General features: G+C 39.7%; 6 protein-coding genes across 8 annotated transcripts in view; 2 read left to right on the top strand and 4 right to left on the bottom strand.

Moving 5' to 3' along the window:
- The window catches only part of frem1b (Fras1 related extracellular matrix 1b), a 108864-nt gene extending 87672 nt beyond the window's left edge, over positions 1-21192 (top strand). The window contains 13 exon segments of the mRNA XM_039811503.1: positions 5913-6114; positions 7015-7159; positions 9163-9292; positions 10194-10266; positions 10607-10684; positions 10687-10755; positions 12138-12475; positions 13866-13910; positions 14719-14847; positions 17354-17472; positions 19100-19185; positions 20775-20909; positions 20912-21192. Coding sequence (XP_039667437.1) covers positions 5913-6114; positions 7015-7159; positions 9163-9292; positions 10194-10266; positions 10607-10684; positions 10687-10755; positions 12138-12475; positions 13866-13910; positions 14719-14847; positions 17354-17472; positions 19100-19185; positions 20775-20909; positions 20912-20964 — 1602 coding nt within the window. The 3' untranslated portion in view covers positions 20965-21192.
- Positions 21193-24272: 3080 nt separating this feature from the next.
- On the top strand, positions 24273-52220 carry LOC120565880. Its single transcript, XM_039811967.1, has 2 exons — positions 24273-24385; positions 50658-52220. The coding sequence occupies exon 2, from the start codon at positions 50665-50667 to the stop codon at positions 51325-51327; it is 663 nt and encodes a 220-aa protein (XP_039667901.1). The 5' UTR covers positions 24273-24385; positions 50658-50664; the 3' UTR covers positions 51328-52220.
- LOC120565879 (GTPase IMAP family member 9-like) lies at positions 24743-32727 on the bottom strand. The gene is made up of 2 exons (XM_039811966.1): positions 32581-32727; positions 24743-26794 (listed from the first exon to the last, which is right to left on the bottom strand). The coding sequence occupies exons 1-2, from the start codon at positions 32603-32605 to the stop codon at positions 25539-25541; spliced, it is 1281 nt and encodes a 426-aa protein (XP_039667900.1). The 5' UTR covers positions 32606-32727; the 3' UTR covers positions 24743-25538.
- LOC120565600 (GTPase IMAP family member 4-like) lies at positions 39472-94306 on the bottom strand. The gene is made up of 3 exons (XM_039811505.1): positions 94276-94306; positions 46946-47073; positions 39472-40847 (listed from the first exon to the last, which is right to left on the bottom strand). The coding sequence occupies exons 2-3, from the start codon at positions 46965-46967 to the stop codon at positions 39472-39474; spliced, it is 1398 nt and encodes a 465-aa protein (XP_039667439.1). The 5' UTR covers positions 46968-47073; positions 94276-94306.
- On the bottom strand, positions 64147-96695 carry LOC120565877 (GTPase IMAP family member 8-like). Of its 2 annotated transcripts, XM_039811963.1 has the most exons (6): positions 96607-96695; positions 94453-94568; positions 94276-94331; positions 76087-76221; positions 73660-74718; positions 64147-66860 (listed from the first exon to the last, which is right to left on the bottom strand). In XM_039811963.1, the coding sequence occupies exons 4-6, from the start codon at positions 76190-76192 to the stop codon at positions 65668-65670; spliced, it is 2358 nt and encodes a 785-aa protein (XP_039667897.1). In that variant the 5' UTR covers positions 76193-76221; positions 94276-94331; positions 94453-94568; positions 96607-96695; the 3' UTR covers positions 64147-65667. The 2 variants fall into 2 exon arrangements, with proteins under 2 accessions (XP_039667897.1, XP_039667895.1); XM_039811961.1 differs by lacking the exon at positions 94453-94568 and having other exon boundaries at positions 96607-96650.
- Positions 84500-96658, bottom strand: LOC120565878 (GTPase IMAP family member 4-like). Of its 2 annotated transcripts, none has more exons than XM_039811965.1 (3): positions 96607-96658; positions 88230-88364; positions 84500-86563 (listed from the first exon to the last, which is right to left on the bottom strand). In XM_039811965.1, the coding sequence occupies exons 2-3, from the start codon at positions 88333-88335 to the stop codon at positions 85125-85127; spliced, it is 1545 nt and encodes a 514-aa protein (XP_039667899.1). In that variant the 5' UTR covers positions 88336-88364; positions 96607-96658; the 3' UTR covers positions 84500-85124. The 2 variants fall into 2 exon arrangements, with proteins under 2 accessions (XP_039667899.1, XP_039667898.1); XM_039811964.1 differs by lacking the exon at positions 96607-96658 and adding an exon at positions 94276-94333.
- Positions 96696-116955: the final 20260 nt, after the last annotated feature.

Raw genomic sequence — 116955 nt, forward strand, 5'->3', positions numbered from 1 at the left:
AGAAGTATTCAGGTCCTTTTACCTCAGTAAAAGTACTAATACACACAGGGAAAATATTTCAATACAAGATAAAGGGTAACTAATGGGCAGGACGGAGCCGGAGATTAAATAAAAAAATGACGCTGCAGTGCGCCCAAAGATTGCGAGGCATTCCTGGGCTACTTAGTATGCAGAAGGCAGCGATTCTTCTAACCTACCCTAAATTGATTAATGTGTGTTTTGAGTGTGAGAAGATCTCCGTTAGGAATTACGTAATGAAATGGCCTAGGCCTGCATGTAATGCATGTTACCTAGACCTGCAGGTAATACATGTTACCTAGGCCTGCAGGTAATACATGTTACCTAGACCTGCAGGTAATACATGTTACCTAGGCCTGCAGGTAATACATGTTACCTAGGCCTGCAGGTAATACATGTTACCTAGGCCTGCAGGTAATACATGTTACCTAGACCTGCAGGTAATACATGTTACCTAGGCCTGCAGGTAATACATGTTACCTAGACCTGCAGGTAATACATGTTACCTAGACCTGCAGGTAATACATGTTACCTAGACCTGCAGGTAATACATGTTACCTAGACCTGCAGGTAATGCATGTTACCTAGGCCTGCAGGTAATACATGTTACCTAGACCTGCAGGTAATGCATGTTACCTAGACCTGCATGTAATGCATGTTACCTATAGGCCTGTAGGTAATGCATGTTACCTAGACCTGCAGGTAATACATGTTACCTAGACCTTCAGGTAATACATGTTACCTAGACCTTCAGGTAATACATGTTACCTAGACCTTCAGGTAATACATGTTACCTAGACCTTCAGGTAATACATGTTACCTAGACCTTCAGGTAATACATGTTACCTAGACCTTCAGGTAATACATGTTACCTAGACCTTCAGGTAATACATGTTACCTAGACCTTCAGGTAATACATGTTACCTAGACCTGCAGGTAATACATGTTACCTAGACCTGCAGGTAATACATGTTACCTAGACCTTCAGGTAATACATGTTACCTAGACCTTCAGGTAATACATGTTACCTAGACCTTCAGGTAATACATGTTACCTAGACCTTCAGGTAATACATGTTACCTAGACCTTCAGGTAATACATGTTACCTAGACCTTCAGGTAATACATGTTACCTAGACCTGCAGGTAATACATGTTACCTAGACCTGCAGCTAATGCATGTATAGTGGAGCCTAAATTTCCGAGGCAAACTTTAGACAACATAGGAACGAAACGGAAGCGGGACGGGATTCGGGAGTCTTTCTCTCGGGATTTTGCACGACAGGATTTTTTTTTGGGGGGGCAGTCACGTGATCGGGATATGACGGGAGTATTTTCGTGGGCTACGGAGGTATCATAACATATAAAACACCTGAGGCCAGAAAATGGCTGTATAGCTAAATTGTGCAAGCAGCCCGTCATGACCCATAATTAAATAACCCTTTTTGTTGGGCGGTGAGTTTTACTGTACTTAAGTCCAAGTACTGCAGTAAATGTACTCCCAGCGAGCCTGGTGTTGTTGTCTGAGAGGCTGGCGACTCTCAGGTGGACGACTGAAGTACACAGATAAATATTTGAAGCAGAGAGCAGCAGGTGAGCCAAGACAACCCCCTGATCGCATGCTACCTGCTCACACACACACACACACACACACACACACACACACACACACACACACACACACACACACACACACACACACACACACACACACACACACACACACACACACACACACACACACACACACACACACACACCAGGCAGCCAGGTTGCTAACACGCTGGCCGGACCGACTGTCCTGATCCTCTGAGAGACTTAAGGCTGTTTGTGATTGGCCGATGTGTTGGGTTGTGTGTGTGTGTGTGTGAATATTTAAAGGCTTCATGAATATTTGACACACACACACACACACACACACACACACACACACACACACACACACACACACACACACACACACACACACACACAGGTTGTCACTCTTTTTAAAGTCTGTCTAAATTTTTTTTTATCTTCAATTAAAATCGATCTTTGTTTGAGTGATCTGATCGATTAAAAAATCCAGAAATGGATCTTTTAATATCTGCCTTATGGATGTAAAGAGTCCTTTTAAAGAAACGTTTTGGGGGTCAGTTCTGAATGTTAACAATAAGCTGCTGTGCTTTAACACATATTTGACGGTTGCTTCTTGCTTGGACAAATTATAGCAGAAGATCTCTTAGAATCTTTTTAATATCCAAGATAAACTGGCATCTCCCTAAACTAATTGATATCGAATGCCCCATGTAGGCTGAGTCCTTTGCAGTGGTCCGGTTCGAATCCGAACTGCGGCCCTTTGCTGCGTGTCCTCCCCTCTCTCTCTCTCCCCCCTTTCCTGTCTATCCTGTCACTATTAAATAAAGGGGAAAGCCCCAAATAATCATCTTTAAACAGGGTTTCTGGGGGTCTTAAAAAGTCTAATTTTTAGGCCTTAAAGAATCTTAAAAGTATTGTTTAGTAGGTCTTAAATAATTTTAAACAGGTCTTAAATGTTCCTACACACACACACACACACACACACACACACACACACACACACACACACACACACACACACACACACACACACACACACACACACACACACACCCTCTAATAGAGCACCTTACCATGCAGACTGAATCACAGGGTGAGCCTCTCATGCTTATACATCCCTTATAGTACATTCATGTGGATTTTTTTATTTAGTATCTTTTCTTTTATTGTCCATATTATTCATGTGGATTTGTTATTTTATCATCCTGTTTGTGATGTATGTGTATGTTGTGTGTGATGTCTATCTATCTATCTATCTATCTATCTATCTATCTATCTATCTATCTATCTATCTATCTATCTATCTATCTATCTATCTATCTATCTATCTAACACATAAATAATAACAGAGCCAAACTCAGCGTCTGTGTAGTGATACAGTATATCCACGGAAGATATTGTGATACTACACTATATCAAGTTTTTCCCCCACCCCTAGATTCATAGTTTTATAAATGTGTATGATTTGTTGAAATTCTGTGATTATTCAACTATTTCATATTTTTTATTTTGAGCTGCATATTTGAGTTTATTAAATCAAATGTTTATTAGTCCATAAATTCAGCCCATTATTCACTTAGTGCATTGACAGAAGATGAGTGTGTTTTTATGTAAAAAAAAGAGAGCCTGTTTAATAGTTGTGATGTTGAGTTTCTCCTCCTTTAAACATGACAGGAGCGACACCCAGTGGAGGAAACATAGAACTGCACCTCTCTCTTTTTTTCCTTCTGTTTGACTCTTGAAGTGCATCTCATAGCCCTTAAATCGCCTCCTTGACTCCTCCACTTGCCTCCCTTCCTCGCGTCTTAGTCCCCCCATTCAATTTTCAATTCAATTTTATTCATAGTTTAGTTTATTTTTTTCGGCCATCTGTAACTGACAACAGTCAATGCCCTAATAACATTCAACAACATAACTTCCACAAACATATATATATATATATATATTTATTTCTTGTATATATATATACATAGATACAAGAAACAAACAAGACCGAAAAGGTGTAGGCTGAAGCCAGGGCTTTTTACACCTACCCTTTTTACATAAAATTATATTCTTTCATACAAAAATGAAAGTTATTTATAGTATCAAATCATAACAAGAGTTATCTCAGGACTCTTTACAGATAGAGTAGGTCTAGACTTCAACTTCAACTGTGTTTGTGTCCCCGAAGGGCGATTAGGTGTGCAGCAAGTATAACACATACAGTAAAAGACATATAAATACACACAAGTTCTACACCCAGTCCAACTGGAACACCACCGTAACAGAACGAGCACAAAGAAATACCAGTACAAGGTGCATGGATAGCAGCGTCTAAGTCACCTACACAGGGTAGGAAAAAGTCCATATCAGCCTCCAAAGTTGACACAATATAATCAACAATGACCATCATCAACAACATCAGAATCCATTACATTACACTCTACAATTTATAGACCACACTCTATAACTTACAAAGACCCAATAATTCCAGTAATTCACCCAAGAGCATTTAGTGTGACAGTGGCGAGGAAAAACTCCCTTTTAGGGAGAAACCTGGGACAGACCCAGGCTCTTGGTAGGCGGTGTCTGACGGTGCCGGTTGGGGGTGTGATGAACAGTTGCAATAATAATCACAATAAAGATAATGGAGCAATGACCAGAACTGGTAGTTGTAGTAGTTCATGGTGTAGCAGGGCACTGCAGGGCGTTACAGGGAGTAGCAATCCCTCTAAATGTGTTTAAACACACAGGGTCGATAATCCGCCAGTCTGGCGAGGTCGGTGACTCGAGTCTGTTCGGTGTGTCCCGTGCCGTCGTCAGTCTGGGGGGCTGTCGGCGTTCATTTTGGCCGACCTGACATGTTCGGTCGGCGGCAGGGCAGTCGGGACTCACCCGGAAATGGCGAGCGGGATGAGGTGACTAGAGTCTCTCAAAATCTGATGAAAATCTTTTAAACTGACCTTTGTTGATCTGAAATGAAGACAGATTCAGCAACTGCACGGCCTATACATTAAAATCAATGTGACCCAACTTACAAACAGCGTGGATGTTGTCGCTATGACTACGTAAGATGCACGTAAATAGTTGCGCCCAACACTGTTGAAATTTACAGCTATTTTTCGATTTCTTTGCGGGAACACTGCCTTCACCTGCCATTTTTATCTGCTCTGGTCAACATTAGACAAACATATTGGTCCGATTATTAATAAAGGAGTTTTGGCCATGCAAATTACGGGAGTTTCCCAGGAGAAATAACAAACCGGGAGGGGTCCAGGAGGGGTCCGGGCTAAAAAACGGGAGAAACCCGGGAAAATCGGGAGTGTTGGCAGTTATGGTCCTCGATGATCCCTACTCGATGAGTCCTGAAATAAGAGCTTTGAGACGGGCTTCACCGAGGAGGGACAGAACTACTTGCGGTTTGTCTCAGACTGTCAGAGTTCTTCCTACTCCATGTACAATCTGAGAATACTGCTGTACTTTCACTACATGAAGCTGAGAATACTGCTGTACTTTCACTACATGAAGCTGAGAATACTGCTGTACTTTCACTACATGAAGCTGAGAATACTGCTGTACTTTCACTACATGAAGCTGAGAATACTGCTGTACTTTCACTACATGAAGCTGAGAATACTGCTGTACTTTCACTACATGAAGCTGAGAATACTGCTGTACTTTCACTACATGAAGCTGAGAATACTGCTGTACTTTTACTACATGAAGCTGAGAATACTGCTGTACTTTCACTACATGAAGCTGAGAATACTGCTGTACTTTCACTACATGAAGCTGAGAATACTGCTGTACTTTCACTACATGAAGCTGAGAATACTGCTGTACTTTCACTACATAAAGCTGAGAATACTAACTGTACTTTCACTACCATGAAGCTGAGAATACTGCTGTATTACTTTTACTACATGAAGCTGAGAATACTGCTGTACTTTCACTACATGAAGCTGAGAATACTGCTGTACTTTCACTACATGAAGCTGAGAATACTGCTGTACTTTCACTACATGAAGCTGAGAATACTGCTGTACTTTCACTACATGAAGCTGAGAATACTGCTGTACTTTCACTACATGAAGCTGAGAATACTGCTGTACTTTAACGGCATAGCCTAAAGCTAAAAAAAAAACGGACAGAAGGAGGTAAAAATGTTGTGTAACAGAAAGAGTGCAAATAAAACAAAATATAAACAAAGAGATGATCAAGTTCTGCCATAAAAAGTATTTAGTTACTCTGAGATTTGTGAAACGTTTGTCTCAAACTGTCGGATTTCTTCCTGCACTGAATGTGTTTTAACGAACTTGTCTTGTGTTGTGTTCAGGTGGATCGGGTGGATAGGACGCCCCCCAGTCTGACCACGAAGCGGAGTCCAAGCACCGTGGTGGATCTGGGCGCCGGGCGTTACGGCATCCTCATCACCTCCAAACACCTGCAGGCGTCCGACCCCGACAGCCCCGCGGAGCAGCTGGAGTTCTCCATCAGCCGGCCGCCAAACTTCGGCTACCTGGAGAACGCACTCACAGGTCGCTCAACTCTCCTGTTGGCCCGTTTACAAAAACTTTATATATCAGAACTATGACTAAACAACGTTGAAAAAAATGAGAAATTTTGGAAAAAGCCACAAAAATGCATGGGAAAAAATCTACTAAAACATAATGTTTTTTAAACGCTGAAAAAAGTGACCAAAAAAATTCGAAAAAGTGACAAAAAAAACAACAAAAACATCGCCAAAAGTGACACAATCTTGTCAAATAAAGTGACAAAACAATTGGAAAATTTGACAAAAACACAATTAAAAAGACGCCAAAAAAGTGACAACAAAATTGGAAAGAATGTGACAAAAAAATTGGAATAAGATCGACAAAAACATTGACAAAAGTGTAGAAAAAGAACAACAAAATGTTGAAATTTCAACCCTGAAAACACATGGTCAACGGGAAGACAACATCAGGGTTAAATATGAAGGTTCAGACCAAAGATTCACGACGAGACAAACCGATTTTGAACGTCGCAGGGAAAGGTTTCGACGGTCTGAACCGTGCATAACTTTTCGTAGGATATCATATGAACCATTGCATGAATTTATGGTGCTAAATTCAAGTTGCTCAAAATCTATTTCTATATAACTAAGCTTTACATTAGATTAGATTAGATTAGATTCAACTTTATTGTCATTGTGCAGAGTACAAAGAGCTGAAAAGTGCAATATGATATACAAAGTAAAGACAGGTATAGACAGGTGGTGCATAGACCGGACAAGAAATATAGTGCAGTGTAGACAGTAGTATACAGCTGGTTTACAGATGGTGGTTTACAGTAATATAAATACATAATACTAAATTACATAATTTCAATTACATAATACATATGTATTATATAAAGATAAGTATGTTCAGCTGGATTAAAACTTCTTGTCCTGCCAGGAGCTTACATCAAAGGTCGTTTCACCCAGCGGGACGTGGACCAGCGCGCCGTGGTGTTCGTCCTCCCGGCCGACGTGGAGGTGACGGCCGACAGCTTCCAGTTCCGCCTCACCGACCCGGCAGGAAACGCCATGCTGCCCGAGATGTGGGTTTGTAGGAGGAAACGACACAAAAACTGTTGTGGGTAGCTTGGGTTGTGGCTATAAGGCAGTGTTTCTCAAATGGGGGTACGTGTACCCCAAGGGGTACTTTGGAGACCTGCAGGGGGTACGTGAGCGATTGTTTTTTTTTTTTCTAAGTTTTTTTCGCTGTTTTTTAAGTTTGTCACTTTTTCAAAGTTTTTGTTGCATTTTGTCACCATTTTCGAACTGTTCTTGCCTTCCTTCCTTCCTTTTTTCTACCGTCTTCTTTTTTTTAATCCTAGTTTGTCGAAGTTTTTGTTGCTTTTTTCAAAAAACAATTCCGCCTTTTTTCAAGGTTTTTGACACTTTTTTCGAAGTTTGCCTTCCTTCTTTCTACTGTGTTTTTTTTTACAAGTCTGTCGCTTTTTTGATACTATTTTCCACCTATTCTTGCCTTACTTCCTTCTTTCTAGCAACTTTTTTTTGTTTTTAATTTTTTTTTTAAAGTTTCTGTTGCCTTACCATTAGCATTTAAATGTTTTTCAGTTACACGGCTGTTGTTTGGTAAATCTATCGCTGGTCAGGGGGCTTAAAAACACAATTCAAATGGGGTACATTACCCTGCTATAAGGGATACAGTTAAGGCCAGAAGTTAAGCAAAATTACACAAAATGCACGGGAAAAGGTGGCTTCCTATGCAGGGTGGCCGGTGAGGGATGCGATAAGCAAATTCACACATTATAAGGTTATTCACAGGTACACCAGTCAAGCTTCATAAAATGGAATTAATGAAGGACAATCTGTGTTGAATGAACGTCACAGGCTCCTACCTAATCTGTGGGATTGCCTCCTGGTCTTTCCTTTTTGGAAACAAATCATAAAAACTATTGTTGATTGGTTAGCCACACCATTGCCAGAGTCTCCCCAGCTGTGTCTACTTGGAGATAGGTCCCTTTTGCCACCAGAGAATCATTCTTAGACACTGGAAAAGCCAAGTAAGGCCTAGTTTTATAGACTGGCTGAAGTTACTGACAGACACAGCCTCATTTGAAGATCTTATTGCAAGATTGAATGATGGTAGAGGGATATTCTAACAGATCTGGTCTCATTTCCTGCATTTTATTCAATTTGAAGTGACTAGTGCCCCATAATTAATATTATTATCAAGCCTAATTCGATCTCAGCCAACGCCGCCACTCATTTTACTTATTATTTATGTGTTTTAATTGTGAATTTTAGTTTTTGTTTTTCTGTCTTTCTTTCCCAGATTGCTGTATAGTGTGTGTTTAGTGTTATTACATGTTGTTAAATGTGGTGGGTTTCTCACATGGAAAACAATAACAACTTTGATTATATAAACACTAAATACACTAATACAATATAATTATATAATTTTAATATTTTCACCCAGGAAACGTGTTCTTTCCTCGAGGGTGTTTTAATCTAAGCCATGGTCTGTTTGTTTTGGGGCCTGAACTTAACTGTCATTGCCGTAGCTGTATCACATATAGCAGTGTTTCTCAAAATGCTTTTCGTCACTATTTTCAACCTGTTCTTGCCTTCCTTCCTTCCTTCCTTCCTTCCTTCCTTCCTTCCTTCCTTACTTTTTTCTACTGTCTTCTTTATTTCTCCAACTTTGTCGAAGTTTTTGTCACTTTTTAAAAAAAAAAATTCTGCCTTTTTCAAGGTTTAAAGTCTGTCACTTTTTATGAAGTTTTTGTCGCTGTTTTCTAAGTTTTTGATACCATTTTACACCTATTCTTGCCTTACTTCCTTCTTTCTACCAACGTTTTATTTTACGTTTTTGTTGTCTTTTTCCATCAGCATTTAAAAGTTTTTTCAGTTACATGGCTGTTGTTTGGTAAATCTATCGCTGGTCAAAGGGTACTTGTCTTATAAATTCAAATGGGGAACATTATTGAAAAAAGTTTTAGAACCAGTGCCATATAGCCTTAACCACTAGCTTGTGAAATCCCATCCTCTGACGGGATAATCACTGTATGAAGGTTTTCCGTGTGTCCTGCAGACTGGAGCTGTCCTGGTCCCGGGTGGAGTTGTCAGCGACCTGCTACCGAACCTGCGAGACGGCGGGGACGCTTCAGATCCAGATCCAACGCAGCGGGAAGAGCGTTGACCCAGCGTACGTTGCTATCCAGGTATGAGTGTGACGTCTCCAGACTCTGGGCGTTGCTGCTGAAGTTATTGTTACAGTTTTCAGTTCAGTTTTATTCGTAGCATCAAATCATAACAGAAGTTATCGCAGGATACTTTACAGAGGGAGTAGGTCTAAACTACACTCTTTAACTTACAGAGACCCAACAATTACACCCAAGAGCAAGCATTTGGTGTGACAGCCGCAAGGAAAAACGTAATTTTTAACAGACAGAAACCTCGGACAGAATTTGGCACTTGGTGGGCGACCATCTGACAAAAAGTTTGGGGAGAGAGGGAGGGAGAGAGGGAGAGAGGGAGAGAGGGGAGGAGGGGGAGAGAGAGAGAGAGAGAGAGAGAATTAAGGCTACAACTAACTGATTATTTTCTCTATTCATATTTCTTTAGTCTATAAAAGTAGGTCTATAAAATGTCGGAAAATAGTGAAAAATGTCAATCACACTTTCTAAAAGTCCAAGGTGATGTCTTTAAATTACAAAGATATTCAGTTAAAATTCATTTCAAACAGAAAAAAGCGATTTCTTTTTACTTCAACGATGAATTGATGGTCAAAATAGTTACTACAAAAAGTAGCAGAGGGCGTAGAGAAGAACCAGGGCAGCATCTACAACCACAATCCAGGTGTCACCACGATCCATGTGTCACCACGATCCAGGTGTCACCACGCTCCAGGTGTCACCGCGCTCCAGGTGTCACCGCGATCCATGTGTCACCGCGATCCAGGTGTCACCACGATCCAGGTGTCACCACGATCCAGGTGTCACCACGATCCAGGTGTCACCACGATTCAGGTGTCACCACGATCCAGGGAAATCTGCGAAACAAGGTGAAAGCACAAGGGAGTCCGGGGAAGAAACTGAGTTTTTTGTTCTTGTTGTTGTGCAGGTGGAGGAAGGATCGGCCAAACCCGGCAGAGATTTCACTCACAGCACAGCCAGTCTCATCCAGTTTGACCCAGGTGTGACTCTACCGTACTCTGTTCAGATCTACTCTGCTTTATTTTACATCGACCCAGTCTGGAGACTCTCTGTTAGAGCATTAATGTAACTGTGATGTACGCAAAACTTGCCTTGTTGAATCGACACAACAAACACTGAGAATATAAAGAGAAACATTCTGCTTTAGGAGAGGAGTGAACTACCCAAAGTCCCAGAAAGCATTGCTGTAAGAAACGTCCAATCAGAGAGAACTTCAGATTGATCTTGATAAATTTACGTAGCAGCTCTGGTTACTTCTCCTTGACCTAAAGCAGAATGCTGGGGATGCTTTTTGTCATCCTGTCTCTGTTTCCTGTCCAGGAGTCAGTATGAAAACCTGGAACATTTACCTGATCGACGACGGCCTGGAGGAAAACCACGAGACCTTCACTGTCACCCTGAAAAACCCAAAAACGCCGTTCTGGGACAGAGGACGTCCGCTAGTGTCGAGATCATCGACCCAAGAGGAGGTAAAGCATCAAGAGCATATGTTTCGTTTCTTACTCTTCTATAGCTCATGCAAAACTTTCTGTATACAGCAGAGTTATTAAAGTAAATGTTATGGAATATGAGCAGTGTAAACTTGAACTAAATAATATATGTGCAACTGCCCAGTTGCCCTTATGGTTAATCACATACATACAGGAAACATTTTTCTACTCATGTCTTTGTATTGTTGTCTTGTCTATTTGTATGTTGTTTGAATGTGTTTTTTTTTTATCTTGCACTCCTGACTGCTGATCAAGTTTCCCATTTGGGATAATAAAGCAGTTTTCGATTTTTAAGTGGCATGTGCCGCCGGAAGTGGCATGTTTTTCACCGTAAGATGTAAAATATAACTTATAACGTTAAAATATAACTTACAACGTAACATTTCGTTGAAATATACGTGCCACTTTCTAAAGCTACGTGTTATCGCGAGGCTATGTGACACGCGGGTTGCGTTTAGGAAAAGAAGAACGGGGTTAGGGTTAGGAAAACAACAAACGTGAAAAATAAATATCAATCGCGGGACACAAAGTCAACTGTGGGATTTGATCCCCGCTGTCCTGGGTGTAAGCCCTGTGTTTTACCTCCATCCTCCACCCTGACCAATGTACCTAAACGGATTTTCGCCCTTTCATACTACTCGCTACGCCGTCAATTCATACGCAATTGCAATTGGCATACGGAAGTACCGGAAGTACATGCCACTGGCACGTGCCACATGCCACTTAAAAATCTACCTCCCTCTCTAATAAAGTGACTGAATTGAACTGATACTGCCAGGTTAAAAAATAACAAAAATATGCACGATTTGTTTTGTTGTCCATGATAAAAAAAACATCTCCCCCTTATGTTTTTTCACAAATCACACCCTATGTATATGTAGCTACATACTTCTGAGACATTATACATGGCCCTGACAAAACTAAAGATATAAAACCCAAAAGTAAACCATTCTAAAAAACTGAAACTAAACTAAAACTAGCAAACACACTCTGAAAACTTATTCAAACTAAAATGAAATTCAAATTTCAATATTATTATAACCTGATATACAGTACATCTGTGCACTTTCTTTTTTCGTACCTAATGAAGGTAAAACCCCACTTCTTGTAATTCTTATCGTCCCCTAAACCTTTTTATGTCGGTGTTGGCTGATCTTTTTCTTGTTTGTAAATTCATTTCTGGAGACAAAATAAGAAACAAAACTGTAAAAAAAATCCTTTATTTTTATATATTTGACTTTCTTTTACACAAAAACACATCTCCTTTGCACCACATTTATTATCTACGTTTTCAGGTACACAGATGTGTGCAGACGTTTTGTTTTTGCCACTAAAAATAGTCCCTCTCTGCTGTCTCTCAGGGCGGTGTGATCCAGACGACCTGAGGGTGGATGAGGACAACAAGCAACTCCCACTCCCTCCTCTTCCTCCTCTTCTTCGCCTCCCGGATCCTCCCAGACCGGAGGAGGACCCCGTCACCGACATCGAGGCGGAGCTGTTGTGGGAGAACCAGCCCCACCCTCCGCGAGGCGACGTCCCAAACCGGCGGCCCTACCTGGACTACGGAGATGGGGAACCACAGGACCAGCCGGCCCCCGGCAGCTACAGCCACGTCCTCCACCACAGCAGGCAGCCGCTGGGGGGCGCTACTGGGAGCACTGGGAGCACTGGGCACAGCGTCAGACATGGAGGATTAAAGGTGAGTGGTTCTTCCAGGTTTTTGCTGCAAGAAATCCTTCGCACTAGGTCTGTAGTCTATATTCACGACGTGCCACTTCCAGGATTGCTCCGGTGCAGCCCGAAATTCTGCCGGATGTGCGTCCCCTTCCTCTGTCTCTGTGTTGGCGTTCTAACCTCCGGTGGATTTGTGAGGACTATGGTTAACTGCTCCTCAGATCTCTGCAGGGTAAATCCAGACAGCTAGCTAGACTATCTGTCCAGTCTGAGTTTTCTGTTGCACGACTAACACTACTTTTGAACGATGAACCAAAACAAGTTCCTTCCTGAGACTATTTAGCAGAGGCACCGTGGCTCCGTCCGGCGCTTAGCCCCGCCCAAGACAATTGTGACTGCTTTAAAGAAATGCCAATAAACCAGAGCACGTTTTTATCCCATCCAGGAATGCTGTGTGGACTAGACTAGCCAGCTAGACCTTCCTCCACAGCGCTGCGGAGGAAGGTCTACTGAATCTGCAACTAATGATTAATCTGTGGATGTAGCCTTTCACGATATGTTAGTTAAATTTAGCCGAGAAAAGGTGACTGTGAGCCGGGTACAGAGCTCTGTGAGGAGACGGTCGTTACACCTAACTTTAGCCGACAAAAGCGACATTGAAGATTAGACACAAAACAATAGTTGGTAATTTATTTAATAGTTGACAACTAATAGATGAATCTGTGCAGCTCTATCTGGTACTGATTAACAGATGATTACAGATATTTCAAAGTCTTAATTTTTACAGTCAGATTATCGCTTGTGTTTCTTTCTTTATGTTTTCGTAGCTGAAGCAGCTTTCATTTAAATTTCCTTTACATGTTACATAGTGGGACAGCGGTGTTCAAGGCCTCATTCAAACATTTAGAAATTTAGTCTGCATGCTAAGTTGTTTAAATATGCTTAACCCTCCTGTTATGTCGTCCTCGGGTCCAATTTGATCCATTTTCAAAAGGTTTCTATATCAGATATTTGGGTTTCTTTCAACCAAATTTTCAACAAAAAAAGTAATGTGGATGGTTCCCTACAATGCTCTTCACAAGTAAACAAATGATCAGTTCACTACTTTCATTGAATGTGATGTTTTATTGAATTTTATAGCATTTTAAAAAAAGGAGATAAAAGAACGTTGAAAAAAGTGACATGTTGGAAAAGGCTTCAAAAAGGCAGGAAAAATCCCACAAAAATGTCAAAAGGTGCAAAAAAGTTGATTAAAAAATCGGAAAACGTGACAAAAAACTTGGATAAAAGTGACAACCCAGAAAAACTAAAAGTTGCATGGTCGATGGGAAGACAACACAAGGGTTAAATGTGTGTCTCAGTGAATCTTTTCCAGAAAAGCTGATATTTTGCTCTTTCTGCTGCTCTTCATGCAGGTGCATCTGTCAGGAGAGAGGAGGTCTGAGGAGAAGGTCTGGACGGTAAGATGCTAGTTTTGTTTTTTCAAAGACGTGAGCGAAGCACGACAGCATTCAGAAAATATACACAACAGACACCATTGATAGGTCAGACCGCTGTGAACTACTAAATATCTTTAAACGTTACAGTTAACGGCTGAAAATGAACAGAAATAAACAAGTTTGCAGATTTCCCATATCTCTACAATTCAAATCAATGGCTATTTGTCTACCAGGAAGAGATTTTTGTGTTAGCAGGAGCGCCATTGCTATGAAACAGTTTACACTTCCTGTCTCCTAAAGGGGCGTGGCCTCGTTTGAAAGTGTAGTGAATGTTGTGTGGAAAGATGAAAAGTTACATTTGTATGATTTATTGATGTTATCTTTTGCTAAAATTTGATATTTAGCATCACGGAGATTAGTTTTGTTAGGGCGTTCACAAACATAAGCTGACGTTAGCTTCTCTGTGTTGCCAGATCTCGCGAGAGTTCGGTCCTGAGACAGAAACACGTCTCAGACGAAGTTAATTTTCTCCTGATGTGTCCGTATGAAAATGTTGTTTTAGTGTCAGAATGTTCTAGAGATGTGTGGCTTGTTGAATAATGGCTCCAATGCTTACTTTGGTGACTACGGGGCGAAAGAATCGCTCCCCCTAAAATGGGTCTAAAATTGCCACTGATGACAACACAAGGATTAATAAAAAACGTTGCTACGTTTTGTCGCGGCTGAACATGGCCGTGGTTTCTAAACCATCTCTGGGGGATTCGGTCTTTATAACAACACACACACACACACACACACACTCTGTTAATGCCTCCTCCTCCTCCATCAGTTCCACAGTCTGACTCCTCTGCGGGTGGAGGAGCTGAGGCCGAGCGATGCCGGCTGGAGCCTCCTTCAGGATCCTCCTCAGATGGATCATCCAGAACCCAGACGCCACCCAGATCTACGCCAGCGCAAGGTACAAACACACACTGTTCACTTCAGTCACTTCCATGTTACAGTAACAAACGTCTCAGTACATGTTCCCTGTTTTTATTTTTTACTCGTGAAGCAAAACCCCCAAAGACAGCTGCTGCTCTAATCACATAAATACATCTACAATGGTCCTTCAAGAGTGTTTGCTTTGGTGAGTGTGAGGGGAAATAAAAGTGATAACGTGTTTTATTTCCTCCTGTATAACATCACATTCCCATGGGACTAGTATTACCAGAGAACATCATGTGATTTAGTAATTACCCATCCCGTCTGTGTTTTGTGCGGCATATTCGCACGTGAAAGGCAAGTCTGTATTTCACTTGAATTTACTGACATTATCCCCCACGTACCGGGGCAGACAGGGACAAAACTTCTGCCCAGGCAATTCCATCCCTTACTGGCCCAATTTCAGACAGGGATATTATTTGCTTTATAACTGCAAAAACCAGACTCATGTGAGATTATGGCAGCAGCAGCATGAGGCGCACTTACAGGCTTTCAGAATCAATAAATACACACTTCATTAAACCTTCAAATAAACACGGATGATACCATGGCATCATCTTAGAATAGAAGTGAAATGCTTACATATTTAGTACATACTTAAACACCCAAAACACCAAAGTATGAAGTCCAGACTTGAGCCTTTATTTTGAAAAGTAGAAGCCCGACGGCACCAGATGAGAGGCTCCAGGTTGCAGCCGTACAGTCTTTCATATTTTTGTCAAACTAGTTTGATACGGCAGCATTTTTTTTTTTTCCAGCGGCCCAAATCGGCCCACCCCGGATCACAGAGGTGCTGATTCACACGGGACTAATATTATCACACAACCTCTTTGAAATATGGTCGGTGATTTGTGATGGAATTTTTACTTGAAATATTGCAGACACAGCAGATTCACACAGGATTAAGATCAGAGACAACCTCTGCAATTTTTTACAAATTACGAGGGGTCCCCAGGTAATACTAGGCTTTACATGACTGACTGAACTTTTGGAGAAACTCAACCCTGTGTCATGCTTCGGTGGCCAATCATGTAACCGGAGATCAAACTTGTGGGTGTGTTTTGAGGCGGTGTGAGAGTCCCGTACAGGAAACAGGAAACTGCCTCTATCTCTGCCACGAGAAAGTTTTAAAACACCAAACACAAGCTCACTCAGAACAGCTGACTCTTTGCCAAACAACAAAGCACAGTTGATATGTCTCGCTCGTCTCTTTTTTTTTTACGCAGCCTTAACATGTTGTTATTGTCTCTCCTTGAAGGGACTTTATCAGAAGCAGATGCTAAGAAGGGTTGAATCTATCCTGTCAGATAGTTCTCATCCCTTACAGGCTGAATTTCAGATGTTGCCATCTGGATCATGCTTTAAACTCTCAAAACTCAGAACCAACAGAACACTCTTTTGTACCTGCAGCCACTCTAATTCTTAATTCTATAAAGAAGCATAGATAATTTATTGACTTACTATTTATTGATTGTTTACTGTTTTTTTATTGTTTTTAACTATGCCTGCAAGGTAGGCAATCTCTGTTTTGTGTGGATGATTATGTGTGATTTGTACTATATTATCTGCTGCACAACAAATTACGAGAGGTCCCCAGGTAATACTAGGCTTAACATGACTGACTTAACTTTGGAGAAACTCAACCCTGTGTCATGCTTCGGTGGCCAATCATGTAACCGGAGATCAGACTTGTGGGTGTGTTTTGAAGTGGTGTAAGAGTCCCTTACAGGAAACATCACTGCCTCTATCTCTGCCATGAGAAAGTTTTAAAACACCAAACACAAGCTCTGAACTGCCCGGGAGTTAGTGGAACAGCTGACTCTTTGCCAAACAACAAAGCACAGTTGATATGTCTCGCTCGTCTCTTTTTTTGGTCTTTCTCCAGGAAAGGAAGCTGCCTTCAATGTTGTCAGAAATGTTGAGACCTATAAACAATCTGACAGAAAAGCCTACTTGTGTTAAATTGGGGGGTGTTTAAGAACACACCAGGATGTCACACAAATGGGACATTTCACTGAAACTCCCCCCGCTGCACAACCTTGCGAAGAATTGCCAGATCGCTGTTTTCCTGTCTGAACACAGCCTTAACATGTTGTTATTGTCTCTCTTTGAAGGAACTTTATCAGAAGCAGATGCTAAGAAGGGTTGAATCTATCCTGTCAGATAGTTCTAATCCCTTACAGGCTGAATTTCAGATGTTGCCATCTGGATCATGCTTTAAACTCTCAAAACTCAGAACCAACAGAACACTCTTTTGTACCTGCAGCCACTCTACTTCTTAATTCTATAAAGAAGCATAGATAACTTATTGACTTACTATTTATTGATTGTTTACTGTTTTTTATTGTTTTTAACTATGCCTGCAAGGTAGGCAATCTCTGTGTTGTGTGTATGATTGTGTGTGATTTGAACTATACTATCTTCTGCACAACAAATTGCCCCATTGGGGGACAAATAAAGTAACTTGAACTTTGTCTCGTCAGACAGGGAAGTCAGTGAGCAGCTCGTGTCCAGACGGTTGGACTCACTACAGGAGACGCTGTTACATCCTCAGCTCATCGGTGGCCAGCTGGGGGAGTGCCGAGAGGAGCTGCTCGCTGCTGTAAATAACACGGAAACATTTTTTTTGAAAGAAAAAAGTGGCAGGAGCGCTTCTGGTATCCCTTTAAGCACCGGTGCTCATGGAAGGGAATAAAGTTCACTGAGAGGAGGAAGAGTTATGAGCAAAAAAGTTATAAAAAACAAACATATACAGACACCCAATGTTGGGTACAAAAAAATAAAAGGGCTTTAATTCATTTGGCAAGACATTTTTGGTTATTCCTCTTCTCCATAAACTTTTATGTTTGTAGTATTCTGACTTCATCCCAAAGCTTAAAGGGATACTTAAAGGTGCTGTAGGTAGGATTGTGAAGATCTAGGACTTAGCCAAAATTTTTTAACATCAACAACTTCTCAGTCCCTCCCCCCCTTTCTGCTAAAGCCCAAAATGGTCTCCTAAGCCCCTCCCCCCAAAAGGGAGAATGAATGTGTGTGCCTGAGCAGTGATTGACACGCAGTCAGACACCCCCCCGGCCCGGATTGGTGCATCTGAACAGTTAGACACCCCGGCCCTGATTGGTGCATCTGAACAGGGAGCTGTGGATTTTTGCAAATCACACTACAGGCTGTAGGTGGTGCCAGAGGAGTCTGATTTTTTAAATGACCTGCTTCATGTAGTTCTACTGGAACATAGGGTCAGTTTCAGCAAATATGACAGAAAGTTAGTTTTATAAGACTTACCTACTGCACCTCTAATATATTTTGAAGTTTGGTTGTATGAGTGACTTCTCCATGGTCAGTTTGTTAGTTACAGTAGATGGCGGTCAGCCGGCCCCCAGTTTGGAGAAGCAGGCAGGAGTACTGACACGGAAACTGAGCAGCATCCTTCTGTGGACGGGGGAAGCAGCTACTCTTATAACTTCTATATCACTTTAAGTGTCGGCCATGTTCAGAATATTGTCAGCGCTTCACCTTGCTGTCAGACAGCCCTTTACGACAGGGAACTGAAGCCGTTATCTCTGCGTTATCTCTTCAAAGCCACCAGACTCCTTTAACAAAAACAGACATTTTACGTTGCAGAACACAATGGGAGTTTCTGCTCTACCGCTGCCTCCATCGGTTAGTTAGTTAGAGCAGCGAGTCCTGTGTTCTGCGACGTAAAATGTCTTTTTTTTGTCAAAGGAGTCTGGTGGCTTTGAAGAGATAACGCAAAGATACCGGTTTCAGTTCCCAGATTAATCTTATGGTAAACAACAACAAGAACGAAAAGGGAAAACACAGAAGAAGAAAGATATGAAGAAGCAAAAAAAGAAAGACAGACACAAAACAGAGAAAAAATGGAAGAAACGAAAACTAACCCTATAAAACACAAACTAACTAAGCTGACTGAGCATATATGATAACTGCTTCACTTTAATGAACAGCTGTGATTTTTTACAAGGATTTTATCATGACTATGACCCAATAACTTAAACAGGAAAAGAAGTTTCAGCTTAATTATAATGAACTCATAAAAAGTTGCTGAAAAAAGTGGGCGAAAAACGTTTTAATCTGTTAAAAAATCATATTGTAAATTTGAGCGTTGAGCCTGCACGTTTTAAGTTCCAGTTTACTTTACGTTGTATTTGTACGTGTGAACGCAGCTGCAGATGTGTTTGACTCTGATGCTTTGAACATCTGTGTGTCAGGTTTAACAGCAGCCTGACCAGCGTGCGCTCCAGTAGAGACATGGCCTGGCTGTGGAAGTTTGCCGGGAGAAAGCCATTTTGGATCGGTGAGTGGCTGCTTTCACAGCAACGTGCTTTAACGTCAGAGTAGTCTATATCCTCGACGTTCTACTTCTGGGATTGCTCCGGTGCTGACGGAAATTCCGCCGGATGTCACTCATTTATGCCGGATGTCCGTCCCCTTCCTCTGTCTCTGTGTTGGCGTTCTAACCTCCGGTGGATTTGTGAGGACTGTGGTTAACTGCTCCTCAGATCTCTGCAGGGTAAATCCAGACAGCTAGCTAGACTATCTCTCCAATCTGAGTTTTCTGTTGCACGACTAAAACTACTTTTGAACTACACCTGTTCCACCAAAACAAGTTCCTTCTAGGGCTGCACGATATGAGGAAAATATCTAATTGGGATTATTTTGACTGATATTGCGATTGAGATATGATTTACGATATTGGAGGGAAAATATTGAAAAATATAAGAAATTAAGATTAAATTGATTTTTTGCCACGATTTAGTCTGTTGGAAATGATTTGTAGGCCGAGACGTTTCTGCAGCACTAAAATACTTAAAACCGAATGGTTTGACACATATTTTGCATTTAACAAATATTGCTAAACAAGTCTGAGTAATGGCTCCAACATGCATTTAACACTTAACCACAAAACAATGTCAAATTATTTCCCAATATTAAAATGATTCTCCTCCTGCAAGGAACCACTCGTACAGATTAATTTATTAGTGACACGACCAAGCGATTTTGTCGCGTTCACCAATTTTCTTTCAATAAGTAAAAGTTTGAATGTAAAGTAATGAACTAAATTAAATAATATACCCTCATATAAATCATATAAGACTAATGTAATACAATCATCTTCATCATGTCTGCTAATTCACTGAGAGACTTCTTAGATTTTATGGTTTTTATTGATAATTTCCTCACTTTCGATTTCTTCTGCATTTATTGGAAGTTTTTTCCCACGTTTTTGAAGCTTTTTTCAATGTTCTTTTATCTTTTTTTTTCAAATGCTATAAAAATGAATAAAACACCCAAATTCAATCAAAGTAGTGAACTGATCATTTATTTTACTTGTGAAGAACGTTGTATGGAACCATCCACGATACTTGTTTTGACAATTTGGTTGAAAGAAACCCAAATATTTTTTATATAGAAACTTTTTGAAAATGGTTCAAATTTGCCCCGAGGACAACAGGAGAGTTAACATTTTCAACAATACTAATGCAAACAAATGGGAGAAAATTAAAACACACACTTATGTTTTTTACTTTTGTGAATGAAACTGTCCAACGAACAGAGCAGCTTTATTTTGCAGTTTTATCCAAGTTGATAAAAGCTCATGAAAGCTCACAGCCCTATGGTCCCACATTTCTAGGACATTTTCAAAATTAGGTCTTGTGTTCCTACATTTCCCTTCAATTTAAGCCCTATCCTCCCACTACATGTTTTAGGGTTAGGGTTAAGGGGATAAAATCTGTTACAAATTTATGAAAAAGGAAATGTGGGAACATAGGGCCTAATTTGGAAAAGAAATCTTAGAAATGTGGGAACATAGGCCCGCTCCCTTGGGTTTCATGAGTTCTAGAGTCTGTTTGTCAGTAGTTGTTGCTCTTCATGTTTCCTCAGGTCTGTCTGGAGGTTCGGGACGCTGGATGTGGGCTGACGGTGGCTCAGTGTCCTTCTCCAGACTGAGGGGGGCGCCGCCGGGCGACTCGGACTGCGTGCTGGTTGAAAACCCCCGAAGCTGGATCTCCACAAGCTGCTCCCCGAAACTCAACACACATTCATCTGTTCCTCGGCGGCTCACACTCACTGAGAGACACGTTTACTGTTACCAGCTCCGTCTGAACCACCTGCGGCCGTGTTTGAGTCATATTTAATGATACGCAATGATGCTGCTCTGTACAATAGTAGTCATATTTTTGTCATAATAAAGATCACTGCACAAAACCGAGATAGCCTATGAGCCTTTAAATTTTAGATGAAGTTCAGAAGATTTGACAAATTCTTATCGGTTTCACACTTTACTCATAACTGTACTTAAGTACAAATTTAAGGTAGCCTACTACTTGTAGCCTACTTTACTTGAGGATTTTCTACTCTACTACATTTATCTGACAGACAGTTGTTTTACAAATTATAAGATTTGTGCTTATAAAATGTTTTGTTATAAGTATTTATAAGTATAAACTGTGTATATACCTTTGTGTTATAGCTGAAACCATTGGTCCATCAATCATTTAGCCAATTGACAGAAGAGTAGCCTAATGTGAAAAATACATTGATAGTTGAAGTCATTTTACATGTATAAACCTTTTAATAATGTGAATGTATTTGTTATAATGTTGAGGACCGTTGGCTGGATAAAACAAACATTGTGACTCAGTGTCACTTTGGGCTCTGGGTAGTCCTGATGCTATTTCTCACTATTTTCACTATTTTACAAACCAAACAATCAGTTAATGGAGAAAATAATGATAGGCCTATATATGATAGAAGTCTATATAATAGTTTAACAGTCACAGGGGACATTTTTATCTGTTTAATACATTATCTACATTTGATTGATTAAGAAACATTTTCAATGCAGGACTTTTTAGTATTTTTAATGTGTTCTTAGTACTTTTTGATGTATTAAACGTTCTAAATACACTACCACTGGTTTCAAATTTAGCCTTTTGCATGGAAATGTTGTAAATCTGTCTATAATCTCAACTACACCGTTTTTTGTCTTGAAATAGTGAATGTCACAAGTCTTTAGTAAGTGAGGTGAATGTTTTCTCTTGATGAAACCAGCCTGAATTGTGTTTAACGATCAGCAGAGGGCAGCACAACACAACAAGACGAATTTGCGTTTCCCTAAGATGGCGAAGGCATGTCCCGCCCTACTCTGCCTCTGATTGGCTTACCCCGGTATTCTGAACCCAATCCTAACCAATCTAACTCCTCATGTCTAAACCTAACCAATCCAACCAACTAAGGCAACGAGTACTAGCCAATCAGAGACAGGGGTAGGGCGTGTAATGCCTTACCATCCTAGGAATCGCAAATTTGCCTCCTGCGAGAGTGTTTAGATTCAATTATTGATTAATCCCATGAAACAAACAAAATACAGCGGCTAGCTTTACAAAAATTATAAACATACATGAACATAATGTTGTCTTCTGGACTCCTCAAGTGCACAGCAGTTGGTGCGTGTTTCTTGGAGTTTGGCTAAAAAAAGAAACTTTGTTCTTGGTGAGTAAAAACCCCATTAATGGGCATATATTGTGTATTTATTTTTTTATTTCATTTTAAATCTAACCGTTTACAATGCAGTGCCACGACCTAGTATTAGCTATTTCAATGGCATGTTTTGTAATTTTATTGTAAATTCTTATTTTAATCTAAATAATGTAATGTTAGGTTCAGCTAACAGCTAACAACTCAGCTGACAGGTCATTCAACAGTTTAACTTATGATACTGTGTTTTTTTTGTTATTGGTCTTCTAGCTAGTTTTAACATAAAAACAATAGGCTACATGACACTATTTTATATGATGACCAAAATGCATTAATTAGATATCCTGCTACCAACAGTTATTTTACAGTTAATATTGTGACTTGACTGTTGGTGCAGTTTGAAAATCTGTAACGCCATTTTACGTCCGCCAGCAAAAAAACATTTGGCTTTATCCCCTTTCTACACACTCTGGTCGATGCGTTAGCCCATTTGTAAGTATTTCAATTCATTCATCTATCTATCATCTATCAACTTTTTGTGAAAGCTGTTTTTTTGTGGACTGTTAATGAACTTTATTAGCTAATAGAGAATGTGCTAACCGCCTCGGCTTGTGAGATGCATCTTCTGCCGCCATCTTGGTACAGGCATCTCGCCCATTTTACAGACTCTTTTGATTTTTCATGCGAAATAACTGTCAACACTAAGCGACCATTTCACAAATGAAAAAGGTGTTCTATTTTACTGCTACGGACGTGTTGAATTTAATATCACGAGGTAAGGTTAAACCTTCTTTTAAGCTCACATGAAGTTAATTGTCCTGATACTTAATCAAGCTAATGCTAATATACGTCAGGTAGAATATTCTTTTTATTTAATTAGTGATATATGAGTAAGATTCTGAAAATGATGTATGTCAACAACATTAACATAGCATGATGTCAACTTTACATTCTTATTTCAATCTAGCCATTGCTGACTAATATATATTAGTTAGCCATGGCTAGCTAGGTTGAACTAAGCTGGAACAAAAGAACAGTTTAACCAGCGTTGCCAGATGTACAATAAGTATGATACGAACAATAATGCCAAAGTGTCATAATGTACCATAACTTTACCATTCTGTGAGGCTTACAATTAGTAGTTGGGTTTTAGTCTGCACCGTTTCATTTTGATTAATTTCCTGACATGATCGGGATAGCAAACTATGGATCCTATGTCTGTGTAAACTACTGCATTTCTTCTCATGTGACCTCTTTCCAGCCAGTCATTTGTAAGTATTGCAATTTATTCAGCTACTGTATGATGCCTACGTTTTGCTTTCTAATGTAGAACTGTTTAATGAATAAAACTGCACTAGCTAGTATACAAAGTTAACAAGTTAGGTTAAAATAGCAAGAGTTAAGTGGGGCAGAAGAAAACATTAACGTTCCTGTTGGTTGTCTGTCTACAGCTAAATGATAATATCAGACGGTATTTGATTAGCAGCAGGCTACCCTAATACAATGATGCACTTGTTAGTTTGATGTTGTGATTGGCCCGCCCTCCACAGCTGCTCACGCTAGGTTGAGACTTGTTCGGTTACTACATCCGGAATCTGGGTAGCTGCTTCGCCCATGCAGCCGTCTCACGAAGCCTCGCTGTGCAGGTAGTCCACTTGCAAAGCTCCGCGAGCTAGCGATATGCAACTATAGTTTCGGCTTCCCGTCCAAACCCGGCGTCAGTGAGATGCAGACTCAGTTGAGGAGTCTGTTGGGCACCAAAAGTAAGTTGGGTTTTAGTCTGCACCGTTTCATTTTAATCAATTTTCTGACATGATCGGGATAGCAAACTATGGATCCTATGTATGTGTTAACTACTGCATTTTTTCTCATGTGACCTCTTTCCCAGCAATCGTGCTTGGTGTAGCCTTGATGACTGTGACTGGCTGGTTCTCTCCCCCGCGGTGGGATCATCGGGCACAGCGCTGGAGGATGCAGCAGCCACAGACAGCAACTCGGAGATGAAGCTTACTAAGGTATGCTGTGTTCAAGGCCAGTTATTTATTTAATTAGCTTAGTTTATGGCCTCAGTCCCCAAATCTGTCATGTTATTTTACATCCACCATTTTATTTTATTAGGATTATGGTGACAAAATAGTTTGTAAGTATTGCAATTGAAAATGGGGCCCATTATCTTCATATTTTGGACACAATAACAATCATTAAAACTCACTAGCCTTCGATAAAGACGGTAGATATTTTTTTATTGAGAATAGAATTATACAAAAAACTTTAGAATCCAATGATAATTAATGTGTGTCTTAAACATCCAATAATTTCTACAGTTAAAAACATCAAATCAAACAAAAACTCTACAAATTTGTAATAGTTTGCTATCAGTTTGTTTATGTGACATTCTGCTGTAATAAATACAGTAAAATTATAGACATTAGTACCATTGTGGTTGTTTTAAACTATTAAAGAAACTTTAATTACTTCTTTACCGTATGCTACAAACTACTGTAGTTATAAAGTAACTTTACTCTAGAATGACTTACAGTAACTTATGGCACTTACACACTGCTAGTACCAGCTCTACTCGGCTCAACTCAACTCAGCTGCGGTGCCCCGTCCTCCATTTTCCATTGCAGATTTAGTACCGCCTCATGCCTGAGGCGAGTATGGCTGGTCGTCATAGCGACGCTGCAGGAAACTGCCGTGACCTAACGCGCCACACACACACAGAACGTGGAAGGTGTGTAGTGTTTTTGATTCTTGGCATGTGGCTGTGTGCCAGAAGACCAATTTAGTTTCTAAAGAAGCTGGAGGCAGCAAAAAAAAAACACAGCGGGCTAAACTATTAACCAATGGTGGGTTTGTTCAGGACACCTCCGTCTGTCACTATAGCAACCAGTGATTAGTGACGATTCTCTCCGACCAATCAGCAGTCTGCAGGTTTTCACGTCACCTTTTGGTATCGCCTCAGCTCGCTTGGGACTTCGACGGAGGTCATACTAAATAAAGTACCTGTTGGCAGGTACCAGGGACTTTTTATCATAATGGAAAACCAAAAAAGGCGAGTAGAGTCGAGGCGAATCGAGCAGGTACCATGTAATGGTAAAACGCCATAACTGGCTAATTATTGCCTGTAATTTTAATGATAAACTTCTTTTAACAGTGAAATGTAAACTATTTACGCAACTTCGACAACAAGGCTGAAAATGCGCAAGTGACTGAAAGAGTGACTGACTGAGTGACTGACTTACATGACTTTATGATTCTTTGAAAAACATTTTTCTCAGCTTCTCGTCTGGCCACAGTTTGATTGTTTTCCTCCAGCTTGATTCGTTCCTGTTGCTGTTCCTCTAAAATCTTCTCTTGTTCCTTCTTCAACTCTTTGTCTTTCTTTTCCCTTATTTCCTTCTCCTTCTGTTCCTTCTGCCTCTTTATTTTCTCTTCTCTCTTACTCTCCTCCCGTTTCTTTTTGTTTTCCTTTTCACCCCCCTCCGTCCCCTCATTGTCTCTCTTTTCCTTAGCCTCTTTTATCTCCTTCCCTTTCTTTTCCTTTTCCTTTCCTTCCCCCTTTGTCCCCTCATTGTCTCTGTTTTCCTTAGCCTCTTTTATCTCCTTGCCTCTTTTCAAATCTGGTGTTCTCTCCATCTCTACTTTCCTAATTTCTTCTTCCTCACTTTCAGCCAGGAATTTCTCCATTACATTTCGAAGCTTTTCTTCATATTCTGCTTGTAGTTTCTTCTCCAGTTCTTTTCTGTCTTTGCGTATTTGCTCCTCTGTGTCTTTCAGGATGCGCTGTTTCTCCTCTTTGATTGCCCTTTCTGCCTGTTGGTACATTTCATTGGTGTAGTGGCTTCCTCCGTTCTTCTGGACTATGGTTCTGATCTTCTTAAGCAGCTTGGTGACCTGCGAGCGATTCTCCAGATCATTATTAAAGACATGGTACTGACCATTGCACCTGGCCACAAGTTCCTGTAGGTCTGGGCTGCCCTTCATGAACTCCTCAATAGTGGTGTTTTTAAGAAGGTCGCCATGAGTAAAGAGAACCATGCTGTATTTGTCTGCATCCTGGCCAAATATTTCTTGGATCTTCTGCACTGTCTGCTTTTCCTCTTCTGTGAATCTGCTAAGCCTGACGACAACCAGGAAGACATGGGGTCCAGGCGAAGAATAGGAGATGCACTGGATTATGTCTTTATGTGTTTTATCCTGGGCCCACCTGGTGTCAAAAAGACCTGGGGTGTCAATAACAGCAACCTTTTGTCCATCCACTTCAGCATTGCCCTTAAAGCACTCATCAGTCATAGACGTGGCGCTGAACTTTGATTCAAAGCAGTTACGCCCAAGAATGGTGTTTCCTGTGGCACTCTTCCCAATTCCAGTCTTCCCCACCATCACAATCCTCAGCTCCTCATCATTTCGTAGAATAGCTTCTGTTTGAAAGGATGAAGAATACCAAATAAGAATTTATGTGATTTCATATCAATCAATACAGTGACATCAGAAATAGTAATCTTTGACATCCTTAAAGAAGAAAGTGCTACTCCAGATTCTTTGAGAAAGGGATAATTATATGCACAGTTTTATGTAAAATGTTCTCATAAATTTTTTATTTCTTGATGCAGTTGCACAAAGGTTTTTATTAGTTATAAGTCCTACGAGTGATTGCAATACTATTGAGTAACCCTTACATTTTGCCCCAATTCAGCATTTTAGAAACACTACATATAATACTACATGCACATAATATTGTGTGCACATATCCGAAAACCTGTTGATATCCAAGTCTTTGATAATGTTTAAAAGTAGCTGGGTCTGCAGTCTTGCAAACTGTTGGCTGGTTGGTTTGTGTACAGTAACAATAGCAACACACAGAGCTTTCAATCTTCCTCTATAATACCATTTGAATTCCATTTAAAGTGATGGTTCGGAGTAATTTACCCTAGGGTCCTTTGCACCATGACCTCAAGCCAAACACCCCCCCAGAAGCTTTTTTCACCTGGGTCTAACACTGGGCGAGTTAGCGTAGAGTAGCATTAGCCACTGAGTAGCTTAGCGCGGGGCTAATGGACCCACGTTTGTATCTCTTAAAGGACCCCACTAATAATGCCCGAAATGATACCAAAGGTCTACACTAGTATATATAGGTTATGCTCTCATAAAACGATGGATTGGAAAGTTTGTAAGTACACCAGAAGTTTACGAACACTTGCCTTCTCTCTTCTGCTCTCTGTTGATGTTGCTGCTGCTACCTGCAGTTAGACGAGTGCTTAGGGCCGTCTATAAATTACTACACCGAAAAGAGATGCAACAAAAATATTTATTAATTTAATGATTAAATAAGGTAATGTCTCCAAACTTACCTCAATTATTACTTGTCTCCTGCTAGTTATATTACAGCACTTACTTTAAAAAATAAGTTAAATTTAAAAAATATTTTTGTTGTATCTCTTTTCGGTGTTGTAATTTGTAGATGTCCCTAAGCAGTCGTCTCACAGCAGCAACAACAACAGCAGAGAGCAGAAGCCAGCAGGCAAGTGTTATTTACATAAACCTCTGGTGTACTTACAAACTTTCCAATCCATCGTTTTATGAGTGCATAACCTATATATACTAGTGTAGACCTTTGGTATCATTTCGGGCATTATTAGTGGGGTCATTTAAGAGATACAAACGTGGGTCCATTAGCCCCGCGCTAAGCTATTCAGCGGCTAACGCTACTCTACGCTAACTCGCCCAATGTTAGACCCAGGTGAAAAAAGCTTCTGGGGGGGTGTTTGGCTCGAGGTCATGGTGCAAAGGACCCTAGGGTGAATTACTCCGAACCATCACTTTAAGGCGAGACACTACAGGTGAATAGGGTAACATTTTAAAATAATAGATATCACAATGAAACTTCATCAGTTGATTACTTAAACAAGTATATAAAAAAATGTGTTACATGTTTTTGAAATTGATATGTTTAATTATGCAAAATAGGCATTATCTCATTAAATATTTACGATTTTGCATTTATTTTCGGTAGATCTGAACATATGATAAAGCCAGGTGCAAAATTATTTTTTCATTTTCTTTACAGACAAGATGAAAACAAAATTACAGAGGGATTTTAGGATATCTGCTTTCATTACCTAGGAAATATACGGTCTTTAGCCTTAAAAAATCGATTTTCGGCATTATCTTTTATTAAAATGTGAAATAAATCAGGCCTGGAATGATGTATCAACAAATCCCTCTGTAAATATCTTCAGAATACTGCTAAGTGTATAACTGGAAGGTTTGGTGTACATACAGTACAGGCCAAAAGTTTGGACACACCTTCTCATTCAATGTGTTTCCTTTTTATTTTCATGACTATTTACATTGTAGATTCTTACTGAAGGCATCAAAACTATGAATGAACACATATGGAATTATGTACTTAACAAAAAAGTGTGAAATAACTGAAAACATGTCTTATATTTTAGATTCTTCAAAGTAGCCACCCTTTGCTTTTTTATTAATAAGGGAAAAAATTCCACTAATTAACCCTGACAAAGCACACCTGTGAAGTGAAAACCATTTCAGGTGACTACCTCATGAAGCTCATTGAGAGAACACCAAGGGTTTGCAGAGTTATCAAAAAAGCAAAGGGTGGCTACTTTGAAGAATCTAAAATATAAGACATGTTTTTTAGTTATTTCACACTTTTTTGTTAAGTACATTATTCCATATGTGTTCATTCATAGTTTTGATGCCTTCAGTGATAATCTACGATGCAAATAGTCATGAAAATAAAGGAAACACATTGAATGAGAAGGTGTGTCCCAACTTTTGGCCTGTACTGTAGGTGCTACATAGGCTGAGATGTTTATACTGGAGAATGACGAAAAACTCATTTTGAGAAAACAGCATTTAAAGATTTAAATAGGGGAATTTAATAAATTTCTATTGGAAAACATTGCTCAAAAACAGAATAAATGCTCAGGCCCTTAGTAATAATAATATAGATAATTCAAGCTCATGAAATTCAACATGGCAAACATGGCAGGAATATAAAGCCTACAACTGCAGTAACTCATTGAATTAACATTGGCGTATCATGCACAGTTGCCGACAAAACCCACGCTAGACAGTTGTATGGACACAGAACAAGACCAACAGTAGATGTCACAGCTTTCTAAAGTCTAATTGTCCATTCCAGTACCATATGTAGGCTATTTTAGCTGTGCTTAGACTCTTGCGCCTATGTTTTACACTGGCAGTTGTGATGGCCTCAGCTTTCGAGATCCTGAGCATATCAGTTTCTCTCATTGAATTGACCGTCACAACTGTGCTCTGAAGCCACAACTTCTCCATAACAGACAGCATGGCAGAGGCACCTTCATCAAGGTGGGGATGGCCGATGGTGAAGCTAACTAATGAGGATCCCATCAGCACTGGTTCATAACAACACAACGGAACAAAACTAATCATAAATCATTCAAAAGATCAATATTTAGAACATTGCAGAAAGCAAACAAAGTAGACTAAATTCTTATTTGACATAGTATCTGCACACAGTCAGAGATACGAAGAAGAGACGGATCCTGACTAAATACAGGCTCAGTGATCACCAACTGGTTCAGACAGACAGGTCAGAGAGAGAGAGACAGGCTCAGTGACCACCAACTGGGTCAGACAGAGATACACTTCCTCCTCCACTGGGAAGAATTGTCTTGACTAAGAGATTTACACCTCAGAAAAATAGCCTAAAAAATAAAACTTCCCAAAGTTAACACCAGAAGAGAAGCTGGTAGTTCTCCTAGGAGAAGGGACAGCAGCTCCACTGACTTTTAAATATGGATCTGCCTGAGGGACTCACAACCACTTAGGATCCCAAAAATTACAGATTTCTTTAGTATTATATAGTAATTATACAAAAACTGTAACTGTTGTGTAATTGTTTTATAATATAGTTGTATCGCGATCAGTAAAATATATGTGACACCTATATATTTAATATATGACATGTAGGCTATGAATTTCTGTAAACTGCTTGGAGAGAGGGAGAGTCAGTCTGATTACCTCCGCTGCCTGAACACTCCTGTTTTCTGAACGACAGTTGACACATCATGTACTATGTGAAGGCATTTCATCATCTGCTGTCTTAGTTTGTAATCCCCTGTGTCTTCTTGCTAATAACTGTTTTGCCCTTCTCTGAGATGATTTTCGACCGTTTTCGACGCATTTCTTTCACATTTTGATCTACCTCGGAAATGTCAGAGCACATCACGTGACCATTCTGAACGAATTATGTTGTCAGAAATTGGCATCAGAATTAAATCCCCCCTTTTACTTTCACAATTGGTTGCTGATGAAAAGGAAATGACCATATTTGGATCCGACAGCATTGTACAGAAGAGAGAAAGAGCTTTCTAACGGTATATGTGATGACAGGGTGCAGACAGCGATCGCGGAGCAGCGGGGTGATTTAGAACGCCAACTCTTGTTGAATTTAGAGGGACTTCTAACATTAGCCTGGCCTTGAGGGGTCCTGCACGCAACTTTTACATTAATTTTCCATCATGAGCACACAGTGAGAAACACAAATCAACAGAGAACTCCGTAATGAAACATTATCTAACGTGTATTGAAGCAGCTCTGTTGTAAAGGCTAACGGTGCTCGGTTAGCACAATGACATGTTAGAAAGCACAGCCGAAACCATTTGTCATAAACTAGGTAAGTAACAAACGATGCCAAACCGTGCTGTCACTACTATTTTAGTGATTTATAAGCAACCTGTTTCTTGCAGATTGTCACGTTACTGAGAATACAGCTGTTAGAAGGTAACATATGAAGTCGCAGCTTACTCTGACAGCTGTAGGACAGCTAAGATCAACTTGAGCTGTCTCCATGAAGCTCCCAGCTAAGCTAACGTTACTATACCTCGTGACGCAGTTAGAAAACAAGAACGAGCTAATTATTGATAACATAAGCACTTTGGCTCGGTGGATGTCGATTTTAAAGTCATGTTAAAACTATTTCCCATCCTTCTTACGATTTCTAGCCGCAGCCTGTCACGCCCCTGTGTACTAACTTTACTCGGTACGTAACGTTAGCTCCATAATGTTGTACTAAACTTGGTACGTAACGTTAGCTCTGTGATGTTGTACTAACGTTACTCGGTACGTAACGTTAGCTTAGACCTCACAATGCCTTGTGTTTCTCACTCCCGCTAAGTTATTGTTCATAAGACGTGACATGAGTGACACATACGGGTAGGCCAAGGCGAGAAGAGGGAGATTAGCTAACGTTAGCCAACATATTTCTAAAAAAAGTTACATTCAAATAGTAATTTCAGCATTCAAATAATATTGATTTTTTTACTATTCAAATTATATTCAACTTTCAGTAGTCGTTCCAACAGCCCTATAACGCACAGAGCTGACCATAAGCCGTAAACAGGCAAGAGGCCGTAAACTGCGGTAAAAACCCTGATTGAGACGCATATTCTTAATGCGCACTATACATGTCCAAAGAATGCCTCTAAAACCTGAATAATACCGGAATATCCCACTACTACGAATGTCTTAATTGGAAAAAGCTATATTCGGAAAAAGGCCTTATTCTGAAGATCCAAACAGAGTATGTTGTTTTCATGACACTTATCAAATTCTGAATATTGTCATATTCGGAATAATAGTGGAACATTGGTGTGCATGTAAAGATAAGTGGTGGTGTCATTAGTGAATGATGTTGCTGTTCCGTGTGTGAGTGTATTTATTGGGTACTTTGTTTGATGGGTACATGAGTTTGCTCTCAATAGATAGATCAAAATAGCACCACATTTGGTGCCATGTTCTGCATTTAAAAATTCTTCTCAAATTCTTTGATAAAATGGAAGATTATTCTGAAATGACACTCTATAGTGGTCAAATGTTTAGTTTGACACCCTTTGTCTTATTCATTAACATGCACATGTTATGTGAAAGAGTTGAATCAGACCGAAAAGTGTTAAGGTCCGATAACCTGTCAGTAACCGTAACAGTTGAACATTAAGAGTTACACTGATGTGTCTCAGTAGTGAACACGGTTACCGCACATAGAGCCAAGAGATCCATTTTGGATTGTAAGTGATTTAAGGGAGGCACAGGCTTCATGTAGCATGTTTGTCACGAATATAGATCAGAAACCTACTAAACACAATTTTGAATCAAAGAGCCATATAAACATGAACATAGTAGTGTCATGACTTACCATTGCTGGAATGTTTGCTTGCCATGTTCGGGTTTCAGAGTAGAGAGTCGATACTGCGGCTGAAGTAAAAGTCTGTCTTGTGCTGCACCTCTTTATATGGCTTCATGCATAAAAACACATCCATTTATGATTGCACTATCAAGTCAGAGAAAGAAAGATAAACCTGGATGTGTATGGAGTTGTATATGTATTTATAGAAATACTCTTTGGTCTGTCTTTTGAAATCTCTTTAATGTTAGTTTACATACAACTGGTCAGCCTCTTAAGTTCTACTTTCATACAATGGACATAAATGATTAACTTTCAGAGCTATGCATCACTTGTGCCTTGGACGCACATTTGTTTGTTGCCTGTTGCTGGTGCGTTCCAGCCTTAGCCTAATATTCAATTCAATTGTATTTATAATATCAAATCATAACAAGAGTTATCTCAAGACACTTTACAGATAGAGTAAGTCTAGACCACACTATAATTTACAAAGACCCAACAATTCCAGTAATTTCCCCAAGAGCAAGCATTTAGTGCGAGGAAAAACTTCCTTTTATGGAGAAACCTCGGACAGACCCAGGCTTTTGGTAGTCGGTGTCTGATGGTGTCGGTTGGGGGTGTGATGAACAGTTGCAATAATAGTCACAATAAAGGTAATGGAACTATGACTAGAAATAGTTGTAGTAGTTCATGGCGTAGCAGGGCACTGCAGGACGTAGCATGGCATAGCAGGACAGTAAGTGATTATTGTAAACATGACGCATGGTTATTTTACGGGATAGATCAACCCATATTAGACCTTCAGGTGCTGCGTGATATCTCTGCGCCCAAGTAGTGGTGCTTCGCCCCAATATAGTCCCAAGTCAATATCTGCCTAGGAATTCGCCTAATCTTAATCTGCATTGCTATTTGTATTCGTTGTGAATACGCAGGCCACAATACATTACATGTCATTTAGCAGGCACTTTTATCCAAAGCGACTTACAATTGCTATATATATATATCAGCGGTAACACACCTCTGGAGCAACTAGGGGTTAAGTGCCTTGCTCAGGGACACATTGGTTGATGTATTGCAGTGGGAATTGAACCCAGGTCTCCCACACCAAAGGCATGTGTCATATCCACTGCGCCATCACCACCCATAAGTAATAAGTATAAATAAATTAATACATTTATAAATAAATAACAATAAGTAATTTTTTATTTATTTTTTTGGCTCACTTTTACTCACGACATGCTATCCGGCAACAAAGGATTCTATTCACTATGCTAAGCTAAACTGGTGGCGCCGCCGGACTGAGACAACAAATGCATTTGCCCACCTATCTAAATCTAGGGGAGACGGTGAATAATCCCTATTTCAAAAAAACGTGGCGTGTTCCTTTAACATCAACAAATTTAGACTGATCAGATAAATAGGACTTAAACCATCTTGGTGCGGTTCCTTTAATGCCAACTAAATATTCCAGTCTCTGTAACAGGATGGTATGGTCAAAAGTGTCGAATACAGCACTAAGATCTAGTAAGACAAGTACGGAGACAAGTCCTTTGTCAGCAGCAGTTAGAAGGTCGTTAGTACTTTTCACCAGTGCCGTCTCTGTGCTATGATGCATTCTAAATCCTGATTGAAAGTCCTCAAATAAACTATTGCTATGTAGAAAGTCACATAACTGATTAGCGACTACCTTCTCAAGGATCTTGGAGAGAAAGGGGAGATTAGATATAAGTCTATAGTTTGCTAAGATCTCAGGCTCGAGGGTTTTTTTTTTCAGAAGAGGTTTTATCACAGCTACTTTAAATGACTCCGGTACATGACCTGTTAATAAAGACATATTGATCGTATCTAGTAATGAAGTGTTAACCACGGGTAGTGCTTCTTTAAGTAGCCTCGTTGGGATGGGGTCTAAGAGACAGGTAGATGGCTTAGCTGAAGAGACCTTTACCATTAATTGTTGAAGGTCTATAGGATAAAAGCAGTCTAAGTATATGTCAGGTCTTGTCGTTCTTTCTAGCACTCCTGCGTTTAAAGGTGAACCGTTAGAAGTTGAGGGCAAGAGGTGATGAATTTTATCTCTAATTGTTATAATTTTATCATTAAAGAAGCTCATGAAGTCGTCACTACTCTAGTACTAGAGCTATAGGAATAGATGGCTCAATAGAGCTGTGACTCTCTGTCAGCCTGGCTACTGAAAAGAAACCTTGGGTTGTTCTTATTTTCTTCTATTAATGATGAGTAATAGTCTGATCTGGCATTTCTGAGGGCCTTCCTATAGGGTTTTCAGACTATCTTGCCAATCTAAATGAGATTCTTCCAGTTTGGTGGAACGCCATTTACTTTCAAGTTTTCGCGAGATTTGTTTTAATTTGCAAGTTTGGGAGTTATACCAAGGTGCTAGTTTCCTTTGCTTCATCATCTTCTTTTTGATAGGAGCAACAGAGTCTAAAGTCGTCTGTAGCGAGGCTGTAGCACAAAAATTATTATTTCAAAATTATCAATTTGGGAGGGACTAAAGTTAACATAAGAGTCATCTGTTATATTAAGGAACGACACTGAGTTAAATGCTGTAGGAATATCTTCCTTAAATTTATCTATAGCACTATCACATAGGCATCTAGTGTAGAAGCTTTTATCTAATTTCGTATAGTCGGGTAGTAAGAATTCGAAAGTTATTAAAGAATGATCTGATAATAAAGGATTCTGCAGAAATACTATTAAACCTTCAATTTCGATGCCATATGCCAGCACAAGGTCGAGGGTGTGGCTTAAAGCCTTATGCACACTCTGACTGAAACCAATTGAATCTAGTATTGAGTTGAAAGCAGTACTAAGGCTATCGTCAACATCCACATGGATATTAAAATCACCTACATTAAGTACTTTGTCTTATTTAAGGACTACACATGATAAAAACAGACTAACATATTCTTCATGGCACAGCCATGTTTCGGTAAGACAGAATAGATCAGTTTGATTATCTGATGTAAAATCATTTACTAGTACTGCTTTAGAAGACAGAAATCTAATATTTAATAGTCCACATCTAATTTTCCTATTATGTTCTATCATTGCAGTGGTAGTTTTAATTCCAATTAGGTTGTTAAGGATAGCCCCTCTTTTGTTCACCTTTGATTTAACCGATCTGAGTCGGGGGACAGACACCGTGGTTATTAGACTATGAGTGGGCGACTGCTCTAACGGAAGCACAGAGAAGCACGTAGCACTGCACCTCTGATTACTGATCATGGTTTATGACCGAGAATAGACTCAGGCAGATTTCTTGATATGAGCAGGGCTCTCATGAATTTAACTGCCCACTATGGTGGCACTATTCTGCCCTACAAAGGCAAAAGACCTTAACTTGCGAGTGAGGAACTGAAAAATGACTTGTGAATTATAGGTAGGACACAGGAAATCTGGTAGTTAGATGTTTTAGTAATGACATTTATCTACATGAAAAATCTTGAGCTCAAACTTGACTTTTTGACTTTTGACCTCTATTTTAAAGTTACTGTACTCTGCCTTTGTATTTCCCGCAAAAAGTGACAGGTCATGCCAAGGCAAGAGGCAGTAACTTCTACATTATCTATATTTGGTTGCTCATCACCATTCACAAAATCCTTATTGTAACACCTGTGTGTGTGTGTGTGTGTGTGTGTGTGTGTGTGTGTGTGTCTGTATAGTACCAGCTGTATAAAATCTGAGGATCATGGCATATATTTTGATGATTTACAATTACTTATAGCCATCTACTTATTGCTATCCTGTACCGTGACTCAATTTTAGTGTTCCAACACAAAGTCAAAGAGCAGTAACAGGTGTTATGGTGTTCTGCCTTTGTTTTCTCCGGGGCTTTTGGAAGTCACTGTTAAGACAACCCATTATTTTCTCGAAAAAACACGAAATTGACTCAATATCCTTATCCCCATGATAAAGGATGTCTTGAATAACCCAAAAATATCATGAACTCATTTTCGACCAAAAGCTAAGTTACTTCCTTTTGCCTTTGAAGGGCAGTACTGCAGGTAAACATTAGCTAAATGTGATAAGTTATGCAGAATAGCAGCATTTAGGGTTTTAAGCCTATGACATTGCTGCCTCCTAGTACATTAGACTAATGCAGGGCTTCTTAAAGTCCGGACCAAGCATCTATACCGAATGGCATGTCTATCTTGACCCAGCCCATACATTGTGTCATGAATACACCTATAAAGTGTAGTGTTTTCTTATCCCTCCTGGATAAAGGTACAGCTGGGTACCCTTATTGGTACTAGGGCTTTTCCAAATGATTATTTTTTAAACAATTAATCTAGCGATTATTTTTTCGATCAGTCGACTAATCTACCAATACATTTTTCGATTAATCTAATGATAAATTTTTCAATTAGCGATTATTTTCCCATTGGTCAATTATTAACAATTTACACAAAACAAATTTCAATAAGGTTCAAATCTCTATTTATTAAAATTGTTTAACACTGCACTGTTCAAGTAAAATTAATTTTTAGTGCAACCTGAAGCCAGATGTAGGCTATCAATCCAACAAAAAAATAAAGTCACTTTCAGAAGGAATACATAAACAGAGCAAGTGCAAAAAGAGTAGCCTGTATTTGTTTTTTTTTAACAGTAGTAGGTAAAATGATGAATACGCTCTTGTTTAACATCCAAGCTCTTCTCCCTTTAATCTTACAGTACAAAAGTGCAATTTTAGCAACATATGAAATTAGATGCATCAAATAAATCCAACAATAAAACAAATTAACATTTCAAGTCACTTTCAGGAGGAATGCACAAGTACAAAAACTTAAAAATAAAATAAAAAAAACAGTAAAAAAAGTGTAATTTTTCTCTCTCCTTTCTAAGGGAATTATGAGCCCGAGCCTGATTTAAACAATTTTTTAATATGTGGGCTGTTATAACTGACGTTATAAAGGATTCGTGAGATATCTGAAACAATCTGGCCTGGTTGCGCAATTATCGAAGACAGTGCTACAGATGGGGGAGACACAGCACTGTTTACTTTTTACTTACAGTGCAGGAGAGGCCTAGGTGAGCAGAACTTACAGTGTTTTGCTGCGGTTATCCTGAATCAAGGCTCATTTTACAAAGTCTACAGACTACCACGTTGTTGTTGGCATTGAGAGTTAAATACTCCCACACTTTAGAAGACCGTGTGTGAGCCTTTTTCTCAATGTGTTGTTGAACTTGCGAGGAATCCATACTTGCGCTTAAGCTGGAGGCAGCCATGTTATTTTTAGATTTCTACGCGTGTGTGACGCGTCGACGCAAATTATTTGTGTCGACGCATTTACGTAATCGATGAATCGTCCCAGCCCTAATTGGTACAAAGATTGACCAGGACAACCGAGCACTCAACTTGAATGTATGTTGTTTAAATGTTATTAGTTAATTCAATATTTCGTTTTTGCCAATCATTCCGGACCTCTGTTATTGAGTAAAAATCAGATACAGACCTTTGAGTAATACATTTGAAAACCCCGTTTCATAGGCGTGTTGGTGAGACATTTTGGGATGCGCATGGACAGAAGTCATATCCTCTGAAATAGGTTTAACTCTGCAAGTCTGACTAGGCTATACGATTGAAAAAACAGGAAGCAACACATATTCTAGAGTTATCCATACAAAATATGCTAAACAAAGCAATGAAATGAAAGGGTTAACCCTATAATCAAACATTTCATACAGTGCTTCTTCACATTATAATAAAACACGGTCAAAGCAGTGCAAAGAATTCAGTTGATCTTTCTTGGAACATTTATTGATACAACAATTTGTTAAATTTGTCAAAATCTAATCTAATCTAAACCGTTTACTGTCTTATCTATTTAAAGTGTGTTTGTACACAAGCACACCCTTGATGCTTTGAAAAACATTCATGCAACTTGGACTTAGGCATCAATAATGTTGTAAAGATATGCCATCAACTGGCATATCCACCAAATGCACTTTTGGAGAAATCAGCTGATTTTCAGGGCAATGAGGAACCACAAACACCCACACATACAGTAAATACCAATGCCTTCCTGGGGCTACACATCTTTATATGGCTTCATACATTATAAACACATCCATTTATGATTATGTCAAGTCATAGAAAGAAAGATAAGCCTGGATATGTATGAAGTTGTTTCAGTTACTGTACAGTTTAGTTAAGTCATATTCAAATGTTCAGCCTTTGTGATTAAATTTGAACCAAATGTAATTGCATGTATAGTATATACTAATATAAAAGCCTGTTTTTTTAACACTAGAACAGCCCACGCCGTCTAACGTTGTGATTAAAAAGCTTGAATTTGTCCATCATTGTTATTGCAGTTTCCCTCCTGCCATGACTTATCCTAAATACACTCCTCTTCATCTCCATCTCCTCCTCTTTCCTCTTCTCCCACTCCCTCTCATCTTCCTTTCTCTCCATCTCCCTCTTTTCTTTCATTCCACTCTTTCCTCTCCTTTTTTTCTCTAGCCACTCCTGCTCTATCTCCTTTTTTCTCTTCTCCCACTCTATCTTCCATTGTAATTGCCTGTATAGTAATACTAATACAAAAAGCCTGTGTACTTAACACTAGAACCACCATAGCCCAGACCGTTTAACATTGCGATTAAAAAGGTGGAATTATTCCATCATTACTATGTTTCCCTCCTGCCATGACTTTTCCTAAATACCTATTCTGCTCATTACTTTATTTTCATAATGTTAGAAAAATGTTTAGAAAACCAAATTAATGGGTTATTGGTGACCTCCGCCAGGAGCAGCCCCGGCCATTGTTGGTCCTTTCCTTATATGTTTGCATGATGACTACAGTGTAATTAGTTTTCCATACAGTATATTATTCTGCAGCTCACTACATCAATGGATGTTTACAATTTACACTCCCTGCCTTGTTAGGAAATTGTACACTTGTCTTTCTTTTCTGCTTTCTCTCTGGCCTTTTTGTCATGCTTTTTCTCCAACTGGTTTGTCTGCTCTTTCAGAACTCTTTCATGCTCTGCCTTTAATTGTTGAATCATCTTCCGCTGCTTCTCCTCTTTTGTCTTCTCCATCTCCGTCTTCTCCTCCTCTTTTCTCTTTTCCATCTCCTTCCTTTCCTTATCCCTTGTCTCCCACACTTTCCTCGGTGTTTGGTATTTTAAGCCCCCAACGTCGTCTTCCTGGCAGCGCTGCATGGAAGGCACTTGGGTTAGGAAAGGGTTAGTGTTAGGGTTAAGGTTAGGGTTAGGTGACTTGAAGTCGGCGGTCGCAGCGCTGCCTTGAAGTCGACGGTGGGGGCCTGATTCTGTTTTCTTTACCCACTCCTCTTTATCCAGCTTTGTCTTTTCCAAATCTATCTGTACCTTCTCCATCGAACTGGTCCTATCCCTCTTCAACATCTGCTCCATTTTTGTCCTGTCCCTATACCTTGCCATCTCCATCTCCTTCATTTCAATAGTATGCCTCTCCCTTTCTCTCTTCAAGTAAATAATATCATGTTGTACCCCTTTTCTCTCTCTTCTCTCTTCCTCAATTTCAGCCTGGAATTTCTCGGTAATTCTTTTAATTTTTTCTTCATATTCAGCTCGTAGATTCATCTCCAGTTGTTCTTTCTCTTTGCGCATTTGCTCCTCGTTGTCTTTCAGTATGCGTTGTTTCTCCTCTTCGATTGCCCTTTCTGCCTTTTGGAACATTTCATTGGTGTAGTGGCTTCCTCCGTTCTTCTGGACTATGGTTCTGATCTTCTTAAGCAGCTCAGAGACCTGCGAGTGATTCTCCAGATCATTATTAAAGACATGGTACTGACCATTGCACCTGGTCACAAGTTCCTGCAGGTCCCGGCTGCCCTTCAAAAACTCCTCAATAGTGGTGTTTTTAAGAAGGTCGCCATGAGTAAAGAGAACCATGCTGTATTTGTCTGCATCCTGGCCAAACATTTCTCTGATCTTCTGCACTGTCTGCTTTTCCTCATCTGTGACTCTGCCCAGCATGATGACAACCAGGAAGACATGGGGTCCAGGCGAAGAAAAGGAAATGCACTGGCCTATGTCTTTATGTGTTTTATCCTGGTCCCACCTGGTGTCAAAGAGACCTGGGGTGTCAATAACAGCAACCTGTTGTCCATCCACTTTAGCACTGGCCTTAGAGCACTCATCAGTCATAGATGTGGCGCTGAACTTTGATTCAAAGCAGTTACACCCAAGAATCGTGTTTCCTGTGGCACTCTTTCCAATTCCAGTCTTCCCCACCATCACAATCCTCAGCTCCTCATCATTTCGTAGAATAGCTTCTGTTTGAAAGGATGAAGAATATAAAATTAGAAGTTACCCTTTAAAGCAACACTAGAGAACTTTTCCTGCTTCGGTCACCCTACAGGTTAGAAGCGGAATTGTCCATTACATTACATTATGCAAGTTTGCCAGATCGGGTAGTGAATCTGTAGTTCGAATGAACTGGACAATTTAATGTAATGGACAATTCCGCTTCCAACCTGTAGGGCAGGGGTCATCAACTACATTTTTTCAAGGGCCAGAATTTTTCTAAGCAGACACTCTGGGGGCCGGACTTTGAAATAAAATTAATTTATACCTAATACGCCTATTCTTGTTAGAAATTTTCACTTTCTTACTGAATTAATGCTATTTTTTTTTTTACATGTATTAGTGTGAGCAAACTCCTAAAAAAAAATGGAAACTCCATAATTAGGGCCCGCACGACAGCGAAGGCCCTATTGAAACTGAAGGAATTATTTTTTTCCCGTCAAATGAATTGGCTTTTTGAGGGGCTTAACATATTCAAAAACTCACCAAATCGTATCAAATCTGGTGAAAATTTACGTATTTTAAGGGCTTCGGGAATAGGCAACAAAATGGTTCGCTAGCTTCCTGAATTAATTGACGACAATTTTAAACTTGATTAAACAATTAATTTGATCAATTTTGAAACCTGTTCATCAGATACTACAGATATTATTTTATACAGAATAATCTTTGAAATATTTCGTCCGATTACCTCAAAACTTTTCAGGATTCATAAGAAGACCAACCCAAAAAAAAAAAAAGGAAAAGCGTCTATATGACAAACATCATCCGATTTTCGTGAAACTTATAATGTAACATGTAATACTGAGCGGCCCCCTATAATATGACCACGCACTTACTCAGGCCACGCCCCTTTCATAATATTTGAACCATTTAAGGTAGAGTCTTGTGTGAGGTGTCATTGAACTCAGCAGAGTCTTCGTTTTTAATTGGTGATGGTTTGACCCGCCCCCTATGCTTAAGCCCCGCCCCCTTTCATACAATTTGAACCCTTTAATGTATACCCTTGTGTGAGGTATCATTGAACTCAGCAGAGACTTCGTTTTTAATTGGTGATGGTTTGACACGCCCCCTATGCTTAAGCCCCGCCCCCTTTCATACAATTTGAACCCTTTAATGTATACCCTTGAGTGAGGTATCATTGAACTCAGCAGATAGTTCCTTTTTAATTGGTGACGGTTTGACCCACCCCCTATACTTTGGCCACGCCCCATTTCACAGCTAATGAACTGTATGACGGAGAGTCTTGTGTGAGGTGTCGTTGTACTCGGCGGGGAGTTCCCTTTTCATCGTTGACGATTTGCGGCGTCTGAGTGCCGCGCGATTGCACGGTCGTAAGGATCGGCGTCTGCCAGGTCACCCTGACGCGCGTAGAGGCACGAGGGCCCGTCCATCGCTGCTCGCAGCTTTAATGGTAACTGGATCTTTAACTAGAAATGATCTCAGACTAGGAGGCAGTTCACTGAGGAGTGATGGTTAAAGTCTGTGATTATGGAAACATTATTGTAGTATGCAGCGTCCTGATTGGTGGAAAATGCTTGCAGAAAAAAATGGCTGTTGTCAGGTAAACATGTCACTCTCAAAGAGGCTGAAGGGAAAAGTTGATGTGGAAAAGCCAAAAGCCCCGCTTTAATGAGCAGGCTATGCACTCGTATGCCTCATTTGCAATGAAAGATGCTGTTGCAAAATAATACAACCAGCATCATCATCATCAAGAATGAAGAACTCGAACATAACGATCGCGTCATTCACGTGCATATTAACTAGCCACTTATAATACCTCCATAGATTTACCGCTCCAGCGGAGAGTTTGGTTTGTTCAGCCAGCGGTGAGATTCACAAGAATTTGTCCAAATTTCCAGATTCCCGGCAAACTAAGATAAACAGTTAGACTACAAACCTACAGCTTTTGCTTTAGCTTGTTTGTAAAAATTCGCTATTTGCAGAGTAGAGCTGTGTTTGCCTAAAACAGCGCGGTGGACAAGAGTGGACTGAGCAGACAGAGCAGATTGAAATATCGCTTTCTACATGTTTATGCCGGTCTACACAGGTGAGTGCATTGATAAGTATTTACTTTTTACTCAGGAAGGTTTAATTGTAGCCTATTTACAGAAAAGAGACTAGCGTGAGTTCATCTGCCCCAGCGGACGTTGGTAATCCTCTTTGTATGTTCCCAGTGAGGTGCTGCGTGTTTTAACGCGCACACACATCCCGGCTCAGCTGTGTGTGTGTTTTAACGCACACACATTTCGGCTCAGCCGTGTGTGTGGAGCTCGGGCATCGCTGTACAGAATCCCGGCATGTGAATAGAGATGCAAATACAGAGGGCTGGGTTTTTAGTCTAAATGCTTGAAATGATAAATAACAACGCATTTTTTCCTCTTTACATTTTGTGAATTCATGATTATTCTGCGGGCCAGACTACAAGTTTTGGCGGGCCAGATGTGGCCCGCGGGCCGCCAGTTGACGTTCACTGCTGTAGGGGGACCGAAGCGGGAAAAGTTCTCTAGTGTTGCTTTAAGCATTTGTAAGTTTTCACAAATAGCCTTCAGTGTCGATGGGAGACTTTTTCACCAAAATACAACCCTCATAGGTCACACAGCAGTTACGATACCTTGTTTTGGTTTATTGTGAGTGAGGCAGGGCCCTGTATTGGCTGTAGTATATATATTGTATCTATGTACATGTAGTTATGACGGGAGCAAAGCAGGAAGGGATTTAGACCCAGAAAGTCTACTAAGGGTGGACAGGAGTGGACATGGATTAGTCAAACAAACGCAGGGGACCATTGTTCATGTCCCGTTTGGAGATCACAGTTTTCACAATTTTTTTCAGTTGGAAAGAAATGCCCAACAATAATTAGATGAAAACAATAGTACTAATAATAAAACAAGTTAGAAATCATTTGCCAGTTTTTATTTTTCTGTAAGTAATTTGGAAAAAGATGACATTGATTCTTCTTCAGCAAAAGAGTTAAAGATCTGAGGGTTCAGACTGTAAACCAGGTCCCTTTAGTCCTGATGATCTGAGGCTGCACTCTTGCTCATCGGTGAGCATCAAATTAATCCATGAAGTGCTTTAAAGCTAATTAAAGCTGCGAGCAGCGATGGACGGGCCCTCGCGCCTCTGCGGATGTCGGGGTTACCAGCGGACGCCGCTCCTTGCAACCGTGCATTTGCGCTGCACTCAGACGCCGCAAATCGTCAACAATGAAAAGGGAACTCCCTGCCGAGTTCAATGATACCTCACACAAGACTCTACGTCATACGGTTCATTAGCTGTGAAAGGGGGCGTGGCCAAACCTTTACCAATAAAAAAAGAAGTCTCAGCTGAGTTCATTGATAGCTCAATTAGACTCTACCTTAAACGGGTCAACATTTATGAAAGGGGGCGTGGCTTAAACATAGGGGGCGGGCCAAACCATCACCAATCAAGAAGGAAGTCTCTGCTGAGTTCAATGACACCTCACACAAGACTCTACCTCACGGTTCAAATGTTATCAATGGGGGCGTGGCAGGAGTAAGTGGGCGTGGTCATATTATAGGGGGCGGCTCAGTATGACATGTAGACCACACATTCTGAGTTTCATGTAAATCGGATGATGTTTGTCATATAAGGCAGATTTCCTGTTGCCAGCGGGGGGCGCTATGACCAAAAGTAAATTTTGGCCTGTAGGTGTCATCAGGCCTGGACCCTTGTCAATCATGAGAAATTTCCGGCAGATACAACAACGTACACTCAAGTTACAACAATTTCTTTGTTCATCGCTAAACACTCTAGGGCTAGATTTATCAAGCCGTTTGCGCATGTTTCCAGGCGCTAATTGGTCGCAAAGATGGACGTAACCGATGCGGGCTATTTACAAACAGGGCGCACTTGGGTAAAATCGCAGATTGTCTGCCACATGAGCGAGAAGAGACAAGTTGCGCTTTCAATATGCGTTCGTGGGAGGGTCGTGGGGAAAGTGGGAGTTCCACCCAAAAGGTGGGAGGATAAGCGCAAAGTGCACCTAATTATATATTCCGTGGTATTTACAAAGACTGTCAGTAAGAGCGCGCCTCTATTCTGCGGGGGAAATTCTCCGCCTCTTAAAAGCAGGTCTAAACCAGCCGCAATCGAGTTTCCTCGTAGACCTTTGTGCCGCTGGTGAAATGGCAAGAGTAATTTGAGCAAGACAAAGACATAGGCGAGGCTGAAAATATTTTTAACAGAAGAATCACACTTTGTCAGTGAACACAACATAATTTAGCGTTACGGATCAAGCAGACATGCAATATTAGAGTTACTGGAAGAAATCAAAGATGAAATTGAATCTCCCACTCAGCGTTCACATCCCATTCCACCAGTTGTTAAACTCCTCGCTAAATTACAAATATTGGCATCAGGATCATTTCAAACTGTCCTAGCATCAGCAGTGGGAATATCGCAGTCTGCACTCAGCCATATCATAGCACCAGTACCGCTTTGCTACAGCGCAATTTACGGTATAGTGGGCGGAGAAAGACGCTGATTACCTGATGGGTGTCAGGGTTGATAAATACTACGCAAACTGTGGAAGCATAGCGTGCGCTATTTCCGAACTCGCATAAACAGACGCAGCGCAAACTGCGCTAGTGTTAGTAAATCAGGCCCTCAAAATTGCCACCACGCCCACACCGTCTGACGAAAAGTTTTTCTTTTAATATCTTTTCATCACTAAGTTGTTGGGATGGTACAGACCAAGTTTGAAGTCCATCGGATGAAATCTGTAGGAGTTCCTTGACTTTTAGGCCTACTTCCTGTTGCCACTAGGGGGCGCTATGACTTTAAGTAAATATCGGCCTTTATTTGTCCTCAGGGTTGGACTCTTATGAATCCTGAAAAGTTTCGAGCCAGTTGGACAACGTACACTCGAGTTACACCCACTTCCTGTTTCGGCGGCGAAACGCACAAAATGGCTGCCCCGCCACGGCCACGCCCTATGACGAAAAGTTTTTCTTTTAACAACTTTTCATCTTTAACTTCTTAAGATGGCACAGACCGAGTTTGAAGTTGATCGGATGAAATCTCTAGGAGGAGTTCGTTAAAGTACGACGTGGAAATGGCCAAAATCACACAAATTTTGAACTTTCAATTCAAAATGGCGGACTTCCTGTTGGGTTTAGGGTAGAGCTATAATGAGCTTTTTTGTACATCTTGACATGTTACACATGTTTACCAAGTTTCGTGAGTCTACGTTAAACGCACTGCAGGGGCTCAATTTCTTTAACTTTGTAGGGGGCGCTAGCGAGTCATTTTTGTGCGCCTATTCCCGAAACCCTTAAAATACGTAAATTTTCACCAGACTTGATGCGACCGCCAAATTTGGTGAGTTTTTGAATATGTTAAGCCCCTCAAAAAGGCAATTAATTTGCCGTAATGATAATAATTCCTTCAGTTTCAATAGGGCCTTCGCCGCTGTCGGCGCTCGGGCCCTAATTAGGTTTATTGACCATGAATTCCAAACACAAGTTTAAAACTAGCAGTGATAAGTTGGAATGAAGTTTGCTTAGAAGATGTATACTTTATGCTTTACAAAACAGGCAAAACAGACCGGGACTTGTGTTGTCAATTTTGGCCCGTGAAGGCAACACAAGGGTTAAATGTATTCCGACCACTTCTGTAATGAAACACTGAAAAATAGTTTAGTTAATGTTTGGGTTAATGATTTAGGCTAGCATATGTGTTCGTGGCGCCTGCAATATCTTTGTTTACACTGAAGGTGTAGCTAATCTTGACACCTCCAGTTTAAATATACCTTCAGGAAGACTGGCATTTTAGAAATTGGGATGGCACTACATAACTATATCGTGGTTAAATTGTACTGGCTAATCCCAATTCTTCTTGATCGAGATTTCATTAATGCTTCTGCGTAAGAACCTATATGTATCTGAGCTGTTCTTTCCAATAACAAAAACCTACTGAACGCAACTTTAAGTCAAAGGACAATATAATAATAATAATAATACAAAAACATGTATACAATCACAACAATTTTATCAATAGTAAAATAGAATATAAACATGAATATATTACTGTCATGACTTACCACAGTTGAAATTCTTTGCCATGTTCGGGTTTAAGAGTAGTCGATACTGCAGCTGAAGTAAATGTCTTTCTTGTGCTGCACCTCTTTATATGGCTTCATGCATAAAAACAAATCCATTTATGATTGCACTATCAAGTCAGTGAAAGAAAGATAAACCTGGATGTGTAAGAAGTGGGTTCAGTTACTGTACAGTGTAGTTAACCCTTTAGATTTAACCTTAGACATGAAAAATACAGGCTTTTTTTGTTTCTGTTTTATAGTGGTTTTGTTTTTCGTTATATTAAATGAAAATGAAAATCAAAGCATATTTTAAATGTCTCTTATCCCTTTTTGACAATGAACAGGCAAAAACGCCATTTATTTAAATTTTGTACGTTTTTAGTTTTTAATACCCGTTTATGAAAGGAAAATCGAATGACCAACAGATACACTGACCTACTACATTTACCTGACAGAGAAATGTTACGTTGCAGATTCAAATTTTACTCACAAAATATCACAATTAAAATATGATGCATTATTTTTCATTAAACTATCCAGCATCAAGTACATTGCACTGATATAATAAATAATATCTCATGGTTAAGTGTAGACCTTTCTATCTGCCCAGAGAGTTTACATAAACTGTAATAACAGCTGTTTACATACCTCCTGGTACTAACGCTAAGATTGCCATGAAAGACCTGCATTCTGCTATTAGTAAACAACAAACTCTGCACCCTGAGGCAGCCTACATTGACACGGGTGACTTAAACCACTCAAATGTAAATACTGGACTGCTTAAATTACATCAAAATGTATCATGCCCCACAAGAGGAGAAAAGATATTAGACCAAGTCTACACTAATGTAGCTGATGGAAACAAAGCTGCTCCCCTCCCCCATCTAGGCCACTCAGATCACCTATCTTTAGCCGCTTTCCAACCCGAGGGATTTTTGCAGTTCCTAGAACGGACAGACCAACAATGGGACAGTTTTAACAATTTTTGCCATCTTATTCATCACTAAATTCACTTCTGACGACGTTTTAGGCAGGTTTTAGGTTTAGATTTCGAATATAGGCAGTCTTGCGAAAACTGATGCCGAATTGACAATTTGCTTCAAAGTTTTCGGAGTTGAGAAGCTCCATGAAGCGATGCAACGGCCAGCTAGCACATGCCCCGGGCGTTAGATTGTGGCTCGGCCAGTCATGCTCAAGAGACCCCGCTGTAAACTGGAGGTCTCTCAGACCAGTCTCGTAAATAAGAGGCTTTTATTTCGCCGTGGACGGTTTGTTTGTTTAAATATCACAACACATTTCCATCATGACATTAATGGGACCCTGTGGTTAACTGTCTTTTCGGAGTTAAACTCCACAAGCGTGCCCTGCAGGCTTGACAACCTCGCTGGCCGGCCGTCACACACATGCACACACTCCTATAGTCCCTATGGCAACTTTGCCAGTGCGAATGCAAATGGAAAAGACGTTTTTGGGGGAGAGTAGTTAGTAGATCTGCTTAGAAGTGGACTTTTCCTATAACTACGTTCCTGTAACTACTTGGTCGGAAAGCGGCTTTTGTTAGGGCCCTATGATTTCCACGATGCGGCAAACACGGACGGAATAGCGGAATCTACACATGAAAATGGAATTCTGTTATACACGCGGAATCGCACGGAATTTGCATATATTTTGTTGACATTAAATAAACGATTTTTTTTTTTTACTTCCTTCTCATTTTTCAGTTTAAAACAACCAGCGTAGAAAGGTTTCAACAACAAGCAGAGACAGGTCTCTACCTAAACCGTGGCCAAATGGCACAACCTGTTACCTAGTAACCATACGCCATCACGTTCACGTTGAGTTTGTTGCGAGGGAAAAAATGTTGAAGCGAGTGGCAAACATTTTTTTTAACTCTTAATTAACTGCTAAATACCGGGCTGAACAATACCCAACGACTACTATGAGTCTGGACAATGACTGTTTTGTAAGTTTTGTCAACATACTGTTGACTGGACCCGCAAAGACACACTTAACGACCATTTGAAATCAAAAGCTTATCTCAAGAACAAAGCTAAATTTACAGCGGGAAAATCCCTCCAGGTTACCATTGAGGCAACGACTAAATCAATAGATGCAAGGCGTGAGTTTGTGGAAGATTTTGTTGCAATGTGTGCGGAAGCTGACATACCGCTAGAGAAAATGAAGAGTATACGTGCGTTTCTTGTTAAACATTGCAAGCAGAGAGGCGCGCTTCCAGAAAACGCCAGCAGGCAGAGCCACCTGCCGCTGGTCTTTGACAAAAAGTGCTGCAAGAGATCCGTGGAGAGAAAATCTTCGTTTTTGTCGACGAAGCCTCTGACAACCGAGATAGCAGTGTCCTCAACATTGTTATAGGTGAGCATCCAATTAGCTTTTATTTAGATAATTTTGAATGTGCTTTGCTGAATATATTAACAGTTTAAATAAAAAAGCTGAATTGTGAGTTTTTGTCACTGAGTTTTTAAAGGCCAATACTGCTTAGAAGAGAAAAGAAAACAAGCAAATCTGAAAAATCTGAAACAGCTAAAAATAAATCCGAAAACACGGAATTTGAAAAAAAATTAAACGGAATTTGAAAAAAATAAAACTGATTTCATAGGGCCCTACGAGAGCATCCTCACCAACTGTGTCACAGTTTGGTATGGCAACTGTTCTGCCCATGATCGGAAAGCGCTGTAGAGGGTGGTGCCCAACGCATCACCAGTTCCTCACTCCCCTCCATCGAGGCCATCCAGGGCAAGTGATCAATCAGCATCATCAAAGACTGTTTTCACCCCAACCACAAACTGTTCACCCCACTCCCCTCCGGGAGGCGTCTCAGATCTTTCCGTACCCGTACCAGCAGGTTCAGAGGAAGCTTCTTTCCTGCGGCTGTCACCCTACTGAACTCTAGCTCTGCATCCCGGTGACAATTAACCTACTAAGCCCCCCGGAGAATTTGCACTACCCTACCCCACCCATACTGTTCTATTTATTTACAAATGTACATACTGTAATTACACCTATACATAGCCATACTCTACTGCTCTTCATACTATTCATCCTGCACATACACTTATTCTTATTACTCTTATAATGTTACCACACTGCACATAGCTGTACATACTGTACATATCTGTCTATATGGTTCATACAGAATATCCATATTTATTCTGTTTTGCTTATTATATATTCTGCTAATACACTGCATTATCTATATTATTCTTACTACTATTATGTCACTGCTACTACATTGCACATATCTGCACATGTTGTTCATACATTGTTCATATTACATAGCCTATATACATACACATTCTGCTTTTATAACACTGCAATATATTTCTTGTCCTGCCTATGTACCACCTGTCTATATTTTGTATATGACATTGCACTTTTCTGCTTTTTTGCGCTTCTTCTTAGACGCAAACCGCATTTCGCTGTCTTTGTACTTGTACTCTGCACAATGATAATAAAGTTGAATCTAATATAATACATTTTATTTGACTTTTCACTTCACACAAGTAAACGTTTGAATGCAGGACTTGAACCTCTGCGGTATTAATAGTTTTAGCTTACTATTAATAGTTAGTTATTAGTGATCCAGCAGTATTGTTCTCCTGACCTGGAATCTTACATCATAAACTGTAAGCCTTTTTATTCACCCCGTGAGTTCCATTCATTCATTCTGGTCGGTGTTTACATCCCGCTGCAGGCCAACCATGCAGGTCGCACAGCGCATGCTCGCTGACCAGACACTATGTGTGGAGCGGACCAATCCGGACTCCCTAGTTATTGTCCTTGGTGTCTTTAACAAAGGAAACCTCACTCATGTACTACCTGTACCATGTACGACCAGAGAGGAGAACATTCTGGATCACTGTTACACCACAGTCAGGGATGCTTATCACGCCGTCCCCCGTGCTGCACTGGGACTCTCTGACCACGTCATGGTTCACCTGATCCCCACCTACAGGCAGAAACTAAAGCTCTGCAAACCTGTAGTGAGGACATCAAGGAAGTGGACCAGTGTAGCTGTGGAGTATCTCCAGACGTGCTTGGACTCTACTGACTCGGATGTGTTCAGGACTGCTACCAACAATCTGGATGAGTACACAGAGGCTGTGACGTCATACATCAGCTTCTGTGAGGACTGCTGTGTTCCATCAAGCACCAGGGTGAGTTACAACAATGACAAACCCTGGTTCACAGCCAAACTCAGAAGGCTAAGGTTGGACAAGGCTGAGGTGTTCAGGAGTGTAAACAAAAACAGACTTAAAGTAGCAAAGTACAAGTTTAGCAAGGCGGTGAAAGAGGCTAACAACAGTACTCTGAGAAACTCAGTTCTCAGCAAACAACTCTACTTCTGTCTGGAGAGGCGTTAAACAGATCACCAGTTTCAAGCCTAGTCTCCCACTCCACCATCGACCGACGCCTAGCCAACGACCTCAATGAGTTCTACTGTCGCTTTGATGGACAAAGGGTCGGTCCTGTAACCATTCCCCTCAACACCTCCCAACAAAGGGTCTTCCCTGATTCCATCCCCCGCGACACCTCCCAACAGTCCTACAGTGCATCACCTCCACCTCCCCCACCTTAAAGGTCCCCCCTCCACCTCCCCACCCACCTCAGTGACGACTCTTTCCATCAATGAGGAAGACGTCAACAGACTGTTCAGGTGACATAACCCCAGGAAAGCTGCTGGACCGGATGCTGTCTCCCCATCCAGCTTGAAGCACTGTGCTGACCAGCTGTCTCCAGTGTTCACAGACATTTTCAACACCTCACTGGAGACATGCCACGTGCCAGCCTGCTTCAAGTCCTCAACAATCATCCCTGTTCCCAAGAAGCCAAGGACCACAGGACTTAATGACTTCAGACCTGTCGCCCTGACCTCTGTGCTTATGAAGTCCTTTGAGCGCCTTGTGCTTTCACACTTCAAAGCCATCACCGACCCCCTCCTGGACCCCCTGCAGTTTGCCTACAGAGCCAATAGGTCTGTCGATGATGCAGTCAACCTGGCCCTCCACTAAATCCTCCGGCACCTGGCCTCCACAGGAAACTACGCCAGGATCCTGTTTGTGGACTTCAGCTCTGCCTTTAACACCATCATCCCGGCTCTGCTCCAGGAGAAACTCTCCCTGCTTAGTGTGCCTGACTCCACCTGCAGGTGGATCACTGACTTCCTGTCTGACAGGAAGCAGCATGTGAAGCTGGGGAAAGAAATCTCCGACTCACAGACCATCAGCACCGGATCCCCTCAGGGCTGTGTTCTTTCTCCTCTACTCTTCTCCCTGTACACCAACAGTTGCACCTCCAGTCACCAGTCGGTCAAGCTTCTGAAGTTCGCGGACGACACCTCCCTCATCGGACTCATCTTTGATGGTGACGAGTCCGCCTACATGTTGGAGGCTGACCACCTGGTGAAGTGGTGCAAGCAAAACAACCTAAAGCTCAACGCTCTAAAGACAGTGGAGATGGTTGTGGACTTCAGGAAGAATTCAGCCCCACCTGCCCACTCAGTGACTCCACAATTAACATTGTGGAGTCTTTCCGCTTCCTGGGAACTACAATCTCCCAGGACCTCAAGTGGGAGCTGAACATCAGCTCCCTTGTCAAGAAAGCACAACAGAGGATGTACTTCCTGCGGCAGCTGAAGAAATTCAACCTGCCAATGACAATGATGGTGCAGTTCTACACAGCCATCATTGAGTCCATCCTCATATCCTCCATCACCATCTGGTACGCTGCTGCCACTGCCAAGGACAAGGGCAGACTGCAGCGTGTCATTCGGTCAGCTGAGAAGGTGATTGGCTGCAATCTGCTGCCGCTCCAGGACCTTTACGCCACCAGGACTTTGAAGCGTGCTGGAAAGATTGTGGCTGACCCCTCCCACCCCGGACACAAACTCTTTGAGCCCCTCCCCTCTGGCAGGGGGCTGAGGTCCATCAGGACCAAAACCTCACGTCACAAGGACAGCTTTTTCCCCTCCGCCACTAGCCTTATTAACAAGGCCCGGAAACCACCCTGACTCTCTCCACACCCACCTCTGGCTCTACATGCCACTGTACTTAATCTGCTCTTTTATCTTAATTGTTAGATAATACTCTTATTTTATTACATCCTGCGTGTGTATATATACACATTATATATTTATACTTATATTGTCTGTTCTAACCTGTTTTTTTAACTTATTTTAGATGATGTGTGACATGCACCTACGACACCAAAACAAATTCCTTGTATATGTAAAAAATTTACTTGCCAATAAAGCTTTTCTGATTCTGATTAATAGTGTTTTACCTAACCTGGAGTTATGCTTTATTATTACTGTTGAATATAAAACAACAATGATTAACTACAGAAATGTCCTCACACAGATATGGTCATTGCTTTATGCAATTTGATACTTCATTTCCAGTAAGGTAATAGAAGCTTATTGCTTTAAGTTAATCTTTCACGTTAATTTTCAGATACAAATTAAAGGTCACAGACAGCAGTCATGACAGTCATAACAAACAATGTAGACAACAAGGTTGGGGGCTATATTGCACCACACAACGTTATCTGTAAATTCAAAGAAATTAAATTTTAATGGTGATTATATCAGCTGCTGTAACTTTAAGCCCAGTTCAGACCAAAGATTTGTGACAAGAAGAAACCATTTTAGAACGATGTCAACTGGTCAACATGTCAGCATTTTAGAGGGAGCTTAATGAGTGCCCTTGTGCATCGTATGTGGTTGAGTGAGCTAAAGAGTCATTTAAAGGTCCAGTGTGTAATGTGTTTGGTTGTTCATTATCAAAATCTGTTTCCCGTTCACAAAACCTTTTTCATGAATCTTTACCATCACCGTCTAAAATTTCCTTCGGGAATGACTAAAGTATCTATATATCCATCATCTATCCATCAATTCCAAGTATTCCTTTTGGCTTGAAATTTATCATTTGCATTCGCATGAACTGTGGTAGACGATTCATGCGCCATCTTGAAGTCGTTAGCCTGTAAGGGACATGCAGGACATACTGCTCCACCTTTTGCGTTTTCTCTATCACATGATAAACTCACAGGTGGTGCTAATGGGTATCGTACCTTCCCGGCCCCGGCACGTTTGAAGAAGGAAACATGGAGGACCACACGTATTCAAAATCCAAATTTCAGGAACAGTAGTCTCCTTCTTCGCCCAGAAAAAGGATATTGAAAAGAGCAAGAGACCGGCTTTTTGAAGCGTGAAGTAGCTACCATAGCTGTAATACCTACTTTGAACTGTGTGGTGCGAGAGAGTTGATTACGATATATGATCTCAACACTAGATGGGATAAATTCCTACACATTGGACCATTAAGAGAGGGAGCTGCGTTAGAACAAACTGGTAATCAAAGAAATGAAGTTTTTTGCAGTTATATCACTATCAAAAAATGTAACTGTAGCAAGTATCCTACTACTGCTGTCCTGCCTGAAAAGTTACAAGTTAGAACGGAAGAACAGACACTCGTTGCTATGCAGATAATATACCACCTCGTCACATTGGTATAAACTGGCAGGTTTCAGACTGTTGCAGACTGGTGTATTTCAACTCTACTCATCGCAAGTCTTTGGTCTCAACTGGGCTTTACAGGCTAGGCCAGAAAAAATGCTTTGACAAATGAGATTACTCAAGATCAAAACTGAAAAGCTGAAGAAATTCTTAAATTTAAAACATGTTCACCTGCAACATGCCACTGACCTGAATAAAGGAACAATGATTATGCCAAAGCAGGAGAGCACATCAACATCAAAATCCTGGGTCTACTATCATACATCAAGATAATGCTAACAATAAAACAATACACCTTCCAAAGATGTTGCAAGTTCCAGTTAGGCCACTTAATCACAGACCGTTTCCGCACTACAGTGTCTTTACAGTCATAACAGGCAACGACATAAACATACATATTGTCAACATAGAACAGGTGTACAATTGTCATTGAATAATTGGTTGAACAGTATTTCAACCTTAAATTTCCCCCATAGTTGCTTCAAGGTGTTGTTTTAGCACTGGGAGATATACACATAGTATTCTTTATCCAATTGCTCCGACTCTTCTTTGGAGCTACTGTATATAACATTTGCATTTTGTCAACATATTCACACCCTAAATGCCAAATCCTTAATTGTTTCACAATGCATTCAAATTAAATTGTTAATTTTCTTTTTTTTAAAGTCCCCACTGAATTTACATTCAGGAGTGTTTTCTGTATCTAGCACTGAATACTCGGAACCTTACTTTGTAAATTAGCCATATTCAAAACAATCAAATTCAAACTAAACTTCAACTCTTAGAAATATGAATTAGTGTCCTGCAAGCATTTCATGTTATTAATTCAATTCACATTATACTAGCATGTTCAGGTCTTTTTTTTTTTTAGAAACACAAAACACTAAACAACAGTGGTGATACTAGGGATGGCAGTAGCTCAGTCTATTGGAACTTGGCTTGTGTATCAAAGGGTTGCTGGTTCAACTCCCTGTGCTTGACCAAGTATGGAGTGTTGACTGGTAGCTGGAGACCCCTTTGTGGGTATCACCTAACAGGAGAAAGGCTCAATCTTATCTTCTTATTCCTTTTGTGGTCACCAAACACCTGAATGGTACAAGACAGTCACCTAGTGGACAGCAATGGGACATACTTAGCTTTTGGTTTTCTAACTTCATTTTACTGATTATACTTACAGATTTTTACTGAAGGGACACTTCCAATGCAGTAACTACTTTTTTACTGATTATACTTACATATGTTTACTGAAGGAACACATTCAATGCATGACTTACAGTACAGGCCAAAAGTTTGGACTAAGGCTGTCAAAATTGCTTAAAAATTAGGTTTGAATATTCCCTCTTAAATAACAACGAATATTCGAACTATTCGAACATCTGGTCAAAATTATGCAATATCCGGCCGAGCCGACGTCGCGCACGGCTCTTTTTTTGAGTTCGCCGACAACAGGACTCCTCAGAGCGACTGCAGGTCTCTCTGGTAAACTTACCGGGTTAAGATGAGCTCTTTTATGGTGAATGAAAGGCTCGATCCGACGAAGTAGGTTGTCAGTACCCGATCCGTTCCACCGGCACAATCCGTTCTGCGCATGTGCAAGATGACACGTATGCCATGACGTAGGCGCAGATGATAATGCTGCGTTCATGCCACCTCGGAATAACGGGCACCGCCCCCCGCTTACGTTGAAAAGCAGGCTACAGCTAAATTAAGACTTTACAGTAATAACAATAAAGACAAGTGTTGAGTGATTGGATTTTAAATGAGCACAAGTAAAGTAGAACTGACGTAACAGCTGTTATATATGTTAACGTTTATTTTCAAGTTTTATTTTGAGGGTCTTTTAAAGTTTACATGCTGTCTCAGCTAGCGGTTAGCCGAATTAGCTGTTAGCTAAACTAACGTTAGCTTAACTGTGGAGGCTAACGGCAGACCGCTACAATCAGCTAGCGGTTAGCCAAATTAACCGTTAGCTAAACTAACGTTAGCTTCCCGGTGGAGGCTAACGGCAGACCGCTATAATCACCTAGCGGTCCGCCGAATTAGCTATTAGCTAACTAACGTTAGCTGGAGGCTAGCGTGGGAACATGCTGCGCATGCGCAGAATGGATCGTGCAGGTGGAAGCGGTGCCGTTATTCCGAGGTGGTGGTGGCATTAACGCAGCATTATCATCTGCGCCTACGTCATGGCATACGTGTCATCTTGCACATGCGCAGAACGGATTGTGCTGGTGGAACGGATCGGGTACTGACATAAGTCAGTGAATCAAATCGAAGCATTGACGGCAATGCTGCTGCCACTTCTGCCGCTGTTTACCTTTTTCTTCTTCTTCTAGTCCGTAAAGGGCAGCGTCGGTAGCATTTGCTCATTAGCGCCACCGCTGTTCAGGAGAAGACTGCAGCTAGTGTCGCGACCACCAGCGCAGGTATAAATAGCCACGGCGATCTCATGTCACATTTCTTTGCTCCAGCTGGGCTGCGTCCAGTATGTAACGGCTTTCAGGCGCGCTAGCAAAGCAGACAGCCAGACAGCCTCTGCTACCGCGAGCGTTTTTTTTTTTTTTTTTAATTCGAATATTAATTTTCACCTTTCGAAATTCGTTTTTTTAAAACTATTCGAATATATATTCGAATTTAGAATATTCGTTGACAGCCCTAGTTTGGACACAGCTTCTCATTCAATGGGTTTCTTTATTTTCATGACTATTTACATTGCAGATTCTCACTGAAGGTATCAAAACTATGAATGAACACATATAGAATTATGTACTTAACAAAAAAGTGTGAAATAACTGAAAACATGTCTTATATTTTAGATTCTTCGAAGTAGCCACCCTTTGCTTTTTTTGATAACTCTGCAAACCCTTGGTGTTCTCTCAATGAGCTTCATGAGGTAGTCACCTGAAATGGTTTTCACTTCACAGGTGTGCTTTGTCAGGGTTAATTAGTGGATTTTTTCCCCTTATTAATTAAAAAGCAAAGGGTGGCTACTTTGAAGAATCTAAAATATAAGACATGTTTTCAGTTATTTCACACTTTTTTGTTAAGTACATAATTCTATATGTGTTCTTTCATAGTTTTGATGCCTTCAGTGAGAATCTACAATGTAAATAGTCATGAAAATAAAAAGGAAACACATTGAATGAGGTGTGTCCAAACTTTTGGCCTGTACTGTATACTATAACAGAGTATTTATACACTGTTAGTACAATATCTGAATACAACTACACAGTTTTTGTCTTGAAATGATGAATGTCACCATGAGCTGAATGTTCTCTCTTTAAAAAAAAAAAAAAACAGTCTAAATTGTATTGATCGATCAGCAGAGGGCAGTAAAGCACCACAACTCTGCCTCTGATTGGCTTACCCTGGTATTCGTACCCCAACACTAACCAATCCAACCAATGAAGGGAACGAGTACTAGTCAATCAGAGACAGGGGTAGGGCGGCTAATGCCTTCACCATCCTAGGAATGACAAATTTGCCAAGGCAATCAGCAAGGCGATCCAGGACAGCCGATACACCCAAACTACAGCCAATGCCATTCACTTTATCAGGGAAGGACAAAAGCCAGGGAAGACACCGAAAAACTGCTCTGTAGGTTTGCTCTCCACGGCCCGAGACTGGGCAATGACAGTCGACCTGGAAAGGCAGCTGAAAATCCCAACATACATCACCCAGTCCAAATTGAGACCTGACATCATCTTGGTCTCCGAGGCCACAAAACAACTAATCCTGTTAGAGCTGACAGTGCCCTGGGAGGAAAGGATGGAGGAGGTGCAAAAGAGAAAGAGGGAGAAATATCAAGAACTGGTGGAGGATTGTCGGAGGAACGGATGGAGGACCAGGTGTATGCCAGTAGAGGTGGGCAGTAGGGGATTTGCCAGTCACTCCCTGAGCAAGGCCTACGGCATGCTGGGTATGACAGGTGCTAGCCAAAGAAGAGCCATAGGCAACAACGTGGAGGCAGCAGAAAAAGCATCAGTAGACAGGCCGGGGTCTGATCAGCCTCGGTCGGGTTGCCAGGACGAGGGTGTCTGTTGCAAGACCAGAAACATCCAGTGACTCCTGGAAACAACACTGATGATGTGTCCAAGGTTGTGCATCAGAAGATGTTTCTGTAAACTATTGTTGGCTTCTTAAGTGCACAATAGAATAGAATAGAATACATATTTATTGTCCACCAAGGTAGACATTTTTCAGTCCATGTTTATGAGTTTGACTAAAGTTAAAAGAAGAAACCTTTTTTTTTTTTTATCAATTTTTTATTAATATTTTACTTTTTAACAGAACACCACATAAGACAGCCAGACAACAAGACAATACAAAACAAAAATACAAACACAAAAACAAACCTGTGGCCTGTGTTGAAAACAACTCAACGCTACTTTATGAAAATCCAAATCTTTTTTTCCAATATAAACAATATTTGGTTTTATAAAATTTTTAAATACTGTTTGAATCATTGCAAGTTTTGCAATTCATTCAGATATGTAGGTTTTATACACACTGTTTTCCTGTGGATGAACTGTGTTGAGTTAATAATTAACTAATACAAGCATCTGAGTTAGCAAGCTAGGTGAAATAGCAAGGGTTAGCTGAGTCACAAAAATAAAAATAACAGTTTAACATTTCTGTTGGTTGTATTTCTGTCTAACTTAAATCATAAATATCAGATTGTATTGGCACCAGGTATATAACAACATACAATGATTTACTCTTCTATTTGATATTCTGCTACCAAAAGTTATTTTCACTGTTAATGTTGTGATTTTATTCTTTATGCAGTTCGCAAAATCTGCAAGAGTATTTTGCATCCTCCATTTTGTTATAGAGCTCAACAGTGTGGTTCTGGAAGTAAAAATCCTTTAATAAATTTTCTCTAGGCCTCCAGGAAGAGAGCTCAGGCCCTGCAGCCCAAAAAGGATTTCCCCAATGGCCACCAATTTAAAAGAGACGCCTGTAAAACTGCTGCCAGGACACCTCAAACTGCAAGCAAGGTCGGTTATAACTATTTTTATTCTGATTTTTTTAAACAACCATGGACTTTTTATATTTGAAAAATGTCCTTCTAGCCGAAAAAAGAGATTCCAAACCTGTCCATTCCAAACAACCCATTTTTGGCCGAATCAAATGTTTTATGGTCACTGGTCATCTCGTAACTCTTTACATAAGCATTTAATGAAATGTCAATGGAGACTTTCATATTTTGATTTGCGGCAAGTCACAGACTCACTGTGGAGAGGTTATGCAGCTGTAACAAACAAACGTGGAGTACTCAGGAAGCACATGCAAATTTTTTGTTGGCTATCTCTGTTTCCTTGCTGTTGAAGAGGAATTGAAGATGCTGGATTGAATTGCTTCATATTTCTCTTGGTAAGTCATCAATAACATTAGATAACTCATCAGCTTGTCTAATAGCTAGGTAGCTAGCTAATTAGCTAGCTTTCTAAATCCTAATAGGGAATTTTTCAGTTTCATTTCTATGGTTGTGGCGGACGCATGTCATTAGTAGTATTATTTTAGTTATCACTTTACAATTACTAGGATAGTTAGCCTATTCTTGACATATCCCACTTTTAACCATCAACATGACCAAATATTTCATTGTATTTAAGATAAAGAATCTTGTGTATTTATTTCTTGTAACAAGTAAGAAAGATACCAAGAAGTCACATGTTTAGTGTTTGATGTTTTTAAATTATTTTAGGTTTTTATACCAAAACCATGTGAAATGAAATCACTTTGGTGGGATGTCTAAGTTTGAATCTGTTCCAGATATTTGCAGATATTAGTAGGCTAATTGAAGAATTTATTCATTTTTTAAATGATGGTGATGCTATTATCCATAACTCGGCAAAGACAGAATGAAGTGGGTTCCTAAATCCAAAGGTAAGGAGGTCAAAGGTCAGTATATATAATATATGTGTTAGGCCTGCACGATATTGGAAAAAAACTGACATTGCGATATTTTTTTCCCTGCGATATGAAAAAATGCTGTAATTTTTACAAGATGACATAAATAGCTCTATTTAGAAATATTAAACCATTCTCGACTACTGGGGTGATTTTGTAGGGGAGTGCATCTACATAGAAAATAAAAATGAAAAATTATATTTTCTTATGTGAACCATTCTTTGTTGAACTTTAATGCTTTACAAACATAAAAGCAAGTAAGCACTGTGACTAATCTTCTGAAGTGATTTTGGAGAAGGACATTAGATGGTTAAAGTGATGGTTCGGAGTAATTTACCCTAGGGTCCTTTGCACCATGAACTCGAGCCAAACACCCCCCCAGAAGCTTTTTTCACCTGGGTCTAACATTGGGCGAGTTAGCGTAGAGTAGCGTTAGCCGCTGAATAGCTTAGCGCAGGGGCTAATGGACCCACGTTTGTATCTCGTAAATGACCCCACTAATAATGCCCGAAATGATACCAAAGGTCTACACTAGTACAAATAGGTTATGCACTCCATAAAACGATGGATTGGAAAGTTTGTAAGTACACCAGAAGTTTATGAACACTTGCTTCTGCTCTCTTCTGTCTTGCTGCTGCTGCTACCTGCAGTTAGACGAGTGCTTAGGGCTGTCTACAAATTACTCCAACCGAAAAGAGATACAACAAAAATATGTATTAATTTAATGATTAAATAAGGTAATGTCTCCAAACTTACCTCAAATAGTACTTGTCTCCTGCTAGTTATATTACAGCACTTACTTTAAAAAATAAGTTAAATTAAAAATATATTTTGTTGCATCTCTTTTCGGTGTTGTAATTTGTAGACGCCCCTAAGCCCTCGCCCCGCGCAGCAACAACAGCAGAGAGCAGAAGCCAGCAGGCAAGTGTTATTTACATAAACTTCTGGGGGTACTTACAAACTTTCCAATCCATACGTTTGCGGAGTGCATAACCTATATATACTAGTGTAGACCTTTGGTATCATTGCTCGACATTATTAGTGGGGTCATTTGCGAGATACAAATGTGGTCCATTAGCCCCCGCGCTAAGTTATTCAGCGGCTAACGCGCCTACGCTTAACTCGCCCAATGTTAGACCCAGGTGAAAAAGCTTCTGGGGGTGTTTGGCTCGAGGCCATGGTGCAAAGGACCCTAGGGTGAAATTACTCAAACCATCACTTTAAATACGCTTGGCTGACTGACACAAGTATGCGTCATTGACTGCTCGCGCAGCGTAGCTGCGCTTACTTTCTACACGAAGAGCCTCACTTCCTGCCACAACAATACAAGCCACACGTTACATATTATCACGCTCTACGGTTCATATTAAGGGAGAAGGGGTCGGCGGTAACAATCATGTTAAAGGAGAACGGCGAAAGTTTGATTTCGAAACAAGCAGCAAAAAAGTTTTAGCGTCAACATTGCAACGTCCTGCGATGTGATTATCGTGGATTTGCACATCGCGATGTGGACGATGATACGAAATATCATGCAGCCATTTGTAAGTATTGCAATTCATTCAGCTACTGTATGTTGTCAGGGTACAATAGCGGATTCAAATCCACAACTCAGGACTCAAGAGGAACAGGTAAGATAAATTTACTTTTCAAAGAACAATCACGCAAAAGTACAAAATTGGCAGGCAAAATCGTCGTCCGGATACAGGCAAAAGGTCTAGGAAACACTGGGAAATACAAACTAGGAAAAACGCTGGAGAGTGAGTTACACAAGGTTCGTCAACAATCTGGTAACAGGTAAGTGAACACGGTGAGTATATATACAGGGGGAAAAGGTGACGATGATTACACACAGGTGAGACACATAAGGGGCGGGAGGGTAATCACACATGGCCGAAAGCAGACAAAGACGGGTAGACAAGTGACCTGAAATGAAAGCAAACAGAATTATTTCAAAATGAAACACTGTTTAATTAATAAAACGGCACTAGCTAGTATACAAAGTTAACAAGCTAGGTTAAAATAACGAGTTAACTGGGACAGAGGAAAAGATTAACGTTCCTGTTGGTTGTCAGTCTACAGCTAAATGATAATATCAGACTGTATTTGATTAGCAGCAGGCTACCCTAATACCATGATGCACTTTTTAATTTGATATCCTGCTGTTATATTTCACAGTTTTTAAATGTTGTGATTGGCCCGCCCACCGCAGCTGCTCACGCTATGTTGAGACTTGTTCGGTTACTACATCCGGAGCCTGGGCAGCCTCCTCGCCCAGGCAGCTGTCTCACGAAGCCTCGCTGTGCAGGTAGTCCGCTTGCAAAGCTCCGCGAGCTAGCGATCTGCAACTTTAGTTTTGGCTTCCCGTCTAAACCCGGCGTCAGTCAGACCCAGACTCAGATGAGGAGTCTGTTGGGCACCAGAATGGAGAAAATGGGTCCCATTATCTTCATATTTTGGACACAATAACAATCATTTAAAGTCACCAGCCTTCGATAAAGACGATAGATTTTTTTATTGAAAGAACAGCATTATACAAAAAAATGTAGAATCTAATGATAATTAATTAGTTTGTGGTTGTCTTAAACACCCAATAATTTCTACAGTTTTACAAAAAACATCAAACAAACAAAAACTCTATATATCACTACAAATTTGTATATGCAAATTCATATATAAACATCCATCCATCCATCTTCCATCCATTGTCCGCTTATCTGCTGTCAGGAGCAGCTCCAGCATATATAAACATGTTTGTAATATATAAATTCATAATAAAATAATTAATAATTCATGATTTTTTTTTTTTATCCAGCTTGTGTTCCTTTTGCTGTTCCTCTAAAATCGTCTCATGTTTCTTCATCAACTCTTTCTTTCTTTCCCCTTCCTTCTCCCTCTTTATTTTCTCTTCTCTCTTAGTCCTGTAGGAAAAAAAGCGACCGATTCTACTCTTGCTCAAAAAGCCAGAGTCTTTTAAGAACCACCGGTCACTTCTCAAAGTTTCCCCTTTCTTATTGTGTTCGTTGAAAGGCAGACCAAGAAATGAATACTCAGGATTCGTTCAGTTAAACTATAACAATCTTTAGTAAAATGATATTGCAAACAGATCTTTCATATGCATATGGATCAGCGCCGCTCCTGCGGACTTTCTCTCCCTAACCACCAACAAAGTCTTTCCGGGTCTGACACCGGACCTTCCTCTTTCCCTTTCTTTTATTCATCTTCAGGTTCCTCCCTCTCGCCATTGCGTGTGGGCGCGCCATTTGGTTGGATATCCCTCAGACTTTCTGTCTCCGAAAAGATAGAGGTTAGTGCCGCTAGAGATTGTCTGTTCCTTTAAGAGATTTTATTAGGTGCATTCTGTTCCAATTGTTTATTAAACAAATGAGGAGCACTTTTGCTCCACTAAATTTGAACCCGTCTTATCTTACACGTGCCAGACAGGAGGAAACAGCGAGGCCATCCCAGGCTACAGCACATTCTTATTCTGAACCCAATATATTTCTACAGTCTCCTTCCCTTTCTTTTCCTTTTCCTTGCCCCTTTCCAACTCACTTTCAGCCTCTAATTTGTTTTCTTATCCCTCCTGGAAAGGTACAACTGGGTACCCTTATTGGTACAAAGATTGACCAGGACAACCGAGCACTCAACTTAAATGTTGTTGTTTAAACGTTATAAGATAGTTAATTCAATATTTTGTTAATGCCAATCATTACGGACCTCTGTTATTGAATAAAAATCAGATACATACCTTTGAGTAATATGTTTGAAAGCCCCTGTATACGTTTTATAGGCATGTTGGTGAGACATTTTGGGATGGACATGGACAGACGCAGACCTGGGCAGATTACAAAATGAATGTGCCATGAAAATGGACTGTCATATCCTCTGAAATAGGTTTGACTTTGCAAGTCTGACTGGGCTATATGATTTAAAAAACAGGAAGCAAGTCAAGTCAAGTTTATTTATATACCACATTTAAAACAACCAGAGTTGACCAAAGTGCTGTAGAAATTGAAGATCACAACACACCAAGTAAAATAAAATCAAAATAAGTCATAAAATAGCACAAATAAAATAAAACTGCTATAAAAGCAAGACAATGCAGTACAACATATAAAAATAAAAGCATTTTAAAATAATTGAATAAAAAAATATATTAAAATGCTAAAAACCTCTAAGAAAGGCCATTGAAAACAAATATGTCTTGAGATGTGTTTTAATCTATCAGTGGAGGGGGGACATCTGAGACAAAGTGGAAGATTATTACAAAGCTTTGAAGCTTCCACAGAAAAGGCACGATCTCCCTTACCCACTAACCTCGACCGAGGAAAAGTTAAAAACAATTGATTCAAGGATCTAAGGAGGCCTGGAACTGGAGTAGATATATAATTCTGATATATACTGCAGATCATGACCATGTTTGGCTTTAAAAACAATTAAAAGAATCTTAAAATCAATCCTGTATTCAATAGGTAGCCAATGCAGGGATGCTAGAATCGGTGTGATGCTTTCTGTTTTCCTTGTGCCAGTCAGAAGTCTCGCTGCAGCATTTTGTACCAGCTGCAGGCGAGACAATGAGGACTGGCCAACACCCAGGTAGCAACACATATTCTAGAGTTATCCATACAAATATGCTAAACAAAGCAATGAAATGAAAGGGTTAACCCTATAATCAAACATTTCTTACAGTGCACGTCTTCACATTATTAAAAATGGTCATAGCAGTGCAAAGAAATCAGTTGATCTTTTTTGGAACATTTACTGTCTTAGTTATCATTTAAAGTGTGTTTGCACACAAGGGCAACCTTGATGCTTTGAAAAAAATGTATGCAACTTGGACTAAGGCATCAATAATGTAAAGATATGCCATCACCTGGCTTCACCAGATTTTGAGAAAGTTATCAGCTGATTTTCAGGGCAATGAGTAACCACAAACACCCACACATAAATACCAATGCTTTCCTGGTGCTACACATCTTTATATGGCTTTATACATTCAAAACACATCCATTTATGATTGTACTCTCAAATCAGAGAAAGAAAGATAAGCCTGGATGTGTATGAAGTTGTTTCAGTTACTGTACAGTTTAGTTAAATCATACTCAAATGTTCAGCCTTGGTGATTAAATGTGAACCAATGCATGTATAGTAATACTAATATAAAAGTCTGTATTTTTAACACTAGAACAGCCCGAGCCGTTTAACGTTGTGATTAATGCTAGTCTGGATCAACCACGGTTCAAAACACAGTTTATAATTTACACTCCCCGCCTTGTTATAAAATCCTACACTTGTTTTTATTTTCTGCTTTCTTTCTGGCCATTCTGTCATACTTTTCCTCCAACTGTTTAATTTGCTCTTCGAGAACTCTTTCATGCTCTGCCTTTATTTGTTGAATCATCTTCTGCTGCTCTTCCTCCTCTTTTTTCTTTTCCATCTCCTTCCTTTCCTCCTCCCTTCTCTTCTCCCATTCTTTCCTCTCCTCTTTTTTCTCTACCCACTCCTTCTCTATATCCAGCGTTCTCTTTTCCAAATCTATCTGTAGCTTCTCCATTGTGCTGTTTAATGCTTCGTTCTTCTTCAACATCTGCTCCATTTTTGTCCTGTCCCTATCCCTTGCCATCTCCATCTCCTTCATTTTCCTCTCACTTTCCCTCTTCAAAACAATAATATCATGTTCTACCCTTTTTCTGTCTCTTCTCTCTTCCTCAATTTCAGCCTGGAATTTCTCAGTAATGTTTTTGATTATTTCTTCATATTCGACTCGTAATTTCTTCTCCAGTTGTTCTTTCTCTTTGCGTATTTGCTCCTCTTTCTCTTTCAGGATGCGTTTTTTCTCCTCTTCGATTGCCCTTTCTGCCTCTTGGTACAGTTCATTGGTGTAGTGGCTTCCTCCGTTCTTCTGGACTATGGTTCTGATCTTCTTAAGAAGCTCGGTGACCTGTGAGCGATTCTCCAGATCATTATTAAAGACATGGTACTGACCATTGCACCTGGCCACAAGTTCCTGCATGTCTGGGCTCTCCTTCATGAACTCCTCAATAGTGGTGTTTTTAAGAAGGTCACCATAAGTAAAGAGAACCATGCTGTATTTGTCTGCATCTTGGCCAAACATTTCTTGGATCTTCTGCACTGTTTGCTTTTCCTCTTCTGTGAATCTGCCCAGCACGACGACAACCAAGAAGATATGGGGTCCAGGTGAAGAATAGGAGATGCACTGGCTGATGTCTTCATGTGTTTTATCCTGGGCCAACCTGGTGTCAGAGAGACCTGGGGTGTCAATAACAGAAACCTTTTGTCCATCCACTTCAGCATAGGCCTTAGAGCACTCATCAGTCATAGACTTGGCGCTGAACTTTGATTCAAAGCAGGTACACCCAAGAATGGTGTTTCCTGTGGCACTCTTCTCAATTCCAGTCTTCCCCACCATCACAATCCTCAGCTCCTCATCATTTTGTAGAATAGCTTCTGTTTTCAAGGATGATGAATATAAAATTAGAAGTTACCATTTAAGCATTTGTAAGTTTTGTCAGTGTCAATGGGAGACTTTTCTCCCCTGAAATACAACCCTCATATGTCACCAGGGCCCTGTATTGGCTGTAGTATATGTATTGTATGTATGTACACGTAGTTATGACGAGAGCAAAGCAGGAAGGGATTTAGACCCAGAAAATCCAATAAGGGTGGGCAGGAGTGGACATGGATAGGTCAAACAAACGCAGGGGACCACTGTTCATGTCCCGTTTGGAGATCACAGTAAACAGCAAGTTTTTTTAAACTTAACTTTACCGTTAACAACATGTTTAAAACAGCCACCATTACCTTTTCTGGTTTAGATATGAGGACAGTAAACACTCCTGTGGGTCGGATTAGGGGGGAGGGGCAAAGTAATTTAAAAGATGACACTGATTCTTCAGCCTTCTTCAGCAAAGGAGTTCAAAATCTGAGGGGTACAGACTGTAAACCAGGTCCCCTTTAGTCCTAAAAGTAAATGTAACCGAACGAATACGCTGCATGTTTTAAATAGCGTTTAAAATAAAAGAATAACGAAAAGCAATATGTGGCGGGCGGTGTCGATTCTGTGGCGCACCGCCACAAATTAGTCTATGTGTTGGAAACACTGCGTTACTGATGAATTCGTGGGTTAGCCCAGAGTTGTTAACCGTGGTCCAAACAATCATACTAAAAATAACAGCGTGTTGAACGATGTCATAATCTTACCCACCAAGAATTTGCTAAAGTTATAGACCAAGCATTAGCATTAGCTACTTGTCAACCAGCACCTTTACAGTAGGCCCTATAGCAATTTTCCTCTTCTGCCCCCCTACAGGTTGGAAGCGGTATTGTCCATTACTGTTACCATTACCATCATTCTTATCTCTCATTTGAACTACAGATTCGCTACCCGATCTGGCAAACTTGTATAGTGCGGTTATAGCCGATAGAGAGACGCAAAGCGAATGCAGAAGTGCTGTTCACCCTGTTATGAGTTGATGATCCACTGAAACGATTTTGGAACCATTATCCCTCATGCCCTCTTCGGTCATTTTTGTATATTTTTCTCAAGTTTTTTTTTTCATTTTGTGATCATTTTTGCTGTGTTACTTCTTATGGCATGACATTTTGTAGGAATCCTTTTCAGTCAAATTTTTTAAATCCAGTGTTTTTTACTCTTACATGTCTTTTATACTTAAATGATTCATTTTGTACCCTCTGGACACCTTCGAGGCAAAAATGTCCATGCACACAAAAACTGTTATTAAATCATCATATATCAATATTTTTTTCTGATTTTTTCATAAATCACTTAAACAACTTCTTACCTAATCAAAACCACCAAACATTCAATCATTTTCAGGATTTTAACCCTTTAAATGCCAGTTTATGTATTTGAAGTATGTCATTATTTATAAAAAAAAACACAAAAAATGATTTTTTTTCCCATATAATGAATAATATGTAGATGGGGCTTTGGTGGTGATTAGAGGCTTGCATATGTCAAAGATAAGCAACAAAACTGATTTGATTGCATTAGTATTTTTTATGTAATTCCAGATACTCCCTCTGGACAACTTCGAGGCAAAAATGGCCCCATTGACTTCCATTATAACCACATGTTTTGATCTCACTGCCTTTACAGTATAAAACCATGCATTCTGTAATGTCAGCATTTCATTTGGAAGTGTGTGTGTGTGTATGTATGCGTGTGTGTGTGTGTGTATGTATGCGCGTGTGCATGCATGCATGTCTGTGTGTGAGAGAGAGTTTGTGTAAATCTGTAAACAAACAATGATAATTTTAGTGGTGAAAAAAGCGCACCTTACTTTTGCCAGTTATATTATGGAGCCCTTTTTGTGGGGGGTGTGTGTGTGTGTGTGTGTGTGTGTGTGTGTGTGTGTGTGTGTGTGTGTGTGTGTGTGTGTGTGTGGGGGTGTGGGGGGGGGGGTGCATGCATGTGGCTGTGTTGTGAGAGAGTTTGTGTAAATCTGGGTGAAAAAAGGCTTCTTTGAAGGATGCATTTCATGTGTCTTTGAAGACGTGCTTGAATAAAAACATTGTCCCTCCTGCATTTGTTGTAAAACAAAACAACCATTAGTGTGTTCATGCACCTGGCTCTAGAGAAGGAGAAAGACCTGGAGCAAAGAGAAGGAGCCTTTATCTTCCAGCCAACTGCAGGACTCATCTGAAGATGACACAAGTTTCTGGAGTCTGACAAAATGGTCACTGGTGTCCTCCAACTCTGTGAGTGCCTCTAACCCTTCTCTCTGAAAGTGAGAGGGCACTGAAGATCCTGTCCATCCTAACATTGAATGGACAGTGAAGAATTGGCAAGTCTGGTCTCCATCTAATACTGAGGCCGCTTGGAGCGCAACATTCAAGCACCGACGCATGATAGCCCACGAGATATGCCATATCAAGAATCCATGATGTAGCATCCTCTGTCGATGTTTTCTTCACTCCTGACTTGATCCAGCTGATTCAGGAAATGCAAACGGACGCGGGGGGGTTCAAAACCAGTAGGGAGGTGTGGAGTGCTTAAGGGTGCTCAAGAGAGGTACAGGGACTTCACACTTGGCTGGTGTGTACCGGTCCAAAGGGGAATCCACCCAGGAGCCTGTGGGATGTCCATAGTGGGAGACCAGTCTTCAGGGCCACCATGTCCCACAAACCATTTGAAATGGTGCCAGTTTACAGCACATGCAGGAGACAATGTTTTTATTCAAGCACGTCTTCAAAGACACATGAAATGCATCCTTCGAAAGATGCCTTTTTTCAGCCCTAAAGTGATCATTGCTTGCTTACAGGTTCACGCAAACTCACACACACACACACACACACACACACACACAAACACACACACACACACACACACAGAGCTCCATAATATAACTATAATTTCATGCATCGGCCTACAAGGGCAAAATGGTTGAATCTGGTGAAATACTGTAAAAATGTCAAATATGACTAGTTTTCTTCCAAATGAAATGCTGATATTACAGAATGCATGGTTTTATACTGTAAATGCAGTGAGATCAAAACATGTGGTTATAATGGAAGTCAATGGGGCCATTTTTGCCTCGAAGGTGTCCAAAGGGAGTATCTGGAACTACATAAAAAATACTAATGCAATCAAATCAGTTTTTTTGCTTATCTTTGACATATCCAAGCCTCTAATCAACACCAAAGTCCCATTCCCCTATGATTTATTTTATGGAAAATAATTAATGTTTTGTTGGGTTTTTCATAAATAATTGTTACTTCAAAGATTTAAAACTGGCATTTAAAGGGTTAAAATCCAGAAAATGATTAAATGTTTGGTAGTTTTGAGCAATTTAGAAGTTGTTTAAGTGATTTATGAAAAAAAAGCAGAAACAAATATTGATATATGATGATTTAATAACAGTTCTTTGGACATGTACATTTTTGCCTCGAAGGTGTCGAAAGGGAGTATCTGGAACTATGTAAAAAATACTAATGCAATCAAATTAATTTTGTTGCTTATCTTTGACATATCCAAGCCTCTAATCCCCACCAAAGCCAAATCTAGATATTATTCATTATATGGAAAAAAAAAAGTTTTTTTGTGTTTTTTGTAATAAAAAATGAAATACTTCAAATACATAAACTGGCATTTAAAGGGTTAAAATCCTGAAAATGATTGAATGTTTGGTAGTTTTGATTAGGTTACAAGTTGTTTAAGTGATTTATGAAAAAAAGCAGAAAAAAATATTGATATATGATGATTTAATAACAGTTTTTGTGTGCGTGGACATTTTTGCCTCGAAGGTGTCGAGAGTACGTTTTTGTAAGGAGGGCATGAGGGTTATTTTAAGGTACAAAATAATCTTTGGTGTTGGATCGATTAATATCGAAATCAATCAATATTAATAAACTAGAAAATGCATTTCCTGCAGAAAATGCGTGGGAATGCTGAATAGCTGAATTGCTAAAGCTAAACTGGATGAATAGCCTAAATCCTTAAGAAGAAGTTGAAGTAGTGAGAATAGTTGAAAAAGAGGAAATTGGTTTAATAAAACTAGTTAAAATCTTGTGCTAAACTGAGCTGTTGGCTTTAAAAGTTGAATAATGACAAGAGATGTAGAACATTGTGAGGTCTGAGTATATTTTCTAACTGATAATGACTCACAAATGCAGAAATATGAAACAAATTGTATGAAAAATCTTAAAGCTCAAATGCATTGCACTGCACTGCTGAAACATCTGGAAAAATGTCAGAGTTGGAAGCTAAACTGCATTACCTAAGTGAAGAGCTAAAATACATTGTTAGAAAAGCTTGAAGGTGAACTGTAATACTGTCAAAGATGAAAGTTGAAATGAATTATCTGAAAAGGCTGAATGAAGAAATGCTTTGTATTATTATCAGACATACACTGCATAGAATGAAAAAGCATAAATCTAGCTGAGATGAGATGTGAAATATATTAGGTGAAAATAATGGGGCTGAACAAGAGGAAAGAGAGAAGGAGAGAAGAAGCAGCAAGATCTCAAATAAAGGCTCAGACTGCCAAAACGATAACTGCTATCAGTCAATTGACGTCATCCTGAGCACCACAAGGCCTTTGTGGAGAGAGAGAGAGAGAGATAGAGAGAGACAGAAGGAGGGAGAGAGAGAGAAGGAGTGAGGAGGGAGGGGGAGAGACAGAGAGGTAGAGAGGGAGGGAGACAGAGACAGAGAAGGAGGGAGGAAGACAGAGAAGGAAGGAGGGGGACAGAGAAGGAGGGAAGGAGACAGAGACCGAAACAGAGAAGGATGGAGAAAGGGAGGGGGAGGGAGGGAGGGAGAGACAGAGAAGAAGGGAGGAAGACACAGAGAAGGAGGGAGGGAGACAGAGAAAAGACAAAGATGGAGGGATAGAGGAAGGGAGTGAGGGATGGAGACAGAGACAAAGAACGGGGACGGGAGGGAAGAAGGGAGGGATGGAGTTAGACAGAAGGAGGGAGGGAGACAGAGGGAGGGAGGAAGGGAGACAGAAGTAGTGAGGGAGACAGAGACAGGGAAGGAGGGAGGAGGAGGGAGACAAAGACAGAGGAGGGAGGGAGACGGAGGGAGGGAGACAGACAGATAAGGAGGGAGACTGACAGACAGACGTGGAACGCAAAGGATATAGACTAATGTTCATATTAATACCTGTAGTATTCAAGTTGACTGTCTGTGAAAGGGTTGTCATGGCTACTAATGACGTGTGACCATGTTTGCAAACACCCTTTGATGTCTGTGATGAGATCTCTTTGAAGTGTAATCAGTTAACGACCAGAGCACCTGCTGTTAATAGTCACCTGTGGCACACTGCAGCTATTCAGAGACACTGACAGCAAGCTCTCAAATAAAGGCTCAGACTGCCAAAACGATAAGGGGTATCAGTTAAATGACGTCATCTAGAGCACCACAAGGCATTTGTGAACATATCGGTATAAAATTCATGTGGATAAACTTAAAAATGTGGGCATATCAGTGATTTAAAAAAGTGGTTCGCTCTGCATTTCACTCGGAAATGGGGAGAATGTTTAACAGGGCAGCGAATGGAGGAAGGTGTGGAACTATTGTCATTTGGAAGCTCAATGAGCGAAAAGTAAAACACGTGTCACAAAACTGAGCACATTGCCTGAAACTAGATAAAAATCCCTACGGGTTGATGTATAAATTGTGTATGACAAGTAGATATTGTGGGCGTGAGAGCAATTTATAGAGAAGGGACAAAGATATTTTTTTCAACGCTCTGTGCTCTGGCTATGACATCATCCACTCACCCATTTTAAACACAAAAAATCCTGAAATAATCACTAAACTTAAATAGCTTTTTCACAAAAACTGTAAAAGATATCAAACTGAAAAGTATTTTGTGAACATTTTAAAATGTCTGTAGGTGAAAGTATGAAGGAGCTGAACATTTTAGGAGCGGAAGAAGATTTTAAGGATTTCAAGCATGCTCTCATTGACTTTAATGTTTAAAAAAGTGTTAAACAGCTTAATATTTTAAAAAGTATAAATAGTAGAAAAAAAGTTGAAGAAGTCCCATCATTAGATGAAAGAGCTGAACATTTTAAAAGTTGAATGGTTTTAATAGCTGAACATATGCAGAAGTTACGGAGAGCCAAAACACTTACGGAATAATAAAAATTGGCCAAACAGAATAAAAATAGTTGGAATGCTGCTGAATGATCATTCCCACTAATGAGGTCTCTGTTGTATTTCTGTGTTGCAAAGTGGCATGTAATAAATCACAAAATGATGCAATGTGGCAGAAAAAAAGAGTTGTATTATGTTTACTGACTAAACCCCCACCCCTCCCCCCGAATCTTGGGTTTGGTGTATCGTTACAGCCCTAATAATTATTGCCAGTAAAGTATTGTAATTTTAATGATAAACTTCTTTAGACTTACAAAGTTCTCAATGCTTCGGTTTACATTTAGGGACCCTCATTATGCTACTGTTGAAGTTTGGTGATATTTTGAGCCTTTTTATTGGTACAAAATAGCGATCTGTTTTTACTTTCCCTGTGCTCCAAATACTAGCGTTGTAAGCTAATCAGCGGTCCGCGCTAGCTTCTTTCAAGCTACAAACACATTCGATGAGCATGAAAACATGTCCCAGAGAACGATCGAATGGGTACACATCTGTTATTATCCCATAGGTTCATTTTGTCCTTTAACAGTGACATGTAAACTATTTACGCAAGTTCGAAAACCAGGGTGAAAATTAATGAGTGACTTTGTAAAAAAAATAATTAGAGATTTTTTTTCTCACCTTCTTGTCTGGCCACAGTTTCCTTTTTGTTATCCAACTCGTTCTGTTCCTTTTGCTGTTCCTCTAACATCTTCTCCTGTTCTTTCTTCAACTCTTTGTCTTTCTTTTCATTTATTTCCTTCTCCTTCTGTTCCTTCTCCCTCTTTATTTTCTCTTCACTCTTACTCTCCTTTCCTTTCTTTTCCTTTCTCCCCTCCTCTGTCCCCTCATTGTCTCTCTGTTCCTCATCCCCTTTTATCTCCTTGCTTCTTTTCAACTCCGATGTTCTCTCCATCTCTACCCTACTATTTTCTTCTTTCTCCCTTTTAGCCCGGAATTTTTCCACTATATTTCGAAGCCTTTCTTCATATTCTGCTCGTAGATTCATCTCCATTTCTTCTTTCTCTTTGCGTATTTGCTCCTCTTTCTCTTTCAGTATGCGTTGTTTCTCCTCTTCGATTGCCCTTTCTGCCTCTTGGAACATTTCATTGGTGTAGTGGCTTCCTCCGTTTTTCTGGACTATGGTTCTGATCTTCTTAAGCAGCTCGGTGACCTGCGAGCGATTCTCCAGATCATTATTAAAGACATGGTACTGACCATTGCACCTGGCCACAAGTTCCTGCAGGTCTGGGCTGCCCTTCATGAACTCCTCAATAGTGGTGTTTTTAAGAAGGTCACCATAAGTAAAGAGAACCATGCTGTATTTGTCTGCATCCTGGCCAAACATTTCTTGGATCTTCTGCACTGTCTGCTTTTCCTCTTCTGTGAATCTACCCAGCCTGACGACAACCAAGAAGACATGGGGTCCAGGCGAAGAATAAGAGATGCACTGAATTATGTCTTTATGAGTTTTATCCTGGGCCCACCTGGTGTCAGAGAGACCTGGGGTGTCAATAACAGCAACCTTTTGTCCATCCACTTCAGCATAGGCCTTAGAGCACTCATCAGTCATAGACTTGGCACTGAACTTTGATTTAAAGCAGTTATGCCCAAGAATGGTGTTTCCTGTGGCACTCTTCCCAATTCCAGTCTTCCCCACCATCACAATCCTCAGCTCCTCATCATTTCGTAGAATAGTTTCTGTTTGAAAGGATGAAGAATACCAAATAAGACTTTATATGATTGCATATCAATCAATACAGTGATATCAGAAATAGTAGTCTTTGACATCCTTAAGGAAGAAAGTGCAACTCCAGATTCTTTGAGAAAGAGAAAACTATTTGCACAGTTTTATGTAAAATGTTCTCATATATTTTCTTATTTCTCGATGCAGTTGCACAAAGGTTTTTGTTAGCAATAACTCCTACGGGTGATTGCAATACTGTTGAGTAACATTTAAATCAAACATAAAGGTCGTAGGGTGTCGAAATGAACCCTTAAATTTTGCCCCAATTCAGCAGTTTAGAAGCACTGCATACAACACTACATGCACATAATATTCAGGTTTTTGCCCTAATTTCGAAAAAGACGATATTCCGACTAAGCTCTTTACACGGTGAAGTGAATATTCCTGTTTACATGTAACTGTGCAAAATAAGATTTTTTCAAAGTTTACCAGCAGTGGCGGACTTGTTGGACCGTGTAAAAACAGCGTCCCTCTTTCATTCTTTCCTTTTGGCTGGTTGATTTGTGTACAGCGACCATAGCAACGCACAGAGCTGACTGTAAGCCGTAAACAGGCAAGAGGCCGCAAACTGTGGTAAAAACCCTGCATATTACAAATACACTGCATACATGTCCAAAGAATGTCTCTAAAATATGAATAATACCAGAATATCCCACGTCTTAATCGGAAAATGCTATATTCGGAAAAGGCCTTTTTAACCTTTATGCTGAATATCCAAACAGAATATGTTGTTTACATGACACTTATCAAACCCAGAATATTAGCATATTCTGAATAATAGTGGAATATTGGTGTGCATGTAAACATACTCAGTCTTTCACCTAGTGGTGGTGAGTGATGTTGCTGTTCCATGTGTGAGTGTATTTATTGGGTACTTTGATGGATACAAGACTTTGCCCTCAATAGATTTTAAAAATAGCATCACATTTGGTGCCTTGTTCTGCATTCAAAAATTCTTCTCAAATGCTTTGATGAAATGGAAGGGATTATTAACATTCTACAGTTGTCAAATATTTAGTTTGACACCCTTTGTCTTATAAATTAACTTGCACATGTGATGTGAAAGAGTTAAATCTGACAGAAAATTGTTAAGGTCCGATAACCTGTCAGTAACCGTAATAGTTGAACATTAAGAGTTACACTGATGTGTCTCAGTAGTGAACATGCATAGAGTCAAGAGATCCCTTTTGAATTGTAAATGATTTAAGGGAGGCACAGGCTTCATGTAGCATGTTTGTCACAAATAGAGATAAAAAACATATTAAACACAATTTTGAATCAAAGAACCATATAAACATGAACATAGTCATGTCATGACTTACCATTGCTGCAATGTTTGCTTGCCATATTCGGGTTTAAGCGTAGAGAGTCGATACTGCGGCTGAAGTAAAAGTCCTTCTGGTGCTGCACCTCTTTATATGGCTTCATGCATTAAAATACATCCATTTATGATTGCACTATAAAGTCAGAGAAAGACAGATAAACCGGGATGTGTATGGAGTTGATTCAGTTACTGTACAGTGTAGTTATATCATAATTAACCATTCAAATTTAGCCTTAGTGCTGGAAAGTGAACCATAATATATGTATTTATAGAAATACTCTTTGGTCTGTCTTTTGAAGTCTCTTGAATGTTAATTTACATACAAATGGTCAGCCTCTTAAGTTCTACTTTCATACAATGGACATAAATTATTGACTTTCAGAGCCATGCATCACTTGTGTCTTGGACACACATTTATGTTCGTGGTGTGTTCCAGCCTTAGCGTAATAGATGAAGAGACACTTTAACTGCCCACTATGATGGCACTATTCTGCCCTACAAAGGCAAAAGACCTTAACTCGTGAGTGAGGAACTGAAAAATGACTTCTCAATTATAGGTAGGACACAGGAAATCTGGCAATTAGATGTTTTAGTAATGACATTTATCTACATGAAAAATCTTGAGCTCAAACTTTGTTGACCTCTATTTTGAAGTTACTGTACTCTGCCTTTTTATTGTCTGCAAAAAGTGACATGTCACACCAAGGCAAGAGGCAGTAACTTCCACATTATCTATATTTGGTTGCTGATCACCATTCACAAAATCATTATAGTAACACGTGTGTGTGTGTGTGTGTGTGTGTGTGTGTGGTAACACCTAGATATAATGTGGAGATAATTTCATATACAGTATTTTGATGATTTACAATTAGTTATAGCCATCTACATATTGCTATCCTGTACCCTAACTCAATTTTAGCGTTCCAAAACAAAGTCGAAGCGCAGTAAAAGCTGTTACGGGGTTCCGCCTTTGGTTTCTCTGGGGATTTAGGAAGTCACTGTTAAGACAACCCATTATTTTCTCGAAAAAACAAAGAAATTGACTCAAGATCCTCATCTGCATGATAAAGGATGTCTTGAATGACCCAAAAATATCACAAACGCATTTTCGACCAAAAGCTAAGTTACTTCCTTTTGCCTTTGCAGGGCAGTACTGCTGGTAAACATTAGCTAATTATGATAAGATTTGCAGAATAGCAGTATTTAGGGTTTTAAGCCTATGACTTTGCTGCCTCCCAGTACATTAGATTAATGCAGGGCTTCTTAAAGTCCGGACCAAGGTCCGCATCTGGACCGATCGAGGAACAGTTAAAAACAATTGATTCGAGGATCTAAGAGTTTACTATGGTGTCTATTTTAACATTAGGTAATGTACTACAAAGCCTAAACTGGAAATAAAAGCTAAATAAAGTGTCTAAGTTGATGTTAATGCTGTTAAAGATGTTTGACAGCATGTATGTCTTAAGGTTCACAGCATCTCATTATGAGAAAACTGCTTGTTTACTTATGGGTTATGGTTGTCCACGTACTTTTGAGGGTGAGATCAGTGAAAAGACTCCATAGTCTCCATGCAGAGGTTTCCTTGTTCTTTTGTCTTTATGTATACATTAACTTTAAGCATAACTTATATATATATATATAAATTATTGTGCATGCTATATTATCATTGCTTAACCATAACTGGTCACTTGATTAATGTATAATAATACTGAAGAAGCATTCCTAAACCATAACTAAACAGGTATTAATCCTCTTTGGTAACCTTATTGTAAAGTTGAGAACATATGCACCTTAACAATCACTTGATTAATGTGTAATAATACAGAATAAGCATTACTAAACCATAACGAAACAGTCATTAATGCTCTTTGTGAGCCTAAAGTTGAAAACACATACACCTTAACTAACACTTGCATAAGAGTGCTGAATAAGCATTACTAAACAATTATTCATATTTTATTAATACTCTTTGACTTAAACATTCACACAGCTTTTAAACATTAGTGAAACTTTGTCAATGTGAAATCAAGTCTTCGTGACAACCTTCTGTTATGCACACATATTTAAATTGATTGATTTAATTTGATTCTGAATTTGACTCATCTTTCTTTCCACTGAAGACTCAGAGCTATAAAAGTGTGAGTCTTGTATGGAGATTACACTGGGCATTTTCCCCCTCTTGTCATCTTTACTGTCATGTCTTCTGGATAGTTTTCCTGTTGTGGAACCTAACAAACCAAGTGGGGTATATCAATGTATTTTAAATGCATGTAAAAACTACGGATGCAAGGATTGACCGTTCACTAGATCAACATCAGATCTTTACACATATTGTACACTCAAATGACAACATAACGACCACACTGAAAGGCAAGTATTGACATTATGTTGAAAATATCACAGATTCATGTCCCCCAGGCATTGATCCTGATAGCACTATACAAGTGGATGAATCTGAAAATGTTTTCTGCAGGATAACATGTAGTACTAGTGTTATTCCAGTAACGTGTAGTACTAGTACTATTCCAGTAACATGTAGTACTAGTACTATTCCAATTATAATCAACAACAGACCACACAAAGTGGTGAATAGAGGGGCAATACTTAACAACCTAATTGGAATTAAAACTACCACTGCAATGATAGAAAAGGATAGGAAAATTAGATGTGGATTACTAAATATCAGATCTCTGTCTTCTAAAGCAGTACTAGTAAATGAATTGATATCTGATAATCAAATTGATCTATTCTGTCTTACTGAAACATGGCTGGGCCATGAAGAATATGTTAGTCTAAATGAAGCGACTCCTCCCAGTCATATTAATACTCAAATTCCTAGAGGCTCGCGGCGGAGGGAGGGGATGCAGCCATATTTGATTCAAGCCTGTTAATTAATCCTAAACCCAAACTGAATTATAACTCTTTTGAAAGCCTTGTTCTTAATCTTCAACATCCAACACGGAAATCAGAACAGCCAATTATATTTGTTGTTGTCTACCGAGCTCCAGGTCCGTATTCTGAATTTTTATCTGAATTCTCAGAGTTTTTATCATGTGTAGTCCTTAAATCAGACAAAGTACTTATTGTAGGTGATTTTAATATCCATGTGGACGTTGACAGCAATAGCCTTACTACTGCTTTCAACTCATTACTGGATTCAATCGGTTTCAGTCAGAGTGTGCACAAGGCGACGCACTGTTTTAACCACACCCTCGACCTTGTGCTGGCATATGGTATTGAGATTGAGGATTTAATAATATTTCGCCAGAATTTGGTATTATCAGATCATTTTTAATTACTTTTGAATTCTTGCTACCTGACCATACTAAACTAGATAATGGCTTCTACACTAGATGCCTATCTGACAGTGCTATAGCTAAATTTAAGGAAGATATTACAACAGCATTTGACTCTATGTCGTGCCTTAGAATAACAGAGGACCTCTATGTTAACCTCAGTCCCTCTCGGGTTGATGCATTTGTGGACGGTGCTGCGACTTGCCTACGGACGACCTTGGACTCTGTCGCTCCTCTCAAAAAGAAGACGATGAAGCGAAGGAAAACAGCTCGTTGGTATAACGAACAAACTCGCAGATTGAAACAAGTCTCGCGAAACCTCGAGGGTAAGTGGCGCTCCACCAAAGTGGAAGAATCCCGTCTGGATTGGCAAAAAAGTCTCAAAACCTATAGGAAGGCCTTAAGAAAAGCCAGATCAGACTATTACTCTTCACTAATAGAAGAAAATAAGAACAACCCAAGGTTTCTTTTCAGCACTGTAGCCAGGCTGACAGACAGTCATAGCTCTACTGAGCCATCTATTCCTCTAGCTCTGAGTAGTGATGACTTCATGAGCTTCTTTAATGATAAAATTATAACAATTAGAGATAAAATTAATCACCTTTTGCCCTCAACTTCTAACAGTTCATCTTTAAATACAGGACCGCTAGAACGAACGACTAGTCCGGACATATACTTAGACTGCTTTTATCCTATAGACCTTCAACAATTAATCGTAAAGATATCCTCAGCTAAGCCATCTACCTGTCTCTTGGACCCCATCCCAACGAGGCTACTCAAAGAAGCGTTACCCGTGGTAAACACTTCACTACTAGATATGATCAATATGTCCTTATTAACAGGTTATGTACCGCAGTCATTTAAAATAGCTGTGATAAAACCTCTTCTGAAAAAAACGACCCTGGATCCTGAGGTCTTAGCAAACTATAGACCTATATCTAACCTTCCCTTTCTATCCAAGATCCTTGAGAAGGTGGTTGCTAATCAGTTATGTGATTTTCTACATAGCAACAGTTTATTTGATGATTTTCAATCAGGATTTAGAAAGAATCATAGCACAGAGACGGCACTGGTGAAAATTACTAACGACCTTCTAACAGCTGCAGACAAAGGACTTGTCTCCATTCTTGTTTTACTAGATCTTAGTGCTGCATTTGACACTATTGATCATACAATCCTGTTACAGAGATTAGAACACTTAGTCGAATTAAAGGAACTGCACTAAGATGGTTTAAGTCTTATTTCTCTGAGCGATCCCAATTTGTTAACATTAACGATAAACCCTCCAAGAGCGCCAAAGTTAGCCATGGCGTTCCTCAAGGCTCAGTGCTTGGACCAATTCTATTTTCCTTATATATGCTTCCACTAGGACATATTATTAGGAAACACTCAATTAATTATCACTGCTATGCAGACGATACCCAATTATATCTGTCAATTAAGCCAGATGAAAGTGGTCAGTTAGCAAGACTTCAAACGTGTGTTGAGGATATAAAATCCTGGATGACCCACAACTTCCTGATGTTAAACTCAGACAAAACGGAAGTTATTGTGATAGGACCAGCGCACTGCCGAACCGTTCGAAGTTATAGATTTTCTGGATGGTATTGCCCTGGCCTCCAGCACTGCTGTCAGAAATTTGGGAGTTATTTTTGATCAGGATATATCCTTCAACGCCCATTTAAAACAAACCTCAAGAATAGCCTTTTTCCCATCTTCGTAACATCGTGCCAAAATTAGGAATATCCTGTCTCAGAATGATGCTGAAAAACTAGTCCATGCAATTCTAGACTAGATTACTGCAATTCCTTATTATCAGGTTGCCCAAATAAGTCCCTTAAGACTCTCCAGCTGATCCAGAATGCTGCAGCACGTGTTCTGACGAGAACTAAGAGAAGAGATCATATTTCTCCTGTATTAGCTTCTCTGCATTGGCTTCCTGTGAAATCCAGGATCGAATTTAAAATCATCCTCCCCTGACTTACAAAGCTCTAAATGGTCAAGCACCATCATACCTAGAAGAGCTCTTAGTACCTTATTGTCCCACTAGGGCACTGCGCTCCCGGAATGCGGGGCTACTCGTGGTTCCTAGAGTCTCTGGAAGTAGACTGGGGGCCAGGGCCTTCAGCTATCAGGCGCTCGCTTCTGTGGAACCAGCTTCCAGTCTGGGTTCGAGGGGCGACACCCGTCGCCACATTCAAGAGTAAACTGAAAACCCTCCTCTTTGGCAAAGCTTATAGTTAGGGAGTGAGGAGTTGCAGCGTCCACCTAACCCCGCACCCCACCTGCTTCTCCTCGTAGTTAGTTATGCTATTACAATTCTAGACTGCACGGGATGCTGTTTCCTTCCCACAAACCCCGCGCCCTGCTACTAGCTCTTCTCTACTTGTTACTTCTGTATGCATCCTGTCCCAGAATTGCTTGTTACTAATCTAGCTCTGGGGAGTTTACCCCCCGGAGTCCTTATGTTTCTTCTTCGCAGAGCTATGCTCTGTGATTCTCTGCAAATCCCGGCCGCATCCTGCTGCATCCTGCTGCATCCGGCGCATCCACCCATGCTCTGCAGCGCCCGCACATCCCGTAACGCCCTGCTGTGATGTTCCTATGCACAGAGTAGTCTGGATCCGGTATAGGGGACAGCACTACTCAGTATGACACGATGTGCCCTGCTATGACATGAACTTCCACGATAAACGCGAAACTGTGACCTGTAATGTGACTATTACGCCACTGTTCATCACACCCACCCCCGGCCCGTCAGACGCACACACCTCCAAGAGTTTGGGGTCTGCCCGAGTTTCTTCCTAAAAGGGAGTTTTTCCTTGCCACTGTCGCGATAGCCACTGCTAATGCTTGCTCTTGATGGAAATACTGTAATTGTTGGGGTTTTGGAAATTACAGAGTGTGGTCTAGACCTACTCTATCTGTAAAGTGTCTCGAGATAACTTTTGTTATGATTTGATACTATAAATAAAATTGAATTGAATTGAATTGAAATGACAACAAAACATGATAAGGCTGGGTTAATGGTACACACTCTACCTAGTGAGTGGTGAGCTACTTTGACGATCATGATTATCCATTATCTAGATCAGAAACTTGTAAAAAGTAGAAGGACAGTAAAGGAAGGGAGGCAAGATTAGGTCCAAAGAAGACGACACAAATTGTGACAACTTGAAAAGTTTCAATCAGCTGTGCAGTGGGACCGCCCCTTCAAGACGATGATGACATATTTTTGGTAGAAAAAAAAAAATTCTACATAAAGAGGAACAATGTTCTGGACAACAGCCTTATAACTATTAAACATGTTATATATCTCATTACCCCCTGCAGTCCTCCAAAGTACCCCTTGGGATACACGTACCCCCATTTGAGAAACACTGATTTAGATTGTGTCTAGAATATGAATGCATTGATGCATCTGACAGCCAACAATCACAGCACGTTTGTTAACATACAACATAAGGGCATAATGTTGGTCATTGTTTCCTCTAATATTATTTGTATTTTGAGTCACTTTATGATATGCTGTTTAAGAGTTTTAGCGACTTGGAAATGAGTATGTGCAAGTAAAGCTAGCATGTCACCATATTAGCTTGCAGTTAATATTACCAGGCTAATGAGGCTGTTTACGTGAAAGGGAAACTTTATAGATTGAAATGCAATTATTACAGTATATTGGATGTGACACAAGGGTCGAAGGAGAACCATTTTATATTTAATTGAATATTTCATTATAATTAAGGATGATTTCTGAAAAACAAGTGAATAAAAATGGGAAATAACACTTAATTTAAGCACTCAAAGTGAAATTTACAATAATGTATGTGTAAAAGGGGATAAAATGAAAAATGTATGGGAGAGAGAGAGGGACTGTCTGATGCATCAATGCATTAATATTCTGGACAGAATCTAGATAATGGATAATCATGATCGTCAAGGTAGCTCACCACTTACTAGGTAGAGTGTGTACCATTAAGGCTGCCCTATCATGTTTTGTTGTCATTTGAGTGTACAACATGTGTAATGAATCTGAAATTGATCTAGTGAACGATCAATCCTTGCATCCGTAGCTTTTGCATGCATTTAAAAGACATTGATATATCCCACTTGGTTTGTTAGGTTTCAAGGGAGGAAAACTATCCAGAAGACATGACAGTGAAGATGACAAGAGGAGGAAAATGTCCAGTGTAATCTCCATACAGGACTCACACTGTTACAGCTCTGAGTCTTCAGTGGAAAGAAAGATGAGAACTGAGTCAAACTCAGATCAAATAAAAACCTTGTTGAATATGTGTGCATAACAAAGGTTGTCACGAAGATTTGATTTCACATTGATAATGTTTCACTAATGTTTAAAAGCTGTGTGAATGTTTAAGTCAAAGAGTATTAAACTATGAGTCATTGTTTAGTAATGCTTATTCAGCACTCTTGTGCATTTATCAAGTGATAGTTAAGGTGCATATGTTCTCAACTTTACAATAAGGATACCAAAGAGCAGTAATACCTGTTTAGTTATGGTTAAGTAATGATTATATAGCATGCACAATAATTTATATAAGTTGGGCTTTAAGTTAATGTCTACATGAAGACAAAGGAACAAGCAAACCTCTGCATGGAGACTATGGAGTCTTTTAACTGATCTCACCCTCAACCAAAAGTAAGTCATATGTTGGAGGATGGACAAATAGTGGACAAAAGTATGTCAACATAATCATGACAACCATAACCCGTAAGTAAACAATAAAAACTTTTTTTTTTCATAATGAGATGCTGTGAACTTTAAGACATACATGCTATTAAACATGTTTATCAACCACCTAGTAATATTAGGAAATACCTTCATTAACATCAACTAAGGGTTTACTTAGACTGGTGGTTCTCAATCTTTTTTGTGCCAGCGCCCCCCTATCCATTATCCAGGACCCTAATTAGCCCCCATCTCCCCCCATCCAATAAGATGTAGGCTAGTTGCCCCAAATATTAATAATTACGCCCTAATAATAGGCCTATTATTGTTGTTACTATTGTTATCACAGATAATCAAGAAATCATATCATTGAATGACAAATAACATATTTATTAGTTTCAGGTATCAAAAAAGCCATGTAAATAGAAATTATATTTACAGGTGTTTAAAAAAAAATCCAACCATTTGACATTCAATTTAAATTAGTTAACAGCAGCCAATCAGAATGACTAGATATATAACATTCAAACTTTAATTATGCATTACAAACACCAACAGTAGCCAATCAGAAAGAGTTAGCAATTTAACATTCAAATCTAAATCTATAAGCGAATTGTTCCAATGGAAAACAAGCTGGCACTTATCAAGGGGTAAAAGCAGAAGGATTAACTTCCGAATGGAAATCAGTTTACAACCTTTGAAAGTTAGTGAGAGCCCTTTTTTATGCTTAGAAAAGTATATGTAAGTAATAGCAAAAAAATTAATTATTTGAATGTGTTATTAATGCATTAACTAATGCTAATTAATGTACCCTTACTGTAATACTAATGTAAAAGCCTGTATTTTTAACACTAGAACAGCCCACACCGTTTAACGTTGTGATTAAAAAGGTGGAAGTTTTCCAACCTTCTTATTGCTGAATTAGTTTTCCATACAGTATATTATTCTGCAGCTCAACACATCAATGGGTAACACTAGACAATCAGTGGAATTTTAGTCTAGATCAACCACGGTTCAAAACAGAGTTTATAATTCACACTCCCTGCCTTGTTAGGAAATTGTACACTTGTTTTTCTTTTCTGCTTTCTCTCTGGCCTTTTTGTCATGCTTTTCCTGTAACTGTTTTGCTTGCTCTTTCAGAACTCTTTCATGCTCTGCCTTTAATTGTTGAATCATCTTCTGCTGCTCCTCCTCTTTTCTCTTTTCCATCTCTTTCCTTTTCTCCTCTTCTCTCTTTTCCATCTCCTTCCTTTCCTTCTCCCTTCTTGTGTCCCACTCTTTCCTCTCCTCTCCTCTCTTTTCCATCTCCTTAATTTCCTCCTTCCTTCTTGTCTCCCACACTTTCCTCTCCTCTTCTTTTTTCTTTATCCACTCCTCTATATCCAGCTTTTTCTTTTCCAAATCTATCTGTAGCTTCTTCATCGTACTGTTTAATACAAGCACGTCTTTATTCCTATCTATCTTTAACATCTGCTCCATTTTTTTTTTCTCCCTATTTCTTGCCATCTCCATCTCCTTCATTTCCATAGCATACCTCTCCCTTTCCCTCTTCAAATCAATATTATCATGCACATTTTCATTCCTATCCCTCTTCAACATCTGCTCCATTTGTTTCCTGTCCCTATTCCTTGCCATCTCCATCTCCTTCATTTCAATAGTATGCCTCTCCCTTTCCCTCTTCAAATCAATAATATCATGTTGTACCCTTTTTCTCTCTCTTCTCTCTTCCTCAATTTCAGCTCTGAATTTCTCCATTACATTTCGAAGCTTTTCTTCATATTCAGCTCGTAGTTTCTTCTCCAGTTGTTCTTTCTCTTTGCGTCTTTGCTCCTCGTTGTCTTTCAGGATGCGTTTTTTCTCCTGTTCGATTACCCTTTCTGCCTCTTGGTACATTTCGTTGGTGTAGTGGCTTCCTCCGTTCTTCTGGACTATGGTTCTGATCTTCTTAAGCAGCTCGGTGACCTGTGAGCGATTCTCCAGATCATTATTAAAGACATGGTACTGACCGTTGCACCTGGCCACAAGTTCCTGCAGGTCTGGGCTGTCCTTTAAAAACTCCTCAATGGTGGTGTTTTTAAGAAGGTCTCCATGAGTAAAGAGAACCATGCTGTATTTGTCTGCAGCCTGGCCAAACATTTCTCGGATCTTCTGCACTGTCTGCTTTTCCTCATCTGTGAATCTGCCGAGCGCGATGACAACCAGGAAGACATGGGGTCCAGGAGAAGAATAGGAAATGCACTGGCTTATGTCTTTATGTGTTTTATCCTGGGCCCACCTGGTGTCAAAGAGACCTGGGGTGTCAATAACAGAAACCTTTTGTCCATCCACTTCAGCATAGGCCTTAGAACACTCATCAGTCATAGACGTGGCGCTGAACTTTGATTCAAAGCAGTTATGCCCAATAATGGTGTTTCCTGTGGCACTCTTCCCAATTCCTGTCTTCCCCACCATCACAATCCTCAGCTCCTCATCATTTCGTAGAATAGCTTCTGTTTGAAAGGATGAAGAATAGAAAATTAGAAGTTACCCTTTAAGCATTTGTAAGTTTTCACAAATAGCTATCAGTGTCAATGGGAGACTTTTCTCCCCCGAAATACAACGCTCATAGGTCAAGCAGCAATTACAATACCTTTTTTGGTTTATTGTGAGGCAGGGCCCTGTATTGGCTGTAGTATATGTATTGTATGTATGTGCATGTTGTTATGACAGGACCAAAGCAGGAAGGGATTTAGACCCAGAAAGTCCAATAAGGGTGGGCAGGAGTGGACATGGATAGGTCAAACAAACGCAGGGGACCACTGTTCATGATGTCCCTGAAGTTTTTTCAAACTTAACTTTAACGTTGACAACATGTGTGAAACTGCCACTGTTACCTTTTCTGGTTTAAATATGAGGACAGAAAACACTCCTGTGGGGGGGGGAGCAAACGGACAGTATTGTCGTATATTTAGGAGGACTTGTTGGTTGATAGTGTTGGGCTTTTCCAACACTATTTTTTCAATTGCAAAGAAATGCCCAACAATAATTAGATAAACACAATAATACTAATAATAAAACAACTGTGTCATTTGCCAGTTTTTATTTTTTATAAGTAATTTAAAAGATGACACTGATTCTGCAGCCTTCTTCAGCAAAGGAGTTCAAGATCTGAGGGGTACAGACTGTAAGCCAGGTCCCCTTTAGTCCTGATCCAGACCTACAGTAAGAACAGCCAGCAGAGCCCTGCCTGATGATCTGAGGCTGCACTCTTGCTCATCGGTGAGCATCAAATTAATCCTTGAAATGCTTTAAAGCTAATTAGGAAAATCTTAAAACCAATTCTATGACTTGCTGGTTAGCAGTGAAGACAGGGCTGATATATTTAAGTTTTCTTAAATTCAAACAACCCTGAAAGTGTGAGATGGCTGTTTGTACCTCAATACAGTGAATTACAATAATTAAACTGAGATATGTCTACATACAGCTGCTACATTATCTAAGGAACTCGTGTTGTTTGTTTCCATTCCTACATTAAAACATGATGCACACAGTTGTTGTCATGGTTTGTGGCTTGGAAAGTTATTGAAGTTAACTATTCGTTAGTGGTCTTGGGGAAAAAAAATATTTTTATTTTAACATTATAAACGCAATTTTTAAATATTATTGTATATATCTGCTGTCAATTTACTGTTAGCCATGTGTCTGATAAAATACACACTTAATTGAAACAGGCTAACATTAAGTTGACTGTCTATATAATAGTTACTTTCAGAGGTGTTACCAAGTAATGTTCAAAGATGAAAATAAATTGCAAAATAAGTTTGTTTAAAACAAAATAAGTTGCAGTTTGACAGAATTAATACAATTTTTAAACGTATTCCAACCCCTTCTGTAATGAAACACTGAGAAATAGCCAAATTCAATAACTTAAAAAAAAATTGAAATTGTACTGGCTAATCCCAATTCTCCTTGATCAAGATTTCATTTAATGCTTCTGTGTAAGAATCTTCATGTATCCGAGCTGTTCTTATCATTTACATAAACACACTGAACACAACTTCAAGTCAAAGAACAATATACTAATAATAATAATAATAAAAAAAAAAATACAATCACAACAATTTTATCAATAGTAAAATAGAATATAAACATGTACATAGTACTGTCATGACTTACCATAGCTGGAATGTTTGCTTGCCATGTTTGGGTTTAAGAGTAGAGAGTCGATACTGCAGCTGAAGTGAAAGTCTTTCTGGTGTTGCCCCTCTTTATATGGCTTCATGCATTAAAACACATCCATTGATGATTGCACTATCAAGTCAGAGAAAGAAAGATAAACCTGGATGTGTAGTTAAATCATATTCAACCCTTTAGATTTAACCTTAAAGATTAAATGTGAACCATAATGTAATTGTATGTATAGTAGCAGATACAGGCTTTTCTTGCTCACTTTCAACAATTATGTACTAATTATGTCAACATCCCCCAATGGATATACATCACTTTGAATTATTGGAAGTTCTTTTTTGTTTATAGATCAACACAGGACTATCACCCAGGAGAGCTGGGATCGCCTCCCACGTGTGGCGTTTGTCAACCGTTTTTTTTTTTTGTTTGTTTTCCCAATGTTTCTTTCCTAAACCCAACCGTTTGTTTTCCTAAGCGTGTGACGTTGGTCACCATTGTGTTTTTGTCGGGTTTTTTTCGTGTTTCTGACGTTTATTTGTGTTAGTAAAGCCTTTCCCAATGTTCTTTTCCTAAACCCAACCTTTTTTTTTTTTAAACACGCGTGTGACGTGTGACGTTGTTCTCGCGATAAGACGCATGATGTATGTTTACATCCGCTTTATACAGCATAGACATACACGTGGATAGCTCAAAATGCGTACAGATAACACGCCATTTGGCTTAAAGGAACACGCCGACTTATTGGGAATTTAGCTTATTCACCGTAACCCCCAGAGTAAGACAAGTCAATACATACCCTTCTCATCTCAGTGCGTGCTGTAAAGCTGTCTGACGGCTCCAGCCATCAGCCCATCACAGAACAGGCAGGTGAATGGTTCCAGTAATCCTACTGCTCCCAATAAGTGACAAAATAACGCCAATCATATACCTATTTACATGTTGTGATTTGTAGAGTCAGGGGAAACAACGTAACATGAGACACAGCCAACTTCTAACCGTAAACAAACCGGGAACTATATTCTCAGGTGGAAGAATATAGTACTTGGGCGGAGTGATATGCTCGCAGCAAGCCTGTCTGAGAATATAGTTCGCGGCTTGTTTACGGTTAGAAGACGGCTGTGTCTCATGTTACGTTGTTTTTTGTACACGCTGTGACTCTACAAATCACAACATGTAAATAGGAACATGTTGGTGTTATTTTGTCACTTTTGTCACAATTCGGAGCAGTAGGCTAGTTGGAACCAGTTACCTGCAGGATCTGTGCTGGGCTAAGCTAATGCTGGAGACGTCAGACAGCGTTACAGCACGCACGGAGATGAGAAGGGTATGTATGGACTTGTCTTACTCTGGGGGTTACGGTGAAAAAGCTAAATTCCCAATGAGTCGGCGTGTTCCTTTAAGGAAAGTGGCGTGTATGTTTACGCAAAGTCATGATGCCATGTTGTTGTACTTGTACTCTGCACAATGACAATAAAGTTTCATCTAATCTAATCGCAAAGTCAACATTTCAGCATCTTTGCTGCAGTGAGACCAGCCCATAGTATACACTTCTGCTGTAGAGACAATTCTAAGGCAGAGTCATCATTAAATAAAAGCAAGGTTAGTGACAGTGGAATATTAACTCCAAGCAGATCACTAAAAGTGAGAAATATATGTCTCCAAAAGGCAAACACATTGGGACACTCCCAAACATAAGCATAAATGACCCTGAGACATCAAGTGTACATATGTCACAGATAGGAGATGGGATGATTTTCATAGCATGACGTTTTCTTGGCGTAAGATACGTTCTGTGTATAGATTTAAAATGTATTAATTGGTGATCAGGGTTTTGGGAGGTATCCTGTAGATTCTCCCATACTGTGTCCCAGCAAATCTCTTCCTCTTTGATAGAGAATAAATCCCTACACATGATGGGAAGTTCTGATGTGATCGAAATTCAAAGGGTTGATACATTACCAATTTTGGAAACAAATCAGCATTGGCTTAATGAGTAGCACAATAGACACTTTGGGTCTTACAATAATCACCATATCAACCATTATGCTAAATTAAATAATCAAATTAATACATTTGCTATCAAATATTTCAAAGTAAACACATGGTACTACAGTGCAGCTCTCTAATAATTAATGATCACCGTATCTGATGCTTTAAAAGGCCACATCTGTGCAAACAAAATCTGTTAATCTCATAAACATACAATCTTATAAAATACAGACAGTTCCTGTACTCTGTAGTAGAAGACAGACGTTTACTTATGAAGGTGCTGTTATATATTGTTCTTGGGATAGTGTGGGTTTGCACACAGTTGACCCCTTTGATCCTTTATGGGACATTTACTTAGGCATCATAACTTTTTTTAAATAATAAAAAAAAAACTACAGAAATGTCCTCAGGCATATTATGGTCATTCATACTTTGATACTTTATTTTCCAGCAAGGAAATTTAAGTTAAGTTAATCTTACACGTTTATTGACACTAATGGCGTTTTTCCATTACATGGTACCTGCTCGACTCGCCTTTATTGGTTTTCCATTTTGAAAAAAAGTCCCTGGTACCTGCCAACAGGTACTTTTATTTAGTATCACTAAGCGAGCTGAGGCGATACCAAAAAGTGACATGAAAACCTGCAGACAACTGATTGTTCGGAGAGAATCATCACTAATCACTGCATCATCATTGCTATAGCGACAGACAGAGGTATCCTGAGCAAACCCACTATTTATAAATAGCCAGCTGTGTTTTTTTTGCTGCCCCCAGCTTCTTTTGAAACAAAATGTGTCTACTGGCAAATAGCCACATGCAGAGAATCAAAAACAACACACCTTCCACTTTCTGTGTGTGTCGTGTTAGGTCACGGCAGTTTCGTGTGGCGTCGCTGACAACCAGCGACGCTCGCCTCACGCATGAGGCAGTACTAAATCTGCAATGGAAAAAGGAGGACGTGGCACGGCGGTCGAGCTGAGTAGAGCTGGAACTAGCAGTGGGTAAGCGCCATAATTAACGCCACAGACAGCACTCTCATGTTTTAACAGTCATAACACACAAGTGTGTTGATGAATGAATGAATATAACTTTATTTTACAAGCTTGTCGCCTTTTGCACTGCACTACATATATGTAAGTTTATGGAAACTAGTGCAGTGCCCCTTCAAAATGTTTGGAACTTGCTGATTGCTCGGCCTCTTGCTGATTGTAGCTTAAAAACAAAAGGCCTCGAAAGCACTTAAGACCTCATATTATGCTTATTTTCAGGTTCATAATGGTATTTAGAGGTTATATCCGAATAGGTTGACATGGTTTAATTTTCAAAATACATATTTTTGTTGTATTGCACATTACTGCAGCTCCTCTTTTCACCCTGTGTGTTAAGCTCTCTGTTTTAGCTACAGAGTGAGGCATCTCACCTCTGTTCCATCTTTGTTGGGAGTTGCACATGCGCAGTACCTAGGTAAGGACTACTAGCCAGTCAGAAGCAGAGTATGAGGGCGTGCCCTGACAGTACCTAGGTAAGGACTACTAGCCAGTCAGAAGCAGAGTATGAGGGCGTGCCATGCTAGCAGCTAGGCGAGCATTATAACGTGTGTTACAAAGTGACCACGTCTGTCTCTGAAGTAAAGGCTGGACTACAGTAGAGCTGTTTGGAGCAGTTGGTGAACAGTGTTTTCTGTTGGAGATGGTAAGGCCCTTTGGGGGGACTTTGGGCTTTTTCCCTTTGTAAACCTATAACATGCACAAAAAAGATATATAACATAATAAAAGTAAGGGAAAAAGCCAAAAAGCATAATATGAGCACTTTAAAAAAGATGTTAAAAGAAATGTCAGTGATATCAAATCATTGGCCTTTCAGTAGTAAATGAACAAAAAGCACTTGCACTTTGCGCTTGAGTTTAAAAGGAAAGGTGGACCTTAAGTGTTCTCACATTTAAAAATTATCCCCCAAAATATTGATCCATGCACTGGTACCTGAAGATCAATAACTTATATTTTTATTTTTTATTAATGATATATTTTTCATAAACAATTATGGTAAAAAAAAATACTAATCCAATTAAACTGCATTTCAGGCTGATTTATTCTGTTTCTTTCTGACTTATTCAGATCAGTCGGCCTGTGTGGTTGCTCGATTTCAGCCAGGTGCGGACGCCAACCCTCCTTTTTTTCTTGTACTTTATTGAATACAAAAATTCAAACAGACATCTCAGGAAGAATAGCACCTGCAATGCAGGAGCTAATTAGGATCATAAATAAACAAACAAACAAATCTTTATGACATTAGTTTATTGCAATACAACTGAGAACATGACTGCCAAAAATCCTGATTAAATCTTAAAAAAAAGAAACAAAACAAGAAAGTGTATTATAAAAGTGTAAGCAAGGGGATTACTTAAACAGTTGTAAGTAATTTTTCTTATCAATGCGTCTACAGAATTATAAAAAAAATCTAAAATTTAGTTTTTAAATGCTTATTTGCATGCTTTTCTTTTTCCTGCAGTCCGTGCTTGTCAGCCACCACCCATTCTGATAGATAGTGTGTGGTTCAGATACTACACTTACATTTCTGTGGTAATGTACAGTCATGTCTCCATCTGAATAGTGTCAGAATACTGTGTGTTTTTCTCTACCTCTACCTTTACTTCACCGACTGATACATTGAGCCATTTCCTGCCAGAAGCTTTTGACACAGAAATAATAACCAAGAGCAGTGCTGATATTTTATACAAATGCTTACCACAGCAGCTGACATAGTTAACATTGACAACGTGAGATTTAATGTAAGTCATTGTTCAGTTTTGCTTAATTGCATGCTTTTCTTTTTCCTGCAGTCTGTGCTTGTCAGCCACCACCCATTCTGATAGATAATGTGTGGTTCAGATACTACACTTACATTTCTGTTGTAGGAAAAGTAGTATCTGTATTGTTTTAGAAATATTAGTATCAGTATTGTTTTAGAAATATTAGTATCAGTATTGTTGTAGGATATAAGTATCAGTATTGTTGTAGAAATATTAGTATCAGTATTGTTGTAGAAATATTAGTATCAGTATTACTTGCCATTTAAAGTTGTTGTGCTCATTGCAAGAGTTGTGTACAGTCAGAGGAAGTGGTTACAAGTTCCTGGCAGGGCACAGTTGCAGCGCCTGTACGAGGATTAGACTCTGACGCAGAGGAACTAATGAGAGTTAGCTTCAGCTTTCACTTATTGTGTTGTTCACCAGACAGAGTAGTAGAATAGTAGGAACCGGATATTATTGTGTTCGTCAGATGAAGTTGCAGTATACAGAGGACCCAAACTCTGTGTGTGTGTGTGTGTGTGTGTGTGTGTGTGTGTGTGTGTGTGTGTGTGTGTGTGTGTGTGTGTGTGTGTGTGTGTGTGTGTATAGGGTGACAGTAAAATCTGCCCGGAGACAGGAAGATGAGACCCCATCAAGGAAGAGAATAAAGAATAAAGGTTGAAGGATATTGTGGAAAGGGGCTCACAAACTTGACAGAGACTTTGTTATCCTGAGCTCCGTACTGTCATGTCTGAAGTCTGGGATACTTAATGTCTTTTGTGAACCCACATGTTTTTTGTAACTTAACTGCTGGACTCAGTAAACTTTGCTTAACTTGAATACTTCGTCTCAGACTGGATCTTTGAGTTTTGGTATCATAAGTCCTATTAACGAATACGCGGGAATTAGTAAATTTGAGTCAGATATCTCGGCCTTCGGGCCTGTATTTTTCGCCGAAATTCTCTTTCACTGTGGTAATGTACAGTCATGTCTACATCTGAATAGTGTCCGAATACTGTGTGTTTTACTCTGTTTTACGTCACAGACTGGTACATTGAGCCATTTCCTGCCAGAAGCTTTTGACACAGAAATAATAACCAAGAGCAGTGCTGATATTTTATACAAATGCTTACCACAGCAGCTGACATAGTTAAAATGCATATTGTGAGATTTAATGGAAGTCATTGTTCAGTTTTTAGATACACAAAAGCTTATTTCAAAGCATACAAAGAATGAGCAGCCAGTGAATTTCTCACCTTTTGATGTTCCTGTACGTCTCATCAGACTGGATTTTAACTGCTGGTCATCTCTTCTGGAAGATGAGAGGTGTGATGTTATTGTGAACAGAAATTGAACTGACCAGTCATTTATTTACTGAAATGTTGCTGAGATGAATACTGAACTATGCTCTAAGAGTCCTGTGATGTCTTTACTTTAGTGATCGCCAACACACCGATCCCTGAAGTTCGGCCCATCCCTGTCACACCACTTTCGTGACAAGCGAGATTGTAATAGACCAACATGTCTGCACCCTCTTTTTGTTCTTGAACTTTATTGAATACAAAGATTTAAACAGACATCTTTATAACATTAGTTGATTACAATACAACTGAGAACATGACTGCCACAAATCCTGATGAAATCGTAAAAAAGAAAAGAAACAAAACAAGAAAGTGTATTATAAAAGTGTAAGCAAGGGGATTACTTAAACAGTTTTAGGTTATTTTATCTCATCAATGTGTCTACAGAATAAAAAAAAAAAGGTTTTAAATTTTGTTTTTAAATGCTTAATTGCATGCTTTTCTTTCTCCTGATAGATACCAAAGGGTTCAGATACTACACTACATTTCTGTGGTAATGTACAGTCATGTCTACATCTAAATAGTGTCAGAATACTGTTTTACTCTACCTCTACCTTTACTTCACCGACTGATGCATTGAGCCATTTCCTGTCAGAAGCTTTTGACACAGAAATAATAACCAAGAGCAGTGCTGATATTTTATACAAATGGTTACCACAGCAGCTGACATAAGCTGAGTTTCCATCCACTTGTCAATCGAATTATCTGAAGTTCAGTAAAAAAACTCATGTGAATAAAGCTGGTGAAAGTGTGTTTCCATCCAACAGCTTTAAAGAGAATAAAAACCTGTTGCGTAATGACGTCGTCGCTATAACAACGCTCTCACGTGATCCCTAACGTAGCTACATTGAAGTGATACAGGCGTTAAAGACCCGCTGATCGCTGTCTGATTCTGTGAATGAATGCCCGCGTCATACGTCCGGACATCGGCTTTGAATGGCTTAGCTCGGCTCATATCGTAGCTTACTGTTCTGCCTTATTTACTGTAATATTTCACCGGTAATAAGACCGAAATAATATTATTAAAATAAAGAAATGCATACCATGATAACAGCTAAATACATGTTGAAAGATGTAGCATTATAGTTTTAAAAATATCAATAAACAACAAAGCAATCCAGCTTCCCTGGCCGAAATAGACCAAAATAATAACATTAAAAGAAATACATATAAACCGTGATAAGATCTGGTGAATAAATGTTGAATAAAACAGCGGTTATTGGGTTAAAAATACCAATAATATCAAAGCTGTATCAGCTTCTCTGCTGCAGCCCGACTGGCAGAAAGTTTCGTGCTGTGATTACGTAAGATGCTTCTCATTGAAATACATTAGTATAAAAAACGTGACCCCAACACGTAAATCTTCACAATAACGTAATGGTATCACGTTCTAATAGATTTAATTTTGTAATGCCATCACGAACTGACGTGAGACTGGGTTGGATTTGAAACATGTTATGGTGTTTCCGTTCATTTTCGCACTGAATCGCACAACATTCAAGCACACATTTGCGAACAAAGTTCTAGACAAAAGTAGTTGTTGTTGTTAATATTAGAAGCTCCGATGGGCCTTTGACCGAGGATCTGATCCAGCTCATCAAAAAGGTGCAACTTGTCTTTTATTTTCCCTCCAGTAACGCTGCGAGACAACTCTCTTTTTTGAGACATATATCGCTGTTTGAGCTCCTTCCATTTACTCCGCAGGACGTCCCATGGCTTGTCGTAACCTTTGTTGGTCATTTCCTTCGCGAGTTCCTGATAAATTTTGGCATTTCTTAGATTTTTGCTATCTAAAATAGCCGTTATATTTCGCTCGTAAATTAAATTAAAAAGTCTCGTCTCTCGTTCGGTCCACTTAAATCTGTCTTTGTTGACAGCTGTCATGTTTGCAAACAGAGCGGAAATACTGGGCGGAAATGAACTAAAACTTCTTCTTCGTTTTGTGGCGGGTTGCAACCATAAAATGACCTAAAACTTAATGCGCAATTAATTAATTTACCGGCAAATAACGTTTCCATCAGCATTTATCGCATAAGCCAATACATATATCTATCAAGAGAAAATCCATGAGACCGAGCAGTATTTCCTTTGAGTCGATATTCATGAAATTCAATCGAATATTTTAAATTCACAATGTGAGATTTAATGGAAGTCATTGTTCAGTTTTTACATGCACAAAGCTTATTTCAAAGCATACAAAGAATGAGCAGCCAGTGAATTTCTCACCTTTTGATGTTCCTATATGCCTCATCAGACTGGATTTTGGCTGCTGGTTCTCCTGGAGAGGTGTGATGTTATTCTGAACAGAAACTGACCAGTCATCTATTTACTGAAACCTTTGCTGAGATAAATACTGCACTACGCGCTGAAAGTTATACCCGTGCTGTCTTTACTGAAACTTCAGCTACACCACTTCCGTGACAAGCAAGAATGTAATAGAACAACATGTCTCCACCCTCTTTTTTTCTTTAACTTATTGAATACAAAGATTCAAACATAAGATTAACATTAGTTCATTACAATACACAATCACAAGTACTGATCAAATCTAATCTAAAATAAACAAACCTAATAAGTGTGAGAGAGTATTGCTAAGAACAGTCCCGCAGAGATGGCAAAAGTACTCACTTCCCGTACTTAAGTAGAAGTAAAGATACTTGTGTCAAAAAATACTCTGGTAAAAGTAGAAGTACTGATTTAACTTCTTTACTTAAGTAAAAGTAACAAGTACAGCGCTTTGAAATGTACTTAAAGTATAAAAGTAAAAGTAGCCTAGCGAATGACAACCACTTTTTATGCAAAGCTACCTGGACCACACACGTTACTAGAGTGTAAGATGAGAAACTTCAGTGGACATAAAACCAGGCTCTTTATATGCCATTGTCTACATTTTAAATGGATGTCTGCCAAACATCACATATATGATTATTGTGACAGAGACTGGGACTCCAGCTTAATAAGATTCTGACTGAGTAGCAAGATATGAATTCAATTGTGATTCTGTGAGAATTCACAGATCCAGTTTCTCTTTTTTAATCGTCCCCTTAACATTTAAAGGAATCTACATGCATGTGTGTGTGCTCAAATATAGAAAGAAAATAAAGGATACAATATGAATTACTAAACATAGATTAATTAAGAAGTTCCCCATATTTTTAGAGTTACACAGCACATTGGCCAGGAGTCATACTTGATGCCTCCTAGCCTATCTCAAACATCTCTCTCGATAAGGCCAGGGGATGATTGGGAATGTCTTGCTGCTTGTCTGCCTAATCTCTGGGATCTCTGTTTTCTTCATTTTCAATCATGTCCCCGTCCATGCTACTAGTGCTAACGTTACCGCCATCAAGCTGCAATTGTTTTCCGCAAATGAATGCAGAATGCGGCCGAATCTGTCGAGTCGTCTTGTAGTGGTGCGTTACATGCAACGGTATTGATCACGTGAAAAATAATAATGGTAACTCCAGTGAAATTATTTGAAACTTGCTAGTGAGGACTAGATTAGGACCGTTTTAAAGCTGATGCTGGTTTCAAACTTCGCCCCCTCCCCCAGGTGTGTCTGTAAAACACGGACAGAGACAACTTCTCTCTTTTTGATGCTTTACACACGCAACGTGAAACCAGCTAACAGGTGAAGAACACAAACAACTAAATCACTAGCTAACCTACTTTAACTGTGCAGGAACTATAGACCAATACAACAACAGGCTTACATTAACTGACAACAAGTTATACGACTCACAGTTCTCAAGGACGCCTTTACACACCATCTCAACTGATTATCCTCCGGACAGCAGTCTCTCTTTCTTTTTCTCACTTTTTTCTGTGGCGGCGCCGCTCACGGCGCGCCGTGGTGTGTCGCGTGTCCGCGCTATTCTCCGACATTATGACCTCTTGTACAAAACTAAAGTAACGAGCCAATTTTTAAAATGTAAGGAGTAGAAAGTACCGATATTCGTGTTAAAATGTAAGGAGTAAAAGTAAAAAGTCGCCACAAAAAAAAATAGTAAAGTAGAAATATCCAAAAAATCTACTTAAGTACAGCAACGAAGTATTTGTACTTCGTTACTTCCCATCTCTGCAGTCCCGTAATGTTTGAATACTTCAAAAACAAATTTCATTAAAGTGTTCATATTATGCTCATTTTCAGGTTCATAATTGTATTTAGAGGTTGTATCAGAATAGATTTACATGGTTTAATTTTCCCGGTAATTAAGTGTTCTCACAGGTAAAAAGTATCCCCCAACATAATGATGCATGCATAATAATAAAGTAATTTATAACTCTACTGCTACCTGAAGATCAATAACTTATATTTTTTATTTAATGATATATTTTTCATAAACAGCAAGAATGTAATAGAACAACATGCCTGCACCCTCCTTTTTTGTTGTACTTTATTAAATACAAAGATTCAAACCGGCATCTTTATAACATTAGTTTATTGCAATACAACTGAGAACATGACTGCCACAAATCCTGATGAAATCTTAAAAAACAAAAACAAAACAAGAAATTGTATTATAAAAGTGTAAGCAAGGGGATTACTTAAACAGTTTTAGTTAATTTTTCTCATCAATGTGTCTACAGAATTTAAAAAAATATATATTAAAAATTTTGTTTGTAAATGCTTAATTGCATGCTTTTCTTTTTCCTGCAGTCCGTGCTTGTCAGCCACCACCCATTCTGATAGATAGTGTGTGAAGTTGTTGTGCTCATTGCAAGAGTTGTGTGCAGTCAGAGGAAGTGGTTACAAGTTCCTGGCAGGGCACAGTTGCAGCGCCTGTACAAGGATTAGACTCTGACAGACAGAGAGTTAGCTTCAGTTTCACTTCTAGTTTCTACCATATATAGTGTTGTTCACCAGACAGAGTAGCAGAATAGCAGGAACCGGATGTTAATGTGTTCGTTAGATGAATTTGCACCAGATTGAGGACCCAAACCCTGTGTGTGTGTGTGTGTGTGTAGATTAGAGGTGAGATGTTATTGTGAACAGAAATTGAACTGACCAGTCAGCTATTTACTGAAATTTTGCTGAGATGAACACTGCACTATGGCACTAAGAGTTCTGTGATGTCTTTACTTTAGTTATCGCCAACACACCGATCCTTGAAAGTTCGGCCCATCCCTGTTACAGCACTTTCGTGACAAGTGAGAATGTAATAGACCAACATGCCTGCACTGTTACATAGCAGGGGATTAGAGGACCCAATCGCAGAGAGAGGCAGGCAGGCAGGCGAAAGTTAAAGTTGAAGATTTATTTGATGAAAACACAAAAATAAACCAAGGGAGTCCTGAGAGCTGCAGCAGGCAAAAAAACAATTCCAGAATGTGATCCAAAGGTATTAAAAAAAAACAACAAAGAAGTACAACAAACAGGAATAAACAGGAAGCACAGAAACTGATCTGACAAAGGAAGTAATCCTGATGAAATCTTAAAAAACAAAAACAAAAAAAGAAAGTGTATTATAAAAGTGTAAGCAACAGGATTACTTAAACAATTTTAGTTAATTTTTCTCATCAATGTGTCTACAGAATTTTAAAATTAAATATTTAAAATTTTGTTTGTAAATTGCGTTTGCATTTCTTTTTTCCTGCAGTCAGTGCTTGTCAGCCACCACCCATTCTGATAGATAATGTGTCATGAAGAGGAAAAAAACATATATAAGTCGCACCGGACTATAAGGCGCATTTATTTAGAAATTTATTTCACAAAATCCAAGACCAAAAACAGCCTTTTTCATCTGTCAACTACACAATAGCACACAGAACAACAGGCTGAATACGGTAGGTGTCCGGTATGTTAACGTAACACATTAACAGTTATTGAACTAAACAATAGCACACAGAACAGCTAGCCACCAGGGCGTGCAGCATGGATGTATTAAAAACGTGGAGAGCGTAGCGCACCGTTGACAAGTCCCTCCCGACTCCTTCCTCCAGCTCTGGCCGTCTTGCTTTCAGCCGCGATAGTCCGATTAGCTTTCTCTGATTTCTTCATTGCAGTAAGAGTCACCTTTTCACCAGTCTCCCTCACAAGTTTCTCCCTCATTTCAAACTTTCTTTCTGCTGCTCGATTACCATTTTCGGGCTGCATATTTTACTACCTGGAATTTGTTATCTCTTTTCTTTCTCAGTTGTCTTTATGAGCAGCATATAGTTGTCACAAGCCTAGAGCGCCCTCTCGAGGCTGTAGACGGTAATGTTTTCAGGATTAATTAACATTTAAAAACATGTTAAATTATATATATATATATATTGATATATAAGTCGCACCTGATTATAAGTCGCAGGACCAGCCAAAGTAGGAAAAAAAGTGCGACTTATAGTCCAGAAAATACGGTAATTTGTTCAGTATATAGCATAATATAATTTTTTCACTCTTTCACAGAGGGCGTCCCCCTAATACAATGATAGGGAAAACACTGAAACCAATATTTACATAAAATTGGCATGAATAATCATAATGGTATACATGCCCCGTGTGTGTGTGTGTGTGTGTGTGTGTGTGTGTGTGTGTGAGATCTTGTCATTTGTCATCTGCAGATTAATTTTAAGTGGGGGGGGGGGGAGATCGATTTAAATCATGAATCAGATTCTTTGTGAAAAAATCAGGGATTTTTTTGAGGCCATATCGCCCAGCCCTACTTCCTAATAACACAGAGTATGTCAGTGTTGTTTGGCCCTGAAGCCCAAGTAGTTGGGTGAAGTCACTACCTTAATAAATCAAAAAGCAAAAGGCTATGAATCTGAACAAATTTAGGTATTGCCCTTCTCTAGCTGACCATCCCCAAAATGCACCAGAATACAGGAAATCACATCTACCAAATTCAAAATTTTCTGGGGAGCACCCCCCAGACACCCCCTCCCCCGCGCGGTTGCATCCACGTTGCACAAATAGAATGAGGGGGAGGGTCCTTATGCATCTGTGCCCCGGGAGGACAGTAGTTCATGAACCTCACTGTATTAATACATAACCTCACTGTATTCATTTATAATGTAACATTATAGCGTGACATTTGTGTCAATAATCGTCAAGCACAGGTGACTCCGCGTGGTGGGAGGGGGGGCCCCCAAATCAAATTCTGCTTAGGGCCCCCAAAAGGCTCGGGCCGGTGCTGACTATGGTCTATAAAAGAGACTTCAGATACAGTATTAGGGGACCAATGAGGTCTATATAAAAGAGACTTCAGATACAGTATTAGGGGACCACTAAGGTCTATATAAAAGAGACTTCAGATACAGTATTAGGGGACCACTAAGGTCTATATAAAAGAGACTTCAGATACAGTATTAGGGGACCACTAAGGTCTATATAAAAGAGACTTCAGATACAGTATTAGGGGACCACTAAGGTCTATATAAAAGAGACTTCAGATACAGTATTAGGGGACCACTAAGGCCTATATAAAAGAGACTTCAGATACAGTATTAGGGGACCACTAAGGTCTATATAAAAGAGACTTCAGATACAGTATTAGGGGACCACTAAGGCCTATATAAAAGAGACTTCAGATACAGTATTAGGGGACCACTAAGGCCTATATAAAAGAGACTTCAGATACAGTATTAGGGGACCACTAAGGTCTATATAAAAGAGACTTCAGATACAGTATTAGGGGACCACTAAGGTCTATATAAAAGCATCCAAAGAGCACCATGTCATGGGACCTTTAAAAGTTGTCGTAAAGGAAGCAAACTATGAAGTTATCCCAGCACAGTCTCACGGCAGTTCGTGAAATGGTCACATTATTGAATCTATTGATTCGTGAACAGGACATGATTATGCCGTTTTTTTCGTGTGGTGATTCCGAATTTTAATTGAATGTATTTTAATGGGAAGCATATTTCGTGATCACAGAACGATTACGGTAGGGAGTAGTATGAAAAGCAGAAAATCTGCGTAGGGAGGTTGGTTGGGGGGGGTGGATGGGTCAAACAACACAGGACTTTCACCCCGGAGACGGGGGATCGCGCCCGGCATGTTGCAGTTCCTTTCCGCGTTATTATCTTCCTATCCACAAACGTCCAGTTGTTGTGGCCATTGTTGTGGTGTTTCATGTCGTTGTTGTTGCGTGCCACAGAGACAGCGGATCGTGTCCCTGCACCCCCGCGTGCGTCCCCGTATGGCGGTCCGTTCGTTACACTTGCTCCATCACTGTTCTCCATTGTGTAGGCCTAGTCAAGTTTGTAATGTGTCTAGGGCTAATTCCCGCCGGAGCTTAATTGTGACAAATGTCGATATGATGCGATGTAAAAGTCGGCATCAAATCCGCCCGGTTGTTCATAGCCGCGCTTGAAAACATCAGACCTGGGTCTATTCCGGACGACCATATGGAAGTGGTCTAAATCTGATTTTAGTGTTCACACTACTTCTGGAAGAAGCCTGATCCCGTTACTTAAGACCCAAAAAACAGATATGGGCCACTTTTGTCAGCAGTCTGAACCACATAATATACCATATTTTACCATTTTGTGAGGCTTACAAGTATTATTTGGGTTTTAGTCTGCACCATTTCATTTTAAAGGGGTGATAGAATGATTATATAGAGTATTTCACACTGTTCCTTATGGTCTCCTAATGGGGTATGTAACATTGGTTGGGCTGAAAATGGCCTGGTTGATATTTTATTGGCCCTTATGCATCCCTGTGTTTGGGGGCCCTATTTGTAACAAGAACCGTTTTCTTCCAAATATGGTATGCTCGTGAATATTTAGATGAGCTGCGCGCTGTTTGGTTGAGCGGACGCCTTGCTACACCATTAGAGATGCGCTGATTGGTTGGGAGCGAATCCCCACACACACATTAGAGACGCGACAGAATCTCATATTCCAGACACTGCAATGTTTCCTTACCAAATTCACTTCTGAGACTTTTTATGTGAGAAATGAATTATATAAAGCTCAAATATGGGCCGTTTACGAAAATTGATGGCTAATTGCAAATATGTTATTATTGGGCTGCCTCGGCCGCCGCCTGCCTTCCTTCACAGACCCCCGGTCTGCTGTGAGCTGCGTGCGGCTGGCTGCCCTGACAGAGCTCCAGGGGCCTGCAACTTCACTTCTCCTGCTAGCTAAATGGCCCGTTGTGTGAGAGGTGAGAGCGTGGTCCGCGAGCTTGTTACACCAGCAATCTCTTACCACATGTTACACACAATGTCACGCCACTTATACAACATCTAACTAAAGATCTTATAAAGCTAACAACGGTGTCCGATTTCATTTAATGAATATTTGTGAAGACTAGGGTTTTCAGTCCGCGCGACTGTCCCTTCATAGCTGTGTGTAGCTACAAATCACGGATAGTTAGCTTCATTTTTCGGCGTAATTCGAGTATATTTACAGTTTGAATTTTCACGTCACCACTACAACATCTAACTAAATGTCTTATAAAGCTAACAATGGTGTCCGATTTCAAGTTAATGCATTTTTGTGAATTCCACAGGAATTCTAAGAGGAGGCTAGCTAGCTCCATCCAGCCGCAGGCTCTATCAATCAGACCGCAGGACAAGAGGCGTGTATTTCACCGATCGTTTGTTTAAATAACTCAACACATTATAATTACACACATTATAAGATTAACTGGAACCTGTGGTAAGAGATTGCACGTGGCGTAACGCTGCGTAACGCGCTCCCACACTCACCTGGCATTAGTAGAGGGGAACTGCAGGCCCTGGAGCTCTGTCAGAGCACCGGCGTTTAGTAGTCCATTAGCCCACAACACGGTGACTTTTGCGGTGGCGGTATAGCTGTGGGTTGCGCGCCGTAACGGAGCCCCAATCGAGCTCAGAGCAGGCCGGGCTCGTGAAGGAAGGCAGGCCCGGCGGCAAGGCAGTAACCCAGGCAGCACTGGCCACTGAAGTCCGACACACAGTCAGACAAAATTTGCAATTAGACATACATTTTTGTAAAACGGCCCATATTTGAGCTTTACATAGTTGATTTCGCATTAAAAAAGTTTCAGAAGTGAATTTTGTAATGGAATAGCAGAGATCTGCATGACCTAGATTCAGAAGACTACCTGATCTCAGGTCAGTTGTGTAGCCTATGTAAATGTTGGGGGTGACCGCCTTCTCTTAATACACCCATGGGCTGACAAAGGTTCCGTTTTTGGGGAGGTTGACGACAACTTCCAGCTTTGTTGGGATTCCGCCCGTTTTCAGCGGCAGTTTCAAAATATGAGATTTTCATAGTAAAGGGGTGTCAATGGGATTTTGAGCTCATATGTATGTCCTATTTACCCACTGAACTGTCGTTATTCAACTATGACAGGGTAAAATTGGTTTTGCATTCTATCACCCCTTTAATTAATTTCCTGACATTATTGGGATAGCAAACTATGGATCCTATGTCTGTGTTAACTACTGCATTTCTTCTCATGTGACCTCTTTCCAGCCAATCGTGCTTTGAACGCCTTGGTGTAGCCTTGATGACCTTGGGACTGGTTGGGTTCTCCACCCACGCGCCCGCGCACGTGCTGGAGGATGTAGCGGCCACAGACAGCAACTCGGAGATGAAGCTTACTAAGGTATGATGTGTTCATAGGCCAGTTACTTATTTAATTAGCTTAGTTTATGGCCTCAGTCCCAAAATGTTATTAATATTAACAGTCTATGTAATGTTCCAAAGTCATTTTAGCCTGGGCTGAAACACTGATACCAACACTGGTATACCGGCGCTATTACCTTGGAAATGAAGACAACCGGTCTGTTTTTAAGTGTATTTTATTTTTCGTTATATCAAATGAAAATGAAAATCTAAGCATATTTTAAATGTTTTCTTGTCCCCTTTTAACCATGAAGAGGAAAAAATGCCATGTATTTCAATTTTAAATTTAGTATTTTGTACGTTTTTAGTTTTTTAATACCCGTTTATGAAAGGAAAATCAAATGACCAACAGATACACTGACTGCGTACATTTACCTGACAGAGAAATGTTACTGGTTACGTTGCAGATTTAGATTTTACTCAAAAAATATCACAATTCAAATATGATGCATTATTTTTCATTAAACTATCCAGCATAATGTACATTGCGCTGATATAATGCATTTTATTTCACTTTTCACTTCACATAAACATTTGAATGCAGGACTTGTACCTCTGCGGTATAAATAGTTTTAGCGTACTAATAGTTATTAGTTCTTTTACCTAACCTGGAGTTAGGCTTTATTATTACTGTTAAAGATTAAACAACTATGATTAACTACAGAAATGTCCTCACACAGATATGGTCATTGCTTTATGCAATTTGATATTTCTTTTCCAGTAATGTGATAGAAGCTTATTGCTTTAAGTTAATATTTCACGTCTTTCACGACCAACATTTCCGCACTACAGTGTCTTTACAGTCATAACGGGCAACAACACAACAGACATACATATTGTCAAGATAGAACTGGTGTACAATTGTCACTGAATAAATTGGTTGAACAGTATTTCAACCTTATATTTCCCCCATAGGAGCTTCAAGGTGTGAACATATTCTTTATCCAATTGCTCCGACTCGTCTTTGGAGCTACTGTATATAGCATTTGCATTTTGACAAAATATTCACACCCTAAATGCCAAATCTTTAATTGTTGCACCATGCATTCAAATTAAATTGTCAGTCATTTCTTAAAGTCCCCACTGAATTTACATTCAGAAGTGTTTTCTGTATCTATCACTGTATACTTGGAACCCTATTTAGTAAATTAGCCAATCAAATTCAAACCAAACTTGACCTCTTAGAAATATTAATTAGTGTCCTGAAAGCATGTCATGTTATTAATTTAATTCACATTATACTAGCGTGTTCAGGTCTTTTTTTAAAAACACTTAACAGTGGTGATTCTAGGCAGCCACTTAGTGGACAGCAATGGGAAATACTTAGCTTTTGGTTTTCTAACTACTTTTACTGATTATACTTACAGATGTTTACTAAAGGGACACTTTCACTGCAGGACTTATACTGTAACAGAGTATTTATACACTGTTAGTACAAGATCTGAATACAACTACAGAGTTTTTGTCTTGAAATGATGAATGTCACCATGAGCTGAATGTTCTTTCTTTTATATAAACCAGCCTCAATTGTGTTCAACGATCAGCAGAGTGCAATAAAACACCACAACTTCTAATCACTGCAGGAGGTGAATTTGTGTTTCCTAGGATGGCGAAGGCATGTCCCGCCCTACTCTGCCTTACTCTGTGTCTGTTTAGCTTAGCTTAGTCAATCAGAGACAGGGGTAGTGCGGGTTATGCTTTCATCATCCTAGGAATCGCAAATTTACCTCCTGCAAGACTGTTTAGACTCCTTTATTGATTTAGTTAATCCCTGATATTAAGTCAAACAAACTGAAATATAGTGAGAACAAAAATTATAAAGATACATGATTATATTGTTGGCTTCTTAAGTGCACAACAGTCGGTCCGTGTTTATGAGAGTTTGACTAACGTTAAAAGAAGAAACCTTTTTTATTATTAATATTTTCCTTTTTAACAGACTGAAAAACACCACATAAGACAACCGGACAACAAGACGATACAAAACTAAAATAAAAACATAAAACAAAACCTGTGGCCTGTGTTGAAAACAACACAACGCTACTTTATGTGACTACTAAAATCCAATGATTAACTCTTTACAATATAAACAATATTTGGTTTTTATCAACGTTTTAAACACTGGTTGAAGCATTATTTGTAAGTTTTGCAATTCATTCAGATATGTAGCTTTTATACACACTGTTTTCCAGTGGATGAACTGTATTGAATTAATAATTAACTAATACAAGCATCTGAGTTAGCAAGCTAGGTGAAATAGCAAGGGTTAGCTGAGGCACAAAAATAACAGTTTAACATTACTGTTGGTTGTCTTTCTAGCTAACTTAAATTGTATTGCGTACCAATATATATATATATATATATATATATATATATATATATATATATATACCAAAATACAAGGATTTACTCTTTTATTTGATATCCTGCTACTAAAAGTTATTTTTGCTGTTAATGTTGTGATTTTACTCTTTGTGCAGTTCCCAAAATCTGCAAGAGTATTTTACGTCCTCCATTTTGTTATAGAGCTCAACAGTGTGGTTCTGGAAGTAAAAATCCTATATTCATTTTCTCTAGGCCTCCAGGAAGAGCGCTCAGGCCCTGCAGCCTAAAAAGGATTTCCCCAATGGCCACCAATTTAAAAGAGACTCCTGTAAAACTGCTGCAAGGACACCTCAAACTGCAAGCAAGGTCGGTTATAACTCTTTTTATTCAGATTTTTTATCCATGGACTTTTTATATTTGAAAATCGTCCTTCTAGCCGAGAAAAGTGATTCCAAACCTGTGACGTAATCACAATGTAAAGTCTACGGGCCGAGCGGGAACTCACGGGTGGAGCCAATGGGAGAAACAATAGGAAGTAGTCATGGAAGTAAACCGGGAAGTTTAAGAACTTTTTAGGCATATGTGCCAGGTGAGCAACTCCATTAAACAGAATAGGCTCAAATTTTCTTCATAAGGATTTTTATCATCAGCCATAATGTCTAAATCATCCAAGGTAGATTCACCACAAGCGGTGAGATTATGAAACAAATGTTTCTGCTCCTATAGAAGCCAGAGGTCTGTATGAAATCAACCTTGTTTTAAGAAAAACAGGTTATATTTACAATGTCATGGAGAAGTACTACACTACCCGCAATCCAAGCACAACAGTGATGTCTTTGATTGGTGAAACTCGCTGTCACCATGGAAATGTTTACCAAACCCGCAAACGGCTATAGCGAGCTGCTACCACTCAAGTCTATGCTTGTTTCTGTACACAGTCTTGTACCTTTGCCTTTCGCTGTTTTCCATTTTGGGCCAAATCAAAGTGTTATGTTCACTATTCATCTTGTAACTCTTTATATAAGCATTTAATGAAATGTCAATGGAGACTTCCATATTTTGATTTGCGGCAAGTCACTGGGTTGCACTGTGGAGAGGTTTTGCAGCTGTAACAAACAAACGTTGAGTACTCAGTAAGCATATGCAAATCTTTTGTTTGCTATCTCTGTTTCCTTACTGTTAAAGAGGAATTGAAGATGCTGGATTGAATTGCTTCATATTTCTATTGGTAAGTCATCAATAACATTATAATTTATAACTCATCATCTTGTCTAATAGCTAGGTAGCTAGCTAATTAGCTAGCTTTCTAAATCCCAAAAGGGAATTTTTCAGTTTAATTTCTATGGTTGTGGTCGCATGTCATTAATAGTATTATTTTAGTTATCACTTTACAATTTCTAGGATAGTTAGCCTATTCTTGACATATGCCACTTTTAACCATCAATATGACCAAATATTTCATTGTATTGAAGATCTTGTATATTTATTTCTTGTAACAAGTATGAAAGACACCAGGAAGTCACATGTGTTTAATGTTTGAAGTTTTTTAATTATTTTAGGTTTTTATACCAAACACATGTGAAATGAAATCACATTGGTGTGATGTCTGTTTTAATCTGTTCCAGATATTTGCAGATATTAGGCTAACTGAAGAATTTATTCATTTTTTAAATGCAGATATATTATGTTGAAACTCTTATCAATAACTTGGTAAAGACAGAATGAAGTGGGTTCCTAAATCCAAAGGTAAGGAGGTCAAAGGTCCTTATATATAATATATGTGTTAGGCCTGCGATTTGAAAAAAATGCTGTAATTTTTACTAGATGACATAAATAGCTCTATTTGGAAATATTAAACCATTCTCGACTACTGGGGTGATTTTGTAGGGGAGTGCATCTACATAGAAAATAAAAATGAAAAACGATATTTTCTTATGTGAACCATTCTTTGTTGAACTTTAATGCTTTACAAACACCAAAGCAAAGCGCTGTGACTACTCTTCTGAAGTGATTTTGGAGAGGGACATTACATGGTTAAATACGCTGGTTGACTGACATGACAAAAGTATGCGCATCTCTGTCAGCAGCAGCTGCCGTGGTACTTTTCTAAACAAGGAGAGCCTCACTTCCTATAACACTAAACCCTGTCGGATCAACGTTACGTCACATACCCATTTCCCACATGACCACCTGTCTTAAAAGAGAAGGGTCAGCCGGTAACAATCATGTTAAAGTAGAACGGGGAAGGTTTACTCGAAACAAGCAGCATTGCAATGTCCTGTGATGTGACCATCGTGCATTCGCACATCGAGATGTGGACGATGAAACGAAATATGCAGCCATTTGTAAGTATTGCAATTCATTCAGCTACTGTATGTTGTCAGGGTACAATAGCGGATTCAAATGCACAACTCAGGACTCGAGGAACAGGTAAGGTAAATTTACTGTTCAACGAACAATTAGGCAAAAGTACAAAATCGTAAGGGAAAATCATCGTCAGGATACAGGCAAAAGGTCTAGGAAACACTGGGAAATACAAACTAGGAAAAACGCTGGAGAGTGAGTTACACAAGGTTCGTCAACAATCTGGTAACAGGTAAGTGAACACGGTGAGTATATATACAGGGGGAAAAGGTGACGATGATTACACACAGGTGAGACACATAAGGGGCGGGAGGGTCATCACACAGGCGGGAAAGCAGACAAATTCGTGACGACAAGTGACCTGAAATGAAAGCAAACTGAATTATTTCAAAATGAAACAGGGAGTCCAGAAAACAAACAAAACACAAAATAATGTTTTTTTTTGTGAATGCTGTTTTTTATTTAGAGAGCTGGGCGGCTTCCTGTCTTTTTTTACTTTCTAAAGTAGAACTGTTTAATAAATAAAACTGCACTAGCTAGCATACAAAGTTAACAAGTTAGGTTAAAATAGCAAGAGTTAACTGGGACAGAAGAAAAGATTAATGTTCCTGTTGGTTGTCTGTCTGCAGCTAAATGATAATATCAGACTGTATTTGATTAGCAGCAGGCTACCCTTATACAATGATGCACTTTTTAATTTGATATCATGCTGTTTTTTTAAAAACTATTTCACAGTTTTTAATTGTTGTGATTGGCCCGCCCTCCACAGCTGCTCACGCTATGTTGAGACTTGTTCGGTTACTACATCCAGAGCCTGGGTAGCTGCTTCGCCCATGCAGCCGTCTCACGAAGCCTCGCTGTGCAGGTAGTCCACTTGCAAAGCTCCGCGAGCTAGCGATCTGCAACTATAGTTTCGGCTTTCTGTCTAAACCTGGTGTCAGTCAGACCCAGACTCAGTTGAGGAGTCTGTTTGGCTCACCAGCCTTTGATAAAGACGGTAGATTTTTTTATTGAAAGAATAGCATTATACAAAAAAAATGTAGAATCTAATGATAATTAATTAGAGTTTGTGGTTGTGTCTTAAACATCCAATAATTTCTACAGCTCTATATATCACTACAAATTTGTAATATATGCAAATTCATATATAAACATGTTTGTAATATATGAATTCATAATGAAATAATTCATAATTCATGATTTTTTTATCCAGCTATTTGTGTTCCTTTTGCTGTTCCTCTAAAATCTTCTCATGTTTCTTCTTCAACTCTTTGTCTTTCTTTCCCCTTATTTCCTTCTCCCTCTTTATTTTCTCTTCTCTTAGTCCCCTTCCCTTTCTTTTCCTTTTCCTTGCCCCTTTTCAACTCACTTTCAGCCTCCAATTTCTCCATTGCATTTCAAAGCTTCCTTTTGTCTTTGCAGGGCAGTACTGAAGGAAAACAGCTAAATTTGATAAGTTACGCAGAAAAGCAGCATTTAGGGTTTAAGCTTATGACTTTGCTGCCTCCCAGTTTATTAAACTTAGGGCGTTTTCACACATGAAAGTCTGAACCAAGGTCCGGACCAAGGTTCATGTTTTTGTTACATTGTATACATTTGATCCGGTAAGTTTTGGTTTCACACTGCAGTTATGCAAGCACACTAAAGATCTATACGTGACAAAACTACGTCCTGCCGTCATCACATACATGAGCTGCGTCTCCAGATAATTATATCTGATTGGTTTGTAGGCGGGCATCCCCGTCCTCTGGTACCCTCTCTCTGTGTCGGAGGTTTTTCAACTGACCGCAGCTCTCCCCTTTAGTTGTGATGTTGAGAAGCGAGACACGGGAACTTTCTTTCTGGAGCATTTATTCAGAGACAAACGGAAACCTACACTGCACATTTACTACCACTTAAGAAATAAACTGCTGATGTATTCTTTGCTCTGATAGCTGACAGCTGTCTGCTCTGAGCGCATTCACCGTCACTCTCTCTCACTAAGCACCGAGCTGTTCCTTAAAGGGGTGATAGAATGATTATATAGAGTATTTCACACTGTTCCTTATGGTCTCTTAATGGGGTATGTAACATTGGTTGGGCTGAAAATGGCCTGGTTGATATTTTATTGGCCCTTATTCATCCCTGTGTTTTGGCTCTATTTGAAACAAGAGCTTTTCTTCCAAATATGGTATGCTCGTGAATATTTAGATGAACCCGCTGCTGATTGGTTGAGCCAATTGCCATAGGCAGACATTAGAGATGCGCCGCTGATTGGTTGAGCGAATTCCCACAACACACAATAGAGAAGCGACAGAATATCATATTCCAGACACTGCAATGTTTCATTACCAAATTCACTTCTGAGACTTTTTTATGTGAGAAATCAACTATATAAAGCTCAAATATGGGCCGTTTTACGAGAATTGATGGCTAATTGCAAATATGGTAAGACTGTGTGTCGGACTTCAGCGCCCGTCGCGGTGCTGCCTTCGCACGCGGCCTGCCTTCCTTCACAAACCCCGGTCTGCTGTGAGCTCTGTTAGGCTGGCTGCCCTGACAGAGCTCCAGGGCCTGCAGCTCCCCTCTTCCTCTGCGAGCTAAATGGCCCGTGTGTGAGAGTGAGGCGAGCCGCTGTGCTTACACCAGCAATCTCTTACCACATGTTACACACAATGTCACGCCACTTAGCTATACAACATCTAAATGTCTTATAAACCTAACAACGGTGTCCGATTTCAAGTTAGTATTTGTGAAGTTTAGCTAGGTGTTTCGCTTTTCGCGACTGTCCCTTCGATCCTATCTATGTGTAGCTACAAATCACGGCTAGTTAGCTTCATTTTTGGTCGTAATTCGAGTATTTACAGTTTGAATTTCGTCCGATTTCAAGTTAGTATTTGTGAAGTTTAGCTAGGTGTTTCGTTAGCTGCAACTGTCCCTACAATCCTATGTGTACAAGATTGCAGCTAGTAAGTTAGCTAGCTTCATTTTTGGTCGTAATTCGAGTATATTTACAGTTTGAATTTCGTCACGCCAGTTATACATCTAACTAAATGTTTTATAAAGCTAACTACGGTGTCCGATTTCAAGTTAATGAATAATTTTTGAGCTGTAAGGGTTTTGTTAGCTGCAACTGTCCCTACAATCCTATATGTGTACAGATTGCGTCCAGCTAGTTAGCTTCATTTTTGGTCGTAATTCGAGTGTATTTACAGTTTGAATTTCGCACGACGACGTACACATCTAACTAAATGTCTCATAAAGCTAACTACGGTGTCCGATTTCAAGTTAATGAATATTTGTGAGCTGTAAGGGTTTCGTTAGCTGCGACTGCCCCTTCAATCCTAGCTGTGTGTAGCTACAAATCAAGGATAGTTAGCTTCATTTTCGGCGTAATTCCGAGTATATTTACAGTTTGAATTTCGTCAAGCCAGTTATACAACAGCTAGCTAACTAAATGTCTTATAAAGCTAACAACTGTGTCAGATTTCAAGTTAATGAATTTTTGTGAATTCCAGCTAGCCTCCTCTAGCTATAGCTCCATCCAGCCGCAGGCTCTATCAATGAGACTCGCGGACAAGAGGCGTGTATTTCACCGATCGTTTGTTTAAATAACTCAACACATTATAATTACACACATTATAAGATTAAATGGAACCTGTGGTAAGAGATTGCTGGCGTAACAAGCTCTCTGACCGTGCTCTCACTCACACACACCTGGCATTAGGAAGAGGGGAGCTGCAGGCCCTGGAGCTCCGTCAGCGTTAATAATCCATTATCCAAAAACCGGTGACTTTGCACGGGTATGGAGTGCTGTGGGCTGCTAGCCCTAACGGAGTTCCAAGTTCCTCAGAGCAGGCCGGGGTGTGTGAAGGAAGGCAGGCTGGGCGGCGAGGCAGCAACACAGGCAGCACCGGCGCTGAACTCCGACACACAGTCGGACAAAATTTGCAATTAGCCATCCATTTTCGTAAAACGGCCCATATTTGAGCCTTACATAGTTTATTTCTCGCATAAAAAAGTTTCAGAAGTGAATTTTGTAATTGAATAGCAGAGATCTGCGCGACCTAGATTCAGAAGACTACCTGATCTCAGGTCAGTTGTGTAGCCTATGTAAATGTTGGGGCGTGACCGTTCTCTTAATACACCCATGGGCTGACAAAGGTTCCGGTTTTTGGGAGGTTGACGACAACTTCCAGCTTTGTTGGGATTCGCCCGTTTTCAGCGGCAGTTTCAAAATATGAGATTTTCATAGTAAAGGGGTGTCAGTGGGATTTTGAGCTTCTATGTATGTCCTATTTACCCACCGAACTGTCGTTATTCAACTATGACAGGGTAAAATTGGTTTTGCATTCTATCACCCCTTTAAAGGAGCTTCCCCGTTCTTGTAACACAAGGAGAGCCTGCCAGAGCCTCTTGTATTTGGTCCTAAAGTCCGAACTATCCAAAAAATGCTTTCACACTATAAACGAACCGGACCATGGTTCAGTTTGGTCTGGACCGAGACCACCTCTTTTTATCGGACCAAAATTTGGTCTTTTAATCCGGACCATGGTCTGGGGGAGGTTTCACACCTGTAATTTTGGTTCGGATCAAACTAAAAAGTCAGAAAGTCCGGACCAAACGACATATGTGTGAAAACGCCCTTAAAGTCCGGACCGAATGGCCATATAATGTGTGGAATGAATACACCTATAAAGTGAAGTGTTTTCTTATCCCTCCTGGAACGGTACAGCTGAGTACCCTTATTGGTACAAAGACTGACCAGGACAACCAAGCACTCAACTTGAATGTATGATGTTTAAACATTATAAGTTAGTTAATACAATATTTTGTTATCGCCAATCATTCCGGACCTCTGTTATTGAATAAAAATCAAATACAGACCTTTGAGTAATACGTTTGAAAACCCCTGTATACGTTTTATAGGCATGTTGGTGAGACATTTTGGGATGCACATGGACAGAAGCAGACCTGGGCAGATTACAAAATGAATGTACCATGAAAATGGACTGTCATATCCTCTGAAATAGGTTTGACTTTGCAAGTCTGACTGGGCTATACGATTGAAAAAACAGGAAGCAAGTCAAGTCAAGTGAAGTTTATTTATATAGCACATTTAAAACAACCAGAGTTGACCAAAGTGCTGTAGAAATTGAAGTGCACAGCACAACAGTAAAATTAAAGCAAAAGGAGTCATAAAATAACAAAATAAAATAAAATATCAATAAAAGCAAGAAAAAACACTACAACATTATTATTATTATTATTATTGACATAAGTGTAGCTCTTATACAGTAACAAATGATGTGAGTGCAAAGATAATAAAAGCAAGACAATACAGAATAAAGGAATTGAATACAAATGAAAAATTATTAAAATGCTAAAAACCTCTAAGAGCAACCAAAGGCCATTGAAAACTAATATGTCTTGAGATGTGTTTTAATCTATCAGTGGAGGGGGAACATCTGAGACAAAGTGGAAGATTATTCCAAAACTTTGAAGCTACCACAGTAAAGGCATGATCTCCCTTACCCACTAACCTCGACCGAGGAACAGTTAAAAACAATTGATCCGAGGCATATCTACCAGATGCACTTTTGGAGAAAGTTGTCAGCTGATTTTCAGGGCAATGACTACCCACACATAAAGACCAGTGAATTCCTGGTGCTACAAATCTTTATATGGCTTTAATCCATAAAGACACATCCATTTATGATTGTACTATCAAGTCATAGAAAGAAAGATAAGCCAGGATGTGTAGTTGTTTCCTGTACACTTTAGTTAAATCATATTTAAATGTTCAGCCTTTGTGATTAAATGTGAACCAAATCTAATTGCATGTATAGTAATACTAATATAAAAGCCCACGTCATTTAACGTTGTGATTAAAAGGTGGAATTTTTCCATCATAGTTATTGCTGTTTCCCTCCTGCCGTGACTTTTCCTAAATAAACTCCTCTTCTTTTCTCTTCTTTATCTCCTTCCTCTCCTCTTTCCTCTTCTCCCACTCCCTCTCCTCTTCTCTCACTTCCATCATCCTCCTCTTCTCTTGCTTTCTCTCCATCTCCCTCCCTTCCTCCCAGGGCTGGACTGGCCATCTGGCATACCGGGCATTTTCCCGGTGGGCCGACGGACTTTTGGGCCGAACCGCCGATATAAATATGCCTTTTTTTATTTTTTGGCCGGGCCGGCCCATAAAGAACTCACTGCAGCCCATTGGTTAATTTTCTTTATTGGCACTGGCCTGACCCAATCAAATCCAGGATCCCCCTTCCCCATTCCGGCGCGCACAATTTGAATCCCACTATGGCCACGCCCCGGCCCTGAGACACGAAGCTGTAATATTATGCTGGAAGTTTAGCATCCACGTTAAAATGGACAAACGACCACCAAAGTGCAAGGGAGGGCAGAGAAATTACAGGAGAAAAAGATTAAGAATCTACAGGCGGATTCCTGAAATATTTCGGACATGTTTGGGTCTGTAGTAGCTGCTTCAACATCAGCATTACCTGAAGTAGAGGAAGGAAGAGGAGGAGGAGGAGAGGTGGCTGGCTATACAGAGAAGCAGAAACAAATCATGACAGGGAAGAAGCCGAGTGACCATGACAGGGCCATGGGAGCGAGTGAAGAAAAGATGGAAGAGAGAGTAGATGACGATGTGGTAAGGAGTAGGCAAATTAACAGGGACTTTCATGAAGGGAGGGAGGCTGTGTGTGTGTGTGTGTGTGTGTGTGTGTGTGTGTGTGTGTGTGTGTGTGTGTGTGTCGCGTGCACGTGCGGCCACGTCATAACGATAACAAGCAGTTTGGCTGTAACATTAAAGTTAGTGGCTGTCAGGTAACCTATCTGTGTAAGCTTACATTGAAAATGCTAGCGGTTAGCCTGTTGGGTAGCTGAAAAGTCTGTGGGATCTATAAAATCAGTGTTGATACAAGCATCAGTGTTCCTTGAATAGCTTAATTAGCTTCTATTGTATTGGTGCTCTTTTCCAGGGCATATACTGTACTACTCTCAGCTTTATTGTAGCTTTTGGGAAGGGTTATAGTTATGGTTATATTATTTAGCAGACACTTATGTCCAAAGTGACAAAATATGAATCTTACAATAGTTAAAAATAGTTAAAAATTAACAGTAAACAGTTTTTAAAGTTGCTAAGCCAATATTAAGCAAAATAGTAATAATATCAATAATGACAATACAATATCAATAATAAAAACTAATAAAAATACCATAAATATACAAATCATAACTCTAAGAATGAATGAATTATTTAAGTGTAAGACCAAAAGATAAGTCTTGACACCCCTCTTGAAGGATCCAAATGATCACATGAACGCTGAACATTAGGCAACTCAT

Source organism: Perca fluviatilis, chromosome 9 (genome assembly GCF_010015445.1).
Source record: "Perca fluviatilis chromosome 9, GENO_Pfluv_1.0, whole genome shotgun sequence".
NCBI lineage: Eukaryota > Metazoa > Chordata > Actinopteri > Perciformes > Percidae > Perca > Perca fluviatilis.

Bases quoted from the DNA above. Each gene is read 5' to 3' on its own strand.
- LOC120565879 (XM_039811966.1), bottom strand. From the start codon at position 32,605: ATGGCAAGCAAACATTCCAGCAATG. The intron at 26,795-32,580 runs GTAAGTCATGAC...CCTTTCAAACAG, and splicing joins AAGCAAACATTCCAGCAATG to AAGCTATTCTACGAAATGAT.
- LOC120565600 (XM_039811505.1), bottom strand. From the start codon at position 46,967: ATGGCAAAGAATTTCAACTGTG. The intron at 40,848-46,945 runs GTAAGTCATGAC...CCTTTCAAACAG, and splicing joins GGCAAAGAATTTCAACTGTG to AAGCTATTCTACGAAATGAT.
- LOC120565880 (XM_039811967.1), top strand. From the start codon at position 50,665: ATGCAGGTCGCACAGCGCATGCTCGCTGACCAGACACTATGTGTGGAG.
- LOC120565877 (XM_039811963.1), bottom strand. From the start codon at position 76,192: ATGAAGCCATATAAAGAGGTGCAGCACCAGAAGGACTTTTACTTCAGC. The intron at 74,719-76,086 runs GTAAGTCATGAC...CCTTTCAAACAG, and splicing joins AAGCAAACATTGCAGCAATG to AAACTATTCTACGAAATGAT. The intron at 66,861-73,659 runs GTGAGAAAAAAA...CCTTGAAAACAG, and splicing joins AACTGTGGCCAGACAAGAAG to AAGCTATTCTACAAAATGAT.
- LOC120565878 (XM_039811965.1), bottom strand. From the start codon at position 88,335: ATGAAGCCATATAAAGAGGGGCAACACCAGAAAGACTTTCACTTCAGC. The intron at 86,564-88,229 runs GTAAGTCATGAC...CCTTTCAAACAG, and splicing joins AAGCAAACATTCCAGCTATG to AAGCTATTCTACGAAATGAT.